Genomic DNA, 124,263 nt, shown 5'->3' with positions numbered 1-124,263 from the left:
GTCTCTCGTGACAATACAGTACAAATTTAGAATAGAATACAATACCAAACTTTTTAAAACACGCAATTATAATAGTTCAGTACAGAAAACAGGTATGATAAAAAAAGAAATTTGTTTCAATGTTTCTTATCTTCAGCTTTTGTTGTAATTGTTTTATTTCTTTATCGCTTTCCAACGGTTTTGGATATGTATAATGTGGCAGCTGCTTAAAAGTCAAAGTCAAAGTCAAATATCTTTATTCAATTTAGGCCACTACCACCGGTTCGGGAAAAACCTCTGTTGAGAAGACTCCGCAAGAAACTTAACGAGGTTAATATTTTTTTAAACAGATTTACAATTATTATTAAATGATTCTCATACATTACAAGTATTTAACACAACTTTATTTTTACCACAGTAGGTTCACTGTTTGAAGATCGCTAATGCGGATCGGAATTATTTCCATATAGCCCTGTCCATGATATAATCATTAACTTTATACTTAATACGCCTTAGATATTAATGTCTTCTTGACAAATACTGCTGAAATATGCTTCAAATAATCTTAATGTGCATACGTTTCCATCTAATCAGTCTCCTTGAGCTTCCTTTTTCACTTTGTTCAGTAAAACCAGAATGTTCATGTCTGTTTGTGTCGCTTTCCGTGTTCTTTTTTCTCTGCTTTGTTAATTGTCACGAATAAATATGTTTTTCTTTCTCTCTGTCTTTTTCTTGACACTTCGATTTTCTTCGTAGAAAAAAAAAGATATCTTTACTTTGACTTCCGAATGTTGATAGCTAACTAACTTAAGGGGGTTGCTCTTCCATACAAACCTACGGACACCCCGCATAGCTTCCACGGACATGTTTTCTTAGAGGATTTTTTGAGAATAGTAAATTATGGATATGCTCTTCAAGCAAAATCCAAAAAAAGTAACTTTATTGCATCAAAAGTGCAGCGTGATGCAGTAAATTTTGATGCATTTTACCATTGTATGAGTACAACTGACAGTGTTCGCAGCGAGCATGTAGTGACATCTTATATGGGTGCGTGAGTCAATGTCACAAAATCAAACTATTGTAAATAGGTATCGACTATTTCGTTGGTCACGTGACCATCACCTTTGGCTCAGATAATACGACAACTAAATGAAGAAAGCATTAGATCACTGAGAGATCAAGTTCAAGTTTCTGAGTCTAGTATCTACTTTTTTTTTTTTAAATCTGTTATTTTCGTAAGTTGAAACGCCTAAACTATTATTTCTGATTAATGCAAGGACGCAAACTGTAAGTAAGACGAAAAATAGGTAAGTTACTTTTAAAATTGTCATTTAAAATAATAATTATTTAAGTAACAGACCCAGTCCTCGGCAAAAATTATAACATTGCATACTTTACATACATTATAATGCGGTGCTTCGATCTAGGACAAGTGGTTTAAATTCAACTTACAAATTCTGAACAGATATTAGTTATTTACTCTTACGTAGACAGTAGCGCCACTAATTTATATAAAGCATATTTATTCTCACAATAAAAGGTGCTAGGTGTAATCACTAAACTAATTAGTTAAAAAATAAGGTCTACATTCAACATACATTGCATGTGTATGTATGAATATCAAGTTTTACAGTGAGGCTCAAATAAATTCCTACATATCACGGCATTTTTACGGCCGCTAAATCTAGGCTCGGTGAATAAAAAGGTTTTCACAATCGAAGTAGTTTTCGTACCTTTTTTATTATTATAACTGGCTAGATAAGTAAAATTTAAACGTCATTATAATACATTTTTGTCACAACGTCAAGTCAATGAGATTGATATTCAAAAGCAATTATGTTTGAATAATTATGGTTTGAACACAAATCAAGAAGTCAAAAAGTTGGCGGACGAGGAAATTAGCAAGAGTGCAACTCTTAAACTATTTATGTATGTACGATTCGATGATGAAAAGAATACCTATGTAATTGGATACACGGGTATGTTTATTTTATCATTTTTGTCAGAAACATTAATATTTGTTACAAGAACACCAGAGGCAGGGCTGTAAGAATTTAATTCCTACTGGGTGGCCAAAGTATGGCTTATCGTGTGTACCAAACTTGTGGTCTGCAGCAACCTACTACGAAAACATGCCAAATTTCCCTAACTCTTAGTTGCGTCGTGAACATTTTCACTCCATAGAAGTAAGTCGCTTCCCACCGTCTGTCTGCATATGTACGAGTATGTACTGTATGTACTCTATTATGAAGTGATTCAAGATTTTTTATTTTATTTATAAGTGTGAGAAACGGCAGGGGTTATGGTTTTGGAGCGTATGTATGGTCATTTCTTTCGCACGCTATGCAACAAGGCCTTGATGCATCTTAGCAAACAACAAGACAAGAGCAGAGACAAGAAAATAAGTCTTTGTTAGGAGTGACACAGGTTGTTAATTTTATGCGTATGTTAGTCTGTCTGTGTATCTTTCCGTCGGCCATCCGTCCGTCCGTCTGTCGATCCGTCCATCTGTCTGTCCGTCTTTCTGTCTGTCTGTGTTTCGAAGTGAACACTACATCATTATTGTCCAGTGATGACATATGGATCCGAGACGTGGTGCTTTACTTTAGGCCTTATAAATAGGCTCAGAGTTGCTCAGCGAGCTATGGAGAGAGCTATGCTTGGGGTTTCTCTACGGGACCGAATCAGAAATGAGGAGATACGTAGAAGAACAAGGGTCACCGACATAGCCAAGCGAATCAGCTCGTTGAAGTGGCAATGGGCGGGCTATATAGCACGGAGAGCGGATGGCCGTTGGGCCGAAAAGTTCTCGAGTGGAGGCCGCGGATCGGCAAGCGCAGCGTAGGACGTCCACCAACAAGATGGACGGATGACCTGGTTAAAGCCGCAGGTTCGCGGTGGATGCAGGCTAGTTGAAGCAACTGGAGGTCTGTGGGTGAGGCCTATGTCCAACAGTGGACGTCCTACGGCTGAGATGATGATGATGATGATGGTGAATAAAGTTGTACCAACTGTACTTTAGTCGAAAATTTTACTATGACCTTTAAAATTTATAAGTATTTTATTGATAATTAGAAGCAGAGTCTTGAGAAATAGCTCATGTTAGGAGATAAAGAGATCAGAAGAGGTATCGTTAGATTTGTCTCTGTTAGGAGTGACACAGGTTGTTAATTTTATGCGTATGTGAGTCTGTCTGTGTACCCCGTCGGCTCATCCGTCCGTCCGTCTGTTGATCTGTCCATCTGTCTGTCCGTCTGTCTGTCTGTCTGTGTTTCGAAGTGAACATTACATCATTGTCCTATTTTTTTAATTATTGTTTACAACGCACACACCAAACCTTTTATCCTAAAAAGCTGAAATTTAAGATAAGAAAAAATGGGATTTATTATGTAGGTACCTACATAAAATTCTACTGGTTCGTAACTATTATTTAGTTTTTAGGGTTCCGTACCTAAAAAGTGCCAACGGAACCCTATTCTGAGACTCCGCTGTCTGTCTGTCTGTCTGTCCGTCCGTCTGTCACAGGCTCTATCTCTTGAGTCGTAATAGTTAGACACTTGAAATTTTTACTTCCTTTATTTTATTACTTTTCCTTTCAGATTCAATGCTAACTAACTGCATATAACTTTGCCTGGAATCATTATATTGCTGAAGTAGCCTAGGTGCTGTCATGCAATATTCAAGGGTGAAGAAAAAGAAGAAACGTTGAATGTTGATATGCAAGAAATAAGAATATCTGACTGATTAAACTATGTTTGATTTATTTATTAACGCTGTGTTATAAAGTTTGTTCTAAATAAATATGATGTACACAACGAAATAAAGTCGTCGTAGGCATCTTTCTTTAGCGTTCCGTGGGTGGAAATTTTAGTGGAGCTTCTAAAAACAAGAATACCAACAGGTATGTAGTTTTTTATTTTTTGACCATCAGTGGTGTAGCGGTATAGCAAGCGGTACGGATTACCGAGGACCTGGGTTCGATTCCCAGTGATGGTCTTATTTTTCTGTTTTTTCTGTGCATCTATTATTTCAGTTTGTATTTTCAATTTAGGTTTTAAGGGATGACCGTAAAAGTAAAAATTTGGAATTGAAAAAAAATACAAAAAGATTCCAAAAAACCAATCTTAAGTTTTTATTTGTCGAATGAAACTACAGTAATATCAGATGATGAGATAATAGGGGTACATATATATAAAGTACTATAAAACCGTACAACTTTGACCTTTGAGATAACTTTGCCCAAGTTGTCATTTTTTAAAATATCTGAAATAAAACAAAATTGACTGATTTGTGACCACTTTGTGACATGCACATTTCTAAATCATTTTTGTATATTTTTTTCCCTGTTGTCACGAATAAATCTTTTCTTTTCCCTTTATATCGGAATATTTCTTTATTCCTGACGGGAGTTGCTTCTCCTTTTTAGGGTTCCGTACCCAAAGGGTGCCAACGGGACCCTATTGCTGAGATTCTGCTGTCTGTCTGTGTGTTTGTCTGTCTGTCTTCTACTGGTTCGTAACTATTATTTAGTTTTTATAGTTAGGCCAACGGGACCCTATTGCTGAGACTCTGCTGTCTGTCTGTCTGTCTGTCCATCCGTCTGTCACAGGGCTTTATCTCTTGAGCTGTAATAGCTACCCGTGTGATGGGTTAGAATTAGACCTCTCCATTTCTTCCGTGGATGTCGTAAGAGGCGACTGAGGACCGTAGGCCACAGGCTAGCAACCTGTCACTATTGTACCGTTTTTGTCAAACTTAAAACCTAAAATTGCTAAAAGTGGCTCCGAAGCTGTAACGTTTCGTGTGCTTTGCCTACCCCATTTAGGCATACATGTTTGTGTGTACTAGACACTTGAAATGTTGACAGATTATGTAGGTATTACTGTGGCCTCCATAACAACAAATACTAATAATAAAGTAAGTAAAATTAAAAAATAAATGGAGTTGTCATACAAGAAACGTGTTTTTTCCCAGCGTTTTTTGGTTACTAGGCGTTGCTAAAACTTATTAGTGAACTGTTTTAAAAACATTGTACGTACGGAACCCTTCGTATGTACGAGTCCAACTCGAACTTGACCTTTTTTTATCCTGCTAAGGCCTTTTTGTTACAGCTTATATTTAACTCCGCGGGCAAAATAAATATCAAGGGCAAAATTGGACGGTTTTATAGTACTAAAAAAATAGTCTTCTATTTATAACAGAAAACGAACGACCAATAATTGAAGGATTTTAACTTGTGTTTATGTATGTAGGTAAATTATTTAATGGTGTTACATGACTGTCATGCAGCTCGTGAATTTGCTGCTCTGTATGTATGTGTGTTCTGGTGTTCTGAGTGACGATTAAATATTCACAGAACAAAAACAACCAAAATATCTAAATATCTTACGATATTAATGTTTATTTGTTAGGCCTTTACCATATGTAATTTGACTTTTTATGAAAGTGTAGTAGGGATGATTTCTGCATGACACACACACATGTGTCGCACAAACACAGTTGTCTTGCACTTGTTGCGGAGTGGCAAAGGAAAACGTTGAAGTTATTAATATGATTCAATCAAATAAGTTTACACTTTATGACCTAGTCTCTATCACTTCGTGTTTGAACTTTTGTACAAAATTGATGATGATGAAAAATTATGATGATGATGATGACAATTGATGGTAATGGTAATGATGATAGTGATGATGGTGATGATGATGAATATGACGATGGTTGATAGTGTTGCGGTGTGATGAATATGGAGGTTTATGATGATGGTGATGCTGATGATAATAATAATGATGATGATGATGAATATGATGATGGTCGATAGTGATGCGATGGTGATGATTATGGAGGTATATGATGATGGTGATGCTGATGATGATAATGATGATAGTGATGATGACGACATGGACCAATTTAAAAATACTAGTTAACTACGCCCAACACTGCCTCTGGCTGACCGGTGACTGTCCAGTAAGTAAGTATAAAATTCCATTACATATCAAGTGTACCTACTTAATTTGTAATGGGATTTCATACTTACTTACTGGACAGTACGAGGCTACTTCCTGGACACTACTAGCCTATTCTCCAGGATGCGTTACTTTCTAAAACGTTTTTGATGATGATTAGATGATTGTTAGCCATTGTGATGATCATGGTAATGATGATGATGATGATTAGATTAATGTTGGTTGACGGTGATGATGATGATGATGACGATTGATGATGGTTGACGGTGATGATGATAATGATGACGATTGATGATGGTTGACAGTGGTGATGATGATGATGATGATTGTTAGTCATGGCGATGATGATGGTCGTTGCTAGTAATAATGAAAATGATGGTTGGTATTGATGGTGATGATGATGGTGATGATGATGATGATGATGATGATGATAATAATGACATGGACCCATTTCAAAATACTAGTTAACTACACCCAAGACTGCCGCTCGGCCCGCGCGCTGTTTGTGCCGGTTCCAAATTCTAAAAGGAACATGTTACTGTCCAGGAAGTAATTTAATGGTAATGATGGTGATTTGGATGTGATGATGATGATGGTGAGGATGGTGATGATTGAAGGTGACGGTGTCAGTGATGATGATGATGATGATAATTAATGGTAATGATGACAGTAATGATGATGGTGATGATGTCGATGACGACGATGTAGATGATGTAAATTATGTAGATGATGATATAGATGACGTATATGATGTAAATGATGATATATAGATGATGATGACGATGATGATGTAAATGAGGTAGATAATTAAGGTGGTAATAATTATATTGATGATGGTGATGTAAATTATGTAGATGATGAAAGTGATGTAAACGATGTTGATGATGAAGATGGTTCATTGTGATCATTATAACGTTTAAAAGTGCCCATTGCGGCCTATTTACTGAATAAATGATTTAAATTTGAATTTTTGAATTTATGATGATGTAGATGATGTAAATGATCTAGATGATGATATATATGACGTTGATGATGATAATGATGATGATGCAGATATGAATATAATGAAGATAATGATATAGATGATGATGAATGGATGGTAATAATTTTAGGTGATAAAAATGATGTTGATCATGGTGATGTAAATGGCCCGCGTGCTTTTTTCAAAATTTTTAAGGAGCCCGTTACTGTCATATTACATATTTACTTACTGGACAGTACGAGGTTACTTCCTGGATACTTAGCCTAGTCTCCGTGATGCGTTACTTTCTGCGACGTTTTTGATGTTGTATTGGCAACATTTCATACCATTTTTGAGAAAAACATGTGTTTTCATATAAGTTATCGTAACCGAAGAATCTATAAGAATACTTCTAGTTCTTAGAAACTTGAATTTTAGTTTGCAGATAGCTCTTATGGCACGAAGAGTAGAAAAATAAAAAAATCGCCGGTTAAGTTTAAGTTATGAAGAAATATAAATTTCATTTCATAGTATGTACCACACAGTATATATCATAATCAACTTCGTGTCTTACTTCCTGGCGGTGACATATTATCACATGGAATTCAAACTCACATCAAAAAAATGTACAAAGAATTTACGAATTTGTGCGCTAGTTTCAAAAAAATTACTACCCGTAATAATAGTACTACCCGTAATAGTTGTACACCGGTAGTAATGAGTGAATTCCATGCGACACCATGTCACCGCCAGGAAGTATGACACTCAACTTCGAAGCTGTCTCACCCTGGAGATCGCATAGATCGATATTTACTTGACATCTTATTCCGAAACTTATTTATTGTTTTGTCACTAGTAACGTGCTAGCACAAGTCTTTTCGCGATAGTTTTAATCTTCTTCTGCGTGAAACATAAACATTGTAGTAGAAAAATAGTAGAATTATTATATGTTCAATTTTTTTAACAAACGAGTTGGTGTTATGCTCTATGTCACAGGATGACTAAATATTGACTATCCATATCGATAATAATATCACTCATGTTTAGACTTTGCTCATGTCTAGCTTTAGAGACATTCTTGACTGAGCCGGCCGCGATAACTGTAGTAGGTAGTATGGCGTTCTTTTTCGAGTGTCATTGCTACTGAACTGTCAGGAAGAAAAGAAGAAAAGGAAACTCGTGTAAAATGACAATCTCGCATACAGATACCCAGAATCAAGAACCAAAATCAGAAGAATTGTATAAGCTCATATATTGATAATTTTTTATTGTGAGCTTACTTTTTTTAATTATGTGTAACTATTATTACAAATTATATATTTTTAAGCTTCTGGTACCTTGACTTTTGTATTTAGGACTATTGCATGGTAGGTGCACGCGGCTATTAGCTAGTTTTATAAGATCTCCGCTTACAAATTGTATCTTTCGCGTCACTGCTTTCATTATAGTGGCATCATAATAATGTTTGATTTTGAGTTTGCATTACATTATAGGCACTAAGTAAGTATAGAAGTTAGGTTGGTCAAAACTGTCTTATTGGCTGTACATTTATTTTCATCCAATCTAGTGTCCCAAATTTCAAATTTGACAATTTTCAAAATCACTCAATATGCTTGACTGAAATGTTTTGAATGAAATCTGGGCCATATTGTCCGAAATAAAGGTCTTTACTTATTATTGTAATAGCTGGTTCAGATTTTCGATCACGAACCCATCTGGACCCGGTCATTTGAAAGGCATGGGACCACAGCCAACATATCTAATATAGATGAGATGAGCAGAATTTTGGAGGTCTATCCCCTAATACACTATTAGGATGTGCTAGCGGACAGGCCTCTACAGTTGTCAGATCCGAACAGTAATTCACATGGAGTGGGCTATGGCGTTATAGGATGCCGCATACAGCATTACCGAGATATGGAGTGAGATAACGGATACCTACCATTCCAATTTTTCCAATATCATATAAATTGTACTTTTAGTAGACGATGACATGCCGTTCACTAAATGGGCCGCTCAAACTATTGACCCCCCGGAACAACGAGGTGTAGTATAATATAATGCTTCAAAAATGTGTTTCACATACTTTTATTCTGACCTAGAAAGACTTGTAATAGTATGTGATATTTTTGATTGGTTCGATTGTATCTATCTTGTCTTGAGTGGATAGAGATTAACGAAATAAATACTTGAATAATTGAGTGGTTTCGGTGTTACCAGGTTCCTTGACCCTTGATGCGTGGCTTTACTGGTATGTCCATGAGGCACATGTGCTGTATGACCAGTGATGTAAATAATGGAGTTGTTCTTTCAATAAATAATAAACTTTATTACATACATTATAATAATTATTTTTATTCTTGGACCACATTTAGATTAACAATGAAAATTGCTACGGGAATATTATATTACCTTATCATTACTATGGCGACGTGTCAAAAGAACGCTGCACATTGCTTCGGGACAGAGAACTTGTTAATTTGCGGAACCTCATATAAATTGATAACAATATTTTTTACTTTACTTCTTCGCTACGAACCGTGCCCCACAACTACGTCCATGTGAAATATCTATACAATAAATTTACATACACGCCCGCTCTCTTTCTCTTCCATGTAAAACAATATGTTATTATGTATGTATAGTATATGTCACACAAGCTAGACTAGCTGTCACAAATACCTACTATATAAATATAACTATTATTAGGTATTGTGTGATATATATATTATTTCATGTAGGAGGAGGGAGGTGGAGGAGGGCGTGTACTGCATGTTATTATATTATGTAGGAACGTATCACATAGATCTAACTGTGCCGCACGGTTGACAGCAGAGAAACCTAGGGCAAAATTAAATACTGTAGGTTCTAGAAACTGACTAACAGTCAAGCTCAAAAAAAAATATTTGCTTGGTACGGTTGGCTTGTTGATTGACTGGACAGCGGGCATATTTAACTTGTATCACAGTTTATACCTTTTTTTTGTTCTCAAAGTATTAGCTGAATCTAATGCCGACGTTGTTCACTAGCAGACCTGACCCCCTGATTCTGATAATTATTCTCAAACGCTGTCTAATGCGACATACTGCATTTTACTTACCCCAAAGAAAAGATTGTATGGTAGAACTGCAACTGTCACAGGCGGAACGGCAGTAATGGGCCTGGTAATTGCAGCCTGCTCGCGTGCTTGGACAGATGAGAGGAATAAAGCAACATAATAATTAAAAGAAACTGGAATTAATCAAAATACCACGCACAGGACTTATCACGCTAACACACACGAGTAATATTTACCTCGATGTTTCGGCAACATTACAGTGGCCGTGGTCACGAGTAGACTGAAGTGTGGGGTGTCAAGTCTGCCAAGCAGCGCGAGTCCTTCGAACTACCCGCACTTGGTCATTTTTATTTGTCACCCCACACTTCAGTCTACCCGTGACCACGGCCACTGTAATGTTGCCGAAACGTCGAGGTAAATATTACTCGTGTCTAAAAATATATTGTTTCCAAAATAGTTACTTGATTTATAATGCATAATATTTGGCATGATTATTGGGATATGAATTTACTGTACCAGCGGGAAAATTACAAATTAATTATACCCACTGCCCGGTCAACCAGACTAGTTAGCCGTAGATCCTACAGGCAAAGAGCGCTCAAAAAGTAGCAAAGTAAATACATTCCCTTTTTACTCTTAGTATTTGAGGACATGTATAGTTATTTTCACACCTCTCCTTCAGAAAAGTAACTTTTCCTCCCTGACGAGAGGGAGCAAAGTGGAACTTTTCTGTTCAAGGCTTTTCTAAGTATTTTATTGCAAATGCAATTTTTTGAAGTTGATAATTGTAAAGCCACGCCATTTTCTATGCTGGTTGTTCTTTAATAATATTTAGAATTTACTTTTTTCAAGTTTCTTAATGCTCGGTGTGAAAAGTTGTATGAGCGACTCGGGAGCAAAATTATTTTCATCTTGTGCGTTAACACTTGAATCCCTCATTACGCTCAGGATTCTACTTTAGAATCCTTCGCTACATTCTGGATTCAATGTACGCCCTCGCCGTAAATACACCATTTTGCTCCCTTGTGACACAATAGTTATTTGTGTCACAAGGGAGCAAAATGGTATAGAAAATGACGTGGCTTTCCAATTATCAACTTAAAAATTGTACTTTGCTCCCTCTCGGTAGGGAGGAAAAGTTACTTTTCTGAAGGAGAGGTGTGAAAAAAACTATTTGAGCATTTTTAAATAAAGTTTGTACATTTGATTTGCGACTCCTATTTGTGATAAAAAATTGCAGGTATGTAGAGTGAACGATACTGAGTCGTAGTAACATAGTCTCTCAAAATGTCCCAATTGGTTTGTATGGAAATTTCCTGTTTTGTTAAATTGTTACCAAAACTATGGATTTGCGGTAACAAAAAAGGAACTTTCCATACAAATTAATTGGGACATTTCGGGAGACTATGTTATTTAAACTCAGTGAACGATTCACTCTATCTACCTGTAAATTTTTCCCAAATCGGAGTCGAAAAAATCAAATGTACAAACTTTTTTAGAAATGCTCATTTTAGCACTGTAGCTTGCTGTGACAAAGTACCAAACTGTTCAGCTACCTATGAGCTTGACTGCTTCGAATTGGGTTTGATGCAACATCTGTCTCCGATGATGACGTGTCAGCTAAACTGAACGTGCCCGTAGTCTGCAAATACGACGGACTATTTGCGGTAGTTCTAGTTCCTTCACAAGACCTTGAAGAAAGAACTGCGTTATTTTTCCGCCTTTGTACCTTTGCAAGAACTGAAGATGCTACTGCGAAAGGAACAAAGACAAAAAAATAAACGCAGTTTTTCCTTCTAGTCTTGTAAAGGAACTAATGCAAAAAAAACGCAGTAGTTCCATCGCACGAACATCCAAAGGAAGCACTGCCAATAATCCAGTACGCACGACTACAAGCCTGCTGGATCGGATAAAAATCCTAGCAGATAATACTTACAATAGGTAGTTATATGATACGAATTGACAACTGTTTTCGACTCGAAGGTAACAAAGGGAGTGTAGATGATTTTGGAACTGCTCGTAGTCTTCTGCTGATTGTGCCAAATCATCGGTTATGATTATCCTAACAAAATCAATTTATAGAGATATGTAGGTACAAAATTAGCACGGGATAGTTTTTTTACCGCAATTTGATACCAGTTATCGGCGAGTGGGTGAACGTTTGCTGTTATGTAAGTATTTCGTAAGTATTTATTTATACCTATAAAGGCAAAACATGGCCTAAAAATGCATGAGATTTGGCAAACATACAATTGGAATTATGGAATACTCCTTGAGGATCACAGAGGTGCAAGAAGTTTTTTTTTAATTCGAATACCTACACTACAGAATAGATTTTTTTCTTCAACGGGAGCGAAGCCGCGGGATTAAGCTAGTAATTATATATACGAACTGAGAAATCCAGATGCAGAAGCCTAGATAAACTCTTCGTCAACTCTTTTCATGGTTAGCAACTTATTAATAATTGATATTAGCAGCTTATGATTACTAATTCTCTACCAAAAGTCTTGCCACAGAAATTGAGTGATGATGATGATGATAATTAGGGTAGTAAACTCTGTATGCTTTTTATTACCTCTTTTGATAGAAAGAGCTTACACGAAGCACTGTTCATAAAATATTAGGTATGTCTAAAGGCACTGTTATACATGCTCGTTACTAGTAACATGCTTATAAGAATGCTTATGAGCATGCTCATGGACTGAAGCAAACGCGTTCACACTTGCTTATTACCTTTCCCCCTTCCACCCCGTCTCGAGCTTGCCACTAATAAGCATGCTCGATAGTAGCATGTCCTGTTCACACATGCTACTAGCTAGCATTTGCTCAATAGTAGCATGCTTTCTTGCTACTAAAGAGCATGTGTAACAGTGTCTTAAGGGACTTTGGCCTTACGGATGCCCTTGATAAACTTGATTGCCTGTGCATTCCTGTGCGTGTCGTACAAGTGACTAAGAGCCCTGGTGGCAGCGCTCTCTATTGCCAACTACGAATTCCAGCTCTCGGCGTGGAAGGTAAGGACAAACCACCGCACTATTTCCCAAGAAACTCGTCCTGTACATTTGCTACCGATTTTCAACCGACGACCATGACCACATTAGCAAGAGTAGTAACTACGAAAAGTAACATATAACCCAAGACAAGGAAAACCGTGGTCAGAATCTTGGTAATTTCTCAATTTATCGTACACATATTATGAACACTTGAAAGGCGTTTGGCTCGTATTATAATATGCGAACAGTTATACAAGACTGCATAATTACCTATAAATTTTTTATAGGTCGTAGTAAAATTTTCGAGTAAAGTACAGTTGGTACAAAATTTCGTGACTCGATAAAAAAATGTGAATATTACTCGAAGGAGTACCCCGATCGGGTAGCTAAGTGTCGCAATAGACTTTCGCTAGCTGGCGCTGTCTATTTGAGTGTGTGCGTGAGCTCCTAGTGTCCGTATACGGCCGCAATTGACGTTCAAAGTAAAGCACCTCGTTTGCGGCTTTGGCGGAATATTTCATTTCGAGTGTGGGGTCTAAAAATCGGTTACGCTTAGATACTCCCGCCATTAGTTTTTGGTGAAATAATTCTTCATAATTTACGAAAAAAACCTGAAAAAAGGAACTATTGATAACAGCGCCATCTAACGGGACATTGCTCATGAGCTAACCAGGAGCAAACCCCTTAAGAGAGTATATCTTCGAACAGTATGAAAAGTTTTGTTTTCAACGCTTTATCAGGCATCATCATGCTCCAATATTCTCAAGATCACGCAATCTTATCGCCAACTCAAACTTATCAAGTCATGATCTGACTTCCCGATAACTTGTTCGCGGAATATGGAAGGTTGAACAAGAACGAGAAAACTACTGCCGTATTTAGACGAACAGGTTCCGATGGTTGTCTGAACATAATATTATGTAGGTCTCCATGAATATGGAAAACATTAAGACTTGCGATGCCTATTTGCGTTTAGTATAATTTTAGTTTTTATAAAGCGCAAGCGGCGGAGCTTTGCGGCGAAGGAAAACATCGGAGGAAACTGCACTAACCTGCGAAGGAATACAATGGTGCGTGTGAAGTTCCCAACCCGCACGTGCCCGTGTGGGAAGATGGCCCAAAGCCCTCTTGTTTCTCGAGGAGGCCTGTGCCCACAGTGGACGTTATAAGGCTGGGCGAATGGATGGAAGCGCCAAGCGGAGTGCGGGATGTTAGAGATACGAGTAGGAAGCGTGCAGTGATGGATTGAAATCAAAACTCAAACACGTTAAATTCACCCCTCTTAATTTGTCTCAGTATAAACAGCACAGTAATTCTTTAATATAATTTTAGATGGAAATGAGTAAAGTTAGTTTTAAATGCCATACGCATCCAAAGGGAAAGAAAGCAGGAAGGAGAGAATAGCAGAGAGAAGAGAAAGCATAGGAGAATTTTTAAAAAATGATAGATAAATACTCTACCAAGACAACTTACGTTTTTAAAGTACCGTTAGAGCCAATCAATGCTTATTGATCTTTTATAATTTCCAACACGGGGTTGCTTTTAGGATTTTATATTTAACTGTTACCTACCGACAAGAAAGCAATATTGGCAATAGATACAGGAAACATTTGGCATGGCGTGCTAGCACGGCCTTGGTTACAGACCTTCCTAGCATGAGGAAGCACGCATCAGTGCGCTGCTAACACTAAAGACACGTTATACACTTATACGTTAGGTCAATCCAATTTATATAGTGTTGCTAGAAAATCAGATGCGAATATTTTGAGGATCGAGTATTTGCAACGTTGTAATTAGTTTTCAATTAAATTTAAATTAAAAAAAATACAGTTAATGTAATGCAAAAGATGATTATTTTTGAACGGAATGGTTTTTTTATATGAAAGAAAAAAAATATTGCCACACAATACTTAAATAATTTATGTGTACCTATAATTGATTCTTATGTTATTAATTACATACTCTAAAAATATCCGCACCTAATTTTCTAACACCTTATGGAAAGGGTAAACAAAGACGCCATTAACCCGACCACAGACATTTAATTGATGTGAAAATCTAGAACATATTGCAAAATAATTAATCTGTTCAGTAAATCGATTAATTTGTTAATTGAATAGATCAAAGTATTTTTGCTTATTTTATTATTTACAATACTTAATTCCAAAGACTGTTTATTCAATTATAAAAACAGTAACTATTTTTTAATTCGCTTATTTAATCGAGTATTAATCGATTTTTAAAATGTTAAATTTTCCACCATCTCTACGCTAGTCTATGCTACTACAGATTATACACGAGTTTCATTCAAGAAATAACGTCAGATTTTGACGAAGACTTTTCAAATGAAAATTAAATATTGAAATGAAGTGAATTTTGGAAAAAAAGTGATTAGACGTATAGTTAAAAGACATGAATTATAGATAAATATGTTATTGATTCGATCCAGTGGGTGTTTATACAAGAATTTTGATGAACTCGGTTTGTTTACACTTTCCATAAATTGGATTGACATAACGTATACATACTTAAGTAGTTTAAAATGACTTGATTTACCTTGTTTATCTTCTACAACATTGGTGTTTTAGGTCTCCATAGCCATCGACTCGGATTCGGCTTAAGCCAGTCGAAAAACGCTTTATGTCCACGCAATAAGAGCGATACTAACGCCATCTAGCGATAATTCACCTGTCAAGACACCCAGCAGAGGGCCTGGTCCAGCAGTGGGACTCGAATATATCTTAGAATGTACTTAGAACATTTGATAAACCTTCGACATTTCTCATTTCAAAGTGTAATATCTCAAAAACGGCGGAACCGATTATAATAACACATTGCTAAGAACCACCGCTCCGCAAAAAAACTCGCGTTCGCGCAAAAAAATCGCATCTAACACCCCGCTTTTCGCGTCGGGGGTTAAAAATGGCTAATGAAAGTTCATAGTGGTTAACCGTAATCTTAAATAAAAGTCAGAATTATTAATATAGCATGAGCCATTCACTGCCAGCCGTTATGTAGAGCGGAACATGCGGGAGTTCCTCATGATAGTTCCAACTGATTACGCGGCGCACGCGCCGGTTGAACAAATTTACTTACCGCCACTTTATACCGAGTAATTCCCTACCGCTATCAATGCACGTGGCGACTCCATTCTCTTTGTAAGTTCTCACTTATAATTCATAATGTACTATCGAACTTATGGAACCTTCCCACAGAAGAAGTACTAGCACTCTTAAAACATTGCATTGCTTGAAAAGGAAATCCACACACACACACACACACACACACACACACACACACACACACAAACATCACGCCTGTATTCCCAAATGGGGTAGGCAGAGCACTCGAAACGCTTCGAAGCCACTTTTAGCAGTTTTAAGTTTGAAACAAACGGTACAATAGTGACAGGTTGCCAGGATGCCACCTAACCTATATCCTCAGTCGCGCCTCTAACGACATCCACGGAAGAAATGGAGAGGTGTAATTCTAACCCGACACCACACGGGCATTATTCAGGAAAATGCACAGTTCCCAGGGAAAAAGCGCGCGCTATCCATTTTACGAGATTAAACTATTCCATCTCCTTCGCAGGGTCTCTAACTATTTTCACACCAAATTTCATTTAAACCGGTTCAGCGATTTAAGTGTGAAGAAGAAATAGGTACTTTGGCATTTTTAATATTGAAAATACAAACTGAAATATAGATGCACAGAAAAACCAGAAAAATAAGACCATCACTGGGAATCGAACCCAGGTCCATCAGGTCCAGGTGCAGGTTTTCTGTGCATCTATATTTCAGTTTGTATTTTCAATTTAGGTTTTACGGGATGACCGTAAAAGTAAAAATTTGGAATCTTAATTTTTAATATTAATATTAATAAGAGTTCGCTTTGTCGTTTCAGGATTATCTACAGAACTGCCACCCATTTAGATCTCAACTAGCTTTTGCCCGCGGCTTCGCCCGCGTGGAATTCGGTTATCGCGCGCTGTTCCCTCGGGAACTGTGCATTTTTCTGGAAGAAATAGTAGCCTAATGTCTAAACTAACTAAACTCTCTGGCCCATAAACTACCTCTATGTCAAAGATCACGTCGATCCGTCGCTCCGTTTCGACGTGAAAGACGGACAAACATACAACATATAAACACACAAACACACACACTTTAGCATTTATAATATCAGTATGGATTCTTCGGCGAAGTCGACAAGCAGGCATACTAAACTAAACTAGCCGTTACCCGCGGCCATTGTTCTGGTTTTTAGGGTTACGGAGCCAAAATGGCAAAAACGGAACCCTCCTAGTTTCGCCATGTCTGTCTGTCTGTCTGTCCGTCCGTCCGCGGCTTTGCTCAGGGACTGTCAATGCTAGAAAGCTGTAATTTTGCACGGATATATATGTACACTATGCCGTTAAAATTGTGCAATAAAAAACTAAAAAAATTTTTTTTTAGGGTTCCTCCCATAGACAGACGTAAAGTGGGGGTGTTTTTTTTCTCATCCAACCCGAAATACACAAGTTTAATGTGCAAATTTTCATTAAAATCAAGCGTCCCCCCCCCTCTAAAATCTAAACCATCGGGTGGAAAAAATTTAAAAAAATCATGATGGTAGTAAGTATATCAAACTTTCAAGGAAAACTATAAAACGGCTAAGTTTGCGTGAGAATTATTAGTAGTTTTACTCTTAAATAGCAGCCTAAGGTACAAAATACACCTAAACTTGGAAGATTCCGTATAAAATACGAAATCCTTAGAAAAATATTACTTAATTTTTTCGTAATGGCTACGGAACCCTATTTTGGGCGTATCCGACACGCTCTTGGCCGTTTTATTTATACGAACCTTATTCCCACAACAAAGAGCACAACAAAAAATAATTATCCAGTTCGGCGCCATCGTTAGGTACTCAGGTACTCGTATGCATCGGAAGTCGGAAGTCATGCGTTGTTTGTATATTTTTATTTATATAGGTAGATATATACTGCACTTGGCTCCCATTTTCACATTCATGTCTACTATGATGAGAACTTTAAAAACGATTCCAAACACAATCCATCTAAGGATGCTAAAATGTTTAACTTTATTGCTGAGTGTATTTCAATGAAGAATAGAGCCTAGAGCGTGGAAAGTTGTTTAACATATAGAGTTAAGTCCATACAAGGCGCACACCAGAGAAAATCATCAGTTTCGCTTTCGCAGACTAGAAACTGAATACATCAGCACTATTGTCCCAGGACTAGGCAGAAACCATACGCCGTGGTTTTCATATTTTACTTAAAAAAGCCGTGATGGCCTAGTGGTTTGGCCTGTCGCCTCTCAAGCAGAGGAGGTTCAAACCCCGGCCCGCACTCTGAGTTTTTCGAAACTCATGTGCGAAATTACATTTGGGATTTACCACGAGCTTTACCTGAAACCTGTACAATCCTGCGAAATAATTCAATGGCGTGTGTGAAGTTCCCAATCCGCACTGGGCCCGCGTGGGAAATCCGGCACAAGCCCTCTCATTCTGAGAGGAGACCCGAGCCCGGCAGTGGAACGTATAAAGGCTAAGATGCTTACATATCAATCTCGTGAGTATATCAAAATAAAGTAGTCTATCAAGATTTCAAATTTCATCCAAATGCCGTCTGTCTGTTAGTCAGTCAGTCTGACTGTGAAGATCATTTTTCTCAGAAATGCGTTGAGATATAAGTTAAATGTAGTATGTAGTATATAACCAGGACAAATTAATCAAGTGGTACCTATGCTACCAACCTAGTGAGAGGCGATAGTGCCAACATTAGGAAAATATCGCTCGTATCGAGGTTAACCGGTGTGTACCGTAGTAACCGTTAACGTTTAAGACAAACGGGACGCATAATCGTTACGTGGGAATCTTAGCGATTTACCAAAAATGGTACGGTTTCATTACCCGTTCTCTCTGAAGAAAAAACCGGCACGCCCAAAATAGGGTTCCGTAGCGAAGGTCTTTTAAAACCATTAGGGGTTTGCTAAGACGATTTTTCGATTCAGTGATTTGTTTGAGAAATATTCAACTTTAAAGTGCTAGTTTTCATGAAAATCGAGCCCCCCCTCTAAAATCTGAACCAGTGGGTGGAAAAATTTGGAAAAATTCAGGACGGTAGTGAGATAATTTATTAAACTTTCAAGGAAAACTATAACGGCTAAGTTTGCTTGAGAATTATTAGTAGTTTAAGAGTAAATAGCAGCCTATTTAAGGTATAAAATATACCTAAACTTGGAAGATTCCGTATATAATACGAAATCCTTAGAAAAATATTACCTAATTTCTTCGTAATGGCTACGGAACCCTATTTTGGGCGTGTCCGACACGCTCTTGGCCGGTTTATATTAAGTCTATGAATATCCAATGTCAGCAGAGCCCTTCTCCTGAGCAAAATGGAGATATTATAATAACCTTAAAAAACAAAAACTTGGAAAACTTGTCACTTTAAAGTTCAATATCTCAAAAACGGCTGAACCGATTTAATGAAATATGTCTAAGAACCATCGCTAGAAAACCTGATTTCAAATAAAAAACACAGAAACACAGACATACAGACACACAGCCACACATAGCGGTCAAACTTTTAACACCCCTCTTTTGCGTCGGGGGTTAAATAAAGAGAAACAGATAAGAGGAAACTAAAACAAATAAAACTTTTATATCTCCTGATTACGTATGAGTAGTATAACGTCGTTTATAATAAATTGCCGATATAAATTCCGTTTTATTAATAAGTTTAGTAACCAAATAGACAAGGGTCGACGAAATCAATAACTTATTTATAAGTATTATGTGATAAAATTTGGTGAACATAATAATTATGCAACGACTTTCGATTGAAATTTAAAACAAACCAGTTATTAACGGATTTTTCGAAGTTCGGTTAAATGTACAAATTTAGTAATTTAAATTTGTCTTGTCTAGATTATCTAAGTAGTGGTTATAATAACCTGAATTTCTAAGCTTGATTTAGTTTTTTAAGAAATTAAAAAAAAACTGAGCTCGGCTCGTCAACAATGAAGATATAATTATTATTTGTACAATACAAATGAAAAAAATGCTTGCATATAATGTTCTACAAGATCATATTTTTAACCTTATAGTCTAACCCCCTTATTCATAAACGACAATTAAACCTATTTAGTTAAAATGCCGCTAAAATCGTTGTCCTTATCTGTTACTTCGACATTTGTATTTGTTAGAAAGGGACAAAGCATTTGTTAGTTAACATAGGCTTGTTAAGTTTTATGAATAAGGGGTAAGTAGGTATCTTGGTAGGTACAGTCACCAGCACCAATATCTTACACAACAAGCGTGCATAAAATAATATCTGATATGACTCTATTTCTAGGGCAGGAAAGACGTGTCAGATATGTTTGCACGCTCCGCTGTGGCAGATATTATGCTTATTCAGATCATATTAACTTATTTTTCTTTATATAAATTATCTTATTACTTTGAATAGGTATTTTATTATTTTTAAAAAGCTTCTTTCCATTGCTTTCTAACAACTGACAAGATATACAACCCTCTTCAACACCCAATGTTATTTAAGATTTGCTATGTTTTCCAAATACCGGTTTCTCGAATAGCTATATCTGATGTAGCCATATCATGATAAAACCTGCTAAAGTACCTATAATACAGTATGGAACCTAACGATGATCTTTTACTTAAACAAGTGTTGCTTAAACTGACAACTTTCTCCAAGGATCATAGGTCGAAAAACGAAAAAAAAAATTCAGACTCCCATACAAGACTTACTATGGAAAGGCAAAAAAAAATCGTTTTTCGACCTATGTTCCTTGGAGAAAGTGGTTCAGTTTAAACAACACTATCACCTGTTTTAGTAAAGGATCATCGTTAGGTTCCACCCTATATACATAGGTAGGTACCTATGTAGCAACTAAACTCTAGTAAGCACGCGGTAACCTTCCGAGACACACCCACATTTTTGCCACGAACCGCTCTGGGCAAAGAATGCGTTAGCAATAAAATTATCATACGTGGTATCGTAAAAAGCACAGACTCGATTTAAACGGCTTTAAAACTGATTTACGTGCACACAACAGAAATAAGTTTCTGTTAAAAAAAAACATTTTTAATACAAGCTTTTTTGCTGACTGTACTTGGATTGTTATTTAAACTGCATATCCGTGTCAAATTTCAAGTCGGTACGACGTAGAAGCGTGTTCAGATATTTTTTTTGATCGAATTGCTCAGAAGAAGTTTAAGAACTCAACTGTATATAGGTTAGATAATTATACCCTACATTGCGCCGCACGAATGACCACTTCAATCTCGTTTGCTTTACAGCCTCGCAATGTAAATCAATTCGCACAATATTCCTTCAAAGTCTGAATTGGGTTTAACAACGCATGCATAATCTATCTTGGCATAGGGACGCTGTTTTGCAATACTGAGTCAACCCACTGTCATTTTGCACCACTGTTAAAATTATTTTCTAAGGACGTCTTGTAGGCTTTTTTAAATCTCGATTTAACGCTTAAACTGACAGTTCTTGTATGGATCTGACAGGACTTAAGACCACTTAAACCTAGATTAAAAAGCCTGCAAGTGGACGTTAGGGTTGACATTGTATTGCGGAATTAATCAGGGTTGACACACTATTGCATTACAGCGTCCAGTTATTCGTCGATGAATCCTAAATTTCAAAATGTAATACCAAGGCTGTTGTGTTTCGGCGTGGAGAGTAAGACAGCCGGTGAAATTACTGGCACTTGAGGTATCCCATCTTAGGCCTTTAGGTTGGCAACGCATCTGCAATCCCCTGGTGTTGCGAGTGTCTATGGGCAGTGGTGATCTTTACCATAGGAGACCCACTTGCTCGTTTGCCATACAGTCGAATTAAAAAAAACGGGCTAAGATTGGTTTTTGTATTTTTTTGTATTTTTTATTTCAATTCCAAATTTTTTGTTACTTTTACGGTCATCCCGAAAAAACCCATATCGAATATACAAACCCAGAAGGCCCAGTGGTGACTAGTGGTATAGCACATACGTGGCACGGAATGCCGAGGAGCTGGGTTCGATTCCCAGCGCTGGTCTTATTTTTCTGGTTGTCCAGTGGTGGTAGCATGTGGCACGGAATGCCGAGGACCTAGGTTCGATTCCCAGCGCTTGTCTTATTTTTCTGGTTTTTCTATGCATCTATATCTCAGTTTGTATTTTCGACTAAGGTGCTGTTTCACCAGCCATTGATTAATTTTATTTGACGGATAAAGTAATGTGTCATCACCGTCTATTCGAAATTCGAACAAAACAAACAGAGACGGCATCACATTTATCCGTCAGATAAAGTTAATCAATGGGTGGTGAAGGGGGTCAAACTACAAAATAAATCATGTGATTAAAACTTTAATTAAGTAGGTATTTATAAATAACTGTTGCGAAGCCGCGTGTCAAAGAAGACCAAAAGACGTGCAATAGAACAAACGCCATATAAATCACTTTGATATCTGTGGGTAATATATTTATAAAAAATATGGTATATTTTATACCCAGAACAGTGCGCTTTGTAAAGTGTGAATTGTTTTACCTTTTTATAACAATAAAACGTGCGACTCCATAGGCAGTTTTATTAGTTCATTATATCAAATAAACAGATTATAATTAACAAAAGGGTAGGAAGCATTTGGTTTACACGTCTTTGCTTTATATTATATGTTATAGAATTAACTGTAGGTACAGTACAGATACACTAAGCCTATGAAGGCCTATTAAATATATATATATTATAAAAATATTTATTTCTTACCAAATGATATAGTAAAATCTCAAATAAAAGCTTAAAAGTAAACTTAAAAATGGCCGCCGTGGTGCGCAACAAACTGGCAGCATTCCGTCTTCCATAGGCAATGACAATTCAAAGTCAAAGTCAAAAATATCTATTATTCAATTTAGGCTAAGTATAACAAGCACTTATGAATGTCAAAAAAAATCTACCACCGGTTCGGAAAAACCTCTGTTGAGAAGAATCCGGCAAAAAACTCCTTGAGAGAGATAGCTGCCAGCCCTTTGGTTTCCAGTAGCGTCGACCAGGCGCTTTTGCATTTTTTTAATTACTTTGTTGAAGATAAATAAATATGATTATGGCCTAAAGAAATAACACAGAAATATATCACATTTATAAACTATAATACTCGTAGTTTCCAATGTCCCTAGGACGCTTACAGCACCAAAAAAAAATTGAACCACTATGCTACTCAGCCTCTTGGTGAAGTGTATAATATGAACCAGCAGGGCTACTACGAAACTAAGTTCGTATCATACCGTCCCTCTCACTCTCGTATTAAATAGTATAAGTGTCAGAGGGACCGCACGATATGAACTTCGAGTTTCGTAGTAGCCCTGCTGCCCCTACCTAATCCTGATCCCTGTATCTGCTCTTGGTAGGTACTAATTAATTACTTACGCCTCTCGTCTAAATAATACCTAACTAGGCTATTACTGCAGTTTAGTGGAAACCAGATTTTTTTTTTCACCAGCCTCTTTGATTTTAGGGTATGAGTCTGTATGCCAAATTGAGTTTAAAAAAAAAACACCGTCTGAGCGCGGACGTACCGCGCTCCGAGCATTTTCCCGCCAGTAAATAACTCTCAGCACTTTCGTGTGTGAATCTTCTAATTACTCCGTAGAAAGTCATCGGCAACGTTTTTTAAGCCGATTTGCGGCTTCCGAGCGTCCGCGAATGATTTTTGTGCGTTTACTTTATTATTTAATTTACGTTTAGTCGTCGCTAACAAGATGAAAGTCACAGCGAAATACTGCGAGCATTCCTATGCAACGGGCTCTTTCAGAAAGTGTATAAGTTATTTCGCTTCCAGAATCACAGATTGCACGTCTAGATTTTTTAGCGCTAATTAGGTAATAACTTTTTTTCTGCTGTCATAACCGCAGTTTTACGGCTATGAGATGAAAGTTATACTAAAAGTACCTATGTGAGCGATTCGAGTAATTGCCGCGCGTCACGAATAAATAAATTAAAGTTAAGATAAGTGTGACACGATCAGCTTATTACTAGCTTTTATCAGTCACTGTCATATTTGTTTGCTCGCCTTAAATTTTGAGAGTTAATTTTGTTTTACTTCCAGTAGTGGTGGGATTAACTTAAAATTTGGTAATTTATTGAATCGGGCGTTGCTTTGCGGAGGTCCATATCAATAAACTAAACTAATTTCTTTGCTCACCCCGACCTTATGATAGCTAAATTTATGCAAGATATGCGTGTTAATGCAGTTCCTCCACCTCCATACTGTAAGAACACACACAAATCACACAAACCCATCTATCACCACCACCACACTACACTGACGCGTTTCGAACTCGACCAGAGCTCATCTTCAGAGCAACACAACCGTACATCATGCTACCAGATGTTAGACTAACAAACCACAACAAACGTTTTAATTTGTCACTGTAACTTTCTTAGTATACCCACCTTATATTTTTCTCAAAGAAAACAAAACTACCCACAAAAAATTAACAAATTTTAATCGTCATATAAAACTACCTTAAATTTTTATTTATTTACTGTTAAGGCGTGTTTTATTAACTGATATTGCCGAAATTAGACCCAAGCCGTAGCAAGGGAGATGATACTAAATATCTCTCTATTATTAATGAACAAGTAAATTTAGTATCATCTCCCTTGCTACGGCTTGGGTCTAAGTTCAGCAATATCAGTTAATAAAACACTTAATAGTAAATAAATAAATAAAAAATAGTAAATAAATAAAAATTCAAGGTAGTTTGATATGACGATTAAAATTTATTAATATTTTGTGGGTAAGTCAAGCTGTTTAAGTCAAAAATGTGACAGTTAACTACCTACGAAGAAAGCGCCCTGATTTAATTTGTATTTTCGTACTCTATATACTTAATTATAATTAGAATTACATTACATTACATTACTTGCCAAAGCTGACATGCCGAGGAAGTCATTCGTTCGTTAGGTATTGTGTAACAGTGATTTATATGACGTTTTTAGGGTTCCGGAGCCAAAATTGCAAAAACGGAACCCTTATAGTTTCGCCATGTATGTCTGTCTGTCGGTCTGTCCGTCCGTCCGCGGTTTTGCTCAGGGACTATCAATGCTAGAAAGCTGTAATTTTGCACGGATATATATGTAAACTATGCCGACAAAATGGTATAATAAAAAATAAAAATAGTTTTTTTTTAGGATACCTCCCATAGACGTAAAGAGAGGGTGATTTTTTTTTCTCATCCAACCCTATAGTGTGGGGTATCGTTGGATAGGTATTTTAAAACCATTAGGGGTTTGCTAAGACGATTTATTGATTCAGTGATTTGTTTTCATTAATAAATTTCATTGCAAATTTTCATTAAAATCGAGCGTCCCCCCCCCTCTAAAATCTAAACCGGTGGGTGGAATAATTTGAAAAAAATTCAGGATGGTAGTAAGTACATCAAACTTTCAAGGAAAACTATAACGGTTAAGTTTGCTTGAGAATTATTAGTAGTTTAAGAGTAAATAGCAGCCTAAGGTATAAAAAATATACCTAAACTATGGAAGATTCCGTATAAAATACGAAATCCTTAGAAAAATATAACTTAATTTTCCGTAATGGCTACGGAACCCTATTCTGGGCGTGTTCGACACGCTCTTGGTCGGTTTTGTTTTAATGTATTTTCGTCAACATTAGACTCATAAATTAAGTCAAGTTTTACTTTAGCATTTCAGAACAATATTAAGAGGCGATTCCCCAAAAAATTACAATAGTTTAGCAATGCAAAAATAAATTACGCATATTATTAGTACCCGCATACTGCTAATTAAGATTTGTTTCGTAACTTCTGGCCTTGGCGAGCGGGCCATCAAACAAAAACACAAATACTTTCACTGTGAAAACTCCTACGCTCTGCAGTTCTGCAATGATGTTTTTTCGGACGCATTATTGCTATAGAGTCAATAGCAATAATGCGTGTCTATAGTATAGACATATTGAATAATGTTTTTCCATCGCATTTTCAAATTCAAATACAAATCCAAATTCGAAAAATCTTTATTACCACCAAAAATTGTAAGTAAAACATAAAATAATTTAAACCGGCCAAGAGCGTGTCGGACACGCTCAAAATAGGGTTCCGTAGCCATTACGAAAAGATTAAGTCATATTTTTCTAAGGATTTCGTATTTTATACGGAATCTTCCATAGTTTAGGTATATTTTTATACCTTAGGCTGCTATTTACTCATAAACTACTAATAATTCTCAAGCAAACTTAGCCGTTATAGTTTTCCTTGGAAGTTTGATATACTTACTACCATCCTGAATTTTTCAAATTTTCCACCCACCGGTTTAGATTTTAGAGGGGGGGGGACGCTCGATTTCAAATCCCAGAAATATCCCAGAAATCCCAGTTAATAACGTAATAAATACGAAAGTCAAGTCAACTCATAATTACGTAGTTATAAGACTTATAAGTACTGAAACTGATAAGTTTGGATTAAGAAAAAATAAGGGTGGTTTAACTTGCAACGTTTTCGTATGTAAACGTTTGTAAATATTTAAGTTGTGATTTCAAACTTCACAAAGCATTTTTCGACCACGTTCATGTATTGTCTCAAATATTTAGCATGGTCATGTTAGTTCGGTGATAAAAATAATATTCTGGTATTGAAATTCTGGAGGCACGACCGCGTCCGTTTTCGCGTTCGTTCGTATGAAATCCAATTTAAGAAGTAGGTTAAGAATAATCCCCGCGCTAAAAGTCTCCATAAATTAAGTCTTACTTGAGACGCAAGTCTTAGGGAGGGATGGTCAGTGGTCACCGCAGGGCGCCGAAATCTTCACCGGCTAATGGTATCGAGTTGAAAGTTGGTAGGTAGGTACTGAAAAGTGTGTGGTTTATATAATTTTCTTTGCAGGTTTGGGAAAATTTCACGATGTTTTCCTTCACCGTAAATTCGTGGTAAACCAATGTAATTAGCTCAAATTTGACCTCACGATTGAAAGTCAAAGTCAAAATATCTTTATGAATATCACTTATGAATGTCAAAAAATCTACCACCGGTTCGGAAAAACCTCTGTTGAGAAGAATCCGGCAAGAAACTCAACGAGGCATATTTTTTTAAACAGATTTACAATATTATTAAATGATACTACGAGCATACATATCACAAGTATTTAACACAATTTTATTTTTAACACAGTAGGTTCGCTATTTGAAGGGATCGCTAATGCGGATCGGAATTATTTCTAATATAATATAATATAATAATCATTAACTTTATAATACGCCTTAGATATTAATGTCTTCTTGACAATAGATCTGAATTTTGTATACGTTTCATTTGTAATATTTTTTTGGAATTTTATTATAAAAACGTATGCAATTTCCCAGAAACGACTTTTTGGTTTTAGCCAGTGTGTAAGATGGAACTTTAAGCTTCCCTGTGTTTCTAGTAGCCTTTGGCTTATCGAAGTTAGTGGGAAAATCACATACGTTCTTCCTAACATACATGATTATTTCAAAATCATAAAGCTTTGAGATTCTCTGCTTGAGAGGCTGCTGTAGGTGAAACCGCAGTGGGCTACTACTCGTACATCTGCGCGCTCCTCTTGTACCCTAATGTGACATATTGATATTATGGTAGTAATTAATCGATTTTGATTGATAATGAAAGCGCACCCTAATAAATAACTAGAGAAGGTACAAAACAAAATAATAGAACACGAAATTTGAGCATCTTCCGTCAAATATTATAACAGTTACGATGGCGTCCTCATTTATTTGGTTTTATTTCGTACTCTCTTATCCTCGGGTGGTCATTTTGTGTAGTTTAGTCGGAACTGTAATTTATCTTTAAAATAAGTACATAATAGGTACCTATATTTACTCAGGAGGTTTGCTGGTGGTAGGACCTTGTGCATGGTCCGCCCGGATTGCTACCACCATCTGCTCGCTAATCCTGCCGTGAAGCAGCAGTGCTTGCACTGTTGTGTTTCGGCGTGGAGAGTAAGACAGCCGGTGAAATTACTGGCACTTGAGGTATTCCATCTTAGGTCTCTAGGTTGGCAACGCGTCTGCAATACCCCTGGTGTTGCAGGTGTTTATGGGCGGTGGTGATCTGTTACCATCAGGAGACCCACTTGCTCGTTTGTCATCCAGTCGAATAAAAAAAAAAAAAAAAAAACTTCCATTAATCTTTATTGTTTTCGGTATGTTTTAAACTAATCTACATAGTTACCTCAAAACACTGCACCTGCGCTTCCAATGGCATACATAAAAAAATATGGAACAGAAAACTTCACTATAACCGTTATTCATTCGAATTATTTAAAATTCAAACTTGGCACGCTCTTCCACGGCGGCGGCGGCAAACCGACTGTCTTCTGTTTATAAAAGTTTATGTATCTATGGATTCGCTTTGTAGATGCATATTGAACGAGAAAGAGCAAAAAGTTTCACTATTGCGGTTTGTTTACGCTGAGATCATAAAGTACAGTTTAACTTGTTTTATATAGCTGGCCGTGAAGCATTTATGTTTAATGCGCTCTGCGTGCAAGGCGATGCCGCGGGCGCTTTGGAAGTTTCTGTTAAGTTTAACCCAACAAACAATTTGGCGATAAATATAGAGCAAATAGTAGCTTTGAGTCTTATAATAGCTTTATAAGGTCTACAGTAATAGTTTTTGGTGACACTATGGAGCTAATTGAATATATTAGTCAACTGACGATAGTAAAGTGATTTAATAGAAATTAGAAAAATATAATATAATAGCTCGAAAGCGCCCTTGGGCACAAGTTACGGCTGTTGTGGCTCTTTATTATTTCCTTTCGTAATATGCGTCGCTACTGTAGTAGGTACTATTATACCACTTGTTTACTACTATTGGAGTTAATTCCTTCTACTAAAGAGCCTCTAAGTGATAACGTCTGTGCCAAAATCAGACTATAAGAGAGTTATAGCGTGCTATATCGCTAATTTTTAGGTCGTGCTAGAGCTTTAGGATTTTAAAAGAACTAATAAACGGCGGTTATAGAGCTTATTTTTATCGCCAAATGTTAGTTGGGAAGTGTTTAAATAAACAAAGTACACCAAGCTTAGAGCAATACGGGCTTCCTACGGAACTTTCTTCCGTTAGGAAGCCCATGTTGCTCTAAGACACCAAGTCACGAAGCAGCAAACCAGTGTTTTTACCCGGCTGCCCGAAGGAGGGTTTGTTTTTAGAGTTTCGAGTAGGTATATATATGTATGTAGATATGTCTATTTCCCTTAAATGGCTGGATGTGTTTTAATTAATAAATAATAATAATATATGCGGTAGGTAAGTAGGTAAATATATATCGTTAGATTCGTTATAAATTGTAACTGACGGAGTAACAGGGTAAAAAATATATTATTAAAATATAGCGTCCATGAAGGGGGAGGGGGAGGCCTTTGAACGCCATAATGAACAAAACAGCATCGTGCATCCACCGGTTGCCCGCAACTCTCGCGATGTCGTCAGTCCATAACCATATAGTTGGAGGTCTGCCAACGCTTCCGTCCGTCCGTCTTCCGGTTCGTACCTGTTCTTCGAGCGTAGTGGTCCGCTGATTGCCACTCTGCTGCTCATCTTCGTCTAAGATGTCTACGAGTAAGATGTCTAAGATCAGGAAATCGGGGGTCAATAACACCACAAACAAAAGAATGAAAATAAGAATAATAGATGAGAAAATTCGAGACCCAAATAATAGGTACCAAAAATACCTAACAAAATATTTAACAAAAGTTTGAAGGAACTACCTAGATATTTTTTTCTTTATTATAATTTATGTTTTATAGTGATAAATTTTATAAAACTAAACGATTCTACCGGAAGACGAAGCGTTGGCAGGCTTCCCATTAGGTGGACTGACGACATCGTGAGAATTGCGGGCAACCGGTGGATGCAAGTTGTAGTTCATTTGGAGGCCTTTGTTTAGCAGTTTCTAATTAATAAACTTCTGTTGGCGCCACTGCTTCCGGTCAGTTTTGCGAGTCAACTGACGCACTGTGGGTCCAGTGCTGCCACCTGCGGCGGACGTGAGAACGTTATCAACGGTTCACTCACTGGCTACCTGCATTGGCTGACGTCACTTTGGCGGGGGAAGACCCAACTCTTTCTTTCTTTAAGAAACCGGGGTCTTTAAGAAACCGAGCTCAGGCGACTGAGACACATTTTGCCCGTACTCGTCGTGGAAGCCACTTAACTTTATATTGTACTTACCTAATTATCTCTTTAGTTGAGTTATAAGTTTTGATTTGAAGTAACGTTTTATTCTTGCTACCTAGTTGAGTAGAGTTAGCTTACACTTCTATAGAAACACCAACGCAACGCATAAAAATAAGTTCCTTCTTGTGAATCACGCGTGAGCCTTTATATAGCCGCTTTTTCCTTTCTGGACAAGAAGACGCGAGTAATCGCACGCGATTCCAAACATATTATTTAACTGGCAAAAATCAATAAATATTAATAATATTTTACACAACTTTAATAAATTTGTCGCAACGCTTGTAAATTAACATTTCTAAACGCAATCTAAAAGTCACTGTCAAAAATTCAAAATCACGTTTATTTGACGTCTGGTTTTCCTTTTATTTTTCAAGGTTGCGGGATACTTGACTTGAATTCCTTATCATTCCTGTGTTTTACATAATTATTTATCGCTTACTTACATAGAACTAGGAAACTGATCATGAGCGCTTTGTCATTCATACAGTCGACCAAGGGCAAAGTGATATTGGCTACAGTTGCAGCTCTGCACGTAACCATTTATGTAGCGAAGCCTTCGTTTTTCAAGGGCGAAAGTGAGAAAAAAAAGATTGCCGATCCGCCTAAATACTTGCCAGGACAGTGAGTGACCTTGTCGCGAGTTAGATATAGCTAAATACGGAAATTTTCTGCCCATTATCCGTGAAACTAGCGTAGGTAATACATGATTTATAAGAGCTTGTCCGCTGTTAGTGGTTTAGTTCGTGAGCGCATTATCAACAGTACTGTCAGGAAGATGAGTACCGGCAAGCCTCTGGTGTATGTGACACGTAATGACATGCCACATGGTGGCGTGGATCTATTGAAGAAAGGGTAAGTTTATAGATTCAACAATAAGTAACTTAGCTTATACATAATTTAAGCAACTTGAATTATGAACAAGATTTTTGAAACCTTAAATCCTTTTATTAATAGAACTTGAATTAACTTGCAAGTTGGTATGATAATTTGTGTGTTTTTTTTTTTTTCAGTTTCCAAATTAATACATAGAGTACCTAAAAATAATGAATTGGGACAGTCATTGTTTCTATTTTAAGTTTTTTTATCCCTTTTGTCATGAAGTTGATATATCAGTAAATTAGCCAGTAAATAAATGCTTCAAAAATATTATCCATTTATGGTATGATGTATATATATTTTATGAAGTAAAGCAAATTATTCAAACTGTTATTAAAATAAAGCCATTTTTTTTAAATAATTAAATACAGCTAACGGCATCTCTTGTCCGGGTGAGCGGTTAGTTCCAATGGGGTGCTGAAAGTTTCTCGATGAGGGCTACAGCATAGATGTCGCTAGTGTCGCTGCTTAAGTGACTAAATAAGAAAAAAAACAAGCTGAGATATGTGGTGCATAGGAGAAATTTGTGTCTGTATCACTGTCCAGTGGTGGTGTAGTGGTATAGCACGTGGCATGGAATGCCGAGGACCTGAGTTTGATTCCCAGCACTGGTCTTCTTTTTCTGGTTTTTCTATGCATCTATATTTCAGTTTGTATTTCCGATATGGGTTTTACGGGATGACTGTAAAAGTAACAAAAAATTTGGAATTGAAATAAAAAATACAAAAAGATTCCAAAAAACCAATCTTAAATACAGCTAAGTTTTTTGCTGACTATTTTTTGGTGACTTCAATTTGAACTCAATCCAATTAATGAAAGATCAATGAGGAAAGAAAAAAAAAATATTAGGAGATCACTCGGAAGGGATAAGGCTGCCTATTACTTACCTTAAATTTTTTAAGTAAAATTAAAACTTGTAAAAAAAGATTTTACTTTCCTGTTAAAATTACAATATGTGGGCGACCGAGCTTCAAACACGCGTTTTCCTAAAGTTAAGACTAAGATAGATTGATTGTTCATCCCGAAAAACCCCTACGTACCAAATTCCATCGAAATTGTTAGAGCCGTTTCCGAGATTCCTGAAATAAATAAATATACAAGAATTACTTGTTGAAAGATAAAATATTATTTTATTTTGCTTGTATTATTTTACTAGTAACTAGGGATTTCCAAAACTTTCTGAAAATTCAATGACATATTCTAGCTAATATTGACTTAACTGACATATGTTTAACAGACTCAAACAATTTATCCTTAAATTTATTCAATAATTTAAAGGTTGTATTATTGCAAACAAAATGTAATGAAGATGCAGAAAAACTGAATTGAAATTTATTTAAAAGTAAGCAATCCTCAAAAAAGAATTAGAAAACAAAAACATGCCAGGGCCATTTCATTACTGTACTTATTATAGTATTACTAGATATTAGCATTCACTTGTGGCTTCACTCACATGATACTCTCAATAAATCCCAATCCTGCAGAAATATCAGAATTAAAAGTAGCCTATTTCACTATAAATAATCTTATGTGTAATTGCAACATCCAAATGTCTATCTACATATCAAATTTCACCCAAATCTGCCAAAATATGACCAGGCCCGGATTAACCATGTCAGGGACCATAGGCAATGCAACTTCTTGGGGCCCCTTTTCAGTCATTTGAAGATCTTCAGCTCATTTCAAGATCAGTCAAATGCGTCGAAAGAATGCATATTTTATTTCATAATAGCATTATTACTTCATGGAACATTTTCAATTTCTTTAGTGCGCGTGCGGGGTAGGGACCCAGAATAGGCATCCCTAGGAATAGGAAGAATAGGGGCCCCTTTTCAGCTCCTTAGCTGGCCCCTAGACAGTTGCCTATTCTGCCTAATGGTTAATCGGCTCTTAATATGACAGGGTAACAAACAAACGCACAATCTTTAGTGTTTATAATATTATGTAATATGATTATACATGTCTATTTTACTAATAATAATCAAAATCATACGGGTATGTAGATACAGTCAGTGCCATTAATATCTGCCACAATAGAGTGTGTAAAAATGTCTGACATATCCTACCGGCCTGAGAAATAGAATTGTATCAGATATTTATGCAGGCTTGTATCAGATATTAGTGCTGGTAACTGTACATACATTTGTACAATTCCTTTTTAATGTTGTTTTATTGATATCTATTACAGATGTGATGTAAAGTTCTGGGATCACCCGTCCCCAGTTACTCGGGCAGAGCTGCTCAAGGGCGTGGTGGGAGCCAACGGTATCTACTGCTCTCTCACCGAGAAGATAGACAAAGAGCTGCTCGATGCAGCCGGACCAGGGTTAAAGGTGGTGGCAACCATATCTGTGGGCATCGACCATATTGATGTGGCGGAGTGTAAGAAGAGAAATATTAGGATAGGTTATACTCCTGATGTGCTGACAGATGCAACTGCGGAGTTGACTGTAAGTATATATATTAAGCAGAGTATAATGTTTTAAGCCGAGTTTAGACTTGCAAGAAAAATCGTGCAAGTTGCATTACATTGGAAGATTTGCGAGGCCGTAAAAACGTTTGTAGTGGTCAATCGAGCGCCGCAATGTAACGCAACTTCCACGATTTTTCTTGCAGGTCTAAACTCGGCTTTAAGATTTTGTGATTTTCACTTATAACTTTACAATTATTACCGCAACTCGCTGCGTGTTGTTAGCGTGATAACTCTCGAGGCTGTATCGTCTAACGTGTTGACGTTCGCGATCGCATTCACCATCTCTCTCTTCCCCTTATCCTACACCGTGTGATAGAAAGAAGTGAAAACGATTGTGATTCCGAGTGCATTAGACATGAAGGTTGTGGTAATAGTTATCAAATCACTTTTAAACTGCAAACACTGTGTTGAAATGGCAACTATATTAAAATTCAATTTTATGCATGGGAGGATTCATGGGGGGTTGATGTCTGATGGCTCCCTCCCTTGGGCCCTGGGCTACCCAGACCAGATAGTAGACATTTTTCTAAGTCATTTATTTTAATAAAATGAATATCCTTCTGCAACAAAAGAGTGTTTTTATAGGTGATAAATGGTGTCATACTTCCTGGCGGTGACATGGTGTCGCATGGAATTCAAACTCACATTAAAAAAATTACGAAATTATAATACCCGTAGTTACGAGAAAACAGTAATCAATTTGTCACCACCAGGAAGGATACTTTCTGGCGGGCGCTATCTATTTCACTATCAAGCAGTCGACTTTTCAAATTTCTTGTGAATCAGAAAAAAATGTTCGAAAAATTTACGAAATTGTACGCTAGATCTTCAGCGCTCCACAAAATCATGGCCGCACGTAACTCACACTTTATCCCTTACTTTCCAGTTGGCACTCCTGCTGTCCACATCGCGTCGGCTGCCTGAAGCGCAGCATGAGGCCCGGACCGGGGGCTGGGTGTCCTGGGCGCCCACCTGGATGACCGGGCCAGGGCTCGCCGGGGCCACCGTCGGCGTCGTCGGCTTCGGCCGCATCGGCCAGGCCGTCGCCCGCCGCGTCAAAGCCTTCGGCACCTCCAAAATCCTCTACTACAACCGAAGCGAACGCCCCGAAGCAAAAGAAACCGGAGCGATCAAAGTGGAATTCAACGACCTTATAACCAAGAGCGACTTCGTCATATGCTGTGCTGCATTAGTACCAGAAACCAAGGAGATATTCAACAAAGCTGCGTTCGAGAAGATGAAACCGACTGCCATTTTTGTGAATACTAGCCGGGGTGGCACCGTGGATCAGGATGCCCTGATTGAGGCTCTACAGAATAATACTATTAGGGCTGCGGGGTTGGACGTGACCACGCCTGAACCTCTGCCATTGGACAGTCCACTGTTCAAGTTGAAGAACTGTGTGGTTCTTCCACACATTGGAAGTGCTGCTATTGAAGCAAGAAATGCTATGAGCGAGTTAGTGGCGAGGAACATCATAGCTGCTTTAGACGGGGCTGAAATGCCTGCTGAAATAAATTAATGGTTTTAATGGCATTTGACTTAGGAGTGGGACAGGACACCCACCTATAGTCTGTTAAAAATGCTTTTATTAAATGGCTGTTTAAAATAAATTTTGATAAGGATTGTCACTACCTAGTCTCTCTCTTAATTTATTGTGACTAGGAAAAAATACTCATTCATATGAATTAGTGTCTTAAAGACATTTAAGAAAGAATATGTGTAAAAATTTTATAGTTAAAATTGATGGTCATGACAGTGAAAGAAAAATTTAGCATTGATTTGTAAGTAGACAATAAGCCGTTGTATGTTTTATGAGTGTAAAAAATATAGATTATATATTCTTATAAGCAGTTGCAGTTTTAATATGGTATGGAAATCTTTTAAAACGTGATCCAAGTATTTGTGTCCAGAACATGGTTATAAATATTATTTAGTATATAAACTTATGCTAATTTTAAAACCTTTGGTTTATTCTCTATGTATGTATCATTTTCCTATTGTAAATATTATAAACGGCTGCAAGAAATTCGACTACTAATAAGTATTATCAGAGCTCGCATACATTGTGCAACGCCCGCGGGATTCCCGAGTAGAAATCCTAATAATATGGACATGATTAAGATCCATGTTCGAAAAATTTCTAATAAGTTTTGTGAAAGTTTAAAACATTAAATTATATGTTTTCCATGGGATTGAGATAATCAAATTCAGCGTAAGATAGTTGAAGTCGTGGGTAAAAGCTAATTATTACAATAATAATAATTACATAATTATATCTTAATACTTCATGAACTCATGAGTCATGACGTCATCTTGTCCTTGAAATAACAAGAAAAATGGACTTTGTTTTCATATTAATTTGCAGCAAGTTAATTCTGTATCTGCATGAATATTTTAGCTAATAGTCCAAATAAGTTCAATATGCAAAATCCTTATGTGTATAATACAAAAGTTCTAATGAGAAGAGCTCTCAGCACTCAAGATCAACCTTGAGGAGTTGTAAAATTTCACAATCACAATGTCTTCACAATTTCGTAATGTCGTAAGTGTCAAACCTCTTAACTCTGAACCCCGTTACTCTTTTCAGGCAAATCATACACCATGTTATTTTTGATATCCGTTAACTTTAAGGGGACAATCTACATGTCATATGAAGTTAATTTCTCTAAGACACCAGTGGTCTCTCTTACTGTTTAAAAGATAATTAATTATTAGCAATAAAACAGCGTAAAGGTCCTTAATTTATGTGTTTTTTTTTTCAAAGTCCATAACTAATCCGTGTTTAATTCACACATATTTAGCAAAAGAAAGTTAAATATGTGGATTTTTTTCATGCCTCTTTTATGTGTCACGTCAATGTCACTTATCAAGTTTGTTTATTTTACAATTTAAGAATTAAAAATGAATGTGAAGCTATTATATGCAAGAAAAAAAGATTTCAATTGTTGAAAAAAAATTTTTTTTACAATTTTGGGAAAAAGTTAATTATCACAAAGTTCATATCAATGAACTGAGTCCTCTGCCCAAGTTAACGGATATTAAAAAAACACGGTGTATAACTTCAGTTTTATACAATTGCCAACTTTTTTTTTTGGAATATTATTCCTAATAATTATAATACTTAATTGTATTAATATATAAAACCAAAAAAACCTTCATACAACATTTTTGGTGGTGAAGTTTATTGTGCCTCCTGTAAAATTTGATCTGATGGAGTTACGAGGTCTGACACTTAAGCCAACAATAAATAAATCTAAAATTTATTATAATAATTATTATCTACATGCATGTCATAAGTTTTCTACAATCTAAAATGCTTCTTTAAGATGGTTACTAACTACAGGTGGGTAACTAACTAGCAGACTATCCAGTTGTCTGTCATGTCAGTACATTCCCACCAGAAACAGAATAAACAAACAAAATTCAGCATTGGAAATTTTATATTCCAATTTCTTTTTAATTTTAAAAACAAATAAAAATCAACATTTAATTCACTTAAAAGTACTAGTCATTGTGTTCATGCTGAGCCTCAGACTCTCTCCAATTGTTCTGTACCATCTCTACTATCATACCCCACCACTTGGACTGCATGAAGTAGTAAACAGAGCACACCATGATAAACAACCAAGACAGAACTAGGAAGTAGTCTGTCTCTTTCTCAACAACACTTGAAACAGGCCCTTGGAAATCCTTAGACGTCACCAATAACACCTGCGGATGCTGCCCTGTTATTGCATGGACAAATTTACTGAATGAATGAATGTTGTATTCGGTTCCGTTGAATTTACCAACAGGCCGGCCATTGTGGAACATTTTCAAAGTAGGTACACCAACAATACCATATTGAGCATTAATTCCATGGTATTTTAATGCATCTAAAGCTACCATTTTTACACTTGGGTATGACCGAGCTAGGGCATTGAAATGTGGTGCCGCATGTGCACTAAATGGACAGGCTCTGGCATAGAAAAGGACTAGAACACAATCAGCTTCTACATCGCGACTGGTGATGTCAGGTTTAACCTGTAAAAGCTTGGACAAACTAGTTCCATTAATAATTTCGACAGACGTTTCTACTTCTGGATTTTGTTCGTCATACATTATCTCTTTACACTTCACGAGCTTCCTTGTTTCATTGGCTGTTTGGGTTTTGTTTTCCGTGGTCACATTTGCCGATGTAACGTGATTGTAAATGTTGATTAGTGTTTTATCGACGTCCGATACAACGTTCGACAAAAGTGATTCTGATTCGTCGACATTTGGCACGTCAGCCTCGACTTCTTCGAAATCTGACTCTTTAGTGACCTCCGCTTCCTCCTCTACGTCGATCTGCGTACTGTTTGCCGCCAATCCTTTGAGAAAATGCAGAAATTAACATTACAGAACCGGTAAACATATCCTTGTCCATACTATTTACAAGACACTAATGATTACGTACCTATTAGGACGAACAATACAAAGTACAATTTCTCTTTTCCATGAAACATAATTCAGAATATGGGATGATGTGTAATATAAACAAGAAAAATTATCCCAAATTATGTATTGAAATTCTATGTTTATTTTCTGTCACTCATTCTCATAACTATTGTCAATGGCTTGGATGTCACTGTCATCTGCTGTCATTCCTTTTTTTTGTAATTTGTGCGCTCTTAATAAAGGTAAAGGGAAGTAATCCATACCATATGCGCCCTTGTATAATTTTTGTAAATTAATAGGTGTCTTAAGGGCGGTAAGTAAGGAATTACGAACGAGAGTATTAGAAGATCGAAGTCGAAGACTGAGGGCTTTAATGAGTCGATGTTCGTAATTCTTGTACCGCCCGTGCGACATACAATGTTTTTCATCACATTTGCGAGTAAAATTGTATATTTGTAAAAGAAAAACTAATATTTCTTCAAAAATTGCCGATACCGCTGACTGCGCTCTTGGCAGCACCAGCTCCGCCCTCCCGCAGCATGTGCCCGACCTGCGCGCGCCGCGCTCCTGCACGCCAGCACGCCTGTCATGACCTTATAAGGTCGAGATTTTTATTTGGGTGGTTGCAACCAAGTAGCCTGCATGTTACGACACTGTTTACGAGCAAGTGTTATGAAATAACTTTAAAATGCTCTGGTGCCTTCATTTAAAAATTCGATTACTTTTAAAGTCACGATTTTTACCTATTAATCCCGTCGCTAAGCAGGGGGAAAATCGAAGTGCGTAACGAACCGTTCCTCTCACTCTCGTATTAAATAATAATAGCGTATGTGGGACGGTTCTATACTAAGTTAGGTGCACTTCGTAGTATAGGGCCAGCCAGCAGTGTCGCATAATTATATATAAACTATTATTATTATATTATATTTTATGAATTGACAGCAATCGGCCATGGCAAAGCGGCGAGCCAGACCGCTAATTCTGAATGCAATGTTACTCTGTAGCAACTGACGACTTATCTCGTAGAATTGAGTAGGTTGTACCTATGAGTATGCTTTACAAACACGACTTTGTCATTTTGTCGCTTGTCGGTCGTATCTAAAAGGGCGTTTATCTTAAACCCACTGTGGGACAATTTGGACATTGGTCTTCTTTCATACTCAGAGGGTTGGGCTATAGTTCCCAAGCCAGCCATACGAGTATGCTAAATAGAAACATAGTAACTTTACACGCACCATTAAATTGCTTTGCGAATGTAGGCATACAGGATATCAAACGATGGTTTTCACCTATAAGATCATGGTAAAATTTCGAATGTACTCGCATTTTTTTTCTTTTTTTTTTGTAGCTTTGGCCGTATCGATATCTTTGTTTCAGAGGTGCACATATTCGAACCCATGACCCTTTGCTTAGCATAGATGAAACCAGTGTTACCACGGTTCTATTCATAGGATTATCTTCGTCATATGTTCAGAATCAGCCCCCAGGTCAAGCGCACTGCCAACGAGAAAGCTCATCGGTACGTAAATATATATTCGAGATTTGTGACGTAGAACGCATCATCGGTTTGGGTCGGGAAGCGCGATGGGCGGGCGGCAGTAGCCACGCGTCCACTGCGCCGCCCGCCCGCACCGTGCTGCCAAGATGGCTTACTCATGGGACAACAGGGTCACGTTTGTTGTGAGATTTCTATATGGTAAGTACAATATTCAACAATTATTTATTGAACAGCACAAATCTGTATAAGTACAGTGAGTTTACAAAAATAGTATGCAGGGTCCAAACAACCAGTTGAAAAAGAAACTTTAGAAACTTGCAAATAACTCAACCTCTCTTTTGTTCGAACTGTTAGTGCATGCCTACAAATAAAAGAAAACTCTAGGCAAAAGATATTACCTAAATAAAAGCACCTTTAATATTTTGTGGATTTAGTTTCTCGTTTGTTTTGATTTCGGTAGTTCTGCCTGTCTGCAAGGGTTTATCGGTTATGTTTAAATTTGTAAAGGGCAAGTTCGCATACTTCGTGGGGTTTTATCGCTCGTGTATTACCTACCTACTCGTGTGTTGGAAAACTTCACTGAAAAACGCACTGGTGCAAAAGCTCGCCGAGCCAAGCCAAAAGTAAGCGAAGTTACTGATACATCCATCTGAGTATCTCACACTTAAAGCGCTGAATAATATATTATGTATAAAAACTGAAACTAGCCATGCAAACTGAAAGCCACTCACCGTGACCAAAAGCCTGAAGGCCGTAGTCTAGGTGGCCAACAAAACCTAATGTCAACGAATGCAAACTATTGAAAATATTAAAGAAAAAGTTAGATACTATATAATACAATAAGACAAGTGTCATTTTTTTAATTTTCATTAAAAATAGTTTTCAAGACGTCGAGGTTCGTAAGAAAATGCTTTAAGTTGTGGGCTGCATGGCTTTGATAACCTATTGATAAAAACACGAAGTTAAATGTTACTTTTTTATTTTTATCAGCCTTTTACAATGTAAAAGACCCTCGAATTATAACCATACTTCCGTATTGATGATGTTTAGGGCATCAAATGATATTTTTATAGCTGATTAGCTGAGGAGAATACTGAGAAAACAACTTTTAGAACTGTATAGCTATTTGCTGATTATTATATTCATATAGAAAAAAAAAACCCAAAACAAACAAACAAAATTTTATTGTTTTATATTTTAAATATAAAACAATAAAATTTTAAAACACTGATTAATTCCGTATTCCGTCTAGCGTCAGTCAATAACTGACCAAATGTGTGGGTTAATTTTGTGTCACATTTAAGGGACAGTACGAAATAAATGTATTCATCGGTTACCTACATACCAATTTCTTATGACTTTATACAGGGCCGAAAAATAATTATACTGTTCTTAAATTGTTCATTTCATTTGGAAAATAGTTAGTTCGGGGGGGGGGGGGCTCCACTCCTTTGTTGCCCCAAGGCCTCTACACCTCTAAATTCGGTCCTGACTTTAGAGTGTCAGTCTCATATAGTTTCAGGCAAAAAACTTGTATTATTTGGAGCTTGTGGATCTACAGATTAAAAATATATATTCTTTTGAAGTTTACCTCTAAATGACAAATTGTTAACATTTAACTCAACAGTAATTAAACGTCATCCCGAAAAGCGAATCGACTAATAAGTAAATTTGATCGCTCTTTTATCTGATTTCATTTGCCAGGGCCAATCACATGACATGGCAGAGAAATCCAACAATACTTATGAAGTCGCAACTGCCAATCATGGTCCACAAATCAACTGTCCGCGTCAACCTAATAAAGACGCTCCAAGACATTTGTATAATATCACACGTGCGAGACAGAATGGATGATTGAAGTCTCAGCTCATGTCTGGGACCGGCTCAATCAGCTTCATACATTGTTGTTGTGCCCATGAACTGTCGCGGTATTTTTGTTTTACAATACGATAGGTATATGTGTCGTCAAGCGTTGGGAAATGCTACGAAAGTAGCTCACTCCAATAATATCTAACGCATCTATCAATAGATAGCGTATTCTTTACAAGTAGATACCTACGTGCTGCAACATTTAGCAAAAACAAGTGCATCAATTTCACATTTTTACGTATATTTTCTGCTAATCTAAGCTGACACATAAAAATTATAACTAACAAAAATCATGACAAACATTACATTACATTATGACTTTCAAAAATTATACGACTAGATACGCACCCGATATTACGTAAGTAGGTACATTAACTTTATAAGTAAAATAGTTATAAAACTAACCTAACCTAAATCTATCGCCTGCTATTTACGTATCTTTGAAAATTGCGGCATAGTAGATAGGTACCTAATAAAGGGTTGTCATAAAAAATCTTTGAGTTCGTTTGTGGAACGACTAGTTCAATCATTATACAAATAGATTTATCTATCTATCTTGGTATGTATATGTAACATATCTTATACGTTTAAACTATCAATTCTTGCATATTTATTTATTTCAAGAATCTCGGGAGCGTTTAATCGACCTAGCTTGGATTTACTCTGGGAAAACACGTGTACTCGAGTTTTCGTGTTTTCTTTCGTTTTTCATTTGTCTTATTTCAAGCGCAACTAGATTATTTCACAACCATCACCTCAAGGGTATTTGGTGGCGAATAATCAATCTCATCATCAGCCGGAAGACGTCCACTCCACTGATGAACAAAGACCTTCCCCTTAAAACGCCAAATTGTACGACAATTCGTCACTTGCATGCACCGATTGCCGGCAACTCTCGCGATGTCGTCAGTCCACATAGTGGGAGGCCTTAGGCTTCGTCTTCCGGTTCGTGGTCGCCACTCGAGGACCTTCTCCCCAACGGTATCTGGTCTTCGAGCGATGTGGCGCTTTTGCCACTTCAACTTGCATATTTTGAGTGTGTCCGATTCGCTTTTTGTTGTTTTTTTTTCTTGCAAAATGTACGCAGTCGTGATGGTCCCAAAGGAAGACCAGCGCCGTTCGCACGGGCGGCATTATGCTGATTTGGGACTACTTCGTGACCGTGATACGTAATTTTTTAGTTTTCTTCTATGTATTTTGTGTAACGAATAAATATATTTTCTTCGTCCTTCGGTTTTTTTCGATTCGGATTCTTATTTGGATATTCCTATCTGGATATTCTCTATCTCTGGGAATTTTTAGCTCAATTGAAGCTCGATCTCCCAGTTACTTTTGCCCTTATGAGCTCTTAAGCAGCGGATCGTGGGTCCAAATCCGAGCTCGTATCTCTGAGTTTTTTGGAATTAATGTGCAAAATTGCATTAAAAATTTACCACAAGCTTAAGGTTAAGGTAATGTTTGTCATAATTTATAGTTTGTCATAACTCTTTTTTCTCTGAACCCAATAATTGTTGAGAATTGTTCTAAAACAAACCTACATAACTTAACCTACAGTTTTCTATAGGATGACCATTTAAAATTTTCAGAATAATTTACACTTTCGGCGAGAAAAAATTATGACTAACAAAAATTCTGACAAACATAACATAATAACTTGCAAAAATTATGCGACTATACGCACCGGCAACTCGCACTTGACCGGTTTTTTCTATTGTTTGTCGACTTGTAAATTTGCAGTTAATTTTGAATACGTTACAAATACGTGACGTCCGTGACAGACAAACTGACACGTAGACGCAATAGACGCGCCAAGATGTCTAGATTTCAGCGGCCGCGACTGTTATGTTAAGTTCTCAGAAATTTATTTAATCACAATGTAACATTTAATAAACATTCTGAACGTTATGACAACTGATGAAAGACGTCATCCGCGGCATACTGTACACAGGGTACACTTTACTCGCCCACTGCTGGGCACAGCGGGGCTACTACAAAATTCCAAAATCGAAGTTCGTGTCATTCCGTCCTTCTGACACTTATACTGATTAATGCGAGAGTGAGAGGGACGGTACAATATGAACTTCGATTTTACACATTTCCGCCCCATATATAACCTTTCTAACTGATTTATAAAACAGTTGAAAAACTCATTCCAAACTTATTTATCTCAAAAATAGCTAAACCGATTTATACCAAACGTAGCTAAGAAGCCGCAAGGAAACTCGCTTTCACCTAAAAAACTGCATAGAAATAGGTTCATTCGTTTGAGAGCTTATGCCACAGACAGACAGACAGATATTGGCGTCGAATTTGTACTACCACCCCATCAGTTTTAGTAGATAATGATACTCCCCAGTGAAATGAAACACCATCTCTGCAGTAATCCATTTTTAGCTGGGAAAATAAACTGACTTTGTACTCGTAGCCATATGCGCAGTTATAATTAAATTGCCTTGATTCTCCAAAGTTCCAATATTACGCAGTGCCTAAAGACTAGAGTCTTCGACCAGTGATGACCTATGGCTCTGAGCGTGGTCCTTAACTGTTGGCCTCTTGGAAAGGCTAAAAATCACGCAACGGGCTATGGAGAATGGAGAGAGCTATGCTTGGAGTTTCTTTGCGCGATAGAATCCGGAATACGGAAATTCGTCGAGAACTAAAGTCACACCAACAGCTGTAAATCTGTTATAAGTTCTGTAAAAGTCAATGGGCAGGCTACATCGCTCGAAACAGATTTAACCGTTGGGGGGAGAAAGGCCAAGAGGGACCACGAACCGGAAGACGAAGCGTTGGCAGGCCTCGCACTTGGTGGAGCGACGATATCGTGATAGTTGCCGTCAACCGTTGGATGCAAAGTGGCGATTTGTCGTTCATTGTGGCGTTCAGGTCTTTGTTTAGCAGTGGAAGTCCTAAAATGTATAAATGATAGGCATTAAAAGTTAAACATCACCGTCAATGGATATTACCAGAGAGCGGAATTTTCATGGCATTTTTCGACTCTACCTAAATGATGTCGATATATTAGACTTTTAATTAGATTGTAGTAAACTTATCATGTTATGTAGAGCGTTGTGTTTCCGCATAAAAATGCATATTTGATAGTAATAGAGGTAGTTTAAAACCGGAAAATATGAAAAAAATAATGGAACACTAAACTTGTCTTGTTAGCATTACAACAGAAGAATTTCTCTGGATATTACTTAATGCGATATGGTCACCCCTCAGTCGTAAGGTCGCGGACAGAACACCAGCGGGTACCGGACCGGACCGCTGTGATTGTATTCTCCTGGATAAATGATTGGCTGTTTGGTTATGAGAGGGGGTTGTCCTTTTAACGCGCTCTAAGCAGCCTAAGGCGTTTCGTTTTTGTTTACATTGCTGGTATGATTTACTTTGTTACAAAATAAAGCAAATAAATTTTTAACTTCAACGAATTTCAAACCATTTTGACTCGTTCGTAACTGACGGAGTAATATATTTAAATTTATTTTTCCTGTTACCGTGATATAAAGTGATAAAATAAAATAATATGTAGTTATAGGAATGTATCATACCTATGTAAAGTGCTTATTTTTCTCAATCAACCAATGCTGCGATATCTTTGGAATGGTTGTTCAAAACAAAAAAAATCCAAGTTTGTCATAAGTTTGTGGAAAAACATTATTCAGTAAGATTTTAGTACAACCATGAGATTTTAATCATGTACAGTCGAGTTCATTAACTTGTGAGCAAACATTTGATCAATAATATGTGAACACGACTCTATTATTAACGGCGTAGAAGCGTGTTCTGATATTTTTGTACAAATTTTTGCTCAGAAGTTTACGAACTCTTAGGGCTGTTTCGCCATCCATTGATTAGTGTTAACTGGCGGTTAGGTGTGATGCCGTCTCTATTTGTTTTGTTCGAATAGACGGAGACAGCATCACATTTAACCGTCGGTTAATGCTAATCAATGGATGGTGAAACAGCCCCTTACTATTTTAAAATTTGTGGTTTTTTTCCTGATTAAAGCCGCGGGTTCACGGTGGATGCAGGCCGCTTCCAACCGAACCAACTGCAGGGCTACTACGAAACTCGAAGTTCGTGTCATGCGGTTCCTCTCGCTCTCGTATTAAATAGTATAAGTGTCAGAGGGACCGCACGACACGAACTTCGAGTTTCGAGTTTAGTAGTAGCCCTGCTGAAGGTCTATAAAGGAGGCCTACTTATGTCGAACAATAGACGTCCTACGGCTGAATATGATGTTGATTTTTTTCATATTGCGGTTTATAAAAATTATATATTCCGCAGATTTAAGCAAATTATCACAAAGTTTACTAAAACTTTATGAATTCACGGGTGACTAAAATAAAAGCTATAAATTAGTTTTTTTATGTCTTTACTGAGACGTTAACTGTGGTAGAGGGGTTTTAATAACTGCTATGAAATCGCTAACGGCATAAATACGCTAACCTATAAATCTATGGACCTATTTTGCAACCAGACATCGATAACAAACACAAGTTGATATTTCAAAATGCATCCCTAGGGATGAAAATATACGAGTAAATACAAGTACGTACTTAAATACTCCATAATTTCTTCCGATACCAAAAGTACATTTTATAGCAATACTTTAAAAACAAAGTAGGTACCTATCAAGTTGGTATCGGACAAAACTACTCGTGACGTATCGTATCCGACCGATACTCTAGGTATCGAGATCGAGTAAAAGTATCGATAGGTACCTCATTGATATCGTTTCCAGGGTCAGTAGAGCGTTATAATCACTTATTATATCAATTATTTATTAGATTTGCGTGATTGCTTCTCATCAGGTGACCCGCATGTTCATTTTCCCCAAGAAACGTTGGCAGGCCTCCCACTAGGTAGACTGACGATATCATAATAGTTGCGGGCAACCGGTGGATGTAAGTGGCGAGTTGTCGTTCATTGCAAATTACGAGTACTGCCCGTTTAACCAAAACAATAACATCGTATACTCGTTAAATGTTTCAGGATTTTTTGTATCATTATGTGTTCACCACACCGCGCTAACGTGGGCAGATAGGTGATTACACATTACCTACGTTTAGTCTACCTATAGATTTGCACGTTTCCAGTTCAGCCGGCAATGTTGCCCAAAACAAAATTGGCAAAAAGATAGCTTTTGTTTTGAGTGCCCAGGGTTCCGTAGTTAGAAAACATTAAGTAATATTTTTCTAAGGATTTCGTATTTTATACGGAATCTTCCAATTTAGGTATTATACCTTAGGCTGCTATTTACTCATATTATAATAATTCTCAAGCAAACTTACATTATACTTTTCTTTGAAAGTTTGTATCATTGATTTCATTGATTCATTTTATGTGGTGGTAGTTTCTAAACGTTTTAATTCATACCTGCGACAAAATGCATACCCTCCTATAGCGGTAGCGATTCACTTTTTGGGGTTGGTCACAGTTCTTACCTAACCTTTATTTCTTTTCTTGTAACGATTCGCTTTCTGGTGGGTTCACAGTTCTAACCTAACCTACTTTTCTGGTAGCGATTCGCTTTATGGTGAGGTCACAGATCTAACCTAACCAAACCCACTTTTCTGATAGCGATTCGTTTTCTGGTGGGGTCACAGTTCTAACCTAACCTACTTTTCTGGTAGCGCTTCTCTTTCTGATGGGGTCACAGTTCTAACCTAACCTACTTTTCTGGTAGCGGTTCGCTTTCTGGTGGGGTCACAGTTCTAAACCTAACCTAACCTACTTTCTGGTAGCGATTCGGTTCTGTGGGGTCACAGTTCTACCTACTAACCTAGCTACTTTCTGGTAGCAAGTTCTTACCTAAGGGGTAATGTTCTAACCGACCTTAACCTACTTTTCTGGTAGCGGTTCGCCTTTCTGATAGGGTCACAGTTCTAACCTAACCTACTATGGTAGCGGTTCGCCTTCTGGTGGGGTCAGATTCTAATTTAACCACATGTAACCTTACATTAAATTACTTAAAAATGTTACTTTCTAGTGGTACGTTTCTAACCTCTTACCTACTACTTTCTACCTAATTTACTTTTCTGGTAAAGTTTTCAGTTCCACAGTAACCTACTTCTGGTAGCGGTTCGCCTTCTGGTGGGGTCAGAGCTCTAATCTAACCACATGTAACCTACATAAAATTACTATATGTTAATTTTTATTAAATTATGGATAACATAATGTCTATTTTTACATTTTCGTTGAAACAAAATATCGTGAAACAAAACACGGAAAAAAAATATTCTTTAAAAAATAATTCTATGATTTGACACAATTGTTAAATAAAACAATTTCAGTATAAAATTCGTTGAATTATTTTTCTATTAAATATGTTTCATTCAAGTAAACAATAATTGAAACAATGATATTCGAAGTAAAAATACAAGAACTAAATATTATATGAAATATTTTCTGCGAAACGAAATTCTGTAAAAGAAGGCAACACCAGTTATACTCGAGATGTTATCCTTAACCGCAAAACTCATGGTAAATTTCAAATGTAATTTCACTCATAAATTCCAAAAAACTCAGAGCCCAGGGCCGAACCCACGATCTTCAGCTTGAGAGCCATAGATCAAAAGGCCAAAGTATGTTTAATGTTGTTTTGGTATGTGATATTGTTCATTGATTATGTTTTATGTAAATGTAACTAATCCCCGACTACATTGTTAACCCTCTCACCGCCCACTAATTAATTACGCACTTATTACTATTAATTTAATTTGGCTCGGGTAGTGTGCATCCCGATCAGTGTCGCAACTGGTAAATTGGTAACGCTGCCACTTGGCGGGGAACAATAGCAGTATTAAATTAATAGCAGGCCCATGCCAAACCTGGGACACCTTCGGTCATTTCGCAACTGAGTTCATGATAATTGACACAGAAGATTGAGTGTGGCAGATGTTGGTAACGTTGCTTTAGAGATTTATGTCGATCGGCCGATCAGACTGGGTGTCAGTGTCATTGAGTCTGCGAAAATAATTCTGTTGCTGTAGCTTTTGTCTGATTGTAGCGTGTAGTACGGATAGTGGGATCCTTTTGAATGCCATAATTTTATAAGTCATAATGTCATGTTCGTCAAAATTTTGTTAGTTATAATTTTTTTCCCGCAAACCGTACAATTCTATAAATTTTTAAATGCTCTGCATCCTGTAGATCTCTATAGGTTAGGTTATGTTTGTTTTATAACAATTCTGAAAAATGAAATAGTTTTAGAGAAACCGGCCAAGAGCGTGTCAGACACGCCCAAAATAGGGTTCCGTAGCGATTACGAAAAAAATAAGTATTATTTCGTATTTATTACATATTTTATATATTTTTTGTCGGCATAGTTTACATATAGATCCTTGCAAAATTACCTACAGCTTTCTAGCATTTGTAGTCCCTGAGCAAGGCCGCGGACGGACGGACAGACAGACAGACATGGCGAAACTATAAGGGTTCCCTTTTTGCCATTTTGGCTCCGGAACCCTAAAAAGAATTATGTCAAACATTACATTATGACTAAAAATTTTCGACTATATAGACCCACGGATAGTACTTATGATTCAGGTGTTTATCAAGTTCCCAATCCGCACTGGATACGAGTGTGAACGTGGGAATTCCAAGTGTGACAATAGATACCTTATTTTTTAACACATTTCTTTCTGTCACACGGTACATGACGAGGATAGAAAGAGGTCGTTGAATGCGATCACGAACTTCAGTGCGTTGACAATACGGCCTCAGATAATCATTATCGAAACTACAGGGGTTCTATTTTTACCATTTCGTAGTACAAATCCCTACGATCATTCACATGCTTGAATCTTAAAATACTTAATGAGTGCGATCACGAGATGCGCGTCTATTTTTTTAGGTTATTCCAAGCTTTGATATAGTCAAAGATTCCAAGGCATTTGTCTAACATTGTGTGTTGGCACAAGGGCGCATCATGGTTAAATCCTCGGGATATTTCTGGCAAGACAATGCCCGGATGTTAATTATAAATAAGACCGTGACTTTTATTCCCAATCTGACAGACGTGCGCTATCGAAAACTAAATTGAACAGTTTTTTTGTTAATTTAATGTGTTGCTTTATTGTCCAATGTCCCGGGGAGAGTGGCCAGATATTTACGACCGCAAGTGTACTAAACGTTAATTGTCTACGGTTTTTTTTATTGTTTTTATTTCGGTACGCGGTGCGTGGTGTCGATTAACTCTGCCTGTGCATCAGTCAATTGAGAGTGAGTTGTTTTAACCTCGCCTTTCGACTGGCCACACTGCCCCACTGTCGGAAAACCGAGGTTTTAGGCCTAACCACGAAACTTATTAAACACGAGCGGTTTTGCGCACCGTCCCTTTGCAGATTGCTTGAGAAATAGACGGTGCGCTAAAACCGCTCGCGTTATTATCGTAGTGCGTGCTAAGCCTTATGGCTTCAAGAAACTACCTCTTCTTTCTTCGTTCTTTCTGAGGACACTATTCAAAGTCAAAGTCAAAATATATACATTTTATTATTGTAAGGTGGTGGTACTTATGGAGCCAAAATAAGTCTTTCTTTCTTTCTTTTTTCATTCAATTTAACTAGGCTATAACAAGCACTTATGAATGTCAAAAAAAAAATCTACCACCGGTTCGGAAAAACCTCTGTTGAAAAGAATCCGGCAAAAACCTCAATTAGGTATATATATTTTTAAACAGATTAACAATATTATTAGGGTGACGGCAGTGGCGTAGCTAGGTAACCTAGGGCCCTGGGGCAAATAAAAAAATGGGGCCCACTGCTATCAAAACTGGTAAGGTTTTTTGAAGTAAAATCATTATATATACAAATACTTTAAAAATGCTAAGCAACTTTATCATCAGCTATAAAGCAGAATTTCGAGGGCCCCCTGAGCTTGAGGGCCCCGGGGCACTGCCCCGCCTAGCCCCTTGGTAGCTACGCCACTGGGTGACGGCACCAATCATGAACGTATTAAGCACAGTAGTATCCAGTGATGGACAGCAAGGATTCAATGCCTTATAGCTCACCATTCATGAACTTTACCAGTTATGATCATCAGTTATCTGCACATAAGTGTTATTAGTTTTAGAAAAAGCAGCGTCCGTTTGTAGTAGTAGTAGTTAGCGTTCCGTACTGGGTTAGCGGAAAAAATATTCCATTATTGTTTCCTGTCCATGAATGGTGCCCTCGCCCTAAATAATATCTATATATTGAAGTACGATATTATTATATATGATACTACGAGTATTGAAGTGGATAGTGACGTGGTCATCATTATCATCATACCAGCCGTAGGACATCCACTGTTGGACATAGGCCTCCCCCATATACCTCCAGTTGCTTCGGTTGCAATGGAAGTGGCCTGCATCCACCGTGAACCCACGGCTTTGACCAGGTCATCCGTCCATCTAGTCGGTGGAGGTCTTACGCCGATCTGCGGCTGCGATAACTTTTTAAACTAATTCGCAATCAAATCGATAACTTTTCGGCCCCAACGGGCATCTGTTCTCCGTGCTATATGGCCTGCCCATTGCCAGTTCAACGAGCTAATTCGCTTGGCTATGTGGGTGACCCTCAGTACCAGTAGGAAAAATTTAAAACAGCTTATTCCAAAGCCAAGCCAAGCCAAGTTCGGCCACCTACTACGAATGGGAGAGGATCGGGCTGCCAAAAGAGCGTACGTGGGACGACCGGCTGGTCGCCGCCCGGTTGGGCGACCCAGGTACCGCTGGGAGGACAGTGTCCAGGCGGATCTGCGACGTCTCCAAGTCGACGACTGGCAAGAGGCTGCGCACGATCGGGACAGATGGCGTGCTCTCGTTTCGGAGGCCAAGACCCTCTTTGGGTCCCTGAGCCAAATTAGTTAGTTAGTTAGTTATTCCAAAGCCAAAAAGTAGATAACCAACCCCTCAGATCACGGAAAGAGTCCGTTAATATTTCTATAGCCAACCCTGTAATTTAAGTGCCTAAATCGTAATCGTAACGTCTGTTAGGTAAGGTGCCGCAAATCTTCGCTGAACTCTTTAGCATCTGGCACGAGTTGAAACGCAAACAGATCTTACTTACCATGTTTTATTGGCTATAATGTTGAACAACTGTAGAACGTAGTTTCAATTAACACGATCGTTACAAGGCCTGACGAGACGTGTCGTTGACAAATCTAGGAAAATTTAAGTGCCTCTGAATCAATCCAAGGAATGTGAGTGAAGAAAATATCACAGAACGACATGATACAGATGTGGTTAGTTCATAACCGTTTTCCATCATATTTTATCGGAAAAATCGTATTTATCGTGCTCTCTCAAATAGGTAGCTGCAGTAAGTAGGTACCTACCTACCCACAGCCTTTTTAATATTTGACACTAAGTAATAAAGTTCCATATTAATGGACAGGGAAATGTTGCTCATTTAATACAATAATTGATTGACACTTCGGGTGCCGTTATATTCTTATTGAGATCCGACTTTTCTCGATGGAAATACATTTTGCGCTATACTATCTGTGAATTATAGAGCTGTTGTGTCAAATGAAATAAATATAAGGCGCAACAATACAAGTTTTCAGGCTGGTACAGGCGGTACAATTAAAAAATAACGCGCTGCCATACCTAGTGCTTTTTCCACTTCGACCAACTAAACTGATCAACTATAGTAACCTACTTGTAACTTTTATGATATAGAGTCCTGCCCCCTGTACCACAAAAGTTACAAGTGCTACGATTCGACAAAATTGTAACATTTTACTAAGAGAAACTTAGTAGCACTTGTAATTTTTGTGGTACAGGGGCCTTATCAAAATTCTTCAGCGATTAGGTATTTTTTTTTATTTGAGTACATGGACGTGCGACTTCTTAAACACTTAACCTCTCAAGAAATTGTGAAATGTAGGATCAAAAGAGTAGAGTGCCTACTAAACAAAATCTTGTTTAATCAAAGCATGAAACGGCGTCGCCAATCGTCATTCCATCTGGCAATATTACTTTAATAACTACTAATGAAATTCTCCAGCGGGTCAAACGGTCCGTAGTTCATCCCTAAATGGGGTATGAAAGTAATTTGAGCTAAGATATAGTTATTAGCTTTATAACTAACGACGGCTCGTCCTATATATAAGTTTAAGACTTGATGAAATATTTCGTTTGTGGACTTGCTTGCAGTTCATATTTCAACTAATGCAGTACCTGAGTGGTTAGAGCTTGAGGTGCCAGGTTGGATGCCCGGTCGGGGTAGATTTACTCGTATGTATAAAAAATACGAATGATTATTCTCGAGTCTTGTATGTACCGATACGTACACGGTGTACCTACTCGTCTTTAAAATCTTTCGCCTTAGGATAACACTTACTTCGAAACCACTTGTATGTATGTAGAATGTAGATATATATTAAAATCGAATAATTTACAATTTTAGAACATTCCTGAGAAGGAACCCTATTCAGGATTTTGGTCATTGTCCAGAGAGTTGAGACACGTTGTATAATATCGCAAGAATGCACAATGTAAATCAAATCGGAAGTTTTTGCAATGCGTTGCAAATTCGTAGTTTTGTGTGAGGCCCTTCATTTGCAAGTTAGCAAGTTAGACACTGGGCAGGTCATTAAGTATAGCTCGGAAAACAGATGATCCGTTGGGGCCGAAAGGTTTTCGAATGGAGATCGCGAATCGGCAAGCGTAGCGTGGGACGTCCACCAACGGGATAGACGGATGAGCTGGTTAAAGCCGCAGGTTCACGGTGGATGCCGTCGCTTCCAACCGAAGCAACTGGAGGTTTATAGGGGAGGCCTATGTCCAACAGTGGACGTCCTACGGGTGATGTGATGATGATGAAGTAAGAAGTATGGCTCTAAATTGATAGAACTCCGAATTATTCCAGACATCGACAACAATGGCTACCTGGACGCACACGACTTCCACTGCCTGGCGCTCCGCTCCTGCGTGCTGGAAGGGAAGGGCGATTGCAGCGCCGCCCGTCTCCAGAAGTACCAGCACATCATGCTCAGCCTCTGGGAGGAGATCGCCCAGCTGGCTGACTTCGATAAGGTTCCAGATTATGTCGGTTATCCCCCTCCTACATTACGCTGCACGCAGACAACGCTCCGCCTCTTTAGATTTAAGAATGGCGAATGAATTTCGAACGGGTTGAACTTTTAAATGTTATTGACAGATTTTATCGCGGACGTTTTGGCGATCAAATTGTACTAGTGTCACTGTTTGTCTTAGTGGTTACGTTATGCTGAAGTTATTTTATTTTGAAAAGAATTAACGTCTTCGTCCAAAGAAAAATTAGCTACAATGATTGGGATAATTTTGTGATAATTTCTTTCTTTTTTTGTAACAGTTGTAAATGGTGCAAATCTTTCTGTTTTGACAAAGATGATAGGTATTGTCGGTCGATTTTTTTAAATAAGTGTCTTCTATCATATGAGTTGACATCAGTTTATCCTATGGTGCTCTACAAACTACCTAGAAAAAAAAATGCTACCGATAACGCAAGAATCTGCACAACCACTTTAATAGAAGATTATAGCTCGCACGAACACTGCAAGATAGCAAAAAAAACGTAACATATTTGAGTAGGTAAATGTTTAGCGTTTTTGCAGCGTAGGTATTTTTTTCGGAATTATCGTTACGGCAAGTACCTATTATTAAAAGAGATGCTCATGTTAAATTTTATGAAAACTAAAGACAATATGAATGCTCGAATGGCGTACGGGAGACGAGCTGTCGGTAGGCCTCCAACAAGATGGAGCAACGACTTGGTTAAGATCGCGATCGCGGTGGATGCGGAAAGCACAAGACCGGTCTGAGTGCCTTCCTATGTCCAGCAGTGGACGTCTTTCGGCTGACATGATGAAAGACAATATCGATGCTAAATCTAGCATAATCAAAATTCTTGCGACTTGTCCTTCCGTTATGCTATTTATAATAAATATACCCCATCGTTTAACCGATCGATCAAAGCGTTTTAATATTCACCCATTTCCGGTAATTCAGAACCAATGTATGTCTGGCATTACTGGGGAAATTTGGTTACTACGTGTTACTGGCATTCAGTCTTAGTAACATTTGATTGCTTATTCGATATAAAGTGTTATCGTAAAACTCCTGCGATCATTCATTCGCCAACTTCACGAAACTACACACGCACGTTACTCCACAACTATTCTGAAGCATGCGGCTGCACTCGGATATTTTTGGCTCATCTTATAAATTGGGAAACAGTTTTAGAAAAGACTTAAATATTTAAAATAGGTTTAGGCGTACCTATTCTTTCAAATTTGGTGGAAGTAGGTATATTCAGCCGAAAGCATAAATTTTACGTATTTAATTATGACCTTGACTGTTCAAGTTACGAGTATCTAAATTTTATGATTGGTTATTTTGGAGTATTTTTGTATTTTTTATTTCAACTCCAAATTTGTTACTTTTACGGGTATCCCGTGAAACCATATCGAAAATACAAACTGAGACATGGATGCACAGAAAAACCAAAAAAAGAGACCAGCCCTGGGAATCGAACACAGGTCCTCAGCAATCCGTGCTGCGTGCTATAGCCCCTACACCACCGCTGGACAACGTCCAGCTGCAGCAGCTGGTCTCTTTTTCTGGTTTTTCTGTGCATACATGTCTCAGTTTGTATTTTCGATCTAAATTTTACTTTATTACTTACTTAAATTAACTGTGAGATCCAAATTTGAGTAAATTCTGTCAACTAGACGAAAGATTCTACTGAAATAGGTACTTAGAGTTTATGAAATTGACTTTCCTAGTGCAGCCGTTATGTATCGTAGTCGCATGGTTGCACCGTAAACACTTCCAGCAGTAAGTAGTTAGAACTAATTTTGGTATTGTTCTCGATGGTAACATCTGACCCGTAGTTAGAGCTCACACATTGTAACAAATACTTAACACGCTACGCAACCGCTACTGCACACGTTATCCGCCAGTGCGAACCGCTGCTTACTAACTATAATTACAGGATGGCACAATCACGGTGGAGGAGTTCAAGCAGGCAGTAAAGAATAGCTGTGTCGGGAGGAAATATGAAGAGTTCCCTCAGGCCATGAAGGCGTTTATCGAGTCAAACTTTAGAATGATTGATATAAATGCTGACGGCGTCATTGGTATTGAAGAGTACAGATACGACTGCGTCCAGCGGATGGTGCTTGAGGAGATCAAAGTCATCGACGATGCCTTCAACTCGTTATTAAACGTAAGTTTTTTTAATGTGATATGGCCCACTGCTGGCCAAAGTCCTCCCCTTTCCTCCGCCACTCTTTCCTATCCTGGGCAAGTTAACTTTACAAGCTTTTATTTGGTTTTTGTTTGTGTTTGTTATAAGGTTATCTTTCCAGTCGAATTGCATCCATTCTTAGTGATGTAGCAGAGAGTAGCAGAAAAATGAAGGCGATATAAGATTATGAGACCCAGCACTTATCCAAGTTTATATTTAAAAAAACTATAGTTGATTGTAACTAAATAAATATGTTTTATCGAATGAGACGACGTGAAAATAAAATATAAGTTATACGTTAAAACAACAATGCGTGTATGTGATAGGACGCATTAACAAAAACCGGCCAAGAGCGTGTCGGACACGCCCCAAATAGGGTTCCGTAGCCATTACGAGTAATTTAGTACTATTTTTGTAAGGATTTCGTATTTTGTAAGGAATATTCCAAGTTTAGGTATATTTTATACCTTATGCTGCTATTTACTCTTACACTACTAATAATTCTCAAGAAAACTTAACCATTAAAGTTTTCCTTGTAAGTTTGATATACTTACTACCATCCTGAATTTTTTTAAATGTTTGCACCTACCGGTTTAGATTTTAGAGGAGGGGGGGAGGACGCTCGATTTTAATGAAAATGTGCACTTTAAAGTTGAATATTTTGCAAACAAATCACTGAATCGAAAAATCGTTTTAGCAACCCCCTAATGTTTAAGACCTATCCAACGATACCCCACACTACGAGTACAAGGTTGGATGAGAAAAAAAAAACATCGCAACTTTACGTCTATGGGAGGTACCCTAAAAATAATATTTTTTGAATTTTTTATTGTACCATTTTGTCGGAAATTACAGCTTTCTAGAAATGATAGTCCCTGAGCAAAGCCGCGGACGGACAGACAGACAGGCAGACAGACAGACAGACGGACAGACAGACATGGCGAAACTATAAGGGTTCCGTTTTTGCCATTTTGGCTACGGAACCCTAAAAAAAGGAACTACCTTCCTACTTACGTAGTACCTACAGCAATATTTTTGTTGTATTAGTATACCTATCATGTTTTAAGTAATTGATATGATTGCTTATCCATCAGGTTCTACCTATCCTTGAGAAAGCGGGCTCGCTCACACAAGTTTAGTTAATAACAACGTCCTACCCTCATTTTAAACTGTAAACCTTCGCATCGATCGTGAGCGGGACATGAATTAAATTTATAATGACTTTCTGCTCGCAAAGGTAAATATACAAACAGGTAAACGAGTACTCGAAATTACTTATTTACGTTTCACGTGCGACCCGCAAATGAAACGATTTTGTTGATTGCCATGCCCGGTGGCGGGTTATGTATTTCGTGACCTCGAATGCTCAGATGGACTGATGCATACGTAATCGAGTCATGGGTGTATCGCTTTTCCAATTCATTAATATTTCGGCATGCATATATAGTTATTTGTGCAACAAGAGAGCAAAGTTGTTTTTTGGTGCGAGTGTTGAATTTGAATCCCGAGCAAGCGAAGGATTCTACAATTGAATCACGAGCGTAGCGAGTGATTCTAGGCTAGAATCCTGAGAGCAGGGAGGGATTCAAACACACGAGATGCAAAAAAACTTTGGTCTCGTGTGACACATACAACTTTTCACCTCAGCAGCGAGAACATAGGTTAGAATAAAATCACATATACTTACCCATTTACAAAACAAACAATATAAAAAATATAAAAATAATCCGAACATTAAGAAACAAATATAATAATCACATTTAAAACTTTTACTCAAAAATAATACGTACTGTCGCCATTGCATCTTTAAAAAGTCACCAAAAAGTTTAAAATGCTAGACAATGATCAAAAGTCTCCGGCAAGTTTAGAGGTTTTGAATTCGGAACGAACAAGTGTCCCGTAGGTACGATAGAAATCTCATACTCATAACATGCATTGAACATAAAACTACTTACTTGTAAAATATGTCATATCTTTGGGTCATTAAAAAGGTTGAACAATAAACGTATAGTTTATTATAAATGTTATTAAACCTTTAACTATTATTTTATTAGCATTTATATTAAATAAACATAAATAGATTTAGTTGCAAATTTATTCAATTTGACAAATATTTATTCCAACTTTAAGAGGTAGGCAGTATACGGAACGCTACTAAAAAAAAAACAACAGCAGCGGCTTTCGTGCAATGAGGTTGCATACTTTATTAAAAGAGCGGGAAAATTTTGACATTTTGGAAATATTTCGTTTTCATGTAATTTATTATAGATATATTTTTAATACTTACTATAAATTTAATTTAAGATTTTAATCAACACATTTGATCCTATCTCTGGCTTTTTTCGTGTTGAAGTGAAAGTGCCAGATCAAAGTGAAGTTCATAGACCCAGCACTGTCTAAAATTAAAAAAAAATAATTAAAAAGTTACTTTGTCTCACGGAGTGAGCAAAATGCGATTTTGCTCACTGATTTTTAATAGCAAAACCTGCCTGTTTGAGCTGCTGAGGTGAAAAGGTATTTTGAAATGAAGCCGATGAATTAGGCGGTTAGTTTAGCTGTTTACCTACACACCCACCAGACCGCCGATTCTGTTCTGTTCTACATAGAATCCATACCTACTTATATTATAAATGCGAAAGTGTGTTTTTGTATGTTTGTCCGTCTTTCACGTCGAAACGGAGCGACGGATCGACATATTTTTCCATTCACCGGTTTAGATTTTAGAGGGGCACGCTCAATTTTAATGAAATTTGCACTTCAAAGTTGAATATTTTGCAAATAAATCACTGAATCGAAAAATCGTTTTAGCAACCCTAATAGTTTTAAAAGACCTATCTAACGATACCCCACACTACAAGGTTGGATGAGAAAAAAAAACACCCCCACTTTACGTCTATTGGAGGTCATCATCATCATCATCCCAGCCTATATACGTCCCACTGCTGGGCACAGGCCTCCTCTCAGAACAAGAGGGCTTGGGCCATAGTTCCCACGCGGGCCCAGTGCGGATTGGGAACTTCACACACACCATTGAATTGCTTCGCAGTTCTTCAAACAGAGGGTCGTGGGTTCAAACCCCGGCTCGCACCTCTGAGTTTTTCGAAATTCATGTGCGGAATTGCATTTAAAATTTACCACGAGTTTTGCGGTGAAGGAAAACATCGTGAGGAAACCTGCACAAACATATTGGAGGTACTCCAAAAAAATTTTTTTTTCATTTTCTATTGTAGCATTTTGTCGGCATAGTTTATATATATGTATATTCGTGCAAAATTACAGCTTTTTAGCATTGATAGTCCTTGAGCAAAGCCGCGGACGGACAGACAGACAGTCATGGCGAAACTATAAGGGTTCCGTTTTTGCCATTTTTTACAGTCAAGCGTGAGTCAGACTTGCACACCGAGGATTCCGTACCTACATTTGTTATTTCCGATTTCTTCTAAATTAGTTTTTTTTTCTGTACTAATTTTACTAAAACCTGGGACGGGACTTATTCTAAATTATGCCGATCTCATGGTTAAGAACATCGACATTCCTCACTACTAGGAATACTGCGGGCGTTTGGCAAGTCTCAATGTAGATTGATGTCAATGACGGACTCACAAACTACGCATTGACTTCGACGGGATTAATTGCATGTCAGTTATAGTGAGGTTACTGGAACGTTGGTTTTTTTTTAGCGTCCCGCGGTCTATAAAACTTTACCTACATATACTTCATTTTTTTTAGCATTAGAAAGAAGGTTAGCGATCTTGACGCGTCTTTTTATTGAAAAACACTTTAAGGTTTTTTTTCCGATAGTTACATACCTACATAAAATACATAGGTATGTATGGATAGATACATACTTAAAACCATATTAAACACCCAAGACTCGTAAACAAACATTCGTATTTTTCATATAAACATCTGCCCCGAACGGGGATCAAAACCGGGACCTCAAGCTAGAACAAAGAAAATGATAAATACATAAACCGCGAAAAGAAACTGCCTATGTATATAATAGAATTTGAAAACGAATAAAATCGTAAATTTCGCGACTGTGATACTAATAGCTTTAAGTGCCTTTTATTACGGCACGATATTCTTAATCCTGATGTTAGTTTAGATTTTTCAGGTTTTATTGTAAGGGTTTTCTTTGGTATGCATTTATCCAAAGCTTTCCCCAGAGTGTTGTTAAATATATTATAACTATCATTTACGCTATTATTTAATGTGATTATACTACTCCAGTCTACGGTTTCCAGTTCAGTCTTAAATAAATGTATATTCCGCTTATTATATACTCTTTTACAGATTCTCCAAGTTTGTAAATTTGATGCAATACCGGGTATCTCAATCAAAACACCTTTATGATCTGAAAAACCGAGTTCCCGTATCTCAAGTTTAGAATCCAGATATTTAAAATTGGTGAATACATGTAGAACTACCAGAATACACCAGTTACAAAAATATGTGTACACAACTTTATTACTTAACATTAAGATCGTGCATACATATTTTTAGAAGCTTTTATTTAGTTTCACCTGTCCCGTTGTCTGTCTGTCTGTAATCAAATCTTGCAAGTTAAATTTGACCAACTTCCAGTAGTCGGATTTCCTTGAAATTTGGCATACTTATGTAAATTGCGTGACAATACAATAATCTGATAAAAACATCCTGGTAGTCCGGCCAGGATCATCTCCGCAGAGCGGAACTCTTCAACTTGTCCGATCGACTTGAAATTTGGTATGCAAATGTAGTTTGGGTGACAGTGAAAGTTAAGTCGACAAAAAGTACAGTCAACAAAAAAAGCTTGTATCAAAAATGATTTTTTTACCAAAAACTTTTTTATAACTTTAAACGTATTATTTGCAGCTTTACAGCTCTCGTCTTTACAGCTGACGGGTATCATCGAATAATCGAATCGTGACCTGTAACGTGAACTGTGGAACTTTTTCACAAGAAAAGTCCTATTTACATTGCATTACATGACAGTAAAAATAATTTTGAAACTTATTGAGAGCGTTCTACGCTGGATTAGGTAGGAATCCAATAATTCGATAATATGTACCTATGCGATAAAACAAGACAGGTGTCTGAATTTCCGTGTGTGAACTGAAGAAATAATGGGTTAGTTGATTATTACAGTTATTACACATATTAGGAATTCCTACTGTACGATGATTACAAGCAATTATTTACTTATCCGAGTAATTATTAGAGTATATAGACCACGCCATGTGACATGAATAAATTGACGTTTAATGACTAATGACGATTTGTCCTAATTTTGGGCCACGGGCCACGGGTCACCATGTATGTACATATCCATTCATAGCGTAAATTATTTAACATATGGGTTGATTAAGTGTGTAGATAATGAACAGTCAATAATAAGGTAGGTACAGTCGTGTCTCGTGTCAGAACACGGGCCGTTATTACAATTATGATGAATGTCGTGATAAATTATTTATAACATGCAGACGGGTACTTATCAAATAAAGTTTAAAAAAGGTATTTAGCGCAGTTGGTTCTCTGACACAAGTAACAATAACCCAACAAAAAATTGGAAAACCCCAAGAAAACCCCCGACTTTGTCACTTCAAAGTTCAATATCTCAAAAACGGCTGAACCGATTTTGATAAAACATGTCTAAGAACCATCGCTAGAAAACCTGCTTTCAATTAAAATAAACAGCATTCAAATCGGTCCACCCGTTTAAGAGCTACGGTGCCACAGACAGACAGACAGACACAGACACACACACACAGACATACAGACACACATAGCGGTCAAACTTTTAACACCCCTTTTTTGTGTCGGGGGTTAAAAATTAGGGGTTCATAACTGCTGCGTATCTATCATTTAAAATTTAAAGTATTTAGATAGGTACATACATATTCGTAGGTACTGTCGGAATCTAAAAATTTAAAATGCCGAAGCTGAAAATAAATATTTGACGTATCAGAATACATAAAGTTATTTGTTATTGTAAACTCGTTAGCTATATACATAAAAGTCAAAATGTTATAGCGATTAAATTTAATAATTGTTATATTAAATTAAACTCAAATTAGTAATAATAATTGTATTAATAATAATAATTGTTAGGTTAAATTATCCTCAAAGAAGCTCGGCGTGCTCAACAGATCGAGACAGTATTTCACTTCGGCCCACCGCCTCCAGCTTTATAAGGCGCAGGTTCGCCCACATATGGAATACTGCTCTCATATGTGGGCAGGGGCTCCCCAGTACCAGCTTCTCCCTCTGGACCGCATACAACGGAGAGCGACTCGAATAGTCGGCTGCCAGCGAGTTTTGATCGACTTGACTCTTTGACGTTGCGTAGAGATGTAGCTTCACTGCGCATCCTCTATCGCATGTACAACGGGGAGTGCTCCGAGGAGTTATTCGGGTTGATCCCTGCCGCATCCTTTCGCCACCAACCTACGCGACAACACTTCCATCCTCACCATTTAGATGGTTGGCGGTCCTCTACTGTGCGTTTTTCCAGAAATTTGCTGCCTCGCACAGCAAAACTCTGGAATGAACTATCGCCTGCGGTATTCCCGGACCGATATGACCTTCAAGGTTTCAAGAAAAGAGCGTACTCCTACCTTAAAGGCCGGCAACGCACTTGTGACTCTTCTGGCGTTGCAGGTGTCCATGGGCGACGGTAATCGCTTACCATCAGGCGATCCGCCTGCTCGTTTGCCCCCTATACCATAAAAAAAAAAAACTCGTAAATCCTGCAAGGTAATTTTAATCCACTTCCAGTGGACGATTTGATTTGAAATTTGGTAAACATAATGTCGGTTAGATAAGAATGCAAATACACTCAGCAAAAAAACTTGTTTTTCCAACGAATTTTAGCGAAAACAAATTACTACATTATTAGTAGCCCATTCTTCACAGCCTTACTTTCCCACACATTTTCCATCTGGCATTTACTAGGTAGAGCTTCTCAGGTAGTTAGCGAGATTGATTGCTCTTATAATTAAGGAAAACTGGCGATTCTATCGCAGACAACGCTTGGCGGACGGCCAGCTCGTTAATGTTTTGTTGCATTTATATTTTATTTTACTCCGGCAAGCTCGATGATATAAGAATTCTTTGACTTTTATTCAATTGGTGTCATAATTGTTTTAATGTTTGTAAATATATGTCCCGTGGTAAATTACCCGTCGATGTGTTAAGTCTATTTTAAAGTAAAAGTTCCTATTTTTAGGCATAGGCATATCCGCCTCTGGAAAATGATGTAAAAAGTAGTCACCTATTCCAAAACGTAAGTAACATTTTTCAACTTACGAAAAAAGCCTAACCTAATCAACAAAAAGTTGGAAAACCCTTTGTCACTTCAAAGTTCAATATCTCAAAAACGGCTGAACCGATTTTAATAAAACATGTCTAAGAACCATTGCTAGTAAACCTGCTTTCAATTAAAAAAAACCGCATTCAAATCGGTCCACCCGTTTAAGAGCTACGGTGCCACAGACAGACCGACACACAGACATACAGACACACAGCGGTCAAACTTCTAACACCCCTCTTTTTGAGTTGGGGGTCAAAAAGAGTGCATACATTCCGAAAAACGACTAACAATTGGGTAGATCGATTTGTCAATCAAACGAAAAAAGATGTAGCGCGTCAAAGCTCGGGAGTGGGTGTCTATCTGACATCACGAAAATCCTCAGTAAAAAGTGTATGTAGATGTGACGTCACGCGGTACTTTAACCGGCTATGTGATCAAGATTATATGTCTATAATTTATTGTTTAATTGACCAAAAACAAATACGTCCGATATTTTTTGAATGTAACTGACGGACTATTTAACTATATATTTTTAGCCTAACGTTTTAAGCAAGGCATGCACTACCGCGGATACTATTCTCGCCGCGTTTCATTTGGCACCTAAATACCACACAATACAAGTTCTAGTTACCTGACAGCACACGCAATTAACGTAATTAACTGAGACAATTACTAAATTGGACCAAACAATAACAACAAACACGTTAAGATTGGTTTTTTGGAATCTTTTTGTATTTTTTATTTCAATTCCAAATTTTTACTTTTACGGTCATCCCGTAAAACCTAAATTGAAAATACAAACTGAAATATAGATGCACAGAAAAAACAGAAAAATAAGACCATCACTGGGAATCGAACCCAGGTCCTGGGTTCGATTCCCAGTTTGTATTTTCAACAACAAACACGGCAAGCTAAATAAAACGTTTAAAATGCTCAACGCGTCGCCGGACCATACAACTCGTACGAGTATGATACAAATGTTATTCACCATACTGTTAACTTAAATTGTTTATTTAACTTATTAGATATCCCATTGGTTGGCAAAAGCCCATCCCATCCCATTTTCTTACCGCCCATTCTTTTGCCCCTAAACTTTGCTTTTGCGATTTGGTTCGAAATGTTCCAAATCGTCCCGCCATATTGACTTCTTACCTAACCTAATCTGTAGGGCTACTACAAAACTCGAAGTTCGTATCGTACCGTCCCTCTCTCTCTCGTATTAAATAGTATAAGTGTCAGAGGGACCGCATGACACGAACTTCGAGTTTTGAGTTTCGTAGTAGCCCTGCGCTGATCGGATCCGTCGCATGGAACCTAAAAGCAAAGCGATCCGGATGCATTTGGCTGACATCATCATTGTCCCAGCCTATATACGTCCGACTGATGGGCACAGGCCTCCTTTCAGAATGAGAGGGCTTAGGCCGTAGTCTCCACGAGGGCCCAGCGCGGATTGGAGCTTTACACATATGATTGGATTCGGCTGACCAGTCTCGCACGACCCTTGCTGATATATATGTAATAACATTTTAAAAAAAAATTTTTTTCAGGATGATGATCGCAAGAAGGGCGGTCTAACCCTAGCCCGGTACCAGGAGCTGTTCGCGCAGTTCCTCGGCGATGAGAAGGACGACTGCCAAGCTGCACTGCTCTTCGGGCCCTTGGAGCTATAAGCACGCCCATACTCGCATATTATATACGAGAGCACTTAGCTGTTGACTGATACACCTAATTCTTGGATCATTTAAGTTTTATTTATGTACTGCGAACCGTGAAAAGCCTAAAAAACGCGCGAATTAGATTATTAGTTGTTTGGAATGTCGATAGCCAATTTCGTTTCACGACGTTAGTGTAGATCCGAAGGAGTTATATGACCGTCGAACCGGCAAAGTTTATTGACAAACAATTACTGTTCTTTTTTAACTGGCGTTTGGTAACACAACGAGCGGCTAATAATATTTTACTAGGATGTTCCTTTACTTTTTTTTTATTCGACTGGATGGCAAACGAGCAAGTGGGTCTCCTGAAGAGATCACCACCACCCATAAATATCTGCAACACCAGGGGTACTGCAGATGCGTTGCCAACCTAGAGGCCTAAGATGGGATACCTCAAGTGCCAGTAATTTCACCGGCTGTCTTACTCTCCACGCCGAAACACAACAGTGCAAGCACTGCTGCTTCACGGCAGGATTAGCGAGCAAGACAATTTATTACGAATGTAAATTGCTTTAATAACATCAAATTTTATAGCAATACTTTACTATTCAAAACAAAGTTTATGTGCTCTAATTACAAAATATATGGCAAATTAATTCTCTCAACAATTACGGACGGTAGTAAATTAGATTAAAATCGCGAATGATCCCAATAATCAATTTGATTTAAGAAACTTAATTCGCCATAGCGATTTCGGGTGAAATCTACGATTATTTCAGTACCTGGCCTTTACGTCACATCGGCGGACATGTTTCTATATTTACAAAAGTTTACGCCCGCGGAAAATGGCGCCAAAAATACATCATCGCCGCATCGATACGGCATGAATGCGTTCCGGATTAGTCTACAAACTGGCAACATAACAAATCAATTGTTTTTTTTATTATTAGGAATTGATAAAGAATATAGCAATACCTATATTTATTTCTGACGCAAAAGGACTTTAAATGTTAAATTACAAAAAGTAGTTAGGTACCGTTTTATTTTATGAAATTACAAAGTTGTTAATAAATGTTTTGCACAATTAAAAAAAACACCATTCAACATGAGTCAAAACATTTACTTATTTCCATGGTAAATGTAAGGTATTTTTCAAATTCGCTCGTTTGCTTTTGTACAAAACTAACTACTTACTTATTAAAAAAAAAAATATCGATCATTATTAGACCTAAATGTGCACAGGCCTAAAATAAGGCATATTATGTAATAGAAATAGCACAGCTTCGGCCTCGATGTTGTATCTTTATTGTATGGAATGTATAACGGGTTATAAGCTTATTGTATCTGTATCTACACAAGTATCTCGATGGCCAGTTACTTTTTTAAATGTAGTGACATATTTATAGTGTTACAGCCTTATTCATAAAAAAACCTTAATTGAGTTTGATCGGTCTGTTACTAAGCAGACTGATTAAGCTTAATAGACGGTTGTCAAGAAGTATGATTCATAAACACTTGCTAGCAGTCTGCTAGTTGTTGAGCTGCTGATAGACTGATTAGACGCGGTTATGTTGGCCACCTTGACAAATCAAAGACAAAAAATGGCCTAATCGATAATTTAAAAAAAAAAATTGACAGCAGTGACAGCAAATTAGCAGGGAAAAAAAAATAAAAAGCGAGATGTTTGTTTTCCCGCCATTTCCGATCCGCATGTTTATGTTGTTGCAAAAAGCCATAAATATTTTAATCATTGCTAATTTTTTTCATATTTATTGTTAATTTATTGTTGCTAATTTAGAGGATTTTTAAATACAAATTCCTGAAAATAAATTTCCAGTTTTTTTTTTAATCTTTGCGTAGCCCTGCCTTCACTTTATATATCTTCGGTATGGTTTTTGCTCTTGTCAAAGTCAGCTGTTCAAACTTGTGGCGGCCATTTTGTGACTTAGCAGGGAGATAAAGGAGGGTCTACGGTCCTCTAACTTTAGCAGAGCCTTGATCGACTGATTAGAGCTAACAGACGTTTATGAATCATGTTTTTTAGCATCGGGCCTTCAAGGAGCCTTCAAGGAGCTCTAACTTTTTATGAATAAGGCTGTTAGTGTGTTTAGATTGATTTAGTTTTAAATTTCAGTTCTGATTATCCCGCCCCTAGCACATCACAATGTGATTTATTATAAGGTTACGTTATATTTTTGTAAGTTTTGTTTTTATTGTGAATAAGGAATGTTGGCCCCTTTACGGTTTTTATTGTTATTTTATATGGTATCATTATAATTATAGGAAACGAACGAAACACTAAGTTATTTTTCTGTTTTACAATGGCAGTACCTACTTTAAGGAATACATGGGAATGCACGGGCAATGTGAATGATATGCTCACTCATACAAATGAATCTAGTCACCAATGTCTTTACTTAATTTAATTTGTAAATACTTATTGTTGAAACTAATTGAAATTGTTTTAATAAAAAAAAGTTTAGATTCTGTTCTCGTTTTATTGTATAAGTTAAACATCTTCAATAATAGTCTGAAATTTTTAGGCCTATGTAATGATTGGCCGAATGATCGTTTCGCATAATTTTCTAAGACCGAAACTGAACATGTTTTGGAAATTCTTTTGCATGGTCAATGTCTCAGTATAACGTCAATTACCTATACGAAGCAATCATTTTACTCAATACCATCACAACCATAAGAACCATAGAACCATATCGTCACTACTTAAAGAAAATCTCGTATCTCGAATCAATACGGCAACAAAATTGACCCTTGAAGTAATGTACATAAAGTTCATACAGAAAAGTTATCGATTTTGAGGTACGAGCTTTTTTAAAAGTAGTGACAATATATTGTAAATACAAAAGGTAAACTATTCACATATTTTTTTAAGTATCGAAATCACACACTTTAATTGTTTTGTCCTTCTTGGACTTAATTCAGTCTTATCTAAAGGCATTGTTGATTTAGTCAACATCCTTAAGTTAATTTGTAGAAGAATTGAGATACGATACACTCCTGCTGGATCCACAAGTTTTCTCTCAGAATAACCCACACCCATTGAATTACTTCGCAGGGGTGTGCAGGTTTTCTCACGATGATGATGGTTTTCCTTCACAAGCTCGTAGTAAATTTCAAATGTAATTTGGCACATGAATTTCGAAAAACTCAGAGGTGCAAGCCGGGGTTTGAATTCGTTCGATAGGACAAACCGCTAGGCCACCACGGCTTTTATTATTATTATATATAACAAAATGTGACCACGAAAAATGAAACGCTCTAATAATGACCCAGAACAGAGGCCGTAACGTTTCTGACACTTGCGATCACAATCAAATGACAGTTTTTGTATGCGACAACTGTCATTTGATTGCAATCGCGAGCGTCAGAAACATTAAGCAATAAACCCTCTGGGAACTACCTTAACATCATAAATCCAAAGCGGCCAGCAGTTCATCACCTTCGTCATCATCTAAGAACGACTTGTCGACGTCATCAGCCGGTGAGAGGCTTACTTCATCTTGTCTGTCCTTTCTAATATTGGTACCTGGTATGTAATCGTTCTTGTTCTTTGGAAACTTAGGACTTAAATACTGGGTCATGTTGGTTTTGCTTTCCTGTAAAGAATAGGGAAATAATACATAGATACAGGTAGTGCCAGGAGAGTTGAAGTGAATGATTAGATTACACACACAGAATTACAAAAAAAACTGATTGCTCAAAAGGAGAATGAATTAAATGAATGAGTAAATGCCAAAATCCTACTGTCATTACATGACATATACATCAGAGAACTAATATACATTATACATACATCAAAAATGTCCTGGGATACCCATTATCCCTATACAAATTTGATGTTTTGACTCTGTAATAATATGCCTACGAGTATATTGATATTATTATGTTCAAAACTGTCTCCATCCATCCATCCATCCTATATACGTCCCACTGCTGGGCACAGGCCTCCTCTCAGAACAAGAGGGCTTGGGCCATAGTGGGCAGTGCGGATTGGGAACTTCACACGCACCATTGAATTGCTTCGCAGGTTTGTGCCGGTTACCTCACGATGTTTTCCTTCACCGCAAAGCTCGTGGTAAATTTCGAATGTAATTCCGCACATGAATTTCGAAAAACTCAGGGGTGCGAGCCGGGGTTTGAACCCACGACCCACTGCTTGAGAGGCGATAGGACAAACCACTAGGCCACCACGGCAAAACTGTCTAGGGATAAAAAATATCCATGGGCACTTTTGATGAGTGTAGAACTAACTGATGGTTCATTTATATATGCATGAACTAGCTGTTTATCGCTATCCCACGGGAATTATGCAATTTACCGGGATAAAAACTATTCTATTTCCTTCACGGGATCTCAAACTAGGTAGTTCAGTGATTTAAGCCTGAAGAAGTCCAAAATAGACGGACAGACGGAATTATATACAATCTCGTTTATAATTATAAAATAATGATTGTTGGTAGCAAGGCGATAGTTTGCAGTTCATTGGCATGATTGTCCAAAATAAATTGTTTTTCTTAGTGTTATAACACTTGCTAAGTTGTTAACATATTCGTAAAATAAACGACTAACCTGATGTTTGGTGGCGGTGCCTTCAAAGGAGTCCCCGCTGAGTCCAACGTTGTTTAGCACCTGTCGAATTTATTACATTGTTTACATACAATTAGTAAGAAGACAGGATCGCGGCCTGTTTAGCCAAATTTGAGGACAAAGCTTAGACATAACGTTAAGTTTCCCCTGTAGCAGGGGCCACATGTGGTCGTCGCAGGTGCCCCCTTAAAGCTAGACATACGTTAAGTTTCCCCTGTAGCAGGGGCCACATGTGGTCGTCGCAGGTGCCCCTTAAAGCTAGACATACGTTAAGTTTCCCCTGTAGCAGGGGCCACATGTGGTCGTCGCAGGTGCCCCCTTAAAGCTAGACATACGTTAAGTTTCCCCTGTAGCAGGGGCCACATGTGGTCGTCGCAGGTGCCCCCTTAAAGCTAGACATACGTTAAGTTTCCCCTGTAGCAGGGGCCACATGTGGTCGTCGCAGGTGCCCCTTAAAGCTAGACATACGTTAAGTTTCCCCTGTAGCAGGGGCCACATGTGGTCGTCGCAGGTGCCCCCTTAAAGCTAGACATACGTTAAGTTTCCCCTGTAGCAGGGGCCACATGTGGTCGTCGCAGGTGCCCCCTTAAAGCTAGACATACGTTAAGTTTCCCCTGTAGCAGGGGCCACATGTGGTCGTCGCAGGTGCCCCCTTAAAGCTAGACATACGTTAAGTTTCCCCTGTAGCAGGGGCCACATGTGGTCGTCGCAGGTGCCCCCTTAAAGCTAGACATACGTTAAGTTTCCCCTGTAGCAGGGGCCACATGTGGTCGTCGCAGGTGCCCCCTTAAAGCTAGACATACGTTAAGTTTCCCCTGTAGCAGGGGCCACATGTGGTCGTCGCAGGTGCCCCCTTAAAGCTAGACATACGTTAAGTTTCCCCTGTAGCAGGGGCCACATGTGGTCGTCGCAGGTGCCCCTTAAAGCTAGACATACGTTAAGTTTCCCCTGTAGCAGGGGCCACATGTGGTCGTCGCAGGTGCCCCCTTAAAGCTAGACATACGTTAAGTTTCCCCTGTAGCAGGGGCCACATGTGGTCGTCGCAGGTGCCCCCTTAAAGCTAGACATACGTTAAGTTTCCCCTGTAGCAGGGGCCACATGTGGTCGTCGCAGGTGCCCCCTTAAAGCTAGACATACGTTAAGTTTCCCCTGTAGCAGGGGCCACATGTGGTCGTCGCAGGTGCCCCCTTAAAGCTAGACATACGTTAAGTTTCCCCTGTAGCAGGGGCCACATGTGGTCGTCGCAGGTGCCCCCTTAAAGCTAGACATACGTTAAGTTTCCCCTGTAGCAGGGGCCACATGTGGTCGTCGCAGGTGCCCCCTTAAAGCTAGACATACGTTAAGTTTCCCCTGTAGCAGGGGCCACATGTGGTCGTCGCAGGTGCCCCCTTAAAGCTAGACATACGTTAAGTTTCCCCTGTAGCAGGGGCCACATGTGGTCGTCGCAGGTGCCCCCTTAAAGCTAGACATACGTTAAGTTTCCCCTGTAGCAGGGGCCACATGTGGTCGTCGCAGGTGCCCCCTTAAAGCTAGACATACGTTAAGTTTCCCCTGTAGCAGGGGCCACATGTGGTCGTCGCAGGTGCCCCCTTAAAGCTAGACATACGTTAAGTTTCCCCTGTAGCAGGGGCCACATGTGGTCGTCGCAGGTGCCCCCTTAAAGCTAGACATACGTTAAGTTTCCCCTGTAGCAGGGGCCACATGTGGTCGTCGCAGGTGCCCCCTTAAAGCTAGACATACGTTAAGTTTCCCCTGTAGCAGGGGCCACATGTGGTCGTCGCAGGTGCCCCCTTAAAGCTAGACATACGTTAAGTTTCCCCTGTAGCAGGGGCCACATGTGGTCGTCGCAGGTGCCCCCTTAAAGCTAGACATACGTTAAGTTTCCCCTGTAGCAGGGGCCACATGTGGTCGTCGCAGGTGCCCCCTTAAAGCTAGACATACGTTAAGTTTCCCCTGTAGCAGGGGCCACATGTGGTCGTCGCAGGTGCCCCCTTAAAGCTAGACATACGTTAAGTTTCCCTGTAGCAGGGGCCACATGTGGTCGTCGCAGGTGCCCCTTAAAGCTAGACATACGTTAAGTTTCCCCTGTAGCAGGGGCCACATGTGGTCGTCGCAGGTGCCCCCTTAAAGCTAGACATACGTTAAGTTTCCCCTGTAGCAGGGGCCACATGTGGTCGTCGCAGGTGCCCCGCGCCAGCAGGTACCGCGCGCACACGCCGCCGCGCTGCCCGATGCGATGCGCGCGCGCTCCGCCTGCGTCAGGATCTAACGACACGATGTTTATTGAACAGTTTAGATTTAGAGAAAATAGTTATATTGTATATGTGTATCAAAATAATTATCACTATTTTGAAAAAATCTCATATCTCAAACTATTACGGCAGCAAAATTGATGTGATTGAAATTGATTGATTAAAAGTAATGCAAATAAAGCTCACTAAGGGTTAGTCTACCCGTGATCATGTCATGATGCACGCGACTGCGTCGAAATATCGATTACGGTACTTACCCCAGGGTTCCAGTGCAGTTCTGCGAAGAGGACCAGCCTCGCTGCTGTGAGCGTGATGCCGCTATTGGCCGCTGTTATGGACAGCACGGCGCAGCGGCACGTCTCCACGAACTGGAACTTGTCCACCAGATCCTGGCCAAATAAAGCTTCATTTAGTTAGACTAAGGGGATTATTATTACCTACTCGAGTGATTCAACAGGATCATTTTCGTGGCCACGTGTTTTTATGAATGGGTAGAATTTGATGTCATTTTCGATATTTTTTAAGTGTCCTGTACTTCCACTAGATAACCTGGAAACTATAACAGAATCTTCTACCACGTCAACAAAAATATGCCCAATATATTTTTATAATATTTTTAGGGTTCCGTACCTCGAAAGGAAAAAACGGAACCATTATAGGATCACTTTGTTGTCCGTCCGTCTGTCAAGACCAATTTTCTCAGGAACGCGTGAAGGTATCAAGCTGATTTTTTTATCAAATACTCAGGTCTACTGTCCCTTGAAGCTGTGAAAAAATCAAACTTCTAAGCCAACGCAATCAAAAGATAATGCCACAAATTTCCATAAATTTTCCAAACTCGCAAGGGAATCAAAACTTACAAGGTTTCCCGTGAACTCAGAATCTTGAAATTTGGTATGAAGCAACGTCTTATAGCACAGATAAAGTACAAATTTTTTGTCGGTTGACATGGTCTAAACGTTAGTTACCGCGCGCGCGTGCGGCGGAGTGGAGCCGACGATGCATATGTAGTGCACTCCGGCTGTGTCCAGCGTCAGACAGAGCGCGTCTATGACGTTGCGGTGGTGGGCGAACACGAGGAACTTGTCGTTACTGCTGCGCAGCAACTGGCGGACGTATTTGCTAAAATAACGATCAAATTACAAAAAAGTAAATTGATTGTAAGCTTTTAGAAACTGACGGTGTCATGTTAAAATCCTAAGACCTCTGGCTCTGGTGCAATTTTTTTTTACATAATCAAGCTCAACCTTCAGGCTAAAATAGGTGAAACCAGCAAAACATTTTTTTTTAAATCGGTTGAGTAGGTAACGTGACAACTGTGAAACTTCAAAAAAGTATGAAATAAAAAAATTGATAATTTTTTTTAACAAATAAGTAAAACCGACTCCAAAAAAATAAAAAAATACCAAAAAATGGAACCGACTACAAAACCCTTGAAAATATTTTTCTACGTACCTAGTCGGTGACTCAGCACGACCCAGCAGAGGAGTGGAGTGGTTTCAATCCTGTGCTGTTTCAGTACTCTTTTGAATAAAAAAAGAATTTTGAAAATCGGCCCGCAATTGAGTGAGTAATCGGTAAACATACATTAAAAAAAATACAAACATTGGAACATAGAACCTCCTCCTTTTTTGAAGTCGGTTAAAAACCTGACTACCTTAAAAAACTTTAATAAAATTGTAAGTGGTAAAACAAGTCTAGTAGTCTAGAATTCTGTAAAGTAACTTAAACTTCCAACAGTCACGACCCATTACTGGGAATCTTTGACAGTTGACTCAGTCACAACTGTTGAGGTTAACTCAACAGAATTCTAGACTACTTGGCTTAATTTGCCTTTTCAGTTTTTATTAAAGATCTTTTAAGGCAGTTGGGTTTTGTTTATTTGTTTTTTGATTAAGTCCTTATTTGATATGGGCAACTAACCAAACAGCCGGTATCTTGACTCGCGCAGACTCGCTAAAGAAGGTGAGCAGGGCCGCATGACGCTCCGTGGACGACTTGGTCTTATAGGCCTCCGCCATTTGCGTCAGCTCCTTGCGGTCCTCCTTGCTGAACTCGAGGAGCGTCTCGTCTAGGAGGACGGATTCCCTGCGTGGTGGAATCATCAACATAAACGGTAGAAAGGCTAGACAGATTATATTATGGAAAAGCGCAATTTAATAAACTGGCCAAGTCCAAGTCGGATTTTATATTAGTATGGATTTACAGATATTTACAGGTATACCCAAAACGTGTGGACGGAACAGGATTTCCTTACGACCCAATGTTCTACAAATAGGACTTAAATATTATGACGTGGTGTAGAACTTTCACAAGTGACATAAAGTATAATGTTCATAAAACAAAAAAAATACTAAGGGCTCAGGAGGCCACTTTATAGTCTAAAGGCTCCGTACTTGGGTGGTTTATGGGTAGCAGGTAGCACAGCCACAAAACATTTACCTAGTCTTCCCTTCTAGACACGTGAGCACTTGTTCCTTGGTGCGTCTGATGAGGAAACGCTTCTAGGATGATCTGAAGCTCGGTCAGCTTCAACTGACCCTAATTTTAGTCGCGACCCGAGTTTAAAAAACGCTGCTCTAAAGGCTCCACACTTGGGTGGCTTATGGGAAACGGGTAGCATAGCAACAAAACAATTACCTAGTCTTCCCTTCTAGACACGTGAGCACTTGTTCCTTGGTGCGTCTAATGAGGAACCGCTTCTGCAGGATGATCTGAAGCTCGGTCAGGTTTGACTGCCCCGTCATGTCCCAGCCGAAGTTGGTTTGCTTGCCTGCGCAGTACCTTTTGCCTGATAAATGTTAAGTTTTTTTAAACTTCAAGACATTTACTTAAATTTCACTGAATGTTTTTATGTCCATCGCTATCTTCGCTGCTTTGAACCGATTTTGATGATTGTTTTTATTAGTTGTTAGTTGTCGGGATTGGATGAGTTTGAGCTTGGTGTGTGCTGCTGAGCAGTATAAGTCGCATAGTACGAACAAACTGAGCACTCACCATACTCAACGTGAGACCCGAATAGCCGAGGCTCGATAGAACCGCGCTAAGTGTAATAGTGCCATTGAGCAGCAACAGCAACTACGAGTACTGAGTGCGAGCCAGCAAGGTATTCACCATTAGTCACCATACTCAACGTAGGACCCGAATAGCCGAGGCTCGATAAAATCGAGCTAAGTGTAACAGTGTCATTGACATTGAGCAGCTGTTGCTGAGTGCAAGGAAACAGCACTCACCACACCTACTCAACGTAGGACCGGAATAGCTGAGGCTCAATAAATTGAAGCTGAGTGAAACAGTGTCATTGAGCAGCAGTTGCTGAGTGCAAGCAAGCTGAGCACTCACCATACTCAGTGTAGGAGCCAAACAGTCGGGGTTCTATCAGCTCCAGCTGAGTGAAGAGCTCAGCGGGCCGGCTGAGTGCGGGAGTGCCGCTGAGCAATATGATTCGCGTGCTTTGCTTGGCTATCCCTTTTAACGCTATGGTGCACTGCGCTTTGTGGGACTTTAAATAGTGTGACTCATCCTGAAAGAGAACATGATAAATCGTAATGATAAAAATATTAATAATGACCGGAAACGTCAGTGCCATAGGACACATCAGGGACTGGACTGAAGGTTTGCTTTAATTTTTTTTTGTTTGTAAGGTATCCTGCAGAGATCTGTAGATAGTGTCTATCTGTGTGGGCAGATACCCACATTCAAAAATATAAACACTAACATATGGTGCAGTTGAGGAAACTGAATCGCATACCAGGGTGGTACCTTTTCATAGTCAATTTCGCTATGATTTCTTTGGCAGATGTATGGAATGTCAATATGACATCAGCAGCACAAAGGTTCCACCCTGGTACGCAATTCAATTTCCTCGACTACACTATAGAATCATTTGATTCCTGATCCACCATAAACCGTTTTCACAGTATGTTTCTTAATAAATTATCTTGTCAAACAATGCAATGTCACTATACTTTTATTGAGAAAAGGTTCCATAGTGGGTCACAACTCACAAGTCCCTGAAAAGTGATACATTTAAAGTATAAAAGAAATCGTAAAGTTGAAAGAGATAATTCTATATTCCATCCCATCTTCTCCTAGCCGTATTCGGCTACAGCGACTATTTCCTAACGCTGGGAGCGCCGCTGATGTGCTCTCAGGTGGCTGACGTATCCGATTTTAGCACCAAATGTGCGGCCACACTCTCAAATTTATTGAATATTAGGTACTTACAATAATAACAATGCCAAACTTCTTATTCTTGAGAAGGTCAGTGTGCATCGTTGTGATCTTGTAACTCACTATTACTACCTCAGTCTGAAAAATATTACAGATCTTGAAACCCCATTCATTATAGGTATAGTAGTAAAAATAACTGTCGAATTCCTGTATAACACTATCTCCGTCGATGGCCTTGTTCAGGGAGAGGTTGAAGAAATTGTGGCCTAAGACTGACACCTAACTTTTTTTTATATATACTAAACTATTTTTATTTTGAATTTAATATATATAATTTTGTATTTATTTTCCTTTTCTTTAATATTATTATAATTTTTATTAAGGAAAATTAAATTACACCAACAATGTCAATGTCTTTTCTTTTGAGTATTTCTGTTTTCCTCTTTAACGCATGTAATTTTGACTGTTGCTGAAAGAGATCCCTTTTTAGGGATAAGCTCGCCTTTGCTGTCCTTTCTGTGTATTTGTGTTTCTTTGTATTTTATTTTTATGTACAATAAAGAGTTTACATACATACATAAGCATAGTAAGCATTGCTAAGCTTACTTTGGGACTAGGTCAATAATTGGTGTGAATTGTCCCGTGATATTTATTTATTTATTCTACATACATACGTAAATTACACGTGCATTTATGGAGGCACCCTTAAGCTCCACTCTTCCATAGATTATAAAAGTTAATACAAGTAAAGAAATTTTAGAATTAGAAACTAGCTAGGTGTGTACAGGAGCGTAGCTATCGTATGGCCAGGTGGTGCAGGGCACCAGGGCCCCGGACCTCAGGGGGCCCTCTAACCTAAGCGTTGAAAATAGAGGAGCATAAAAGAAAAAGAGAAAAATAATACTTGTGAGCAGGCTCTAGCCATTTTTTTAATGTTTTTGAAGGCAGATAAAAGTTCAAGCTACGTGTGTGTGTGTGTTTGTGTGAAACACCTTATTTACCTGTCTATCGGCGACAAGTTGTGCGTCCTTGCTTGTACTGAGAGTAACAATGTTCATCATTGGAATGCATGGTAGAAGCTCGTGAATTTTACTTTGCCAGGTGTCTCTGCAAAAAAAGGTTTTGTTTGTGCTCTTATTTTGTACTTATACATACAGGTCGATTCACAAGAGCTGGCACAAATGGATTGAACGAAACTAAAGTCATTTAGACATTTTTTTAGGAAAATTACAGATGCATGACATTTTGACATTTGTGTGAAGTGTATTCAAATGTAACACATAGATACTTTCATTCACTCATTCAATCCATTCGTGCCAGCTCTTTTGAAGCGACCTATAGGAATTAGTAGGATATTAAAGAGTTTTCATGCTTGTTTCATACCTCATAGTAGATGTAGTGACAATCAGCAGAGGGAAATTGTGCCTGTAGTAGCTGGCTATAGCTAAAGCCTGGAATGTCTTGCCTAAGCCCATGTCGTCAGCTATCATGCACCGCCCGCGGTGAGCTATACCAAATCTGGAAAGATTAATTCATCCTCATGTTAGCTCATGAAAGAAAGCTTTTTAGATAGGATTTTTTTTACAAAAATTGATGCACTTTTAAAATTAAAAAAAAACATAACCCTACTTTGCGCAGTTGAGAAAAAAATATATACATAGTAATCATAAGTATTTAAGTAATTTTTTTATGGGCCACAAAAGTTACACAAGAAGATTCCATCTTTTTTTAAATGCCATTGGAGCCTACAATTTCTTTTTTGCCATTGAGATTTCAGTTTATTAAGATTTATTAACAAAAGGTTTAATGTTGAGTAGAATACTAAGTTTTGCAAGACTTCTTAAAATAAAATTTTAGCAGGAAACTTAAACTTTAAAAAAAAAACATGTTAGTAGCAAATACTTACATTGAGTATTTTGTACTAAAAGAGCAATTTGATTGGAATCATTTTTCTTTTGAACCAGGGATGTAACAGATGTGGTTTTATCGGAAACAAAAGCGAAATCAGATGTTTTCAATTTAGTTTATCGGAACCAGAAACGAATCGGAACTGAAAACGGAACCAAAACCAGAATCAGAGCCTGAATGATAGGTGGACGAAATGTTAAGGGTAGGTCTATTAAACCTGTTTGATTTTGATGTACGCCACTCATGTCCCGTCGCCGCTCTGCATTGACATCCGATATAACTTCCATTTCAAAAGTAACAGAAACTGAACCAAAACGGATGTTTAATACCAAACAGAAGTTCCGACTTCACGCAAACGGAACTGAAGCTCCGTAACTGTTTTGAACCAAGAGGGAAAACACTTCATATATTACCTAACTCCATCCTGCTGAAAAGGCATCAATTTATGTCTAAGTGTCGCCTCTATAGGTGCCAAGTCAATGCTCTGAGGATTTGTTGTCTCCGATCTCAAAATCTTCAACACATAGGGAGGCAAGGGGCCCAGGACTATATGTGGTGTTAACGGGGCCACCTTTGAGATTAGCTCCTGGTAGTCATCTATTGAAAAGTTCCAAAGTTTGGATGAGGGATCTGGAAGTAAATTGTATAGTGTTTTATAGTGTTTAAATGACACAAGTACAAAAGTGTTCATTTTGAGCACTGTTTGGAAGGAAAGTAGTATAAATGCTAAAGATGGGAAAATTTACTAAAAGGAAACATTTTATTATTTTTAAAAATCGGTCAAGTGCGAGTGCGAGCGACTCGCGCATGAAGGGTTCCGCACCTCCGTACAATGTTTTAAAAACAAATAGTTCAGTAATAGTTTTTTGTAAAGAAATCTAATACAAGCTTTTTTGCTGGCGGTACTTTTTGCCCCTGGTTACCAAAGTAGGTAGTCGTCAAGATGAATCAAATGAGACCAAAATCGATGCAGTCGTGTCGTTTTATTACAGAGTTCCTATGGCCAACATCTAACTTCATCATCAGATCAGCATGCAAAATTTCAGCTCAATTGGTTGAAGATATCCACTTCAAATTTAAGTTAAAATATTAATTCCACCCGAACAAACATAACTAGTTACATTACATTACAAATGCAGTTTTGTTTCTTTTAAAAAAAAAACAACAGATAGATAGATAGATAGAAAATTTTTCTGTTAGTTACATTTTATTTATTTGTTGTGTCAAGCTACAATTTGTCCCATTTAGGTTTATAAAGTTACAAAATACAAGTAACGCTTAACATAGGATAGTTAGTATTAAGACTTGCTATGGTTAGTGTTATGTTATGACTTTTTCAAAAAAAATACTATTGAGTAAATTTTCCTAACTAGAATACAAATAAAAACAATTTATTTATTTGTGTCAAGCAACTTATTTGGCCCATCTAATATGTATATTATCCACAGTAAAAATAAACCATGTAACTAATATTCACAAGATATACTCTGTAAATTCTGAATAAAATTGAATATTTAAATTGTATGATTCCTTCTTGACTAGCTCTCATGCAGATTGTCTTTGATGCTGGATAAATAAATTACTTGTTGTAAGTTCAGTAAAAGATTGATGCAGTGAGTACTGATTAAATATATATTATCAAGAAATATTACCATAGTTCCTGGAAGGTATAGTTTTAAATACGTTGATGAGAGGTGTACAGAATTCCGACGGATTCACTTCGAATCTTTCCTCAGAGATGAGGTATATCGTCCCACTAACTACCTTCGTCACAGGGACACTGCTTTCCTGAGCTTTACTCTCTGGCTTTGCATATGGGTGGTAGGTTTTACTACTACCAGAGAAATTACCAAAATTTCGCACAGGGCCAGCTCTCGACTGCGCTAAAGGAGTTCGAGGTGATGAAATGCTAACTGGAGAACTAATAGAGTTATTCAGATTTTCAGCCTTGTTTTGCCGCTTCTGCAACGCAGCAAGACGCTTTCTCTCTATCTCCTCCTTTGTGCAAGCCATTTTTCATTATTTTCTTACTGTTAATATTGAATACCCTTAATATTTATAAAGAAAAACCGAAATTCCCAGTCGGAATCTGACATTTGACAGTGACACAAGAAAGACATCGCTGTCTTATATGCCATTTGAGTGGTGTTGAAACACGTCGCGGGCTTGAGTGTTATGCGCGTTTAAAACTGTAAGTAGAAGGGCAAGAATGAAAACGTTCCTTTACATTGTAGGAATAGGCCTGAATAAATAGAAATATTTGGAGCAGGGAAGTGACAGTCGCTAATAAAAACGTGAAATGGAGCGAATAACACGAAAACATCCGAATTGGATTGGACTTTGACATTTCTACAATCTCACTCGATTTCTATCAAAATCGAGTAGGTAACGGAACAGCTGGCGACCGTGAACACAAAAGTAGTTTTAGTAGTTCCTACTTTCTCTTCGAAAAGAACGACACAAATCGAAAATGTCTGAAAAAAGCAGCCCCATAAAATACTTCCTGAGTGGTGGTTTTGGTGGAGTGTGTACAGTTTTGGCGGGTCATCCTATGGACACGATAAAAGTGAGATTACAAACTATGCCATTGCCGAAACCGGGCGAAGTGGCCTTGTATGGGGGCACTTGGGATTGTTTCACGAAGACTATTAACAAGGAAGGGTTCCGCGGTTTGTACAAGGGCATGTCGGCGCCCCTGACGGGTGTTGCGCCGATCTTTGCTATTAGTTTCTTCGGGTTCGGTCTCGGAAAGAAGCTGATTACACGAACAGAGGATCAGGTGCTCACGAAGCCAGAGCTGTTTGCAGCGGGCGCTTTCTCTGGCATCTTCACCACGTCTATTATGGCGCCGGGCGAGAGAATCAAGTGCTTACTCCAAATCCAGCAAGGTGGCGGCGCCCCACAGAAGTACAATGGCATGGTCGACTGTGCCCGGCAGTTATATGCAGAGGGAGGCATGAGGAGCATCTACAAAGGCAGCATAGCAACAATTTTGAGAGACGTACCAGCCAGTGGCATGTATTTCATGACTTATGAGTGGATTAAGGAGATTTTAGTGCCACAGGACGCTAGTGCCAAAACTAAAATGTTGGCGACTATTGTTGCCGGAGGCTCTGCTGGTATAGCTAACTGGTTGGTTGGCATGCCGGCTGATGTACTGAAAAGTAGATTACAGACAGCCCCTGAGGGTACCTACCCGAATGGAATGCGGGATGTGTTCAAGCAGCTCATGCAACGGGAAGGCCCAACTGCTCTCTACAAAGGTGTGACCCCTGTGATGATAAGGGCATTCCCAGCTAATGCAGCTTGCTTTGTTGGCTTTGAACTAGCCATCAATTTCTTGGACTGGGTGGCACCTAACCTTTGATAATTAATAGTCAAATAAGCAGTAATCAACATCAATTATTTGTACAGTGTAGTAGTATAAGTTTCCCTTTAGTTTAAATTAAGGTATTTTCTTTTTGTATCCAAACCTATATTCTGAAGACAGTTACTCCAGATCACTGCACTTACTGCATATGAAAAATTATGGACTTACTGCCTTAAATCCTTTGTCCACTTTGCCTTGTATATCTTCTGTCACAAAGATGAGTCAGTGTTATGATATGAAACTTCCATTGAGTCCAACCATCCATCAATTGTCCAACATCAATATGATCAAAACCTTTATGACAACTTAAAGAGACTGGCAGGTTAAGAATTTTAGAGTCAATAGTTGTTATTGATGATATAACAAGTACTTACTGTACTTTACAGCAGATATGTTGTGCCCACCCCAGGATGTTGGGCTAACAATTCAAAACTCTACAATACTGATATCTTCACACAAAAATCCAGCCAGGCTCCCCCTGAAAAATAACCCTTGATATGCCAATGGTTGTTCTTACTAGGGACACTCAAAAAGATTTGACTGTTTCATATAATAATATAAGTAGTTAGTAACAAAAGAATAATCATGCAAGTTATCATGTCAACAGGGATGTCCGGTTTGTTCCTTAGTTAGACCTCCGTTTCTCTTTAGTTTGTCACCACACAATAAGAGCTGTTTTCAGATACTCAATACCATCATTTAGTCTCAAAAGTTGTAAATCTTGGTATCACTGTTATTCTCTATAATATATCTTTAGGACAGTGGTGCATGCATGCCAAGAGATTTGACAAAGACTGTCTGTCTATATTTACATAAGAGATCATGTTTATTTTTATTAATACAATATTTACATGACTATTATTATTATTCTTCCTTGGCCATAATTCTAATGAATACTTTGGGAGGTCAATTGGTGTGAATTGTCCTGTGATATTTATTATTATTATTATGTTCTTTATAAAAAGTTATAAAAAGTAAAATACAGAAAAGTACATACAAAATAAAAATATTATAAAAACCTAACCTAGTTTGCCGCCGGTAACGGGGCAGGGCCCAAGCTACCGGTGGTCAGGGCCGCAGAGTGAGGAACCTCCGGACGATGCGTGCCGTGTCCAGAAGTACGGCCTTCTGTATCTATTATTATTATTATTTTGTCAATTTATGATCAGACCTTGGTATTAGACTCTTTGTTATTTTATAATAAAGTTGTCTTCAATTTGCTATGGTAATAACAGTTTATGAAATATTCATGTAGCATTATGTTGAGGTCTTAGTAAATGTAAGCCACAAGGTTATGTTTAATATTTTTTGATGTATTTTGTTTCCCTAGCTTCAAGCATGTTATCTACGGACAATGAGTTGTTACTATTGTATAACAGATAGGTGGTTTTAGTGCCTTGTAATATACAAGTTTATCAAGATTATTGGTATCTTTTACTCCTCGTACTTTGAACCACATCTTGCCAAAAACAACTTGTAGTGTGCAATAATGAAAGAAACTGAGTTTATTATAAAAATTTAATAGTACAATGTTATAAATCAGATAAGGGTATTGTTAATACAATTGTAAATGTTTAGTAAAATTCTCTTCTAAAGTTAATCTCCATTTTCTTATTACTCTCATATTCTCTGATTGTGGTTCTTTTATTTTTCCTATGTTTAACTGGATCTTCCTTCACTTCATCATTTCCTCGCTTCTTCTCATGCCCTAGACCTTTTCTATCCTTGTTCTGTGTAGCTTTGATTGGATATTTATTTCCTGCTCCTTCAGGGCCTAAACCAGACTCTCTATCCCAACCCACCTTCAGCATAATCTGGTACCCTCTGTTTGTTTGTGGTATGACATAGCAAGCTGGTATTTTCTTTCCTTTACTAGTATTTAAATTGTGGACTGTAGATGACAAGTGTTCTTGCTCATCAGGATATGTCTGGTTACAGACTGAGCAGTTAAATTCTTTTAGTTTAACCTTTTTCTTAGGTGTATCATTTATTTTGGGTGGTTTCTCATTCTTTCTTTTATGACTTACTAAAATATCAGCTAAAACAAAATTCTTATTTTGAATCACAAGGCTTTGAGCAGAGTTGCCAGCCTTATCTCGAACTGTGGTATCTACATCCCTTTTCAAGAGTTCTTTGACAGCATCTATGGAGTTTGCCTGACAAGCTATCATGAGTAAACTCCAACCATAATCATCGGTAATCCTTATCTTATCAGGACATACGTTTAAAGCATCTTTAATAGTTTCTACGTCATTGCGTTGTGCTGCTGACAATAAATCATGATCAGAGATCGGATTGTCATTGTTTATTTTTATAGAAGGTCGCTTAAAAGAGCGTGATTCAATGCTACCACAAGGTCCACAAGTATTATTAGTTGCACTTAGAGAATCATCTGGTTTACTTACTTCTGCTAAATAAATTCTTTTAACTTCTTCTCCACTGAGAGATGTTTCAATTTGATACTTCTTACTGTTGTTTATTTCTTCAGTTGGGGAAGCTGGTCTCACGAAGTTAGTATAGTCCTTATGGAACATTGCACGTATAGTTGTTTTACATCAGAATAATTGCATAAATAATACCGTTTAATTTTATTATTAACTCTTCCGTGAAATTTTATTATGAAATGCAATACATACAGGTATGACGTCACGACAAATTGACATTTGTCAAATAATTTTGACACTTGACTGACAGTACTTTTTTTTTCTTTGTGTACTTCTGTAAAAAAAGAGCAAAAGTGTTTGTGTTCATACCGTCTTTAACTGAGTAGACATTTTAAGGCACTTAGAATATCGAGGAATTTATCATACACCCAATTTATCGATAATCAGGCGCTCTCTGGCCTACTCGATCCTTTGGCTTTGCGGAGGGATGTGGCGTCTCTCTGCATATTATACCGTATCTATTATGGGGAGTGTTCTGACGAACTTTTCGAATTGCTGCCTGCGGCTACATTCCACTACCGCACTTCGAGGAACCGTCTGTCTTTCCATCCTCACCATCTTGATGATTGGCAGTCTAGTACCGTGCATTTTAAGCGAAACTTCTTTCCTCGCACGACGAAGATCTGGAATCAGCTTACAGCGGCAACATTCCCGGAGCGTTACAACTTAGGGATCTTTAAAAAACGAGCCTACCAATTTCTAAAGGGTCGGCAACGCACCTGTGATTCCAATCGTGTTGCGGGTGTCCATGGGCGACGGTGATCGCTCTCCATCAGGTAACCCGTCTGCTCGTTTTCCCCCTCTTATATAAAAAAAAAATACGGCTGGGGTTCAAAAACTAAAAAACTTTGTATAATTCTATCGTAATAAGCGTCGAATAAACGTGCATTTGCGTGTCAGTCTTTGAGTATTTATCTAGAATTCTAGCTAAATATAAAATACTCAAAGGTTTCTTGCCACTGGTACTTGCAGAGCTACTACAAAAATCGATGATCGTATCGTACCCTCCCTCTCCGATAATGTAAGTGTCGGCGGGACGATACGATACAAACTTCAATTTTTGAATTTTGTACTAGACCTGTTGAACGTGTGAATATCCGCGGTTATTTTTTTTACATTACCCTAAGGGTGCAACCTCATGCAGCCGCTCGTCGCTCGGTTGCAGCGATAAATCGGTCACGTGACAATTTCCCGCGACTCAAAAAAGCAGCGTCAAGTCGCCCCGCGTCGATCGAAATCGAAGATCTTGGTCTTGGAAGCTGGGGGGCTATTATGAAATTCGAAGTTCGTGTTGTACCGTCCCTCTCACTCTCGTATTAAATAACATAAGCGTCAGCGGGACGGTACGATACGAACTTCGATTTTCGTAGTAGCCCTCCTGATTTTTCAACCTCCTTTAGTGGCAGTCATGGCAGTGGTACAAATAAAAGAAATTGGAGTGAATGAAAACAAAAAATAATAGTATTTTTTTTTTCGAAATTGAGGAAGTTTTTTTTTCGGCGATAAAGCTCAACATTTTCAGCTTTGTCGCTATATTATTGTCACGTGACCAGATTTGACGCTGGAAACAAGCGTCGAGCGGCTGCATGAGGTTTGCACCTTTACAAATTTTTTCACGACGTTTGTCGTGCTTTACAAATCAAAACATACACATTTCTCTTTATAGTTTGTGATACATACAGTGCACACATTTGTCCCACTGATAGTGATTCTAAAAAAAAATATGCACTACTGCAGTCTAATGCTAAAAAATTCTTTATGACTGAAAGATGTATGATAGTAGTTTTAAGCTCACAAAACAAACAAGTTTCACCTTATACATGTACATATTACCCCAACTCTATTTTCACAGTAATAAGGATTGTGTAGGTAAATATTTCTGATATTTTGTGGTGTATTTAGTACATATTGGTGACACTGATGTATGTTAAAGGCCTATCAGAAGATTATACTTTTCATTTCACATGAATACCATTCCTATTATGCAAACCACATAATCCAGGAAGTAGATGTAAATTTATCCAAATCAACAATAACTTGTACCTAACTTCTTTGCCAAAGAACCCAATATGCATATGAAAAATTAAATGAAACAATTTATAGGATGTTTTTAACAATTTCAAATTATGTATTTAATGTTCTCTTCAAAATCTTTATACCTATACTGCTCTTTATACCTGTACTCTAAACCATTTTTAAGCAGTGAATTTTGGTATAATCATTGTACAAAAATTATCTCAAATGTACTCCTAACAATATAAACACTAATATTATCAACTTATCACATCATTTTGAGAGTTCTCTTGCTATGCTTTTCAAAGCCTCCGTTTGTTCCTTAATTAATTTTAACTTTTGCCTTAAATAATCCTTTTTAAACTTAAGGTAGTCCTCTTTGACTTGCAATTTCTTTTGCTCCATATTAGTGAGAGAATCGCAGTTGAAATAGCAATCTGAATGTTTTGAATTTTTCAATTTAGAATGGTGCTTAACTTTTTTTGTTCGTTCTGCAGTAAACACTTTGGTTTCTGGAGGAGACTCAGGCTCACTCATTGAGCCTGTGAAGTCAATGTCATTACTATAGCTGTGTTCTTGCATCATTTCTTGGTCTAATGGGACAAATTCTGGAGGCGGCTGAGGGCTTTCACTTCTTCTAGGAGAGTCCTTTATTCCTAAAACTTCTTGTTCAGCAGGAGTTAAAGTAACCGTCGGTAAATCTCTATTAACGTCAGAATTACGCTTCTTCGTTTTCGACTTAAGGTCCTGCCAAGTCTGAAATAAAAATAGAATGAAAGCTGGTTGTTCATAAGAACAAACACACCAAACATAGTTTTAATAATAACAATCAATCTTACTTTTCTCCACTGCTTCCAAGTTTTTCTTGCACCGGCTAAGGCGTTGCATTCAGCCGCGATGTTTTGCCATAATTTCTGGGAGTCTTTGTACGTGAATCCTTGCTTGACTTTACACGCTATTAGTTCAGGATTCTTTGTAATTAGTTCGATAAGCTTCTTTTTCTGGCGCGCTGTAACGTAAACGCACCTTTGCCTCTTCCTTTCCATTATATTATAAGGGAAAAGATTGCCCCCATGACCAGTCAATTATTATAAGATTGTTCATAGAAAATTGCCAGAGATTTAATAAAAAGCTATAATATTATCAGCTTACCTATTTAATGAACTTAAATTAGGTAAATATTTAGTATTCAGTAAGCAAACAAAAGTGCGCGTTCCTTCCTCTCCTTCCTTCTATCTTTACTTCATTAATTTTTTGACTTCATTCAATAAACAACAACGAAATAACATACATAGATCAAATTAGATTGTGTTCCAAAACTGCAAAATTCTAGTCTACTTGAAAAAGGCAACCCCCTTGAAAGTAATTTTTGTCGAAATGCTGTCTATCATTAGGTATCAAAAAGCAAATGATATCATTGTATGTAACATTTCAACGTCTTATTATAATTTGAACACTATTAAATACTTTTAAAGTATATTTTAACAAGGGTCATCAGTAAATCCACGCTATAAACCGTACAAAATTTCTAAGAGGGTTTTGGTTTTGAACACATTCAATTTGACAGAAACTTTCCAATGGTTGCCAGACAACATAAATGATGAGGAATAATTTGGGAATAATATAACTGCTGCAGCATGCTGCAGCAAGAATTGGATTATTTTTAACTACGCCAATTACGAATGTTACCGTTCAGCGTCATCATAATTTATGTAACTAAGAAAAAAAACATTATCTGCTAGAAGTATTAGACGCATTGTATAGAATAGAGTAGCCACATTTACCGTTTTACCACAGAATAACTACGACTTTTAGCATATTCACCTGGCAAGACACACAAGTGCCATCCATTTTGATTTGTGTTGCTGACTGTCATTCATGGCGAAGGTGAATCGAAACCAATATTCAGTCACTCGATAAAATTTGATGCGGGTGGTAGAGAACTACGCAGTTGTAGTAATTAATTGAAAAACGTTAATCTAGTGTATAATTATGATATGACATCTTTGGTGATAGACTTGGAACATTTGTGACTTTTATACACCATGGCTGATTACGGTGCTAGGTTTTTGCACCGATTTCTTCGTGCCTCCATTGGATTTCTGCTTGTGGTACAGCTAGCGCAATATGTAAGTGGTCGTAATGGTTGTAAATAGGTTTCCGTACTAGTTACCATGTTAGAAAACGACTTTAGAGCGTGTATTGTGTAAAATTGGCTTGGATAAAGGTTGAATCATGTTTTTTGTTACTTATAATATCTTTGTTTGTAGACAATAACAACTTTCGCGTAACGGGTAGATACGTAAAATCAAGTCAAGTTCCACTTTCGCTGGTATGTAGGTATTATGTTTTTCTATATTGATCAATAGTTCAGTTACTTAAATTAGGTAGTAGTTAGTTTAGCTAACAAACGGAAAATCATGATTCATGGCCCAAACATGTTAGGCTTACCCAATCCATTGTCCTTATTATTAGCTCAGTTATGGTATTTGCTAATAATAATATTGACTTCTCCAAAAAACTTTAAAAATCTAATTAGAAAATATTCAGATTCTATTGTTAATTTTGTAGTCTTAGGCATTGTCGCCCCTTCTATGCTTATACATGTATACCTGGGGTGCTAATGGTATACATACAGCAATAATAAGGCGACAAATTTAATATTACTGAAGTGTGTATGAATGAGTTCTTATTTTGGCTTGACAAAATATGCAATATCAGTGATTCCTAACGCGGTGTGGCTGTGCCACGTTCCTATCACAAGGTAGGCCTAAGGTAGCATGCTTAGCTTATGGTCGATTCACTCCAGTCTAGGCAAAGGGCTATGCCCAGGTGCCTTAATGCTTAGGTAGAGAGATCCTGGGCCTACCAGTGATCCTCAGTCCAATCCCGTCCAAAACCAATCCAAACCGATCAATAGGCTCCTGGCCAGTTCAGTTTGCCTGTGATCTGGCCTGGCACCCGCCAGACATAATATATAATAAGGACAAGCAATGTGACCACATTAAAAATGTATTACACATACTAGGGCTGTGACACTTGCCAAGTATTATTTGGAAAATCAACAGGCATGTTATGGTAATTGGAGGTTTTGTATTGTACTGTAATTTATATGACTATAGAAGCTACAAAAGTTGTAAAGTATGTTGAACTTTAACCCCTTGTATGCTGTAAGTAAGATGTATTATTTGTAGTCTTTTTTTTGTAGGCAAACAAGACCAGAATGCAGGTTTTTACTTCCCTCATAATGAAAGGTTAATGCATTTTTGATATTAGTTTTAAGAATAGATACAGATTTTTAATAACTTTAAATTCTTATAGTCTTATATAGTTTTGTTGTATATACACTTCACGTGAAAAAGAAATCAGTGAGGAACAACAAAATTTTATAAATTTTACTATAGTTAATTTACAGTTGATTAGTTCATGTATTACTTTGAAGAGATCTATTTACATGAACTGCAACCTAAACTTTTAACCTAACCTTAACCTCAACTTTTTAGCCCACTGCCTGAAGGATTATGTTTTTCACCTTTTGCTTGCATATTGTGTGGTATTTATGATTGTTTGTCTGTGGGATATAAGTTGACCATTTCATTTCATACAAAGTGGAGGAGAGGAGGGTGGAGTCTGCATGAAAACACATTAGTTAGTTGCATACTCAGCTGTCTTTCATAAATGGGTGTGGAGTAGCAGATTTAACAATGCTGCTATTTATGACAATGATTGGAAAGTTTTTAACTAATAAAGAGAAATGGCGTCGATGGCGGGACGATCTAGACGCCTTTCTTCGCAGCTGGTCAGAGATCGCCCTAAAACGGGTAGAGTGGAGGACATGGGGGGAGGCCTTTGCCCAGCAGTGGGACACCTCTACAGGCTTCTAAATATATATATGAAAATAGCTGTTATTTGTACAAACAGTGAACTATTAAATAAGAGTTGTGTTCTATGTTGAGTACTGATAAGGATGGTAATGTTATTAACTTGTTAATATGTAATTAGTGTCTTCAAACACCTATCTACGCGGAATCTGCTTTAACCTATCTAAATAAATTAAATAAATCAAAAACCTGTCTGCTAAAACTAAAAGGAAGAAAATAAGTCTAGTGATCTAGAACTCTGTCAAGAAGCTCATTTAAGGTTCAACAGGCGGGACCCATTCAAATCGTAACCAGCTCAAAAAATCTTGGTAATGGGTCCCGACTGTTGAACCCTAAATGAGCTTCTTGACAGTTCTAGACCACTAGACTATTTTCTTCCTTTTAGTTTTAGCAGATGGCTTTTTTGATTTATTAAATTTAATGTTTAATTTTACACTTTTTTGATATTTATGTGAAAACGGTAGATTAAAAGTATTATAACCCATATATATTTAGAATGGGCGAATTATCAGCTTTCATTTGATACCCATATTGTTACAATCCAAAATATTTTTTCCGCATTTTGAAATATTATATAGCCTATGTCACTCCAACAGTTATGACAAATCCAATGATACCTCATATGTTACAATCCGTCCAGCCGTTTAGGCTGCAGCGAGGACCAAAGAAATGGACATACGTACCCACATACATACATACATACATACGCTCGAAAAACATAACCCTCCTTCGGGCAGTCGGGTAAAAAAACGCTTTATGTCCACACAAGAGCGAAAGAGGCGTCGATCGGCTTGGCCACCGCGACTCCCTATATATACTGTAGTCTTTGCGAAACGACGTACACCGTAGTGTGTCGACGGAAAAATGACTTCGCTCTCATTGCGAGAACTTCGCATTGGCTAAAGCTGATTCTGTTTTTTTTTTTTTTTTTTTTTTATTCGACTGGATGGCAAACGAGCAAGTGGGTCTCCTGATGGTAAGAGATCGCCACCGCCCATAGACAACTGCAACACCAAGGTATTGCAGATGCGTTGCCAACCTAGAGGCCTAAGATGAAATACCTCAAGTGCCAGTTATTTCACCGGCTATCTTACTCTCCACGCCGAAACACAACAGTGCAAGCACTGCTGCTTCACGGCAGGATTAGCGAGCAAGATGGTGGTAGCAATTCGGGCGGACCTTGCACAAGGTCCTACCACCTGCAAACCTGCACCTGTGTTGATAGTAATGGGGGAGGAGAGACCGTTACACAGCACTAAACACAGTTAAAAAAATTATTTACCGTTGGAACTTGTCAAACAAAAGTAAGACCTTGTGTCTTTTGCCCTTTGGCGACACTACCCAAAAAAAACATGGATAGTAGACGGAGAGCGGACTGCAAAATTTCGTAACGACTTGTGCGATGAAACGCACAATGGTTTCCCATAAAACTGATGCTGAGTCCGAATTTGATAGTCTGCCGCGGCGGAACTTGCCGAAAGTACCAAAAAAAAGTCACTTCCGGTGCGATAAAAGGGGCGTCATTTAACCCATCTGAAATAATAGTCTGGCATCAGTTATAAGATAGTCGGTCAAGCAGTAGGAATTCTGAAATGTGTAGAAATAAAGAAGTCGCTTATGTTAGTTTTTTTTTTGCCTGGAAGTGCTCTGGCAGAAAAGCGAAATATGTCAGTATTTTTTTTGCCGGAAGTGCTCGGCAGACGCTCTCAAAGGTGACCACCAGGACCCCTAAATATACCCATCTTGCACTTGCTTATTGATTTACGGTTATAATTTTCTTGATAAGCAAGTGACGCGAAACGAAAGTCGTACGATTTGTATGTAATTCCATCATCCCAGCCTATATACGTCCCACTGCTGGGCACAGGCCTCCTCTCAGAACAAGAGGGCTTGGGCCGTAGTTCCCACGCGGGCCCAGTGCGGATTGGGAACTTCACACGCACCATTGAATGTAATTGATAAAGTTTTATTACTCCCTTTGTCAGACATAGCAGTTGCCTAGCATTAGAGGCCACAGGAGTCAACCTGCCACTGCCTCCCGTACCGTCCCTCTCACACTCGTATTAAATAATATTAGCGTCAGCGAGTGGCAAGATACGAAGTTCGAATTTTGCACTTCGTAGTATAGAGCCTGTGACAGTCGCAATTGTTTTGTTTGAGGGTCGCAAGTCGCAAATTGCTAGATCGGGTGATTTGGCGTTTGGCACTCCCCTAAAAGTGACCTAATTTACTCCCAATGTCACGCGAACTAACCGAGCGCTAGGCGCCTAGGTATGTAGTAAATAATAACAATAAATCAATATGTTTCAAAACGAATGGCTAAAAACTGTAAATTTAGTTTCTCAGCTTAGTCTGGTACGGAGTTAATTTCTCAAAAATGTGTTATTTTAGAGCAGCCGTTTCTTTTTCGCCGCGTTTGGCAATATAGCGTCTGATGCTGTATTGTATACTTTCACGCCGATTTGTGTCCGCAAAATTATCAAGATCACGGTTTCAATGTAATTTTGAAGGAACTCACTCACTTAAAACCTGATTTAGGCTTGAAAGTTTGACAGTCACTATTAAACTGACCTTAACTTGAAATCGACATTTTTTCTAACTCTGGAGCTGCATAGGTATTAATGTTTTCTATAATTTAGCAAGAAATTCGTTTATCACCGTAAGATTAAGAAAAAAAACATTTAAGACTATTTTCACTTACAAATCAATGTGATAATAAACCTTATTGTTTTTTTTGTGATACCTATAGGAAAATAACTGTCATAAAAATCAGTGAAATATTTATTTGTCAAAACATCCCATTTTTGCCGCCGCTACTAACCATACCAATCAATAGATTACTTCTTCATCATCCCAGCCTATATACGTCCCACTGCTGGGCACAGACCTCCTCTCAGAATGAGAGGACTTGTGCCGTAGTTCCCACTCGGGCCCAGTGCGGATTGCGAACTTATTGCTTCTTATTTGGACCCATAACCTTTAATGATTGATTTGAACTTGTCAGTCAAGCCATGGTGCATGCACGTCAATCAACATCAATGACGATCAGTTGATGACTAATTCAAAAGTTTCTGCAGCAGTTAAGATTAATTTATCTCAATGGTTGTTGGTTATTTATAATTGCTTCATAATCATAAGCAACCCAGATATTTATCTAGTTATGTTTTATGTTCAGGTTTTTTATTTAATTGACATCTTGAAGGGCTGTTTGGCTTAATCATGATCAGCTGTTGCTAGTATATTTGCTGCTACATTCTTGTGATTAGATTTTGTAAAGATAGAATTCTCCCTTCAAGGGATAAGTTCTAATGTAGTAATGTTGTCTACGTTGACAGCGAGATATTGCATCAGGAGAAATACCTACGCTACGAGTAACTCGCGCTTCATGTGTTCTCTGGGTTACCTAACGAAAACATTAACCCCATGCCACAAAAAGATATGTTTGTCCCCTTCATCTTAAAAAGTCGGGATTTTTCTTCCTCTTCTCTAAAAATTCCACTAGCACTGAGGTTCCCAAACTTATTTCGTCTAACGCCCACCTTGAAAATCATGTTATTTTGTAGCGTTTCCCACTTTGGGAAAGACTGCACTAGCTACTTCGCTTTCACTAAAATGAAGTTTTTTTCAATTAATTTCTTTCGTTGTTTGAAAATTTTAAATCTCCTTAACATTTTTAAATGTTTACTACCTCGAAAGCTAAATGCTAACTTGCGATTTGTTGGTAAGGGAAAACCCCCTGTCAAATTGACGTTTACTTTTATAATAGTTGCATTTGCATGAAGGCTTTGAACCGTCACGTCATTGAGGATTGAGCCTCGCACGTCTGACCAGAATATTAAGTAATTTTGTTTTCCTTAACCAAATACGCCAAGGCAATCGACTGGCAAGTACTATACGCTCTATGGTTTATTTTAAAAAAGTTACTAGTTATTGTCCGCGAGTTCGCTTGCGTCCGGGAAATAAGCACTTTCCCGGATTGCTATTTAGTGATAGTGTCACTTTTCATTAGTGATAGAATTGATAAAATTGATTCAGTAGTCAAATAAAATAACATGTTTTTATTTGAAACCATATCAATTTGGTACATTAAATATGAAAACGATTTCACTCAGGGCCTGCAGAAGTCTAAACCTGTGGGTATTTCAGATAGCAAAGTTCCAGATATTGTCCTCTACATAAAACAACCCCTTTTACCTCTTCGTGTTTTATTATATTAGTATAGAAATAAATACACAATGTACGTTTTATCATAAATGAAAAAAGAAATACATGCATGACATAATATAATCATACGTTCTGCGACTGTTATTGCCAATATTATTTACACTAACCAGATTTTTCCAGATTTTTTAACTATACCTGAATGATTATTTTACCTCCAATTTAGAGCATTGACATCACCGTATGTTTTCTCTTCGTTTTATCCGGTGTCGACCTAATCAATAATACATGTACTAGCCAGTTTACCCCTTTATGATCACTTTTCCGTTAGACATGGCTTGTCAACTACAAATCTAGGACTTCGTTCGAAAATCATCACAAACAATAGGCACAGAATATATAATAGTACTAACTAAAACGTAGTGGTTATATGCTCTTTGGTACTAACGTACAGAATGGCCACCCTGCGCCCCGCACCGGTTCGAGTTACCTCACCCCTCAAGCGCAGACAGGCCGGTTTAGATTTTATTTACGCTCGATTTTAATAAAAAATTTGCACTTTAAAGTTGAATATTTCGCAAACAAATCTCTGAATCGAATAATCGTCTTAGCATCTTATTGTACCATTTTGTCGGCATAGTTGACATATATATCCGTGCAAAATTACGGCTTTCTAGTCCCCTGAGCAAAGCCGCGGACGGACAGACAGACAGACATGGCGAAACTATAAGGGTTCCGTTTTTGCCATTTTGGCTCCGGAATCCTAAAAACAGCTACTGCTTAAGCCTTGATAAAGATCAAACGAGTATTCAGAATATAAACAATGCGTTAACATTACAAATTCCATCGCTGTAGATTTAGCACATGTTTTAAAGTGTATTTTAAACGCAAAAATTGCGAATGAGTGATTTATGAACTTCCTGCGGGATACCTACTGTTTTGATGAATTTTGCACTGATTATCGTTTTTAAATAGATTCTTTGGTTACACAGAACGCGCGGTGTCATTGACATCTCGATGTTTTGAGGGTACAGTTTAAAGTTACGCATTTCCGATCGATTTTACATTTGAAATTTACCACGAGCTTTGCGGTGAAGGAAAACATCGTGAGGAAACCTGCACTAACCTGCGAAGCAATTCAATGGTGCCTGTGAAGTTCCCAATCCGCACTGGGCCCGCGTGGGAACTATGGCCCAAGCCATCTTGTTCTGAGAGGAGGCCTGTGCCCAGCAGTGGGACGTATATAGGCTGGGATGATGATTTCCGATCGATCTCACCTGGCCGTAAACTACGAAGTGCAAAATCCGAATTTCGTATCTTCCTGTTGAGCTGATGCTAATATTATTTAATACGAGGGTGAGAGGGACGGTAGGTACGATACGAAAATTGATTTTCGAATTTCGTGGCAGCCCCCTGATCGTAAAGACGTAGCTCAGTAGCTGGTTTAGTACCTAACAGCCTAGGCATTGAATAGCCCTGAATTGTATGTATTTGTTCGGAAAAAAAAAGATGACGAAAATCAATTCTAGTATACGTTGCAGTAGCAGGGATTAGGTATAACCTAACCAACAAAAAGTTGGACAACCTCCGACTTTGTCACTTCAAAGTTCAATATCTCAAAAACGGCTGAACCGATTTTGATAAAACATGTCTAAGAACCATCGCTAGAAAACCTGCTTTCAATAAAAAAAAACCGCATTAAAATCGGTCCACCCGTTTAAGAGCCACAGACAGACAGACACACACAGACACACATAGCGGTCAAACTTATAACACCCCTCTTTTTGCGTCGGGGGTTAAAAATGGGGTATATCAGGGAAAACCACAAATAACATTCGCCGGGAAGCCCAGTTAGACCCGCAACAAAAACCGCACAAGTTACATTACAACGCCGTAAAGCGAACTATACCTTGACAACCTTGTGCGTGACACTCGGTAGAACCCTGTCGCAGTACTCGCAGTCAGCGTTTGCCGCACTTATCAAAAAAATATTGATAATGACAGCAGAGGCTCCTTGCGACAGGGTTCCGAGTGCCACATACGAACTTGTCAATGTATGTATATTAATCGAGCGCCGGAATGTGCAGCAACTTGCGGGATATTTCTTGCAGGTCTGAACTGAACGTTAGAGCTGTAAAACGAGTTCTTGGTCTGCTAACTGCTATACCCTCTCATCGGACAAACCTCGCTCTCGTTTACAATTAAATATACTATTAGCTTTTTAAAAGTAAACCGTTTAAACTCTTTGGAAAGGACCTTCGACGTGACTCATGCACATCCTCACGGAGGTCAAAATCATGCCACCTTATATCATGTTAGGAAAACAACCGACTACGTTTGTTCTGAACGACTCTGCTGACTCATATACTGACTGACACCGGAAAATCCTGTTTTGCTCCCCTCTTCATTCCCTTTGCACAACAACCACGAAATTATACTTAACATTATTAAATTTAAAGTTCAACTGTTCTGTTTTTAGTCATCAAGGCAATTGCAGTGGAATTTGCAGTCGGTACAATTTGGACTGTGTGATACGATGTTAAACTGGCGTTTTCATTTATACTTTATGAAGTTATATTGAATTAAATGCAGAGATTTTTACTAATCAAGCTGTTTTATTTCTACTCCAACACTGCACGGTTACACGTATATGACAGAGAGAATCATAGACAAGATAAACTCATCTACTAGCACTTAGCAATAGAGACAAAAAAATTATTACCAACTTAAATAAATGTAGAACATTGCACATTTTATTTAACAGTTTAGATAAGACTCAAAGTTTGTCTAGACGGTGAAAATGGAGCAATTGCTGATAATATGATTGATAGAAGTGTAACTTGTATGTGCCCCGTCGCTTTATGAATGATGTTTAGTTTATTTCAATATTTGTTCGCGGATTTGTACCAATTTGCTAAACTCATATTATTTAGGCATAAAGAGAAAAGCTTTGGTTGTAAGTTTGTTCGATTATAATGGATAAACTCAAAAATGAGTGAACCGATTTTTTAAATTCTTTCTCAGGGACACTCAGGGAGTACCTAGGTAATAAAGGCTAAGTTTTAATTCCCGGAATGTATAAATTTCTCATAGAACGCAGACGTATTTAGTAAAAGTAATACAACACAAATAGTACTTAATAAAGTTCAGTTTTTGATTTAATTTACTTAGGGACCTATTTAATGAAATAAACCCGGATACCTACGTCTTAAATTGAGTTTAGCTCGATATGTTTCGGGCTAATTCGTTTCGTAGCCCTTCCTCTGGGTGCACGCGACACTTACTTAGGGACTTCCATGCGACGGGCTCCGAAGCAAAGGCAGGGCAAAAAGGAGATGGCGAGATTTGGAAGGTTTTGTGTGTTATTTTGACAAAAAAGAGATGGCGAGATTTGGAAGGTTTTGTGTGTTTTTTGACAACAAAGAGATGGCGAGATTTGATTTGGAAGGTTTTGTGTTATTTTTTTGCAAAAGATTGAGAATTGAGACATGTGGAGAGAGAAAAGGGAGGGATGTCTTTGCCCAACAGTGATACCTTATAGGCTGAATCAAAGGAAATGGAAGTAAATAAATGCATTACATTACAAACCTAATGAGCTCCACTTACCTAGTCAGCTACAAAGCATTAGATTATCAAAAATAAATTGCAAATGAATTTTGTGACTACCCATGTGCGTGTCCTAACAGCTGTGGCAGTATACATAATACCTATATAGGTACGAGTATATATTGCTTTCCATAAGGTAATCCTCCTGCTATTTTCCCCCTTCTATGTATAAAAAAAATTAAAATTAGTTTTATAAATATGTATGTTAGTCTGTAAGGTATTTACTGTATGGCCAAGTTGCCCGAAATAAATGAATTTATTATTATTATTTATTATAAAACCTGTAAAGAAGAATTGCAAAACACAGTTTTCCGTACTCAGGCATTAATTTATCGGATAGTCTGACATCTTTCTCATCCTTTGTAAATCCTTAATTATCTTGTATGCGGTGACCTTACCTTTTCCTAATGGACGTTTTTGAGTACACTTGTAGTTTGTAGCATTTAATTATGCGTTTGTATGCCATCGAATATGGCGCGTGAGTCATTTCTTCGAGTATTTATATTTCCAGTAAACACTGACAAATCTTACTTGCGCAAGTGACTGTGGTTTCCTGTTGATGACAACTCAGTGGCAAAGCATGCTTTACCATTTATGTCATATTACGGAGTGATTAATTAGGAAAATGATTTGACCTGTGCTTTGTCTCATTATGCGCAGAACACTATCGAAATAGGTTTTGTAAGAGCATCGAACTGTGCGAGTAAGAAGTGTGATTGTGTGTGCGTGCGTGCGTGTGTGTGTGTGTGTGTGTGTAATTTATTAATGGAACCTACAAATCTAAAAAAAATCTATATCACTGCGGCTAAACTTATATGCCTGGATTATGTGACTATGGGTCTGATTGTCGTATTACTACTTTTGCCTGCAACTTTGCCCTCTTTGCGGCAAAAGTTTTGTGCCTGGATTATCTGACTATCGGTCCGACTGTGGTATTACTACATTTGCCTGCAACGTGGCCTGCATAGGCTGCATACAATTCGTTAATCGGTATTTCGCAGGACCCAGATTTTCCGGGATAAAATGCTATTTCCGTCTCAGGGTGTCAAAACTATCTCCATACCAAATTTCATCAGACAGACAGACAGATAGTCAGGTAGACAGACTTACTTACAATATTAGTAAGGATAAAATGGTAGCAACGTTCTAAGTGTTACCAAGTAATTACGTATTGTGAACCTAGTCGATGAAGTATAGGTACTTTTACCATTTTTATGACAGTTCCTACATCAGAATAAAAACAATAAGGCTGATCGTCATATTGACTTATATATAGTTAAAAATAACCTTAAGTTTTAAACCATACAATTGACATTGAACTAGTCGAACATTCTTTATGTACATTTAGACAAAACCGTTTATAGAATTTAAAACACACGCGAATTATATTTTAAATCTTTGCCTTAGCAAATATGTTTATTCGTCTGACCTTTGTAGATTTACAGAAGTTTTGACAGGTGAACCGTTGCTTGTGTCATTTTTGAACGATCTTACAATATTTAGTTGATTCGTGAAATCAGGCGGCAGCTTCGTGATAGAGGCCGCTTGCGATGATCGCGACTTTTCTGTACATTTAGTATGAAAACTGATCCAAGTGGCGCCGCGACTGCGACGCGCCCCCGTCCCACGTCTCTTCTGTGTGGCTTGCGCCTAATCTAGGACAAATCCGGGGAAATTCGGACGGACGACTTCCCTAGAGTATAGTCGAGTTCATAAACTTGTGAGCAAAAATTTTACCAGAAATATCTGAACACGACTCTATTGTTAACGGCGTAGAAGCGTGTTTTTGATTAAATTTTTGCTCACAAGTTTATGAACTCGACTGTACAGCGAATCTATAGACTATGGATAACTGCGCCACACGATATACATCTGCAACTGCCCATACATTCGGTGGAACGATGTCACTATGTTGACGATTGATTGTTTAAAAACTACGTAGCAAATTCCAGTCCTAAGACTTGCCTATAAACTGATAAAAGCCTAACTAATCATCATTGCTTAGCCCCAATAGGTCAACTATTAAAATTGAAAATAATGTCCGCTAGTTGCTATCGATCGGAACCTATTTGAGGGCTTCGGTCAATGTCACCCGAACAGAGGCTAACTAAATTTTAAGCTACGGCGTAGTATCAATGTGCTCGTAAATAAGGTAAATTTTTAGGTTATTAGACACTTTTTTTTTAAAATATGATCGACGTCGGGTTGAAGAAGACGTCAGGTTTTTATTTTGCCGACAGTTTATTTGTTGTAATGTTTTATTTGGGGATCGTTTTTTTGTAGCGATAAATACAATTTTAACTACAATAAAACAGCATCTTTATTATCCGATGCACAATAAATAAAATCTAAGGTCAGCAGATTTGTTTATAAACACTTATAGATGATTGTAAAAGATTAACTGAAATAAGATGTATTATTATCATTATTATAAACATGACAACCGCGTATACTTATTCTAGTGTATTATTTAAAAAGGTTTCATAGTGGCATGGAAATTGCAATTATGACTTATAGAAGTAGAACATAAATATACCTACCATAATGTTGAAGCGCAACAGTGAAGTAAGTTTAGCTGTTAGTGAAGGTTACTGTGCATTTTATGACTTCATGACCTGACTAGGTTATACAGGGTGGAAAGTTGAGATGGGGCAGCAATACTGGGTTAAGACACTAACTTTAGTTAAAATGTTCAGTTTTTAGTTGTCTACATACTGTTTAATTTTCTTTAAGCATAAAGGATTCATATTCGTAAAAAAACAACATGCGAAAGTTTCACTTTGCAAATTAGTACCCTACGAAATGTATGGAAAAAGTTTTCTTTGATTTGTGGGTGTTCTAGTACTCTAACTTTAGTTGGTCTCAAAGAATGTTTTAATCCTTGATAGAAATGGGACGGATTGGCATTAAAAAAAAGCCAAATCTGTCGATTTTCTCGCTGACTGTACATTTTATCAAAAGTCTGTGAATGTCGATTGTCATCTTCGAATTGTAAAGGTCTCCTAAAAGCATTTTTGCGTAGCAGCAAGGGATCTAGTAGCTGCCCTTGCTGCCCCATCTCAACTTTCAACCCTGTAGAATCTTATAAAAATATATGTCTAAATAAATAACTTAAGTAAATAAGTTTGCTTGTTTTTTGATCACGGGCAAACGGGCATAATCTTGCACGTATGGACGTATGTAAACCATGAATTGGATGGGAGACGAACATAGGGTATTTTCAACCTGAAAAATTGCGTAGTTTCCTGTGTATGCAGATAAAGCCGTTAGCAGCAATAATGATTACCTACTACCTACTGTAAATTATTATAATTATTAAAGACAACGTTTGAAAGCATTTTATTTGAAATCTGAACACACGCGTAACAGCTTTGTATCAAATGAATAAGCCTTTAGAAACTCTATTGAAATGAAACCAATATGGCTGAAAGCACGCCTTTCATAAAGCTTGCAGCACATTAATCATCGATTGCCAAGGTGAAAGATCTGAACGCAAAACAGAAGGTCCCATTGAATGAAGGTAGTTGAACTATATTTGGACCATGCACAGGTCACCGCACCTAGAGGCTGAGTTAAAAACACGGGGTGGGTGTTATTTATAAGCGGAAATTAACCTTTTTTTAGAGCGATGAATAAAGCACAATATTTTACCCCTATAAATTTACCCCTTTTTAAAATAGATAAAGGAATTTATTAAGCGTGAACTCGCGTAGCACTTAAATAAGAGGAAATTGAGAGGGATAACAACAACAAGAGGATAGCAACAAGAAACCTCTATTTTAAACACCGTCCAACCACACTTGGTTGTATCTATAGAAATCCATTGTTAACAGAAATATGTTTTTTTTTTTAATAAGTCATCAGCCAAAGAATTGTGACGTGCATCGATTATTAATAACACTGTTTCATCATTTTCAAATTTTAAGTTCTTCACATGTTATCAAGAATAGGAGTTTGAGGATATTGCCTTTTATTTATTCACCTATGGTCTACTTTACTTGTAAGTATTTGACTTTACTGAAGAACACGATGAAAACAGATGAATTTCCATTATGGATCTAGGTAACACTTTATGTTCGCGCCTTATCAATGTTTCTTCGTAATTCAACGGGATATATCATATCATATGACATCAACATTGTGTTTCACAACTTTTGTGATCACATCCTCTTCTGCTACTTTGAGACTTAATCCGGTAGTTTCTTATTTATTATCGTTTTTCTCTTCTTTTATTTCATTATTTTATTCCTTAAAGCTTGTTATCTTGACAAAATTATGAAGCTCATGAATCGCACGGGTTCAGTTCAGCTCAAAGGACTATTCAGACTGGCTGAAAGGATCGAAAATACTTAAAGGACTAAAAAAAATCGAAGGACCGTGGCTCGCGAGACTAGTCTTGAGTTACGCAAAATGGCTCAAGTCTCGATTGAAGACTGAAGAGCTGAAGTATTTTACATCACAATTTTTCTTTCCTGGTACCATCAGTCATAATAAGTGGTCTACCAATTTTTAAACAAGTTCCTATCAAATGAATATGTCGCTAAAGTCGAACTTTCAAGTTGACAGACACGTTTATTGGCATTATTGTTTTGTGACATGCAAACGATTTTCAACTTTAGGGTGGTAGACCACATATTTGACTGATGGTAGGTACCTAACCAAAATATTCACCCCTGATACATTACATAACCACTTAACAATAACCTCATCTGTTTGACAGAAGTGACCCCATTTTACAGTTACTTAACGGGCCCGCATCTCTTATTATGCGTGTCCTATTTGTGACCAATGTGGCCAATTTTGACTAATATAGCCCGCATCACTTCCAACAGGAATAAATTGATTTCCTATTCCCGTCGTCGCCTTTCAACTTGTTTTTTCCTCCGTTATCGTGACGGTTATTAATAATTTACGAGATATTTTTAACCGTGTTCATCTAGCGTCTGTTTGAGGTGCATTTTTATGACTTATAAATATTACATACATGTAGCATTTCACTAGTTTCAAATGCAGCTGTAGGTTATGTAATTATGTAACGTTAATATTATAAGGTTATATCGAAAATACAAACTGAAATATAGATGCACAGACAAACCAGAAAAATAAGACCAGCGCTGGGAATCGAACCAGGTCCTCGGCATTCCGTGCCGTGTGCTATACCGCTACACCACCGCTGGACAAAAATAAGACCAGCGCTGGGAATCGAACCCAGGTCCTCGGCATTCCGTGCCGTGTGCTATTCCGCTACACCACCGCTGGACAACGATACAGACACGAATTTCTCCTATGCACCTCATATCTCGGCTTGTGTTGTTTCTTATTTAGCCACTTAAGCTTAAGCACACTAGCGACATCTATGCCGTAGCCCTCATCGAGAACCTTTTTGGCACTCCAACGGAACTATTAGTTCTAAGGTTCTAGTAATAAGGCCAGCGCTGGGAATCGAACCCAGGTCCTCGGCATTCCGTGCCGTGTGCTATACCGCTACACCACCGCTGGACAAAACTGTTCACTGTTTGAAGTTATGTGAAAAATGTGTTCTTGAATTTAAAATATCAAAATAGATAGATACTTCACAGACAAATAAGCATACAACGGTCATTCGATACGATTTAGTTGGACAGATCAATGATAGTTAAAAGATATAATCCATTAAACATAAATGAAATGCAACACCAAGCATCTAAACTATGTCTCAAACAGGCCCTGAAATAAATTCAAGATGCAGTTTTTTTTTTAACACCAAGAAATTGTTCGTAATTCGCAGAAGAAAGTTCTAGACCACGCCACGACCACGCAACCAAGGGCGGATCCACCGTTGTGGGCACGTTGGGCATGCCCACAACCCAAATAGACTAGTAACGACACACTTTCAAAAGTCGTTCATGAGTCATGTGCGAGTTTGTACTCCAGCTCGCACTTGGCCTATTTTTGGGTAGCTGTGATTTGGCTGTGACCACAACCTTTTTTGAGGGCTGCATCAGACACAAACTCATGAACATCCCTCTTATATATGCAACATTAAATTATTTTCTGTACTGGAGGGTCGCACTAACCTCAGGCGGCATTGTCCTCTATCGCGTATGTATAATGTTTACAAACAGCATCAAAGCGAGATCGATCTCAACATAACTCCGTTCCCAATGATTAGGAGGAAAATTCTTAATATCTAACTTTTTGTTTCTCTCTTTTTATATCATTTTTTTATATAGTTTTAATTTAAGAAAATTAACTTTAACCGTTAGCAAACTAAGTTGAGTTTTTTTACTTTATTTTCGTGCAACCCGTATCATTATTTAATGCATGCTGTGATCTTCTGTAATTAATAAGGCGCATAGCTAATTAATAAGTTGTTACGCAATGTTAGTAATAATGAAACTGTGTACTTATTGTTGAAGGTCCAAATAAATAAATAAAATATCTAGTTATATTACAGATCACAGCTTAATGTAACTTGCATTGCAACATTACTATACTTCAATGAATAAATCAAGTTTATTGTATGAATTATATCCAATACGAAAGCATGGTGATTTGCTTTGACGTCATTGCAAGATTTTGATTTCCAAGCGGGTGTTCGTATGCGCATTAAACACGAGATTCGGTTGTTTATATTGCTTTGAAAGCTTATGGATTTATTATACAATGATACTGTTGAAATTCTGTGTAAAATTAACATGATAGTTTGTTGCTTGGGTAAGACAATTCCCTGATTCATATTGAACTTCCGTTATCTACATTCATAGTTATAACTAAATCTACAATATGTTTTTTTTTCAGATGGCTTAATTCATTGATATAAAGTAACTGTTCATTGATAGTTAACTTATTCGGAAAACAAAAAAAAGACATAATATTAATGTAAGTGTACTGTCATAGTTAAAGTTCAAATTATAAAATTCACAAACATGACGGACGAGTAACATAGTAACATTGACGTAACAAAACACTTTTTTGACCTTATTTTGCTATATGCATTAAGCAAAAACACTTAAATTTCGAACTTCAAAAATGAAGAAATTAACTTCATTTGAGCTATTGAATGTTTCCTTCAAAATAACGGGAATCCAAAATAACACGTAAATAGCGATAGATAAATACTTTAAAATTGTGTTATACCTACATAGGTACCTAATTGTATTCTTAGTGTAGTGCAGGAAGGATGTATTATACCTAGCCGTAGCTTGAGTTGACCCGTCGTTCATCGAACCAACATGCAATGCAACCAACACAAATAGGGTTCGACCGTCAAGAAACTTTCCCGCAAATCATTTGGCTCGTCGCGGTAGTGTCGCTCCCAAATTGGTCCAAGGTGGTGATTACTCTCATTACTTAGTAGCTAAGTAGTAGCTAGTAATTATTTAATCTTCAAGAAACTTAGTTTCAAAGTCTTAAGTGGATGACGATACAAATTTAATTCATTAAAAAATATATTTTACACGCATACATGTAGGTAAGTGTACCTACACAAAAACATTGTTTATTTTACATGTCATAACCGATCGTCTTCCCAAAGTAAGTACCTACTACTGTCGGTTCGTGGATGTTAACGAGTAAATAACGTTATATCTATATTTCAATACACTCCATCTACTCGTGTCGAAGTTATTACTCACTCCAATCCATTATCTTAATATGCACGTTTTACTACTTTTCGTGCATTTTATCTACATCTTTATTATAGTGACACTATATTCGAAAATTGTAGTAAGTATGACCATGCTGACATTACTTACCTCGATACATGATAATATATTACAGAGCATGTTCGGAAAATTATCTATTTTTAATTGACTCGCAATGGCTATATGGACTACGTTAATGTCCATAGTCATTCTTTTAAATCATTTGATACTTCCTGGTTGACAACAGCACCTGTAGTCTTATTGACTGATTCTGATGTGTGTATTTCGTGATTAATAAAATCGATAGCCGACTAGGTTATCGCTAATGTATCATATCACGCAGGAATCTAGAATCTAGCCTTGACTATGCTTATAATCAGGATACCTATTTCCTTTTGCCCTAGATGAGTTTAACAAAAGACTTATCCAATATTGCAGAAGTGCAGATTGTTGTCTTCAAATCTACGGATAGGGGATAGGTAGGGCAGAAGTACCGGTTTTGGCCACCTTAAGCCCGTTTTTGGCCAGTTGACATTTGCAGTCATATATAAAAAGTTGTAGTATTAAAAAAATATGTTTAGTGAGTTTTTAAAAGTTTATACTGAAACGAATAAAGTTTATAATGATTTATTACTATAAATTTATTTCAAACGTATATTTAAACAATAAATGGCCATAAATGTACAGTGGGCACAACCGGTACTTCTGCCCTTTTCTATTAATTCGGTAAATCGACTTTTAAGGAACATTACACAGTTGGTTACTGGCACCACACGTGATCAACAGAATCCTATACACTGTCCTTCTGCTGGACAAAGGTCTGTCTCCTTGCCCCCCATAACTCCCGATCTGACACGACAGGTCAATCCCTTGCGTACGCCTCAAAACCGCCCTGACATCTTTTTGGTCTGTTTTGTTTTGAAACGTGTGTAGACGTGAAATTGGTTTAGTGCCCTTAGTGTAAGTTGTCGGTTAAAAAATACGTCTCGATCGCGTTCGCGTTAAAATCTCAATTTTGTATAGAAACACTAACATCGCAAACGTTCCGCTAGAGGCGCTGTTCGTTTTTCCATATAAATTGAGATTTTAACGCGAACGCGATCGAGACGTATTTTGTAATAACTTACACTAGTATAGACTTGGCTCGTAGACTAAATTTCGTATCGTGTGGCACGTTAACCTTGAACCACAGAATTGAACATAACAAACTTTCCACTTTTTCCCAATATAGTGCAAATACGACTCAGCTATAAACCAAGAGTCCTTGAATCCAGAACTAATTCGAAACAACGTCTGATTGTATAGCATCAATTCATCATCATCAGCCGAAAGACGTCCACTTTTGAACAAAGAACCCCTTATAACGCCACACTGAATGACAATTTATCACTTGCATCAACCGGTTGCCCGCAACTCTCACGATGTTGTCAGTCACCTAGTGGGGCCAACGTCTCGCTTTTTGATTCGTGGTCGCCCCTCGAGAACTTTTTACCGCCAACGGTTATCTGTTCTTCGAGCGATGTAGCCTTTCTATTGCCAATTCGCCGGTGACTTTAGCTCTTCGACGAAATTCCGGATTCTTTTGCATTAAGAAACTCCGAGCACAGCTCTCTCAGTAGCTCGTTGCGTGACTCTAAGCCTAGAGGCCAACAATCAAGGACCACGATTCAGAGCCATGTGTCATCACTTACAAATCTTGCAATACACTCGTTGCAGACCTTTAGCCCTTTAGCCTTTATTCAAGCACTGCGGACTTTTGAACGAGAACATTCTATACAAAAGCATTTTCTTCTTTCAGGTACCGGCAGCGTCTGCGGAAGGCCACTGCATATGGTACGGCGTTTGTTCAAGCAAGCACAACTGCTTCTACAATGGCACAGCTAAGCCATCGAAGAGGAGACCCGGGTGAGTCTATTGATTTTTCATGTTAATGCGCAGACCGCAACAGTGAGAAAAACACGGTAGTCGGCCTTAGTACCTTGACCTTGTACTCGTATAGCGTGGGGGGCGGGGGACGCTATCTGGGCGTGCAGTAAGGGCAGGCAGCGGTATTGTTGTCTACCTGCTGCTGGGTGTGCGGGTGTGCGGGTGAGCGTGGGCGCCGCTGTACCCTCACTGCACGCCAATGCATATGTCGGCGGCCGATCGTAAAATCCGCCAGATGACGAAAATCCTAGGCATATTGTGAAATGGCGCGACAAGGTACAGAAATGATCACTTATTTATGACGTTGACTGTACCTAAATTTTTATTTTTTTCGGCATATCACGATGTGCCCGATATAGAGCTAGGAATATCGACGAATTTGTTGCTCTAATCGGTCTGCCGTATTGTTTCTGAGGCAAGTCGTTACATGCCTGCCTGGCCAACTTTTAGGCATATCATGAAATCGCGCCATTTATAAAAATCTAACTTTCGTGATCTGGCGGATTTTACGATCGGCCGCCGACACATAGATAAATCTTTATTATGTTCGGCGAACGACAGCTGCTAGCTGGAACCGCCTTAATATGACCGCCTTAATAGTTTGAAACAAGTTCGGCGAATGCATTAGGTCTGATTAGGTGAACGAAGTAATGTAATTGCCGCACAACTCTTTATCCGTAATTAGTCGTTTTGTCTAATTATGCTAGGTTTAATTATGTCTCGATTGAAATGTTTAGATATCGTGAGTTCATTTAAATTTTGCTTTAGTTCAGGTATATTTTATTTTATGTATCACACTATAGAGAGTGATTTATCTCTATTTGACTGTGAGCTAAGGAGATCTATTACGTTCAGTTCACTATATTAACCCAGATGATAATTAGATTAGATTACTAGTGATAGTAACAGGATGCGGGATTGTGTTGACGGAGATATACTTACTATAGGCATCGAATTAGATTATTTGATACTGTGGTTGCAAATGTGTTGCCAGCCTAGATGGCTAAGGTATTCTACCTCATGTGCCAATAATTTCAACCGTTGCCTTATTTACTCTCCATGACACAACACCAGTAGCGCGAGTCCGATCCGAATCGAATAGTCTTAGAACTATTTGTGTGGTAAAATTACATGACAGAAATCGGATCTGATGCGTAAACTACCATATAAATAATATAGTAGTAGCATTTCCCTTTGAAAATGTTCCAGGGTGGCTCATGTATTGAAGTCCTTGACCTTACTATGACTACTCCGGACCGTATTTTCACAGATTTGAATCGAATGCAGTCTGAGACCGTTCTTAGAGAATAAAGGAGTGGCCATACCGCTGCTTAAAATACGGAATCGCAGTGACGAATCGTGACTTTTACGGCATGTCACTGTGATTCCGCACCGTTTGCGTATTTTAAGCAGCGGTGTAAAAAGCCATGCAAAAAAACGCTGCGCATACGATGCGTCACTGTGATTCCGTACCGTCACCGTTTTTTAAGTAGCGGTATGGCCGCTCCTTATGATGGTATGGTAGTAAGGATGCGGACCGGACGGTACTTGCGCGAGGTCCTAACACCGGTAAACATTGGTTTACATTGAACATACACATAGAAAATACTTATGCATAAAATAACATCCTAGGCAAACTCGTAAAGCTCGAGAAACGTGCCCCTTGATTTTATCTGGGGCAGTGGTTGTACTACACTACATACAACATCGTAAATACGAGTACAAACAACCTCAGAGGCGGTCTGTAGTTCCAAGTTCAGTGGTAATCGAAGGTGAGTGAGTTGGGTCGGCTTTATCGGAAAAATATCGGTACCAGTAAATGGGCCAAACACCTTGAATATTAACTTAGTTCACGCACAGCGAGTTTTTCAACTTACAATTTCGAAGATACCGTCTCGTCTGGATCCTTTTCGCAATTGTGTCCTTTGTTTCTTAAGCGACACAAAATTTAGCTATTGGCTAAGTGATTTTTTTTTCGGTAGTCCTGTCCTGTCTTAAAGAGCGAGGAACGCCAGCCCTTTAATTTCTATTCCTTATCGTTACTTTTTTTTGTGGTGGAGATGACATCTCCAGCGGCAATGGCAGACAAACTACTAAACCTTCATACTTAAAGAAAAAAAGGGATGTCAACTGTCACTTGTGATCGTCAAATAAAACAATAATCACTTTGTTTGATTCGATTTGTAGCATTCGAACATGGCGGATGTAGACAATATCTAATTTTGCTATTTCTGTTTCTTTGGCTAGTTGAAGTATAATTTTTGATATTGTTTTATGCGGCGATTAACCTTAACATTGAACAGTGATCACAAAATTCTATATTGCTCTGCGCAAGTTGTCTCCACGTGGTTTCTGGAATTTTACTATCAAGTTGCAAAAACTACAATCACCGTACAACGTCCCTCTCAAAGAGAGTTTACCTTGACACTGGCGAAATTGTCCTATTAATTAGGACAGAAAAGCCATATCTTAAAAGAGAAGAAGAAGACTTTTTTATTTGACATCATTTACAAGTGACAGTTGATAGCTCGTTTTTTTTCTTTACTTAGCTATGAAGGCTTAATAGCTTGTCTGCCATTACAATTTCCAAACTAGAGGATAAAAATGAAAAAACTGCCGCTCCTCGCTCTTTAGGAACAGGACTATGGAAAAAGTAGGTATACTCGTATAATGCACTCTGCATCTCTTCAAAGAACTTAGCCAATTGGATTTAAATTGCTTGTCTCATTTGCAGTTCTTATCGGGTTATGCTACTTTGGAAAACGAAAAACACACACACAAACATCACGCCTGTATTCCCAAATGGGGTCGTTACCGCTTCGGAGCCACTGTTAGCAATTTTAGGTTTTAAGTTTGACAAAAACGGTGCAATAGTGACAGGTTGCTAGCCTGTCGCCTACGGTGTACCTTAACCTATATCCTCAGTCGCCTCTTACGACATCCACGGAAGAAATGGAGAACGAATAAACAATAAGTTTTATTATGTAAACTTAATTTGCAACCGGTACTAGAATAAGAACTAAACCTGACTGTCACGTGCGTTTTAGTTTTTGTAACACAGTAGGTATAAGTATACAGTGAACATTTTTGATAGGCAGCCCTGAGAGTGAGAGTTTGAATTGTCTTGCAGTTGCACTCAGTTGCAGTAGCCGCTCCTTTTATTACGAGTATCTTATTTTATTTACCACCATATGTAATATCATGATTCCAAAGTTCCAATAGAAGGAAGCTTCTGAATGAATACCCAATTTATGTCTTCATGTTCAGCATACATAAGATAGTTGCTTTAGTCAATTACAGTCTTGTTTATACGTCGTTCCAATTCAATTAAGGCTCGTTTTACAGCTTTGATATACTTTGATTGGATTGGATATGATCGCTCTCTAGGGCATAGGTGTACAACTAGACTTGATTGGTTTCGGCGAAGTTTAATTTTCCTGTCCTGCTCCTGACTCAATAAAAGCCTTCTGGGCTTTGACTAAATATATTTTTTTTTGAACTAAAACGGGGAGGAACAGTTTGAAATTACAGTTCGAATTGAACTTTTACTGCACGGCTGCGATGTTTCATGCAGTGATCGACCATTTATTTGTCATACTCATATCATATGTCGCTAGCGTAGGTAATTAGGTATACCATACACTTGCGTCGTGTAAGATTTAAGTGGTAGTATCACGATAGCACAATGCATGACAATTCATTCTAATAGATTCGCTTAATCTTGAGTAGAGCGCTAACAATGCAGTGCCGAGTCTTAGTAAAGTTACTAAGATGTCTCAATAGACTTAAGACCGTTTACCATTTGTTCAGAATTATTTGTAGTACAAAGGGCATTCCCCCCGATTTCCTCTACTACCCTATAAAGCCCTCGCATATGTCACAGTCAATCGAATTCAAATTTCGGCGGTTTCAAGCCTCCACCCTTTTCAAGGCTTTGGCACATATCCAAGCTGAAAATTGAGCAATATGAGAGTTTCACTTTCTCCACAAGGACGGGGGTAGGCAATAGGCGCAAACTGGGTCAGCTGGTTTATACTTTGCGATACTATATTTAGCGTGGCATGCAACTGTGACGTCACAATAGTCCTATTTTAAATGAAGAACACCAAGCAGCATTGGCCTAGTCCTTTACGAGTATTAGCTCGTTTGATTAGCGTTTCACTTAACCCTTCGGTCTTTTCCACTTAGGCGAAATATTGTCATGTGCAAAATATCTAAGCCATATATTACGTATATTCCAAGATATTTATCTTATTTATGTCTTGTAATGTGTATAGCTTCATGTAACAACCAATGCGACTGAATTTGTTGTACTTAAGACATAACATAAAAACTAAGAAATGTTGTCCAAAGGCTAGACTAGATAACCAGACTGGCCGATGATGTCAAGCTATCCAGTCTTTGTTACACGACTATTTATAGGATAAATAAATAATAGGTTACTTTAGATTTCAAAGTTTGTCCGGAGGCCTGAGCAGGAAAGTTTGATACAAAACCAACTATGTTCGTTGAATGTTTTTTTCTCGTTTACTGGTTGATGGTAAATATAGTATTGAACGCGTCATCTCTGGATACAAATAAGCATCGTCCTAATATTAGACACTGTTGATGGATGACGTCATGAATGGTTAGAAGTGATATCGCGAAGTTTCCGGTTGAGGCTTTGAGTAGGTATTTTATAATTGCAAAACTAGTAAAACATGTCTATAATTACGCAAGATGCAGTTTTCGTTTTACTTATTTTAGATTTTTGACTATTTAAATACACATGCGATAAAATTTGTTTCTTTTGGCGCATTATATTTTATTCCAGAAAGATTTTATAGAATACATATATCTAACGTATCATTGAATACTGAATTAGCTACAGGAGTTTCACACCGAAATAGTATCTAATGGCTACTTGTTCTTGGTCGTATCTTCTTAATTTAATCTTATATCTAGGTTTAAGCTGGACGGTTGTATACATTTAGTCACTACTAAACTAAGCTTAACATTAAATTGAGATTGATATTTTTCCATCAAGTGCTCATAATAATATTAACTCTGCTGTTTGAGTTTCATACTCAGTGTAAGTTTTAGTTGCCTTAAATCTGGTGGCTTATCAACGCAGTTTGCAACAATTTACGGGCACTTAACATTTGAACTTTAATCACAAAATAAGCCTTTTTACTGTGCGACAATCGAGCATTCACGAAAGCTTATCCCGGGCATAATTTGTTGCTATCAACGAGATGTGTCTTTTAAATGTACGGATTATGACCTCTGCACAATCTTCGCATGGAGACAAGATTTCTGCAGCTCGCCTTGATTTCTTTACCCGAATGCTCAATGTTTATATCAATTACCTAGGTAAGTTCAATTAACAACTTAGGCTGAGAGCACTTTTATGAGACCGTCATTTACTATCATACCACTGAATAGATTATTTCATTCCATTCATATTACACTTAAGTCTCGTCTCAAATAGATCCAAAACAGCTTGCCTAAAATGTAGAATGTTCTGTAGTTGGTAACACACATTGTCCGTTACTTGTCCTACAGTCATTTGTCTTCTTTAGTCTCCAAGTCTTACACCCACGTCTAAATAGAAACATAGCATTGGATAACTTATAATAATATTGTGTAGCTTTATATTCAACTTATTGTTTATATTTGCTCGTGTTTTTCCAAAGACAATATTTTTAATATGAGTGTCTGCTGTGTGTATGTCATGAATGTGTCAAATACTGTTTTTACATCTGTCTTCTCATAATCATGAGGCCTGCAAAGGGACGGCAAACGAAGCGGGACGTGTCATGTACATTTTTATTTTATACCATATGTTACGTCACGTTATGCATTCATTGACGCGTGTCATGTATAATCCATATAATGCCTATACGAGTGAAACGGGTCTAGCTATGAATATCTGTCAAGAACAACGATGATTTCACAGATTGGAGCATCCATTCCATATCCAGCCAAAGGCAAAAGGTTGGAAACCAATACAATTTGTGTGCTTGGCGGGCCACAAGTTGAGTATATGTAGTTGGTTCAGAGAATTAAACCAGCTATGGTGGACACCGCAGCCTTCGAAGAAAAGTAATGGCTGACAATAACAGTTATTACTAGTGATATACCGATGCCACGATCCCGAGTGTTACTGTTACGGCAGCTATTATGATTTTGTACATCAAACAGATGACCTCACATTACCTTTATACAGGCAAATTACCACTGCACGTGCCGCCTGTTATGTTAAGTACAACAAACATTATCGGATACGTACATTATCATACGTTTTGTACATTCTTAACCTTATCATTATCACCAACCGACTCGCGTTACGAGGCGTAAAGAGATTGGAATTACGACGTATGTATTTAAAGCTCAGTGTAGATTTGAACGAAAATTTTTGCAAGTTGTCTACATTGCGAGGCTGTAAAGCGAGCGAATGAGTGTGGATCGGCCAGGCCAATCGAGCGCTGCAATGTAATGCAAAAAGCAGGATTTTCTTGCAGGTCTACTAAACACATCGACGCCATGCATTATCTGCGACCACCGTGACATCTAAGTCACGTGAGAACACATTACAATTAATGCTCTGTCTTCCCACGTTGATTTCAACTATGTCATCATCATCATCATCGTCAGTCAAATGATGAGTACTGCTAGACATAGCCATCTCCCAAAGATTGCCGCAATTATCGGTCTTGCGCTGCCCACATTAATCTGACTGCTGCGATCTTCACCGGGTCAACTCCACTCAACGCCGGCCCGGGGTAGAGTAAAAGGAGCGGTCGCTCTGGGCGCCCGATGGCAAGGGGCGCCATTCAAACAGTTTCCGGTGCAAAGTAAAATTTTGATGGCGCTTTTTGAGAGGCGCATAAGCGGTGTAGTGTAGACGATCTCATTCTATCTTGATCAAGGGCTAGAGCCGGCGTTGAGTCCACTTGTGTGAATGGTAGTATTATGGACGTCTCCGCTGCGTTTCTATGAGAGTTTACTCGTCCGTTTTCGCTCTTATATATTACTTTCATTATGTAAACTGGCTTATTATTTTTATCGTTCTCCGTGATATGTGACATGTCGTGTTTTATCGTTCACTATTTAAATACGCTAGGTATGCGAGGGCCATTTCTCTGGAGGTTGTTTTATTCCGTGCCAGCTTAATTATTTTGCATAATTTTATATATAATGATGTGCAATTGTGCATGTGATTGTGTGCATGGACTTAGATCGGAGCCCTTCGACAATGTAAAGGCATGTTGCCAAGATGAAGGACATATTGTATAGTTTGAACTATTGTTTACTAAATTAACCCTCACTGAAAGACGTCAATTAACATCCTAATGAACTCCTACCTATCGTTTCTGAATAACTACTTTCAGGTTTTCAGTTATTTAACTAACACGTTGTATATGTAAATAAGTAATACCGTAAGCATAGCAGTTATCTTTGGTTACATTTTCGATAAGATAGACCTCTTTCTATACTTTACCCTTATCATCGTGTGTTTTTGAAAAAAATACTTTCTGCCAAGTATCTTGCGGCGCATTCTTCTTGGTAATGATGGTCGCTGGTAGTAGGTATAAAAAATACATGTTAAAAAGCCCTTTGCGGCCTAATTACAGAATAAACGTTTGTGTATTCCCTCGGTTTTTCTTTTGCAAATGACGCATCAATATGAGCTAAGGTACAACGATATACAGGCAGGATCACCTTCAATCTACCGAGCAATTATAATGCATTGCAGCACGTAACACTATCCTTGTGGTTGCGGTTTAATGGAGCTCTAGACTTATTTGTCCCTTGAGATGTTGACACTCTTGATCAATATTATTTATAAGCGCTTATTTTTTTCAAATTATTGATGGGGTCGAATTGATTACTGCTACACAGTAACATGTGCAACATTCCTAATTTCCACAAATGCACCATGCTGTATTACAATCTGGATCAAAGCCAGAGCAACTACTTATTATGTTTAGGGAAGTATAAACAATTCCAATATCTTATTATGGCATGTACTATGCGTGAAAGAGAATATTCTAGAGCTTGCCAAAGAGGCCCTGAACTGCTAAGACGCCGTGTGCCGGCGAAAGTAGGCTAGGTTGCGACGTCACGCCCTCTAAAGAAGCGACAGCGAATAGAGGACCAGCGAGTCTTGGCATTAGCAATGTAAAGCCGTTCTGGCAACTCTAAATATCAGTCCAGCAAGCAGCAATGTCAACCAAAATTGAATTGCGAATGGATTTGCCAGACCTATCTTTTCATGCTGACACGGCCACGATTCGCTGGTCCTACTCGTACTCTAACCGTCATAAAACGTATAAGTATATTATATATCTAAGTATATACTGAAACTCACCTTAACCCGTGGATTCGCTCGCGTGTAGAAATAGGTCTGGTCAGTCGCCATGAGATATTTCGGAGCGGCCAAGGTGGTCAAAAATATAGGAACATGCATTGTATTATTAAGGTATAACAGTTCATGTTTCGCCGCTTGGCCGCTCCGAAATATCTGATGCCGACTGTACCTAGTTGATAGTTAAATTCCTAAAATTTACTACTTGAACTTTAATGGGTTTTCCCGAACCAATCGCAGATTTTTTTGACATTTATACATGAGTATTTATTATAGCCTAAATTTTAAAAAATAATACTATATCTTTGACTTTATCTTTTAAACGTCGCTTCATCTTCGCTAAATAAACAAAGGCATTAAAATTATCGAAGAAGGTTTCGACGTTGACTCAAGCCCCCAATGACGTAACTGTATGTAAAATGATATTTTATGCATATTCATGTTATGATTGTGTAGAAATAATTCCAACGGCTTGGTTAATGTTGATTCTTTTGCAAATCATCTTGTTGATTTGACTCACGTGTTCTATTTTTGCGCGTTATTATTGTGTTTTTTGTGGCGTCGCAGTTCATTAGAACGCGTTCTGTACTGGGCCCTGACCTACCTTGTCAAAACCCATGGTTGTATATTTAGTCTGGAACATGTTGGTTTGCTCTTGAATTTCGCGTCTCTATGTTGCCCGGCGGCTTGCCAACTGAGTTTAAAACAGTAAATAAACCTTATGCTAGTGCATCAGGGAATAAAGTTGAAAAAGAGAGATTCAAACTGCTTGTTTACAATCGGGGTGGAGTATGCTTTCGTTTCTATGGAAAGCTAGCTTTAGGTACGATTTACACCGCATTGAAATGGTAAGCAATTAAAATCCCAAAAGAGCGCAGAGGTCGCGTGGCTAAAGGCCTTCGAATTTGAATAACTTTAGATCTTTCTGAGAATATAAAACTGGTTATTAACGCGCTTACTGGAGCTTGCAGTCTCGGCTTAAATCCACTGGTGTAAAAAGATGAAACTTTCGGTTCGTTTATAATTTAGTCAGTAATGTATATACTGACATCCCAGACTAAATTAAGAGTAGACAATTCTACGAACATCAAAACACGTCTGTATAAAACTACGCCTCGTCGACTCGCCGTATGCACATGCACACGCATTTGCACGCACACACAAGAGAAAGAGACGTCGCGACGTCTTATTTGGTCGGCAACTGACTTTTAAGTTAAAAAGGTAGCCTTCCTCAACAACAATTAATTTTGACACCAATCAATGTTGTTGTTGGGACACCAATGTTGGAAATCAAAGAGTTCGAGAAGGTTCGATGGTTCGAGTCTTAACTTTTTGCTTTGATCGTATTTGAAACGGAAGGGCCCATGTAATTACCCAGCAATTAACAATCTAATATTGTTCAAATTGGTCTCAATTCCCTGATTACTTCACTGATAAATTGATGGAAGCCTCGGCCGTAGTTTCTGGATGCTTCATTGAGTGCCGCTTCGACCTCACGCTTGTCTAAACGGTTTGCGAATCAGCACTGCGATGCAAACGAATCGGCTCTATACTCGACCTTTGATTGCTCTTTTGCGTCTATTATTATTGTGACGTCGGTGGAAAAAATGCTACCTTAAACTACCTTTTTTATTCATAAATTGAAAGCTATTCGTCTGCGTGTCTATATATTATAATTGTAGTTGTTGCGGAAGACAATTTATTGTTTTTTTTTATGTTCCGTTAAAAACAACTAGACTACAACGATCTATTTTGGTGATGCAATCAAGTGAGAGTTCGTTTGTTTGCGAACTTAATTTACCCGTGACATAATATCTCGTCATATTTCGCGTCTGTACCGGTCAAGGCTCCTTACCAAGTAGGTACGTTAACTGGTTTAGCCAGCTATCTCATCAGACAGACAGTCGTAGACATTATTTAAATTTGCTGCTTCTATTACAAAACTATGGCTAGAAAATAACAGGATGTCAAGAGTGTTATTTGAACATGTGTATTTGTTCTGCTCGACTGATTATTATTGGGTAGGTACTTTGAGGAAGTCTAATGAAATGATAACAGGGTATCTTAGTATCGTGATATCTCCGTGTCGGCCTTGGTATCTTAGCAATAATTATCGCTAATTGCGAGTGATTCAGGCCAGCTACGTAACAGGTATATGGGGCGGCGATATAATCTCCTAGGGGAGACGTTCGAACGTTACATAATTTAAATGGAACCTGGAGTATTACATAATCCAAAAGATTTACTGGCGCGTTTGTGTGCTCTTGTTCGAGACTAATGACTTGAGATGCGATGCGATCGGATTTTGCGTAATTTAAAGCAAAATACGGGTTTACGTGCTATTTTTAACGTCAAGTCAAGGATTCCGGAGCGTATGGCTATTATGTTAATAACTGAATGCGTTGAGTTAAATGTGTAATTATGCGTTTATTTTAAACGCGTTGCAATTACATACGTAGAAATTTTAAGCAGAGAACACAATGATACATGCATATTATTTGAACAAAATAAAGCTTGTTACAACTCTTATATCGGTAATGGAGCAGAGGTAAGTTAGGTACCTAGAGTTAAGTACCTACCTACTTCCCATTTATGATATAAACTGTTTACACGTTCAATGCTCGCACGCAATGCCACTATGAGTATACAAGTCAACAACCACGATATATGGAAAATAACAAAGAAATCGATGCTAACTCATATTATATTGGGAGAGTAACAATAACAACATTGTTGTTAGTTCCCGTAGCTGTAAAGAAGCTGTAGTCAAGTCAGTAACTTGATTTAGGCCCTGTTTACATTATTCCAGTAAAATAATTTCTCGCTCGACCTCGTATAACTCGTTAGGATTGTGATGCCGCACGGTTTCACTACTGGACCTATTTCACTGGATTAATGTAAATCTTAGCTCAGAGGCCGTATCGTATAACGCGTTGGCGGTAGCGGTCGCATTCACTGTCTCCTTCTACCCTCATCCACAACCGTGTGAAAGGAAGAAGTGGTGAAAACTGTGGTGATTCCACGTAGGTACGTAGGATAATGTGTCTGGAATGGGACAAGCATCATCAATAAACCTGATTCAGCTACAACAACCGCACTATGACTGGTGAAAGTTGTTGCATTCGCAGATATGACCAATGTTCCGCCAATACTATGCAGAGAAAGTCTGTGCGTAGTTTGGATAGTACCTAACGAAAGTAGCAGCTTTTATGTGAAGAGTCAAAACAACTTGGTTTCATGAGAACCGTGTAATGCGCCAAGATGAACCGAAGGTCGATGCAGATATTTATAAGTACAAGTTGGTTAGGGAGGTTATTTAGACCATTTAAGCAAACTTACTTCAAGCAAAATTTTCTATTTTCAAGATATTTATGATTTGGGAAATTTTCTTTAAAAATTTGACTTTTTGATCCTTTGAACTCCATCAACTAACTAATCATTTGTTAATTTATTGATACTTGTTTTATATTTACCTGATTACGTGATTACTTACACCGCAAGATGTCTCCTAAATGAAATAAAAGTCACATAAAGTTTGCAATAAGTAATTTTTTTCGTACAGTTTAAAATGTATGAATGAGTTTTTACAACGTACGGAGGATTTAAAAATTAATGAAAAAAAAACTTCACTGAAAACCTCGCTTTTTAATGATATATTATATTACATCATTTGTCTAGTTTGTTTCGTTATTGAGGCAGCTGAGATATTTAAAAAATTATAACAATAAATTTAACCGACTACAAAAAACCATGAAAATAATTTTCTACCAGTCTGAAGTCGGTGCCTCAGCACGAGCCAGCAGGAGTGGACCGATCGCCTACCTCACTCAGCTACGCACTATATACTTCAATCACTCCTGCTGGCTCGTGCGTGCGAGGCACCGACTTCAGACTGGTAGAAAATTATTTTCATGGTTTTATGTAGTCGGTTCAATTTTATGATATAATTTTTTTTTCACCTCTAGACGTGCAGTACTGTTTATTTTTTAAAATAAAGGTCCGTGGGTTATATGAACAATAATTGATCTACAAATAATTTTAACATTACATACAACTGCACTATTCTTCGTATTTTTTCCCATTAGAAAAAAGAAGGTAAGCGATCTTGACGTGTCTGTCTTTTTTTTTATTGCAAAACACAGCAAATATGTAAAGAGGCATAGGTAGGTTTAAGTTATGGCTCGAAGGGTCAAACAAAACTACACAAAAGTAGGAGCTCACGCGGAGCTGCTGTAGTGTGTCGATTCTGATTAGGAAAAAACGCGAATGGAAATTTTGCAATTAGGAAATAAAGATTTTTGGGGACATATCTAAGTAGTCAAATACTATATTACGCTAAAAGATGTGTTATGTATCCATGATAAAGCCTAGTCCAGTAAAAACATCTCACCTCTAGAACAGAGAACACGCTCACCACTCCGCTGCCCACTGACGTCCAGTTCGCGGCCTTAGGCTTTATCTTGGACCGTGACCGAGTCGTCAGCGAACACTTTGCGATGGTAGCTCGCCCTACACTTTCGAGCGGATCGCGGACTGCGGCTGCGGCACATCGATTTAATCGATTATCGTCGGTCACAGCGCGTCACGTATTGTCCAGCTGATATTTTAGGCCACACATCAATAGTTCTCCACATTTCTTTGTTCATGGTTTAGTTTCCCACACTCGCTACTATTCTTAATCGACTTAACGCGAACATATAGTACGAATGCATAAATTATTACAGTAAATAAGTGTGCAGTCAAAGAAAGATACATTACGGGGTAGAGCCTTTTCACTGCAAATTTTAATGTCATGTGGACATCCTAAAAGTCATAGTAAAATGATTATGAAGAGGTTTCTATTCAGATACATGATTCCGGTTCTTTAGGTCCGCTTTGTATTCGTAAAATTGAGTCATTTCGTTGCGTTCTTATCTTACTTTACGAGTATTTTATTCATTCTTGAAATATTCAAGTACCTAATAATAATCAGGTGTTGAGTAACTATGTACCTACTTCTACATTAATTGTAAATTGCTATTTCGCGACACCTCGTGCAAGACGACTACGTCTATGTGACAAATTTTTATTACATCATCATCATCATCATCTCAGACCAGCTTGGGCTGTAGTCCCCACGCGGGCACAATGAGAATTGGGAACTTCACCGACACCATTAAATTAAGATTGGTTTTTGGAATCTTTTTGTATTTTTTATTTCAATTCCAAATATTTGTTACTTTTACGGTCATCCCGTAAAACCCATATCAAAAATACAAACTGAAATACAGATGCACAGAAAAACCAGAAAAGTAAGACCAGTGCTGCCATTAAATTGTTCGCAATCTTTAGCTCTTATCATTACAGAATCTAGTGGTTTAGGCTGTGCGTTGTCTGTTAGTCAGTAATGTCTCTGTTCTATGGGTATAGATTCTGAACATGAAACTACCGTGAGTTAAATGATATTGTACCGGACAACTCACATCTTAAATCGCGTTTCGCTCGACATGTTTCAGGCAGCCGCCGAGTCGCGTTGCTGCTAAGAAGAAGTACTACGAATTAAACCGAAACATGTTGAGCTAAACTCTATACAAGACAATATCATTTAATATGGTGTAGATTCTGATGACATAAAGTCGAAAATATTTAGTAATAGGTACCTACTCTGTGAATTGAAACTCAACATTGCTCATCATCAATGTAGCTGTTTAAAAAGCTGTGTAGAAACATTCTTGTAATCTAATGCGCGCAAATAAAACAGCATTTCACGATTTAATAGCCATTGATTACCTAACGACACGCTTTTACATTTAAGTCGTGTTGTAAAGCAATCCATGACGTGTATCCATAAGTTGTAATTATTTATTAGCTTGCTGAATGATAACGATTTCTTTATCCGATTAGATCAAATGAAAACATATAAACCGCGCAGGTGTTTAATTCACAACAATATCTAACCTTATTAAGTTCCGTTATTTATTAATATGTACACAGGTGGCTAAAATGATGCAATTGAACTAAAACCGTACTGATATTAACCTCGAATCCTTCCAAATTTAAATCAAAAGTTAAGTTAAGTTAAAGATTCAATATCTTAACCCTGGACCGTTTAAGCGGCCCTTAAGATTAATGCTATACCGTGTTTCTCTCTGCGCTACCAAGCATTTTATTCATCATCGTATCAGACGTAGGACGTCCACTGTCAGACATGGACCTCCCCCATAGACTTCCAGTTGCGTCGGTTGGATCGGTCTGTATCCACCGTGAATCTGCGGCTTTAACCATGGCGTCCGTTCAACGAATTGGTAGCCGTACTACGCTGAAGGATTTTATTGTTATGTCAGTTCTACGAGCATTACAACCGCTATCAGTTTCCTGTCGCTTATTCTGAAGAAGTTAGTCGGTAGAATGGAAGGATGTTTAAAACGATATGGTGTGCATGCGGTACAATGAGGGCTATCGTTTTTTGTCTCACTAGATGGCGCACTGTTGCGTGAGGTTTTTAAGTATGGCTTTCAAAGTCTGTTATTACGGGCGTGAAAACAAAGTTTAGATTAAAATCATATTTAATACACCTTAAAACCGTACCATAAAAATATCGAGCATGCCACAGTGTTGCATAGTCCCCGTTTTGTTCGAGAAAAAGGGTGGACAAAGGTTTCCGAAAGACAAAACTGTCTCAAAACACAGACATTCATTGCCCCGGAACGCATATTTGCCATAATTAATTTCAGATATTGCAAAATATTTTCAAAATTATTCTAATTATAAATAAATCCGCGTAGCTCACCCAAAAACCGAGATTTGACATTTCGGAGACCTCACGCTACACTAGCGCCTCTAGTGGCGAATTCATACGCGATAGCCCTCATTACAATTCATTAAAAATTCTTGCCTAAGGTCTCTCATTGCTTCAATATAATGCGACAGGAAACTGATAGCGGTTGAAACGCTCGTAGAACCACCCGTTAATACCTATTTAAATCGTTTTAAAATTATCCCGATATACAAAATAAGATAGTTACGCTGTTTTGTGTAATAATTTTATGTTCATAATTTAACCTGTGTATTAGTGTGTATACAGCGAATGATTGTTTAGAATTAAATTTTAAACATATTTTTGCAACAAAATTGGGTACTGCAGGAAATCAAATATCGGTTGTTGTGATGATGGTCGCGTCCGAATGATAATCAGCATGTGAACTCTAAACAGATGATTCGATGACCTTGGTCATTCTCATTCACATACCGATTTGTTGATTACTATTTAAATATTCAATGAATCACACAGAATACGCTTGTATTTATTTAAGTCACTTGTTTTCCTTGTTATTTTTTTATTATATCATGACTAATAAAACATGTATGAGACGGGTTATACTATTGCTATAATATTGTGTAAGATATAGGAATAGCCTCCATTGAAAGAGTAGCTATCTCGTTGACTATACCAATCTGCACTATATCTTACCAAAATTCGTACCAACATTTCAACTCAATTATGTTACTGGAAATTAGTGAAATTCAAAAAGCAAGATTTGATACGAGCAAAAAAGTACTGCAAGTAGAAGAAAAATTATAAATGACAGCAAAATACTCCAATAATAATAATATAAAGGTCAATTGAAAATGTAACGGTTAAATTAGCATACGTTTTAAATAAAACGAAAATGTTGGCAACGCATCTCCAATACCCCTGGTGTTGCCGATGTTTATGGGCGGTGGTGATCTCTTACCATCAGGAGACTTAAGTGTATGCGTTGTAGGTATACCAGTTCGAAAATCTTTAAATACAGTGTGTCAATTGTATCCTTATCATACCTACACACGGGAAATGTACCTTATATGCTTACGTAATTAGAGTACAATTTTCTTCGGATCTGTCACGGGCCCCCCAATGTTATTTGAAATCTAGGAAAACCTAATTAGAATCCTACTTTCATCTTTCTTTTTGAATACCTAAAACATACCTACAGCTTACCAAAGGTTAAAATTAGTTTATTTACATTACACGTTATTCTTTGAGTCACCAATTTACAATGTCTATGTAAGTATACCAAATTTCAACTCAATCGTAGTAGTTTCGGAGCAAATCGACTATGACAGACGGACAGACAGGCGCATTTTTTCTTTTAAGGTACAGAACCCTAAAAAGATAAGAATAACCTTAATCATAGCCGATCTCCAAGAAGATATAATAGTGAGCATGACAAGTCTTGTGTACTAGGAATATTAAAGACTAAAAAGAATCTCCGAACATGATTCACGATCACGACCCTTTGTCCGCTTCAATTATTGTTTTTGACCGATAACAGAACACACACACGGATGTGTACACGCGATCCAAACATAAGTACACAATGGGATTCATAGTCTAATTGAGATAAGATTTATCAGAGAAACTTCGGTTTTTTTACTGAGATAATGGTCTCAATGTTTTTTACCGCATGATTTGTTAGAGCAGTTCTAGCTTCAAAACTGCATCGTTTTATGTTTCATATACTGGGTAATTATTATTATTATTATAAGCCTGTTGAGGTGTCCCACAAAATTCCAAAAAATATTACAAATGAAACGGATACAAAATTCAGATCTATTGTCAAGAAGACATTAATATCTAAGGCGTATTATAAAGTTAATGATTATATCATGGACAGGGATATTTGGAAATAATTCCGATCCGCATTAGCGATCCCTTCAAATAGCGAACCTACTGTGTTAAAAATGAAGTTGAGTTAAATACTTGTGATGTATAGATATCATTTAATAATATTGTAAATCTGTTTAAAATAAATATACCTCGTTGAGTTTCTTGCCGGATTCTTCTCAACAGAGGTTTTTCCGAACCGGTGGTAGATTTTTTTCACATTCATAAGTGCTTGTTATAGTCTAAATTGAATAAAGATATTTTGACGACTGCTGGGCATAGGCCTCCCCCCATGTCCTCCACTCAACCCGGTCTTGGGCGATAAATATTCACTGGGTAAATAAATAAAAGCATCATGCTTAAAACAAGCTTTTCGTTGACTGTACTTCATCCAACCTACATAGACGAAACGAATGATCTATGACCGTCCGTAGCGATGATCGACTCACGACAGCATCCTTGCTGTATTTACTTACTCGTATGTACAAATTAGCATGAAACCATTCGAGGTTTACTTCGAGGAAGACTGCTTTGACTTGAGACGTAAAATAGTTATACCAAGAAACGGTCGCTAAGGCTGCGTGTCTACTAGAAATGTGCGAGGACGCGTTTGCAAGGAATGTGTTTCTCATAAATAAATAAATAAATATCACGGGACAATTCACACTAATTGACCTAGTCCCAAAGTAAGCTTAGCAAAGCTTATGTTATGGGTACTAAGCAACGGATAAATATAATTATATAGATAGATACATACTTAAATACATATTAAACATCCAAGACCCGAGAACAAACATTCGTA

At 37.9% G+C, this 124,263-nt stretch overlaps 7 protein-coding genes across 8 annotated transcripts; 3 read left to right on the top strand and 4 right to left on the bottom strand.

Annotated features, from left to right (window-relative positions):
• The first annotated feature begins 30,533 nt into the window (after window positions 1–30,533).
• LOC141441071 (glyoxylate reductase/hydroxypyruvate reductase) lies at window positions 30,534–36,299 on the top strand. Its single transcript, XM_074105708.1, has 3 exons — window positions 30,534–31,058; window positions 33,271–33,532; window positions 34,442–36,299. Exons 1-3 carry the CDS (start codon window positions 30,910–30,912, stop codon window positions 35,075–35,077), a joined length of 1,047 nt encoding a protein of 348 aa, XP_073961809.1. The 5' UTR covers window positions 30,534–30,909; the 3' UTR covers window positions 35,078–36,299.
• A 681-nt stretch (window positions 36,300–36,980) lies between these two features.
• On the bottom strand, window positions 36,981–38,153 carry bug (thioredoxin domain-containing protein bug). Its single transcript, XM_074105709.1, has 2 exons — window positions 37,997–38,153; window positions 36,981–37,910 (listed from the first exon to the last, which is right to left on the bottom strand). Exons 1-2 carry the CDS (start codon window positions 38,043–38,045, stop codon window positions 37,063–37,065), a joined length of 897 nt encoding a protein of 298 aa, XP_073961810.1. The 5' UTR covers window positions 38,046–38,153; the 3' UTR covers window positions 36,981–37,062.
• Window positions 38,154–39,550: 1,397 nt separating this feature from the next.
• On the top strand, window positions 39,551–65,791 carry Scp1 (Sarcoplasmic calcium-binding protein 1). 2 transcript variants are annotated; one of them, XM_074105705.1, is made up of 4 exons: window positions 39,551–39,673; window positions 53,209–53,387; window positions 55,315–55,548; window positions 64,411–65,791. In XM_074105705.1, the coding sequence occupies exons 1-4, from the start codon at window positions 39,622–39,624 to the stop codon at window positions 64,531–64,533; spliced, it is 588 nt and encodes a 195-aa protein (XP_073961806.1). In that variant the 5' UTR covers window positions 39,551–39,621; the 3' UTR covers window positions 64,534–65,791. The 2 variants fall into 2 exon arrangements, with proteins under 2 accessions (XP_073961806.1, XP_073961807.1); XM_074105706.1 differs by having other exon boundaries at window positions 39,552–39,673; window positions 53,209–53,375.
• Window positions 65,792–66,996: 1,205 nt separating this feature from the next.
• Window positions 66,997–79,511, bottom strand: LOC141441070 (SWI/SNF-related matrix-associated actin-dependent regulator of chromatin subfamily A-like protein 1). Its single transcript, XM_074105707.1, is given in 14 exon segments — window positions 66,997–68,135; window positions 69,109–69,168; window positions 71,267–71,373; window positions 71,376–71,391; window positions 71,636–71,767; window positions 72,347–72,500; window positions 73,302–73,466; window positions 74,019–74,169; window positions 74,721–74,901; window positions 75,606–75,689; window positions 76,553–76,658; window positions 76,935–77,069; window positions 77,873–78,089; window positions 79,112–79,511. Coding segments are annotated over 14 exon segments (2,058 nt in total). The 5' UTR covers window positions 79,473–79,511; the 3' UTR covers window positions 66,997–67,946.
• Window positions 79,512–79,745: 234 nt separating this feature from the next.
• On the top strand, window positions 79,746–82,250 carry colt (carnitine/acylcarnitine carrier protein colt, mitochondrial). Its single transcript, XM_074105704.1, has one exon. It carries the CDS (start codon window positions 79,930–79,932, stop codon window positions 80,824–80,826), a length of 897 nt encoding a protein of 298 aa, XP_073961805.1. The 5' UTR covers window positions 79,746–79,929; the 3' UTR covers window positions 80,827–82,250.
• Window positions 81,790–83,493, bottom strand: LOC141441067 (G patch domain and ankyrin repeat-containing protein 1 homolog). Its single transcript, XM_074105703.1, has one exon. The coding sequence runs from the start codon at window positions 83,361–83,363 to the stop codon at window positions 82,404–82,406; it is 960 nt and encodes a 319-aa protein (XP_073961804.1). The 5' UTR covers window positions 83,364–83,493; the 3' UTR covers window positions 81,790–82,403.
• A 1,884-nt stretch (window positions 83,494–85,377) lies between these two features.
• Window positions 85,378–86,755, bottom strand: LOC141441092 (uncharacterized). Its single transcript, XM_074105737.1, has 2 exons — window positions 86,126–86,755; window positions 85,378–86,042 (listed from the first exon to the last, which is right to left on the bottom strand). Exons 1-2 carry the CDS (start codon window positions 86,330–86,332, stop codon window positions 85,560–85,562), a joined length of 690 nt encoding a protein of 229 aa, XP_073961838.1. The 5' UTR covers window positions 86,333–86,755; the 3' UTR covers window positions 85,378–85,559.
• Between the last annotated feature and the right edge of the window lie 37,508 nt (window positions 86,756–124,263).

This window comes from Choristoneura fumiferana, chromosome 23, assembly GCF_025370935.1.
Source record: "Choristoneura fumiferana chromosome 23, NRCan_CFum_1, whole genome shotgun sequence".
Lineage (NCBI taxonomy): Eukaryota > Metazoa > Arthropoda > Insecta > Lepidoptera > Tortricidae > Choristoneura > Choristoneura fumiferana.
The sequence above is the reverse complement of the archived record's forward strand: the minus strand, read 5'-3'. Positions and strand labels throughout refer to the sequence as shown.

Bases quoted from the DNA above. Each gene is read 5' to 3' on its own strand.
- LOC141441071 (XM_074105708.1), top strand. From the start codon at position 30,910: ATGATTTATAAGAGCTTGTCCGCTGTTAGTGGTTTAGTTCGTGAGCGC. The intron at 31,059-33,270 runs GTAAGTTTATAG...TATCTATTACAG, and splicing joins GTGGATCTATTGAAGAAAGG to ATGTGATGTAAAGTTCTGGG. The intron at 33,533-34,441 runs GTAAGTATATAT...CTTACTTTCCAG, and splicing joins ATGCAACTGCGGAGTTGACT to TTGGCACTCCTGCTGTCCAC.
- Scp1 (XM_074105705.1), top strand. From the start codon at position 39,622: ATGGCTTACTCATGGGACAACAGGGTCACGTTTGTTGTGAGATTTCTA. The intron at 53,388-55,314 runs GTCGGTTATCCC...CTATAATTACAG, and splicing joins TCGATAAGGTTCCAGATTAT to GATGGCACAATCACGGTGGA. The intron at 55,549-64,410 runs GTAAGTTTTTTT...AATTTTTTTCAG, and splicing joins CCTTCAACTCGTTATTAAAC to GATGATGATCGCAAGAAGGG.
- colt (XM_074105704.1), top strand. From the start codon at position 79,930: ATGTCTGAAAAAAGCAGCCCCATAAAATACTTCCTGAGTGGTGGTTTT.
- bug (XM_074105709.1), bottom strand. From the start codon at position 38,045: ATGTTTCATGGAAAAGAGAAATTGTACTTTGTATTGTTCGTCCTAATA. The intron at 37,911-37,996 runs GTACGTAATCAT...ATTTTCTCAAAG, and splicing joins TGTATTGTTCGTCCTAATAG to GATTGGCGGCAAACAGTACG.
- LOC141441092 (XM_074105737.1), bottom strand. From the start codon at position 86,332: ATGGAAAGGAAGAGGCAAAGGTGCGTTTACGTTACAGCGCGCCAGAAA. The intron at 86,043-86,125 runs GTAAGATTGATT...TTTTTATTTCAG, and splicing joins CTTGGAAGCAGTGGAGAAAA to ACTTGGCAGGACCTTAAGTC.
- LOC141441067 (XM_074105703.1), bottom strand. From the start codon at position 83,363: ATGTTCCATAAGGACTATACTAACTTCGTGAGACCAGCTTCCCCAACT.